The sequence below is a fragment of the Bidens hawaiensis genome, unplaced genomic scaffold (assembly GCF_021521415.1).
Source record: "Bidens hawaiensis isolate Kalapana, Puna unplaced genomic scaffold, B.hawaiensis_p1.1 tig00025353_1, whole genome shotgun sequence".
Taxonomy (NCBI): Eukaryota; Viridiplantae; Streptophyta; class Magnoliopsida; order Asterales; family Asteraceae; genus Bidens; species Bidens hawaiensis.
Genome location: NW_027494039.1, coordinates 3,727 through 147,905, shown reverse-complemented (window position 1 = coordinate 147,905; position 144,179 = coordinate 3,727). Strand labels below are relative to the sequence as shown.

The 144,179-nt window shown below is 34.2% G+C and overlaps 10 protein-coding genes, 2 non-coding genes and 3 pseudogenes across 13 annotated transcripts in view; 4 read left to right on the top strand and 11 right to left on the bottom strand.

The window, feature by feature from the left end:
* LOC143571334 (pectin acetylesterase 8-like) overlaps positions 1-420 on the bottom strand; it is a 4,121-nt gene extending 3,701 nt beyond the window's left edge. Inside the window, exons 1-2 of the mRNA XM_077056785.1 lie at positions 309-420; positions 127-209 (exon numbers count right to left, since the gene is read on the bottom strand). Coding sequence (XP_076912900.1) covers positions 127-209; positions 309-420 — 195 coding nt within the window. The remainder of the gene's footprint in view (positions 1-126; positions 210-308) is intronic.
* Positions 421-8,172: 7,752 nt separating this feature from the next.
* Positions 8,173-10,447, bottom strand: LOC143571327 (pectin acetylesterase 8-like). Its single transcript, XM_077056783.1, has 11 exons — positions 10,304-10,447; positions 9,983-10,198; positions 9,814-9,893; positions 9,605-9,691; positions 9,390-9,514; positions 9,195-9,255; positions 9,048-9,101; positions 8,868-8,945; positions 8,685-8,790; positions 8,425-8,567; positions 8,173-8,333 (listed from the first exon to the last, which is right to left on the bottom strand). Exons 1-11 carry the CDS (start codon positions 10,422-10,424, stop codon positions 8,244-8,246), a joined length of 1,161 nt encoding a protein of 386 aa, XP_076912898.1. The 5' UTR covers positions 10,425-10,447; the 3' UTR covers positions 8,173-8,243.
* A 34,196-nt stretch (positions 10,448-44,643) lies between these two features.
* On the top strand, positions 44,644-47,027 carry LOC143571323 (ubiquinol oxidase 2, mitochondrial-like). The gene is made up of 4 exons (XM_077056782.1): positions 44,644-45,192; positions 45,347-45,475; positions 46,088-46,576; positions 46,657-47,027. Exons 1-4 carry the CDS (start codon positions 44,914-44,916, stop codon positions 46,714-46,716), a joined length of 957 nt encoding a protein of 318 aa, XP_076912897.1. The 5' UTR covers positions 44,644-44,913; the 3' UTR covers positions 46,717-47,027.
* Positions 47,028-59,375: 12,348 nt separating this feature from the next.
* LOC143571322 (uncharacterized) lies at positions 59,376-60,700 on the bottom strand. Its single transcript, XM_077056781.1, has one exon. It carries the CDS (start codon positions 60,078-60,080, stop codon positions 59,376-59,378), a length of 705 nt encoding a protein of 234 aa, XP_076912896.1. The 5' UTR covers positions 60,081-60,700.
* Positions 60,701-79,763: 19,063 nt separating this feature from the next.
* On the bottom strand, positions 79,764-80,715 carry LOC143571321 (large ribosomal subunit protein eL13z-like). Its single transcript, XM_077056780.1, has 4 exons — positions 80,597-80,715; positions 80,369-80,499; positions 80,131-80,289; positions 79,764-80,062 (listed from the first exon to the last, which is right to left on the bottom strand). The coding sequence occupies exons 1-4, from the start codon at positions 80,703-80,705 to the stop codon at positions 79,841-79,843; spliced, it is 621 nt and encodes a 206-aa protein (XP_076912895.1). The 5' UTR covers positions 80,706-80,715; the 3' UTR covers positions 79,764-79,840.
* An 8,104-nt stretch (positions 80,716-88,819) lies between these two features.
* Positions 88,820-89,672, top strand: LOC143571320 (major allergen Pru ar 1-like). Its single transcript, XM_077056779.1, has 2 exons — positions 88,820-89,070; positions 89,361-89,672. Exons 1-2 carry the CDS (start codon positions 88,887-88,889, stop codon positions 89,645-89,647), a joined length of 471 nt encoding a protein of 156 aa, XP_076912894.1. The 5' UTR covers positions 88,820-88,886; the 3' UTR covers positions 89,648-89,672.
* A 684-nt stretch (positions 89,673-90,356) lies between these two features.
* On the bottom strand, positions 90,357-90,429 carry TRNAE-CUC (transfer RNA glutamic acid (anticodon CUC)). The gene has a single exon. It is a non-coding gene; the product is annotated as a tRNA-Glu (tRNA).
* Positions 90,430-94,412: 3,983 nt separating this feature from the next.
* LOC143571345 (large ribosomal subunit protein eL13y-like) lies at positions 94,413-94,904 on the bottom strand (annotated as a pseudogene). Its single transcript, XR_013142079.1, has 2 exons — positions 94,749-94,904; positions 94,413-94,666 (listed from the first exon to the last, which is right to left on the bottom strand). The product of XR_013142079.1 is annotated as a large ribosomal subunit protein eL13y-like (transcript).
* Positions 94,905-98,671: 3,767 nt separating this feature from the next.
* Positions 98,672-99,903, top strand: LOC143571344 (putative receptor-like protein kinase At1g30570 pseudogene; annotated as a pseudogene).
* A 3,679-nt stretch (positions 99,904-103,582) lies between these two features.
* Positions 103,583-105,110, bottom strand: LOC143571319 (large ribosomal subunit protein eL13z-like). Its single transcript, XM_077056778.1, has 5 exons — positions 105,033-105,110; positions 104,400-104,515; positions 104,183-104,313; positions 103,937-104,095; positions 103,583-103,853 (listed from the first exon to the last, which is right to left on the bottom strand). Exons 2-5 carry the CDS (start codon positions 104,506-104,508, stop codon positions 103,632-103,634), a joined length of 621 nt encoding a protein of 206 aa, XP_076912893.1. The 5' UTR covers positions 104,509-104,515; positions 105,033-105,110; the 3' UTR covers positions 103,583-103,631.
* Positions 105,111-106,428: 1,318 nt separating this feature from the next.
* On the bottom strand, positions 106,429-107,469 carry LOC143571336 (uncharacterized). Its single transcript, XM_077056786.1, has one exon. It carries the CDS (start codon positions 107,359-107,361, stop codon positions 106,498-106,500), a length of 864 nt encoding a protein of 287 aa, XP_076912901.1. The 5' UTR covers positions 107,362-107,469; the 3' UTR covers positions 106,429-106,497.
* Positions 107,470-109,930: 2,461 nt separating this feature from the next.
* Positions 109,931-120,602, bottom strand: LOC143571318 (uncharacterized). The gene is made up of 2 exons (XM_077056777.1): positions 120,230-120,602; positions 109,931-110,320 (listed from the first exon to the last, which is right to left on the bottom strand). The coding sequence occupies exons 1-2, from the start codon at positions 120,600-120,602 to the stop codon at positions 110,037-110,039; spliced, it is 657 nt and encodes a 218-aa protein (XP_076912892.1). The 3' UTR covers positions 109,931-110,036.
* Positions 120,603-120,701: 99 nt separating this feature from the next.
* Positions 120,702-120,774, top strand: TRNAA-UGC (transfer RNA alanine (anticodon UGC)). Its single transcript has one exon. It is a non-coding gene; the product is annotated as a tRNA-Ala (tRNA).
* Positions 120,775-122,180: 1,406 nt separating this feature from the next.
* On the bottom strand, positions 122,181-126,034 carry LOC143571317 (pollen receptor-like kinase 4). Its single transcript, XM_077056776.1, has 3 exons — positions 125,376-126,034; positions 123,728-124,324; positions 122,181-122,919 (listed from the first exon to the last, which is right to left on the bottom strand). The coding sequence occupies exons 1-3, from the start codon at positions 126,028-126,030 to the stop codon at positions 122,249-122,251; spliced, it is 1,923 nt and encodes a 640-aa protein (XP_076912891.1). The 5' UTR covers positions 126,031-126,034; the 3' UTR covers positions 122,181-122,248.
* Positions 126,035-139,898: 13,864 nt separating this feature from the next.
* Positions 139,899-140,648, bottom strand: LOC143571343 (pollen receptor-like kinase 4 pseudogene; annotated as a pseudogene).
* Positions 140,649-144,179: the final 3,531 nt, after the last annotated feature.

Here is a 144,179-nt window from a genome sequence, read left to right as displayed (position 1 = left end):
AATTTGCTTCTTTTTTTTAACAATTGTCATGAGAGGACCAGAAAATCTTATTTTGATTTAGGCCTCTAAAATCATTGAGCCAGCCTTCTTATTTACGTAAAAAAATTGGTGTGATTCATGTCATACCTGCATATGAACCAACCACTTGTTGACGCCATCTCCAAATCCTTGATCAAACTGGTACGCAGGTGGGCTTCCATCCAAACAAACTACACCATCAACAAATGTCATCATTACTTAATTCATGAATTTACAACTGTATGCTACTAGAATTATGAATTTATATATATAATAGGAAAAAAGAGCACCTGCTCCTTTGGCTACAGCGCTTTCAATAATGGTTAACTTCACCTCCTCAGAACTTTGGATGTTTAGAAACAACATCACACAGACTACAAATGTCCATCTTAATGTAACCATTCTTTTTCTTGTTTCTAACGGTGGTGTAAGCTTCGATATATATATGCATGTATCATGAGTATGATATATGTGTGTGTGAAAAGGGTGGTTCGATTAAGATCCCTTAAGTATAAATGTAACTAATATGATGCCCTTCGAGTTTTAATATTGTCATGATGACTCCTTCGGTTTGGATTTATGGAAAATGTTATATGACAACCCGCTAATGCGTTTAATTACATCTTTATTATTAGCATGTTAACACTCTTCAACTCGTTTGTGATCACTTAATTAATCTGCTTACAACTTGTGTACAGGCATTTGCAAGCCAACAACTTTTTTTTTTGGCATGTATATCAACTTATTTAGATAAAAGAATTATATGTCGTGGTTTAATTATGATCGGATTTAGTTGATGTACTCTTTGATACGAGTAACTATAAGAGTTGTGTTTGGGTTTCACTTACACCAGTGAGAACGCTTGAACGAAAACACGGACGGGGCGGACTCGATATGTATTAGAAGTTTCATGTTCAACATAGTAAACTTTAAGATTAATTAAAATTAAACCCAAAGGTGTAAATACATAAGTTTCCAATAGTATGAGGTGAAAATGAAAGTTTGAGAGGAACTGAATGCTGCGGTTTCATGCAAATAAATTCATTAACTAAAAATGAGTAAATGCTTATTAATTAAAAGTAAGTAAAGAAACAATAATTAATCGGGGTTATAAAAAAGTATAAATAATTAATATTCTGTTTTTTCTCTAAGTTATTGAATTAAACCTTTAATGATCTTATTAACTGATAATTTTTGAAAAGTAAATAGAAATATTAATTATGAATTTATACATATCATAACTTTAAAGCTTGTCAGGAATTTGATATGTTTGTTTGTAAGTGTGTGCATAAAAGTATAAAGAAAAAATCGTAACTGAAAGTAGACAAATTAAAAAAATCAAACAAAAATAACTGAAATGAAACAAAATTCAAAAAAACCGAACCAAAGATGCAAACACACATACATGTATGTGTTGCTATAACAAGAAAAATTCAAATCTTATTTGTCTATTTTTTTTAATCAATCACTCATATATTTATTTTTAAATATTGTGTTTCTCACATGCTCACACATAGCCTATTAAAAAATGTAAATGGGTCAGGTATTGCCGTATTGGTAATGTCAATCCCATACTCGGTTGTAAAACCATGTCTTATAATACTGACTCAATACTAGCTCGTTAGGTATTGACCATACCCACGGGCATCCAATATACCATTTAGTTTGTTAAAAGACATTTTTTTTACCATTATAATTATTTTATGCCTTCTTAATATATAACTATTACAAATTAAAAGAATAACATGTAGCATACATCTTAGTGCTTTCATAATAAATAATATGATTATAAATTTTATAACATTTTATGTATACAACATGTCAACATACAATACTAAATATTTGATCAGATTCTATGATATACCTGTAACCTATTTTGGTTGTCTCGGGTTTTTTCTATCATTACTATACCTTATGTACATAAAAACCATCAAATTAATTTGTTCATTTATTTTTTGAGTACCATGTGTAAGTTATGTATGTTACTATTAGTAGAAAATCGCATGATATTGTGGCGACGACCATTCACAACATGTATCACGCAACAATGCAGATCAAAAGCAAAAATATTCCACTAAATAGTTTGAATGAAGCACCTTAATAAAAAGGTTATCGCATTTTCAAACATCTCATACTCCATAAACTGAAAATCACTAAAATTGATTAATTGAATCAACAAAGAAAAACGTTGACTTTTGCTTGTAACATCTTTTTCGTATTAGCATGATCTGTCCATTTAGTTCTTGATAATTTCTTGACAACATATTTTCACAAGTTCCCATTATGCTCCTAGATTTCTCCAGCCATAAGCTATAATTAAATCAATTACAACACATGGCTTATCTCAGGTCGTACCGGGTTTAGGCTTTAGTATAAACGAGTTCAGGTCAGTTTCGTTCTGAATCAGCAAACCCGTTCATGTCAACCTGATGGGTTCATGTGTTGACCTTTTTAGCCCATTTAATTTTAATTATATATTTTTAGGTGTGTTAACTGTCATGATCAATAAAATTGGTTGGGTTATACAAAACTTTAAAAACAAAAGAGGTTTGACTTTTAACGTTCATAAGTAAAATATAAGTGTTTTACACATATTTGTACATATTGTTATAAAACTGTAACTAGTGACCGATTCAAGATTTTTTTGTCAATGGGGTCCTATTTATTCGGTTTTCAAAATTTTCGGATCAGTCATTAATGTTTGGGTCGGGTCGAGGCGAGAAACATAATAAAGCATAGAACTGCAATGTCATTCGAAACGAGAAAGTAGAAAGAATCCAGATTAGAAACTAGATGGAACATTGACTTTTTAATTCATTTTTATTCACACCCGGAAAACATAAACGTAAGCTATATATATAGTCTTACATGCGGGAAACGTCTGGTAAGGTTTGAACATGCAACCTCTCAAAAGTGAAATAAGGGAGTTTCCACCAAACCAGTTAAATATTATTATTATTATTGGTTCCAAGTATTAATTTTTATGGGGTCCTTACAAAATTTAATATACCGCATCTAAGGAATTTTTAAAAAACATTGAGATCCTGGATCATACCTATGTGAGTCTGTCCTTGACCGTAACTTCAAAGTATTAATATGCCAACAAAAACAATAATAAATAAATGTAAAGAAAATGGTTAAACAGATCGTGTTTGTGTCATCCCGTGAGTGTTCGTGTCAGGTTCGGTCTTCTAGGATTGGACATAAACAGCCCGCGAAAACAACATGTTTAAACATCCCTTACCCCTAGTTATAATATGTTTGAACATTTTTCTCTTAACCGACAAATTATTTGACTTCGGTATTCATGTATAAGTTGATTCCAGTTAATCTTCATCCACCTCACAATCTTGTTCTTCTAGCTCTTTAAGCTTATCTTGGAGTTCCTTAATATTCTTTTGCAAATCTATTTTAAAAGCTTTATCATCTTCTGAAATACCATAGCCCAAGTAGAGGTGACAAGTTCAACCCGTTTATTAGTTTGAGATAAAATATATATGTACGTCGCTCGATTTGGGATATGCGAAATCGCAAACGAAAAATGCAAAAATGATTCTTGGTTAATTACTTTATGAGGAGTGAGGGCAATTTAGGTCATTAATTTTTGGCAATTTGGTTAATTACTTTATTAAGGTAAATTGTGATTTTGTTTTGTTGATTTCTTAATTAGTTATTCGATATGTTATTTATTAATTTGTTATATTTGGGTGATACTGATGAAGTTTACAGATGAATTGCAACAGGTTTATTGTTCACTTTTGGCCAGGTTATTACAAAATGCTGCTCCTTTTAATTTGTTAATACAGTAGCCCATAGATCAAACTAGTAAAAGTTTCTTACAGCATGAATTCGTGTTTGGTCAAAACTTCAATTTAGCCTTGGAGTTGATTCGTTTTCTAGTTACTTTTGGATTTACTAGATCATTATTTGCCATTGAGGATTTTGGAATTTTGTTTCTGATGCTTAGCTAAACTGATCAAAATAGCAACTCTGATCAAACTTCAAGGACCAAAACAACAATTTACTAAATATTTTATGTAACGTTGTATTTGTTTTCTTAATAAGTTAATTAGATTTTTATAAATAACTTCTTTTGGTATAAAAGTGGCTTCAATATTATAAGTACATGCAAAATGTGGTTATAACGTGGAAATGTAAGAATTTGTAAGGATATTTGTTCACGAACACATTATTTTTTAACAAACGAACATGAACAAAGCCTTGTTCGTGTTCGTTAGATTTATTTATAGCTTTAGGTGGGAGGGTGTGTTTAAGTCGGGTTAGGGTGCGTCCATACGGGAAACATGCCTAGGGTGTTCTCAAAAATTTCCTTTTTTCTTGTGTATTTATTTATTATTTATCTCAATTCCAAACAACAAAGAGAACAAAACCTGAAATGCTACCTCGCACCAATGGTCGATCCAAACTAGTGTGTTATGGCTACCTTTAATCCCTCGCTTCAGATTTATGCTTAAGTCAACTCTTAATTCTTTAACTTCTCTCGAAATGTTTATATATGTTTCCATGGACATTGAATGTATACCTTTGCTGGGATAAATGATCACAATCTTACCAAATGACGAATACCCAAATTATCTTTCTCCAAAGCTCGTCTTTCTCATTCTTAAATTTCCACCACCATGTTGAAAGCATCACAAGATTTGTTTCTTTTCACGAGCCTACCCCAAGTCCCCCTTTATTCACCGATGAGACAACTTTACTCCATGCCAATTTTGCCTCCTCCTCTGACCCGCCCCGTCCCAAAAGAACACCCTTCGAATTCTATCAAGTTTCTTTAACGCCCCTTTCGGAGCCTTGTACAAAGAAAAATAGTAGGTTGGAAACGCGTTAAACATCGACTGTATTACCGTAAGCCTTACCCTAGTTGAAAATTTTTAGCTTTCCATATTGATAACAGTTTTTAAATAGTTCTGCCACGGATCCCACAAACCCACAAGTTCATATTCCCCGATCTTTCTGTAGCCTCCACCTGGATCCCATATAACCAGCTTATTTTTAACCCGAACACCAAATTAAAACATCTAAGTTTCCACCTTAAATTCTGCACGTTTTCCGTGTTCCAATCTCTTACAAAAATAACGCTGTCAACGTATAAAAAGTGACACCAACGGTGACCCACTTGATAATTTTAAGCGATAATTTCCAAAATAGTTCAAAACTTGAGAGAGAATATCATAATAGTCCAAAAGTGATTAAAATTCCCAAAATAGTCCATACAAACTTATCTGCAGCGTGACATTGGTACTCGTGACGTGAGATTTGATTAACCACTCACAGATTGACACGTGTAAAGGTAACATGAAAGTTACAACAAAATCTGTCTGCACCGATAGTTTTCTATCCAAAATCATCTTCTGAAAAACTATGGTTTTCGAATGAAAGTTATTGGCCCGTGAGTTTTCAAAAAAAGTCGAAATTCGCGTTTCTTTGAAATTCATCTCCTTCGACGCCTTTCAGGTGAATTTAGTCTCCAACGTGAAATTTCAAAAAGTTGCAAAAAAAAGATACTTTTGCAGTGAAGTTAGTCTTGTCCGATGATTTTCAAAAAAGTTTTTAAAAAACCGATAAATTTACAAAAAAAAATCAAAAAAATTTAAAAAAACGATAATTTACCTCTGAATTTTATCACCTCCGTTGATTTTCATTAAAGTTTTATAAATCCGAATAATGTGGTGGCGTTGATAGCCGAAAGACAAGGACACATGCACCAATCAGCTGGTGTCCCTGATGATTGAGTGCTATGTACCTTATGTCCAAGGCTTGATGCAAAATTACTATCGGGGGTCTCACCGGAAGCAGCCTCTCTATCCCTATGGGATATAGGTAAGGCTGTCTACATCTTACCCTCCTCAGACCCTACCATAACATTGCTATTGGTGGGATATACTGAGTACGATGATGATGGTGATGATGATGATATTATGTTTTCTCTTATACGTTCTTCCATTTCAACAAAAATCTCTTGTAAAACAATGAAATTTAAGAGAGGTGATAGGATGTAAGTTGTTTATATGGGTTCCGGGTTCGTCGGTTCGTTTTATGATGTCAACATAGTGTCACGGGTTGGGAAGAACTATATCATTTAGTTTTGTACCCTGCTTGAAGATGACCAGTCTGGGTTTCTTAGAGAGTTTGTGACGGCCGATAAAATAAGGCCAAAGCCTGCTGATGTTGTTGTTAGTGACTTTGTTCTTGGCCAGAAGGTGGATGTTTTTGCAAACGATGGTTTGTGGGTTGGTCGAATTGTTAGAAAAATCGGGGAACTAAGTATAGATTTAAATTAAAAAACATCGGATCCAATATTTTTCAAATAAAACTCATCGGATATGACAACGTGAGCTCAATCATGCCGGAAAAGATGTTTTTATACAAAAAAACCATCGGATTCAAAATATTTGTAAGAAAATTCATCGGATCTTACGTGGGCCCAATTCTCACGAAAAAGATAAGTTTCATATTAAAATCATCGAAAAAGATGAGTTTCATATCAAACACATCGAATCTGACAATTCTCATTTCAATGCAAAAAAACATGAGTTTCATATCAAAATTAATTTTTTTCTAATAACTATTTTTTTTATGCAAAAAAAAAAAACTTTCATCTAAAAACCATCGAATTTAAATACTTTGTAAAAAAATCTATCTTTTATGACAACTTTTCTTTTTATGCGAAAAAAAAGATGAAATTTACCTGAAATGCGTCGGAGAATATGAATTTCAAAAAAACACGAATTTCGTCTTTTATTGAAAACTCACGGGGCCAATAACTTTCATTCGAAAACCATGGTTTTTCAGAAGATTATTTTGTATAAAAACTATCGGCGTAGACAGATATCGTTGTAACTTTCACGTTACCTTTACACGTGTCAATACGTGAGTGGTTAATCAAATATCACGTCACGAGTACCAATGTCACGCTGCAGATAAGTTTGTATGAACTATTTTGAGAATTTTAACCACTTTTAGACTATTATGGTATTCTCTCTCATGCTTTGGACTATTTTGACAATTCTTCCTAATTTTAATATGGCAATTATATTTTCACAAAAAAATTTAGGAAAAAGTTTAATTGGTCCTATTCATGCCCAATTGCCAATTGGGGTTGGTTTGGAATATGATAACTCACACTGAAACACGGATCTCCATTACAATGTTCAAGGCCTTTGTCGTACCTGCTAGCCGCCCAGCCGACACAAATAATACCGTAGACACGGACCGCAAATCTCACTTTCTTTTATAACTAAAACATGTCATATTTAGATATTAAATAAACGAAAACTATGCAAATATGTATATACTGGTATGCGTAATTCAGATATGAGACAATTCAAGTTAGTTTCTTAAGTTTTACTCTTCTTTTTTTTTTTACTTACTAGAGGTGTTAATTTTGTAATTCTACTAACTTAAAAGCCGAGTTCGTTACTAGAACTTAAACTCGACATGTGTATTTGCGTTTTGGCATGTAAATAATCCTTTTAACTCACAAACGTTTAAAATCTTTTATATTTTGCATATTTACAAGTCTAAGTCATCTACAAACAGTCAAACATTTGAAATTACACAATATAATTTGAAGTTCATTTTTCTTTTTTAACCTTTAAGCTTTACATAAAATAGTCAACAAGTTTAAGATTTGACAAAAAATAAATATAAAGGCCCTTAAACGATTTATTGTAAAGGTTAATCTCATAAATAAAAGTATAAGTAGTAATACAATGAATATCTATCAGTATCAACCTCACAACTTCTAGTTCAAGCTTTACATCATAAGTTCTTAACATAAATGTTGGAAGAATATTACTTTGGGTTGACAACAAGAAGGACAAAGGATATGGTCTGTGTGCAATCGATAAGTCCGTGATCTAACTATGAAAACAAAGAAATTGGATGCAATACGATAATGGAGGGACCCACAACTCCAAAACTTGGTTATCCTTTTTAAATATAAAACATTTTATAAGTTGTATTTTTCAGGTTAAAGTTGTAACACACGCTCAATCAATCTTAACCATATATTAATAACTTCATTCATTATAATAATTATATGTAAATTACAATTATTAATTCATTAAGTGCATAACTATGACGTAGTTAACATTCATAGATGTATTTATTTAACAAGATAACAATAAACAATACGTACTAATACAGTTTAAGAAAGTTTTGTATCTTCGTATGCTAAATTTTTCATAATTGTGTGGAGCCTAACAATACTGTGGATCCACATGATCGGTATCGACCTTTTGGAACCCATTTTTGTCGAAGAACCAATCACCCGCTGCCTCTGCCATGCTCTGCAATGTTTCGCGTTTTGGATCAAAATGTGAAATACTTGCCATTTTTCGAGAAATATTAAAGCGAAAACACAAGTAACAAAGAAAATACCTTGTTTTGCAATTTCGAAGTAGGCTTTTCATACCATATTGTTTGGTCAGTTTCACAATGAGTGTAGCAATTGTTAATAAACATTCCTTTAGTTGAACTATTAGCAACAACCGAAATCGCCCCTAGAAAATCTGACCGAAAATCTGTAGCATAAATGGAGAATGAGAAAAGGATTCAAATTTTGTTTTTATCAAGATTATTTATTTTATTTGGGTAAAGGTTAAAATAAAAAAGGAAATAAAGGTAATTGCATTGATCACCTTCTAGTCGTTTGCGTTGGGGGGGTGTGCATTGTGACAAATCATTTTTGCACTTGGTGAACTCACCTTTTGGATCGGCTTCATAAGATGACAAAATATAGAACACCTTGAGTAAAACAAATAACACTAATTAGAAACAACATATTATGATCCAATGCCACGAAATAGTGATACAAAACCGACCTGCCATGTATCGTAAGCCGAGTTTACTACGAAGACAGGCGTCTTAATATAAGGCATAGCGTATTGAGGGTAGAAACACTGCAATGACAATCGAATTTTGACCAACATGTAAGGCTTTGAGTCAAACAAGTACGTACACGAAAACAAAAATAAACCGAATTAGATGGATATCGTGCTTACTAAGCCAGGTTTTATATTCGAAGTACATCCTGATGGTAAATTTTTTGCGGATCCCTACAATTATAGCAATTGAATAAGTGTTTATAAGACACAAATGAACTCATTGAACTCGAGTGAAAGAAAGTGAGTTAGCGAGATAGAGATTACATGTAATGTTACGACTCTGTCATAGTATTGTTCAAAACGATACTCTCCAGAGAGGTCTTTCCTGTTGAAACCTTTGCATTAGTATCATGTTGATACAATAAGTAAAACAACTTGTTTTGTTGCGAACGATAGATTCTCTATAAATACGGTATGTGTGTGACAAGTGTGTGAAGACAGAAAAATCAATGGGCTTACACATGGGCAAAATAACCGGCATCAGGAACACATTTTACTCTAGTATTTGCTGGAAAGTATCCACGAAACTTGTCACAATTCAATATTGCTGCCAATCCACCAGCCGAACACCCAGAGAGAAGAGCCTATCGATATTTTGTTACACGTTTAGTTAAGCATGTTTATTAGCAAAAACGGATAACATTTTCGAGCGAATCAAAAAGAGGGCAGGTTACATTTTGTGCATTCTTCATTCCAAGGCTCATGAGTTCTTCAACAATGGCATTGAACACCCTTGCACCTCTAAAGTATAAGTTGTTCACCTATAATAATCAAATGGTAAACATCAACTGAGTCATAGTCCAGGGTTCAGGGTCTATGGTACGTATAAAGTAATTTATTTATGTATATAGTGTTGAACAACGTATACAATTAAACAACTTACAAGATCAACTGCTTCTACATCTCCAGTAAACGATGACCCGTCACAATATCTCATATAAACCCTATTCCAATTATAGAAGTCTGAAAATAGAATGTATCCGACATTATAATAAAAACATTAAACCTTAAAACCGCAAAACAGTTAAAGCAAATATTAATTAGATCCATACTAGGATTTTGATCTGATCTATTGCTCAAGATCCCGGAGAAGTACAACTCCGGCATCAACTTGGATGATCCCAATCCGTTGTTCATTGTTTTCCGGTAAACGCAATCTTGTATTGTATCACACCATCCTCCTCCCTGTATATGAATCAACCAACTGTTGGCACCATTTCCATATCCTCTTTCGAGCTGGTACGCGGGTGGGCTTCCATCTAAACAAACTGCACCATCAATATAACTCATCATTTCTTTATAAGTTCACAACTTTTGTAACTAGAAAAATAAAATAAAATAAAATAAATAAAATGAAATGAAAAAACAAAAACCTGCTCCTTTGGAAACAGCACTTTCAATGATTGTTATCCCCACCTCCTCTGAACTTTGTATGTTTAGAAATATTATTACAAAAACTGTAAATATACATCTAAGACTTTTTAATGTAACCATTATTTCTTTGTAACAAAAAACCCAAAAAGATTTGTGCTAGAAAACGGTGTTGTAAGTGTTTTTTGTGTTTGTAAAAAAGGTGTGTTTTTAAGGAATCTTCAGCTAGACAGCAACGTTGTTGTTCGACTAAAAGTGGGGGATCGATGGGTCGAAGGAATGTGATAGGTGGGTCTATTTATAGGAGTGAGAAAGTTTGATTATGATTCATGTAGTATCAAGTAAATAATATGATACCCCTTGAGTTTCAGTATTTGTCATGACAACTCCTTTTTTAGTTTATGGAAAATATGATGTCAACCGAGCCGGGGGGCCCTGGGTGGGCAGGGGTGGTTCGTTTGCAAACTGGCCAAAGCGGCTTAGCTCATTATGTTAAGCAGCTGAAATGTTGAGTTCGGGCTTGATCTACTATAAGCTCAAGCTTGTTCGATTAGTTTAAAATGTATTATTTAATTAATTTGAATTTTTAATATAAATTAAGATGTAAAATAGGAGATGTAATCCTATTTTACGGGTTGTTGTTTGAAAACAAATCTAATCATGTTTACATATATGCCTTCCCTTGTATTCACCATATATAATTACAATGTAATCTTCTATTTTGGAGATAATATTACAAAATTACAGCCACAATTGAGATTAAATAAGAGGTCAAATCCTATTTTACATTTATTCTATTGTTAATATTGATATATATCAGGAATATATCGATGTATAATTCATAAACTAATTTATAAATTGTGTAATTATCAATATATATGTATTAAAATTTAGGTTTTACTTCTATGAACAGGCGAGCCAAAAAACTAGCTAATAATCGAGCTTAGCTTAGTGAAGAAACACTAACCGAACCCCGGGCAGGTTACTGGTAACCTGGGGGTTGGAGAGATGTTTCCCACGAGGGGTTAGACCCTTGGAAGATGGTTCTTCTGATAACCTGCAAAACAGACACCGTGAGCTCGTCACTGAGAAGGGGGGGGTTCCTCCTTGTGACCACCCTCCGGCGTGAGAATCAGACTAGATTGCTCTTTAAATATAAAAGTATATTAAGAGATTGCTAGAGCAGATATCAGGTATAATATGATGATAATGTAGTGAGATATGATAAGATGAGATGGTCATACCATCTGTGGTATTTATAGCCGAAGGTAGGTTTCCAAAGAGGTATGGCCGGCTGCAACAGTGTTCCTGTTCCACCAACAGTAGCCTACGCACGTGCCCTGCTGGTAGTTGGTGGGTAGGTAGCGGCTGATAGCGACCAGGCCTGCTGTACACTATTCCTGTTCCACCAACTGACGGCTACGCACGTGGTATGGCAGTAGTTGGTGAGTAGGCAGCGGCTAATAGTGACATATAGTGTAGGAGCATGCTGCTCGCCATACTGTTGTCCATAAGCTGTCGTATCTTTAGTCAGATCTTTTTCCCATACCTCGTCAGGTATAGTACAGAAGATCTTCCCGTATCGTACGGACTGGCTTATTTGGGCGAGAGTATTCCCCCTCCCGCCCTTGTGCGGGATTGTTCCCGGCTTCGCTCATTCCTTCAGGTGACACTGAGTGAGAGCTAAGTGCCTTGTGCGTGTAGCCTTGCTGCGCGGGTGGCCTTCTCTAATGGCTTGTATCCGAGGCTGCGGGGACAGGCGGAGTCCTTCACCATTGGGAGGCATTTCCTGCGGGACCAGCTTGCGTACTGCGCGTAAGGACGTCACGTCTCTGAGCATGGTTGGTCCTGCGGATCCAGTTGGTTTCTGCGCAGACGTTCCTCTTCAAGGTGAGTCTTGCGGGTCCAACTGGGCTCTGCTGGGACCTACCTCTTCAAGTCCCCCCAGTCCAATGTTCTTCTCATGAGTGTTTAATAAAGTGAGGTGAACTTTTGGACTTAAGCAAAGGGTTTTGAAAAGGGTTTTTTAAGGTTTTCCATGGGGATTCCTCCCGCGGAAGTCCTTGTCACTTGCAGAAATTCCCGAGTTTCCTGCTTGGTCTTTGGGTATGATGCGGGTAGGCTGTAACCTCCTCGCAAGTCAGGAGCGTTGAGTCCCACTTGTGTGGATTCTCCGTGAGGTTTTGGTAGTTTTGAACATAGTGATCAATTATGTTAAAACCACCAATTCCATCCTGGAGCTTCAAACAACGTAGTTCTCGACGTTCCCGCTATGCGGGGTTGTTATTTCCGTTTCCGCAAGCATTGCCCAGAAGATCCTTCTTGGTTTTAATTCCCAGCGGAGCGCTAGGTATGTGAAGGGTTTTGCCTTAACACTGTACCTACGCTCGTCTTACGGTTACTTTACTTCCAAGGTATTCCTGGCGTCAATTCCCTGCGGGTGCTAGGTATGTGAAGGGTTTTGCCTTTACACTGTACCCGCACCCGTCTTATAGTTACTTGGTTGCCGAGGTATACTTGGCTTCAATTCCCTGCGGGTGCTAGGTATGTGAAGGGTTTTGCCTTAACACTGTACCCGCATCCGTCTTACGGTTACTTGTTGGCCAAGGTTTTCTTGGCTTCAATTCCCTGCGGGTGCTAGGTATGTGAAGGGTTTTGCCTTAACACTGTACCCGCATCCGTCTTACGGTTACTTGTTGGCCAAGGCAAGGGGTATTTTCCCGCTTACTTTTTAATACTTTCGAAGTTTGAATTTTGAAATTCGAAGAGTTGGTGAAAAGATAAACCTCTGAAACGTCGTGCGACGGTTTCTTCTGACTGTGTCAGGACGTGCAGGAAGTTATGGTGACGTGACAGAACATGGTCATTCCAGTCGCTTTTTCAGGCGCGTGGGAGCGATTTTTCGGGCGCGTGGCCGCGAAATTACTGGCACACGTCCTTTCAACAGCTGTTGCCAGCTTGCTTTTTGCCACGTGTCATAGTTTCATTGCACATTTGATTTCTCTCTCCTCCGCATTAAATTCACCGCATTAATTGCGATTACTATATAAAGGGGGAGAGGGTTATTTGCAATTCACACTTTCCACTTTCATCTCTTCTTCTCAAGTAATTTCCGGCGAATTTTTCTGTTCAGTAAAGCTTTACCCTGAAATCTCTTTTCATCTTTCTTTCACCATGTCTTCTCATGATGCTGATGACCAGAAGACTGCTGGCGAATGCCAGTGCTCTCTTCCTGTCGATCTGTACCAGTATATCGTCAGGAAGTTCATGCTCGAGTCTCTCGAGCCTGAGTTTCCTGAACCCCACCATACTGTGTACGATGCCCCTAGTGGCAAGATCGGGGTTTATGCTGCATTCTTTGTCTACGGGAACCTTAGGTTTCCGTTGACAAAGTTTGTGTACCGTGTCCTAGAGAGGCACGGTGTGCACCTGACAGAGGTGCACCCCATGGCCATTGCCAAGGTCCGGCACTTTGAGTGGGTGTGCCGGATACTGGGCCTTGAGCCCCTCGTTGATCGCCTGATGACCTTCTATACATGGAGGTGCATCCAAGGGTGGTACACTCTTACAACCCGTATCAAGGGTTTAAAGATTTGTACCACCAAGCGGAGTCTTCGCTCATGGAGAAGAGAGTTCTTCTTCATATCCGCTCGCGCCATCCCCATCGCCATGAAGTTCAAGAATGGCCAGGCGCTTCCGAACCTTCCCGCCCTCAACTACGAGGAGGCGGAATGGTTCTCGAAGATTTCCCGGGTCCAGTCCCCGGTTTTCCGTTTTCCGGAGTCGGCGATGGTGATGTTGGGGATGAGCCGGGTGTGGAAGGCGGCGAATACGGATAAGGTTCCGATCGTCCTTGAATATGGTTCGAACTCTGTCCCTTATGGTACGTCTTGTTTCATTTTGCTGACTTCGATTTTTACTAACTTTCTTGTTGATTTCAGAGGGGAACGATCTTCAGTCGCTCCTGAACCCGCGGGAGGAAGATGGTCCCGCGCGGATGGGTACTCGTGCTCTGGACGAGAACGAGTTGCCCATCTTAGAGCAGACCGCGGGTCGGTTCGTGGAGGTTTACCCGCCAGGCCAAGAGATCCTGAGCCACCGACGGCCAGGTAAGCCTATCTTCTACCCTGAACCTCTCAATGCTGTGCCTGCTGCTGGAGTTCATGACATTTCTTCTTCTGAGGAATCCGCAGAAGGTCCTCCACTGGTGCGGAAGAAAAAGGCTGCCGTCGGGAAGGGCAAGGAGAAGGTGGCCTCTACGGCCGACCCGGTAATCCTATCTGACTCGGAGTCAGATAATGCAGAGGTGGCGGGGAAGCCCGGTGGTGAGGAGACCACCGCTCCGGAGGCTGCAGGTGTTACCTCCGGGGAGGCAGCGACGACGACGGTTACCGGTGTCAAGAGGCCGGCTCCATCGGGTTCGCCCCCGCTCGTCCGTGCGTTCAAGCTCAAGAAACCCCGTGAGTACCTCCATAATTCTTGTCTAGATTTGTTGTTTCAAATAAATTTTTCTAACACTTTTGCTTGTGCAGGTGTGGATGTTGACGCATTCCAGGGTGGAGTTGGAGCAAGTATTCCCCCGCCAATGACGGTAGGCTCGGTCAGCCTTCCCGAGGCGTCGACCCAGGCGTCTACGCCTGCTTCCGCTGGTTCCAGCCTTCCTAAGGCTGTTCCAGCTGAGAAGGTGTCTCCGCCGGCCGTGAGTGCAATTTTTACAGCATCTTTCACGGAGCCGGCGGTTACTGTTGCTGAGAAGGTGGCGCCAAACATGGCTACCACAGCGGCTGCCACTATACCTGCGCCACCGCCACCGACGGCCGGACCATCAGGTATGCGCCAGGCTTCCCGCCGATCTATGCCACCTTCCCGTCTGCTTGACCTGTTGGATGGATTTCCTTTAGGTTCAGGTGATGGGTTTGGCGGCTATCGGCCTGTTATTGACCCTACAGGTACGTAGGGTTATTTTTTTCCCTTATATATTTTTATCATCTTTTCATAACTGCCTTTGTTTCTTTTGCAGTGTCGGATTCCAATGAAGTGTATGTTCCAAGATGGAACATACGCCGAGGAACAACCCTTCGCACCCCTGTGGAGTGCGTGGACTGGGCTCGCCACGCTGCTCCTCCTGGTGCGTTGGGGGAAGCCATGGCTAGCTACCAAGAGGGTAGGCTAACCAATGAGCTTCGGGTTCTCCAGGCCCGGACGCAGCCCCGCGTCGAGCTGCTTTGTCGTGAAAACGACAAGTTAAAAGCAGCTCGCGCCAAAGATGTATCTGAAGCGCGGGCTCTTCGGGAGGAGAACCGGCAGTTGGCCGCTGCCGCAGCCGAGAAGGAGAAGGCATTCAAGGCCCTCGAGGTTGAAGTCCAGGCGCGACTCGAGGCCCGCTCCAAGGCTGCCCAAGCTGTGAATGAACAGCTTCGGCTGGCCAAGGAGACTGCGCGAAACTCAACTGAGAGGGCTGCCAAGGCTGAAGCTGTTGCTGAGCCACTTCGCGAAGAGAATGAGCAGCTTAAATGCAAATTAAAGGCTCTTCAGCATGCTCATGATGCCTTGGCAATGGAAGACGCCAAGAAGCTGCAAGAGATTCTTGACCAGAGGGGGGTGCTTGACCAAACCGAGCGGAAGCTTAAGGGCGTCGAAGAGGCTGCCGCAAAGGAAGTATTACTTGCCAATCTGAACCAAAGCGAAGCCGAACGCGCCCGTGACGAAGTGCAAGCTACCCTCCAATGGCTACTTCGAGAAGCGTTGCCTCAGGTATCCTCTTTTTTTTCTCTCTTTTCTACTTGTAATTAGAAAATGTTCTAACTTGTAATTTTCTTTTGTAGGTTGTGCGTCGGGTCCTTTCAGAGACCTCTTACGACGATGCAATGAGCGCAGCCCTCAACGCTTCTCATGAGGATGGGGAGAAGACTGGTTTCCTGCTTGGTCTAGGGTTTGCTGAGAGAGGCTTTCCGCCCTCCAACTTCCCTTTATTCCATGTTAATACTGAAGTTGCTTATGACCAAGCTGTGAACCAGTATGCTGCCTTCCCGCATCCAGTGGTGGAGAAGGTGAATGAAGCTGCTGCTGCTGATGATGGGCTAAACATCCTTAAGGCTTTCCTTGGGCAGCCACGCTCAGACGGTGCTGGTCCAAGCGGAGGTGGCCCTGAAGCCTGATCCTGAAGATCTCTTCCCACCGTTAGGATAGACAGCTTTGTATAGATTTCTTTTAGGCGGGTAGTTACCCGGCTACTGTTGTAATACATCATTGAAATATTAATCTTTTTGCGTATAAGACTGTTATTTCCTTCTTTGGGTTCCTTGCTTTATAAACTTTATGACTTGCATACTTAGTTTAAATTAGCAATTTTCCAAGTGTTCAGAATAAGAACCTTTGAACGTGGTTGATAGTGGGTTAAAGTTTCGCTTCCTCCTTCGTGATTGTGCGGGTAGAACCGTCACTTGCACTTAGTAGGATGGCAGAACTTTACCCTTATCTGACCTGCGTGTAGGTTTCTCATCTTTTGAGGATAAGTTAACCTTTGAACGTGGTTGATAATAGGTGTGAAGTTTTGCTTCCTCTTTCGTGATTGTGCGGGTAGAACCGTCACTTGCACTTAGTAGGATGGCAGAACTTTACCCTTATCTGACCTGCGTGTAGGTTTTTCTCATCTTTTGAGGATAAGTTAACCTTTGAACGTGGTTGATAATAGGTGAAGTTTTGCTTCCTCTTTCGTGATTGTGCGGGTAGAACCGTCACTTGCACTTAGTAGGATGGCAGAACTTTACCCTTATCTGACCTGCGTGTAGGTTTTTCTCATCTTTTGAGGATAAGTTAACCTTTGAACGTGGTTGATAATAGGTGAAGTTTTGCTTCCTCTTTCGTGATTGTGCGGGTAGAACCGTCACTTGCACTTAGTAGGATGGCAGAACTTTACCCTTATCTGACCTGCGTGTAGGTTTTTCTCATCTTTTTAAGAATTTTGTTTTGAACCGTTCGACGCGCGGTTGTCGATAGGTTAGTGTTCATTTTCCTTTCATGATTCATGCGGATAGACCGGCACTTTCATTTAATGGGATGAACTCTTTCAACTGACCTGCGTGAAGGTTTGCCACGTTATTGGGTTCGTGCGGGTAAGACCGCCTTCCCACGCGACGACTTCACGTAATGTGAATGTCGTCACCAGTGTTGGATAGTTTTAACCGTTCGACGCGCGGTTGTTGACAGGTTATTATTCAGTTTCCTTAATGATTCATGCGGATAGACCGGCACTTTCATTTTTGGGTGCTGAACTTTTTCCTCTTCAACTGAGCTGCGTGAAGGTTTGTCACGTTATTGGGTTCGTGCGGGTAGGACCGCCTTCCCATGCAATGACTTCACGTAATTATGCGGTGAAAACCGGCATATTAGTGTTCAGAAAAGTATAAATGTAAAATCATCAGCTTCGATATTCTTAAAGAGAATCATTTCCATTAGAAGTGGCTCTTGGCCTTCTCTTTACAAATTGGAATTGATTACATGCAAACTGTGTAATTGAACTCCCTTCCATGTTGGGATGGGAGTGCCATCGAGCCGATACGCACCTGGTTCGGGATCTCGTTCTTTACGCAGCATGTAGTCTCGATTTTGAAGCTGAAATTGGTTCGTGTTTTCCCCAGCTGGGGTTCTATACGCACTCGCCTGCCTAGCTTTTATTTCGCCACGAGGTGCGCGAGCGTCCCATCTCTGACGAATGTTTCGACCATGTCTTTTACGTCTATGCATTCTTCGGTGTTGTGGCCTTTTGTTCTGTGATAGTCACAGTACTTGCTCCGATCAGCATCGTGACGATGCCGGATTACTGGAGGCTTTGGCCATGGGAGCTCCTCAGTAGCAAATATGTCAGTGACGCTTTTGGTAAGTGGCGTCCACCTGGAGTTCCGGTGCGGCTTTACATTATCCCTTTCACCCAATCGGTGCTGTAAGCCGGATGAGGTGTCAAAGTTTACCCTTGACTGCCAAATGCCTTGCTTCCGTTTTTTGTTCAATCGGGCGGTGAGGACGTTGTCCTCTCTCGTCCTCTGGGTGTAAAGGTTTGTGTTCTGCGGAAGGTCTCTACCCAGTTGCTTCTCCGTTTCCGCATAGCGTTTGGCTGCTGTCATGATGCCATCCCATGTGGATGGCATTCCATCTTTACCCGTTAGGGTGCGGATAAGCTCTGGGTCTTGCGCGCCCTGGATGAAGGCTGCGCGAACAAGATCCTCGCTGATATTGCCCAAACTTAACTTCTTTGAGTTGAAGCGAGTGATGAAGTTTAGCAGAGATTCATCTTCTTCCCGTGTGCATTTGAGGATTGTCCATTGCTCCTCGGTATACTTTCGCTGCTGGCTGAAGTGTTGGCTAAACTTCTGCTGGAAGTCTGCCCAGTCGTAAATGTGGTTAACCGGTAAACGATCGAACCAAGCCCTAGCAGCCCCCACCAGCGTCATTTGGAACATGTAACACCACGTGGGTTCCGTCCAATTGCTAACGGTTGCCCCCGCTATGAACCTGTTCAAATGATCGTCTGGATCAGATATGCCGTCATATGTGCCTATGTTAGGCATTTGTTTAGCACTTTTCGGGGCGATTGCTTCAGCAATGTCCCTTGCAAATTTGGACGTTCCTGCATTTGTAACGTTTGGTCTGAACGTTTTAGAGAAGTCTCGTGGACCTCCATCTATGCTTTTTGGTTTGAAGGCTTGTCCAATATGATGATAATTATCAATATATATGTATTAAAATTTAGGTTTTACTTCTATGAACAGGCGAGCCAAAAAACTAGCTAATAATCGAGCTTAGCTTAGCTTGGGCTTGGCTCATTTACAAACAAGTTGATAAACAAACTTTTTTTAAGCTATTTCTGGAAAAGCGCACGTCACAACATTTTTTGAACAACCTTAATCTTATAAACTAGACTAGTAGCTAGTGAAAATAAGTAATGATTTACATGTCTGATAAATTAAACTAGATTTAAATCTAAAAGACTCGATATGTATTATGTTTTTTCACCTCATAATCTTATCTGTTGATTTTATTATTTCTCGGATAGTTTTTAGACACCTTTATGTTGGCTTATCATACGCATAAATATATATTTTTTGCGTTATAATACTAAAATATGCACAAAACTTCTAGAATCTAATGTTTGAAGTTTTGAACGTTGACTACACGGCTTGTATGTAGTTCGGAAGTTTATCCTAGTCGGCATACTTGTTTGAGATTGCAGTTGAACACTCAACTACTTGATTGATGATCAACACCGTACCTTATACATAAAAGACCAATCGGTAAGTACTAGAATCTGTACTAGGAACTTATATTAGTTATTCTATACTATAAATAATTACAACAACCAATCTTTTGGATTGGGTTTGCTATCCAAAAGGAGGTTGCGACGCAGCTTGTTGCTTGCTTACCTGCCACTTCATTGTAAATCGTTTGGACCCTACTAAATTAAGAAGAAAAGAGATAAAAAAAATACTGCATAATAACATAAATATATGGAATAATATAAGTTTATTTTGTGGGCAAGACCGTCTCATGGGTAAGCTAAATAAGGCAATGGCTTTAGGCCTCCAGATTTATAGGGCATCTATCTTAAATAAGAGTTATGTATTATGAGATTTTGAAAGTAGAGTTATTTTAGAATTAGTAACTCAATGATGTGCCACAAGTTAAGGATGATTGCTCCATATTCATTATCACGGTATATCATCCATATTCTATAATTCTTATATACTCTCTAGCGCTATACGCATAAAGAAAATAAAATAAAATGCCTCAACATTTTAGTTATTTTTAGGCATCCGAGGACGTTGAGCCGGTAATTGTGGGTAAGGTTAAAATACAAAGTACAACAAAAATGAAAAATGTGATAAAAAAATCTAATTAATTAATCTTATATTTGGATGATAAAAATTAATTTAAGTATAAAAATTGATGAGAATTGCCTGATGGTAATAACTCACTTATGATGACTTTCTTTCTCCACATACAAGGCATATGTCAATTCCTATTATTTTAAATCATCTATAATTTTTTTCATACGACATTTTTTAGGAATTTTTATTACCATAATAACAAACGTTATTTTTATCTTTCATATGAATATCTTATTGTTATATAAAAATAAAAATTGTGTGGTTTTTTATATTGTCTTATTTGGTTGTCCATTGTGTTTTTTAATTAGGTTTTTCTATACACTATGTTATAGATTTGATCATTGTGTTTTTCAATTGTTATTCATATTAAAGATAAAATTAAAACAAAGATCATGTCATTGTGTTTTTTTGTTTGTCATTGTGATTTTGTGCTCAACATTTGTCCTTTTATTTATCGTTGTGTTTTAGTTATTGTGCTTAACATTCATTGTATTTGAGAAAAATAGTATTATGTTCATTGTGTATTACGTTTAAGTCAGTGTGTAATATGTATTTTTCATTGTGTTTTACATTTCAGGTCATTGTGTTATATGTATTTACCATTGTGTATTACGTTTCAGACCATTGTGTCATATGTATTTTATTGTGTTTTACGTTTCTGATTATTGTGTAATATGTATTATTCATTGTGTTTTATGTATTAAATAATTTGTTAGTATTTTCATTATATCTACATATTATTATTACACAACTGTGCTATTAGTATGTAAAAAAACACAATGATGAATTGAAAGAAACAATGACGAAAAAAACACAGTATCAAACAAAAAGACACAGTGGTAAATAAAAAGACACAATGACGTAATAGTTTTTTATTTTTATAAATCATACTTATATTAAAGATAAAAAACGCTTGTTATTAATATGAACTTTAAAAAAAACATTATATGAAAAAATTATAGACATTTTAAATGATATGGAGAATTAACATGTAACTTGCTAGTGTAGAGAGAAAATATATACTATTAGTTTTATACTCATTTTCCTTTGGTTCCCAGTAGACACGTGTCAATTATTATGCTTCTCACACTTCTCATTTTTGTTGACATTTGTAGAATAATTTAACCCCTATGTTGTAACATCTGAACTCTCGTACCACCGATATTATCCATTTCGATGCATGGATGTCAATCCATTAACTCACGAATTTGTTTTTGGTTGTCTCGGTGGAGACTTCCCAGACCTCATCCTAGTATAACTTTCACCTGAGTACGCTTAGAGGTTTCATCTTCTCCCCGGTCAACTAAACCCAAAATACGTTGATGATTAGGACGTAGGAACATCATTTATAAACCAGAGATCTCTGCTACTGTCTAAGGCCGATGTAAGACTTACCTAGCCTCGAGAATGATACAATTGATCTTGTTAATCTTCTATGTATCGTTACAACTATTGTAGAGCCTATTAGCAAGTTCACGTTGGACATATATTTTTACATTTCAATTGTATAATTGTCACTTCTTACTTTTTTTTCTTTCTATTTTTATCTTTTCTTATTATTTTACACCACATCCACCCCTCTAACCGTAGTTAATTAATGATTTTTTATCTACCGTAACAAGAGGATGTAAATTATTTTTTTCTTAAGAATTTTCTTTCTTTTTTTCTTTTTTTTTTTTTTTTTTACAAAAATAGAGTCCTATTCACCCAGTTGACTTTAACTACATATAAAATATAATGGTGGAATATATATTCATCAATCCACTCTAAATTATTTCTATTTAGAAGAAACCAGGTATTTTTTGTGGTTGAATTGGTGTTTAAATGTCACGAACCACGATAAGGTGTACTGATCACATTTTATTTCTTAATGCTTCCTGCACTAACGTGACTCCATATATTTTTTTGGTTATTACAATTTAAAAAAAATCAGGTAAAGGAATGTAAAAGAACAAAAAAACAGACAATAACTAATTATAAGAGACTTTTTTTGATATACAATATTTCAGTGGTGAGGTTTAGACGAAGACACATGGAAAAAGAATTGTGAGGGGGACTCAATATGTATCAAATTTTTCATAATCGAGGGAGTCGGGATCAAAATTTTCGGACGAAAACAAGTAAGTTTACACAATGCATAAGAATTTTCGGACGAAAACAGATAAATTTATGCTACTGAGCAACAGAGCAATGGAGGTTGGGGACTCCCCGGGCCTTTGAGAAGCTTCACCCATATAATATAATTGACTATGTCTATAAACGCAACGTTTAGTAAGCAACAAATTGAATATTTATTAAACCCAAAAGCGGATCTGATTGTATGTTTCCTATCTTTGCAACAGATTTAAGTTATCTTGAGTTTCTTGTGTTTTCAATGATTTATAACTAGTTTATTTTTACTTCACTTCGAACAAACGCTCTTGGATTTTACTTTTCTAACCACCTAATAAGTATGATAATGAGTAATGACCACATGCTACTCGTAGATACAGTGCTCACTTACACCATATTTATAAGTTAGTCAGCCTTTACATATACAGTTTGATGACGACCATCACCTTTGTTTCATTGAATCGGTTTTGGGTTTCCGAATGAATTAAAGCTTACTATGGTTTATGGTGCTTTGTTTTGGATGAAGATTGTATTTATAACGTGTATGTGGTGATCGATGTGTAAAGTTAACGACTTTGTGATATCTGCAAGGTAGGTTACACCTAGATTGTCACACCATAGAGTGGGAGTAGATCTTGTATCTATCCCAAGCTCTCGTAGAAGCGCTTGGTATCCAAGCCAATTCTGCAACTGTATCGGCTAAAGCTTTGTATTAAACAAATGAGTTCCACCGACTGATAATCCGTTCAAAATCCATCGGAAATCAAGGCGTGGGTAATCCAATCATAACAGATTACCTAGTGATGTCACCTAGAATCGTTCACAAGATATTCCTACACGACAAATTGCGGATAATATCAGTTAAAAACAAAAGTTGTCATCCAAGTGTGTTCATTCTAAGGATAAACAAAAGCGATTGATGTATTCAGTGTATATATCCAAATGTTGACGCCATCTTCATTTTCTTCTTGAAGCTGAAACGTTGGCTTGCTTTCATCCTTACAAATGGCACCTCCCCAAGGCTCCAACCAATGACACCATTTCTTTGCAAGTCTAGACCATCCTGTTACCATAACTGTTTTAAATGTATAATAATCAAACTGATATATGTACTGGAAATCTGGATCGGGTCAATTGTTTATCAAAAGCTTATGTGATCATTTTGGAATTCCACATATGCCATTCAAAGTACAAACATATAATATTTCAAAGATAAAGAGTCATGTATTAGAGTGGTTTTGACCCTTATCTTGGTCCACCACTTAATTTCCACAATACATTTCTACTAGATAATTGTGTTTTGTTGTAAGTAATTACATCATACTTAGCAAAAGATATAGGTCATATATAAAAATGATGCATCAAACATAATCATAATCAAATATATATATAATCAAATAAAAACTAAGATTACTTATTAGCGAAATACAAAAGTTACTATGAAGTGGCTTGTTGGATTCATTAGTTTTTAGGTTCAGCTTATTAAAATTATATGCACTTTTTTTTTTCGAAAGGAAACGGCCACAGTGATAGCGGTGTCCCTTCCAAAGCAGTGGCAGCCCAACCTTTTTGGTGGCCTAAAGCGAATTAAATATATTGGGCCTTTTTTTTCCAGAATATATAATGTTTTTGCTTACGAACATAACACTTCGAAATATGATGAAATTAAATAATAAGATTTTATATGGAATGTTGCTTTAGCTACCCCGATTCAAAATCGACAATTATAAGACAAATAAAAGAACTTTAACATAAACCAACTAACAAACTTAGTAGATTTCATGAAGGAGAAAAGTTACGCCAACAATCAACTAAGCAGAATTCTTAAATCATGAAAGATTGATGAAAATAATTAAACTTTAGAAACCTTAACCCATGAAAGTCCGTTGATAGTGAGTTGTGAGGGTCAATGATGTATATCATAATAATATAATACAGCAATCTTAAAAAGAAACAATCAACCGACATGATAATTTTTTTTCAAATCAAATAGCGAACATGTATTCTAATCAAATTTAATATTTTAATCAAATAAGGAACGAGTATTAGAAATGTATATCACATGTATTTTAAAAAAATAACAAAATAACAAAAAAAACAAGGAAAAATTATTGCACAAACAATAAATTGTAGGAACGAAAGAAAACATGGAATGAAGGGGATTTGACTTCGAGTCTCTGTGGTATGAAGCACAAAGAATACCACCCGCACTGCACATTATCTGATATAATGCAAGTGTATATTAATATAAACGTTAAAGGAATAATTACTTTTCTAAAATGAGACTCAAAATTTTGGGGGTCTAAAGCTAGGGCTTTAGTTCCCTATGATGTTGGGCCGGCCCTGTTCCAAAGGGTCATAATACTTGTCGTTTCTATTACCCGAGTTCGAATCCTTATTAGTTATTACATTTACTGTTGCCCATCTTTCATAATACACACATGAGCTGGAAATCGGAGCTTGGACCCCTAGAAAGAAACCCAAATAAAAACCTACTAACCAAAAATGTAACATATGATTTGGACTTTAATTTACATGAATATGGGACAACTCTTTTGAGACTTTTTTATTATATGTCTAGACGTTTATCCATTTTAGCAAAAACCTAGTTTAAGGTTTACTTAAACTTAAAAAGACCGACTCTAACAGTGGTTGGAAATTTTTTTGAGTCAATACCAAGTTATATTAAAAAAAACAAAAAAATTGGTTCGGTTCAACTGTTCGTGTTGGGTCAAATCAGTATATAAGTTTTTTATCCGATACGGTCATTTCAGTTGGGTTGAATCGGGTCGGGTCACATATAAAAAAAAGATAATCAAACAAAATATCATATAAACGAAACAATACATGAAACATTATTAAAATGCATAATTAAAATACAATATATCTAATATAGACTGAAGTTTGGAGTTTGGTAAGAGAGACTACGGGACATGCAGATGGGCCGACGGACAACATGCAGTTGGCAGTCGCAACGTGAGTGATTAATCGGTAAGGTCAGGTTGAGAGTTGGATGTTTACCCGCTTCAAACAAATTAGAAGTTGGACCTCACTTTTTTTTATTAGGTTAATTGTGAATTGGATTGGATATCAGGCTTAAAAATAGAGAAGAGATTGATCGAGTTGGGTATTAGGCTTAAAAAAATTGGGTAAAGATTGGTTGGGTTGGGTATTAGACTTAAAATTGTGTATTAAACTCATATTTAATTAAATAATTATTTATATTACATTTATATAATTATATTTGCAAAAATTTTCATTATAAAAATCGATTATTCTTGAAATTCCACAGAGGTCGAGCGGGATTTTTACATTATAATGACACTAAAAAAGATTGACTGACCCTCCTAGCACATAGGTAGCTCCACCAATATGATACCGTGACACGTAACCATGGTTTAACTATAACTTTTTATATTTACGCATATCACTTCTAAACTAAAATATACAAGAGCATTTCCAATCCATTCTTCATCTTTAAATTTAAAATTACATAAAAAACATTATTTTTCTTTCTCCTTTTTAATTAAATTGTACATTTTATACGTTTATCATTACATTTTTCTCTCATTCACTAATAATCACTTTCAAAAAGTATTAAAAAAAAGTTGATGGGTCGTGTTTCTCCAAATTTACATATGAATAATAACATTTTTTCTCTCATCCACTTACAATCACACCTTAATAGAGAATACGTTCACATAATATGAAGAATGGATTGTGAATGCTCTAGCATTTAATCTCTAAATCATGTTATGAACCTAGGGTCTTAACGATTATTTTACAAAATGCACAATCACCTACTTTCTCTATACGAGAAAACAAATCGTGCCACTAGTTTGTTTGAAAATTCCTGTCTTAGCTTTTGATAGTTGTTTAGACGGTGGTTGCCTGTCATGAATGAACAAGGCACTTGGTAGTTGGTGGTTTTTGGATAATATATAGTATATAAAGTTGCTTGCATCGATTTCACGGGCACGATGACGAGTACCAAGCGATGTACTAAAGTAGGTGGGTGGTGCGATCTGCAATGGTCTCGAGTCTTATCTGCTTTGAGCCTTTTGACACATTTATTGTGATAATTATTATTTTTTGTTTTATGTTATTTATTTTTATCTTTATTAAATGAAACACTTAATTTGAATAACCGATATTTATATATATGTATTTATTGAATTATGATGCGGTGGTAAGGTGTTTTATACTTTTTTAGAATGCGGAGAGTTCGAATCCTGTAAATTGCATATATAGGCAGATGGTAGAAGTGGATAATTTGCCGTTGAAAAAAGATTGAAACGTAATTAAATAATAATTTAATAAGCGTCACGATTAGCTTGGGTGATTAGGGGGGTTTTCAAAAGGTTTCCTCCTTGAGATGTACCCGAGTTCGATTCTCACAATTGCATATATGATACTTAATGGGAGAGCACCACTGTAAGAGGATTCGAACTTGGGTAAGGAGTGGTTGATGTAAAACTTTTTTCAAAAATCTGTCAGCCCCGCTAACATCAGTAAAAAAAGGTTATGGCTTATTGGACTACTACACAAATTCTAGTAGGGATGAGATGTCACACCCCGACCAAAGGCGGAACATGCCGGGGTGCAACCGATTGCCCAAAACACAAGACACTATTAAAGTGACAATATTTAATCAACTCATTTATTTCACAAATCAATAAACAACACATCTTGGTCATACAAACAAATTGAACACAAGTAAACAAATATATTGTTCGTTTTACTAATATCCTAATAGTCTTGGTAACGTTTTCCGTCAAGGTCGATAAAAGTCAAACCTGTAACAATGCATAAAATAATATTTTGTCAACACGTATGTTGGTGAGCAATTTCATAGTTTGAGTATATATAATATGAGCGAAATCCACAAACGTATATGCGACTATAAATAAAAGCATCAGTCGTGGCATATAAAACATATGTAAATGAGGATCCTTTCTAATCGGTAACAACCGACATACTCGGATAATGAGGCCCTATTCTACTAGCACAAGGCTAAGTAGTTAGGGGAGCGTATGATCATAATTAATGAGGCTCAACAACAACAAAAAAATAAAAACTCGCGCACGTAAAGCATATGAGGCATATAACACACAAAAGAGCAAGTATTCCAAGTATCATATACCCTAAAGTTTGTGGTTTGAGAAAAGTGTATTAAATCATTCTTGTTTTGAATAAGTATGCATGTTGCCCCCAAAACATAAAAGGTAAAATGGGGGATGAAATGTACTCACCTCGATTGATGAACCGAGAATTAAATAGGTAAATAAATGAAGCTCGAACGGTAAACGAACAGATCCGACTTGAAAGCTAAATGAAAACGAATAAATAATATATTAATGAACTTGAAATTTAGTTGAAACTACATTTGAAACATTTAACGGGAAGGTTTGGTTGTTAATCGGGTTACCGGTTAGTTTTTTAATGATTAGGGACTCGTACTTAATTGGTAATTTAAAATAAAATAATATTAATAATAAGGATAGTTATGATAATAATAACTTTAGAACATGTTATATGTATATATATATATATATATATATCTAGATATATAAAATAATGGTGAATATAATATATAATATACTACTCATCGAGAATTTGTTGTTAAAACTAAAAATAGTAGTAGTAATAATAAATATAATAATTATTACTTTATTGTTGAAAACGTTATTAACAGATTTATAAGTTTTAATAATAATAATTATATGTGTCATATTAATAATAACTAATACTTATAACATTTTAAAAATAGTAGTAGTAGTGATAAAAAGATAGAATTCGAGTAACGATGACGTTAAATGGTAACTAGGCCCGACATGGTTTCGGTTCGATAAAACAAGTAGATAATATTTGTATCCAAAAGTAATAATATTCATAGAGATTATTAATAATAATAATAATATTAATTTGCTTTATTAATAGCTAATAATAACATTATTAAGTAGTATTGACAATAATGATACCATACTAAATTTCGGTTCGGTTTCTAAACGAGTTCACAAATTGAACATAATAATATTATTGCTAGTAATTAATAAAAGAAAATATGATTTTGACGAGAGTAATAATAATATGATATTTAATAATAATAATAACCACTTTGTTATTTATAGTAATAATGATAATAATAATAATAATAAAAATTATCTTGTTAATGATAATAATAATAATGTAGATAATAATTGTGATGTTAATAATAATAATAATACTATTAACTTGGATAATTTTGTAAACAAAACAAACCGAAGCCTCCTTTATTTACCTATTAGATGTTCACGAGTCGTCGGAGATGAAGGTTGCCGGAGACGTGGAAACAAGGGTCACCGGAGCCCATTCCAGCCGCCGGAGGCACGCCGGAAAAACGCATTAGAGAGAGAGAGAGAGATAGAGAGAGAGACGGAGAGAGGTAGAGAGAGCCGAGAGGTAGAGAAATAGAGAGAGCCTAGAGCGTCGGAGAGAGAGACGAGATAGAGGCACGGTTTTTCGGTCGCCTGAAAAGCGACCAGAGAGGGAAGGAGAGAGCGGCGGCTAGGTTGGCACGGCGGAGCAGATTCTGGCCGCCGGAAAAGCGAACTAGGAGGGGAAAAGGGGCGGTTTTGGGTGGCTGCGGTGATGGTTTACGGATTAGAGGGGGGAGAAGGTTAGTGGTGGTGCCGGTTACGGGGGAGTGGGTGCCGAATCAGAGTTGCCGGAATCTCGCCGGAAATGTATGGTCGCCGGAAAACAGCTGGGAGGGAGTTGGCGGCTGAATAAGTGGTGTTAGGGTTAGGTTTTGTTGTTTATATAGGATGGTTTATAAATGTTTAACTTTAGCCCCTCATGTTCTAATTATGTTTCAAACTTAGCTAGAAAACATTTTAAACAAGAACAAACTTAATGAAATGACCAATTAATCCCTAAAGTTATATATATAAGTTTGCGAGTTAACAGAAGTTAGATAAATAAACGCATAAAGGATGCTTATCGGTGAAGTAACATTCAAGGATAATGTAGATCGACTAAACCATTAATAAAAAGCCCGGGTCGGGTTTACAACTACTAATATGGATTCAAATATTGGTTTGAAAATATACCCGAAAATTCAAAATGTTACAGTATCCTCTAGTTTTAGAAATTTCGTCCCGAAATTAAAATAAACTTAAAGAAAAAATAATTATCAACGAATATTGTCTTTAGTAAGATAATTGCATGAACAATTTAAGCAAAAGAATAACGTCAAATCTTTGCATGACTCGAAAAACGCTACAAATGAGAAACATAATAAAGACACTTATATATAGGATGTACCAGCGGCGTATCCACCATGCCCTTATCATGATTTCGCATTTTTATCGTTTTTCTACCATCATCCTCGGGTCTGAGTTAGCGCACACAATCGTACTTACCTTGGCTTCCATACGGGGATTTCGATAATTAAGTGTGCACCCAAAATTATTTGGATCGTCGTATGGTCCACATGGTTCGTCCATTGTGTGGTTTAAGAGACATATTTATTCTGAAACACTTAACATAGATGTGTAAATAAATTTGTTGAATTTTACCAATATTGACAAAACAGTACTGGCGGTTGAAAATTTCGGGATTGACTTTTTATTAAGTAGGAAAAATGGGGTACATAATTGAAGCAACAAAATCCGACGGTATAAATCAAGGTGAAAATAAATACTTTGGTTAAAATAAGTAAAAACGATCGAATAAATAAAATCTAGGGTAGACAATTACGAAACGAGGATTGAAGTCAAATGCCCTCAGCGTGAAGGAATAAGTAAATCATTAAAATCCATGGTTAAAAGTCGGGTCATTAAATTAGTATAAAAATCCGATGAGTGAGATTTTAATTATGAGGACTCTGATAGAGAGAAATGAGAAATCAAATAGATGAAACGAGAATCCAAAGAGTGAAAAATGAAAAATCCAATAGGTGTAAATGAGAAACCCAAAAAGTGAGTACATGAGGTAGGGGTAAACAACGTTACTATTAACAATAATGTCGTACAATAAATTTCATACGTGAACAAACTTGAGGTTATAAGTATTTGAGGATATGATTACATGAAATGTAACAACATGAGAAATGAGGTGAGTTTCTTTCGGGTGACACATACGTGTATCAATATAAATAAAATAGTATTTGATTAACAACCAAAACAATCGATGAAATGTGATAAAACATGAACACGACCACTATTGTGAAACCATTTATATAATCGTCATCATAATAACGGTTTCCAATAGCGCCAAAACTTGCGGACAATCACATATAGGCCGCTTAATAGATTAGATGACATGATGCATAATAACACATAGAATCGTGTTTACATAAACGCTCATATAAGAATAACATAGTCATGGAAATATCGTTTAAAAGATAAACAAAATTTGTAGCGAAATTGAGGCTATGAAAGTATTACAAATTGTTATTGAATAGTTGGATTTGGTCATGAATAATCAAGACATAAAATGAAATCTCATGAGCGTAAAGTTACCATCGAAACATCTCATCAAATAAAAATAAAATCGCAATAATTGTGAGACTTGAATTTAATGTCGAAATATGTAAATCTCGTAGCGTATAATAGACTAAAACTGAAAATGAGGTCTTAAGTAAGGCCATTTTGTTGTTTCTAAGAAATGTGCAGAATAACAAAGCATCGCGGTAATGCAATGCTAGGGAAAATATTTAAATCGTTATCGAATGTAAATCTTGTAACCGAAATTGTTAAAGGAGTTTGTACACATAAAGTTATTGTGATGAAAATAAATTATATAAAGTGATGATACTTGCGATAATAAGAGGTAATAGTTGGCGTAAATCGTTATTGAGTAAAAATTTGTGTAACAACATAAAGTATTTATAAACGCATCCCAAAAGATTTGAAAAGCCATGGTCATTGAGTTTATGCAAGATGGTGAAAGTTAAAATTTGTTACTAAATAAATTCCGCATTCAACATTCCAAAGCGAAACCTCGAATTTATAAAGTCTTTATGAGATTTATCACCTTATGTGGAAATATTTATAAATCTTGAAATCACTCATATAAGCGTTTAATAATCTCTTTGAAAACAAATCCTCAATAGAATTTTTTGTTGTTGTCATGACGATATTTATATTCTACAAAGATGATTTTAAAATGTGAGCAAAAATATATACATCGTTGACATTGAAAAAGTTTATAATTTAGAAGTGATTATTTGAACATATGACGTCGTTATAAATACACTAATTGAATATATATGTATATAAAGAAAATTTAGGGGAAAATGAAGCTTGCGTGCGTATGGAGGGGGTTTTAGGCTTCGTACAGTGAATGGTTTGGAAATTTTTGGTGGAGTGTGAGTGTGTTTCAGTTGGCTTGCGTAGTTGGGTTTTCTTGAGTTGGATTGATGAGGTTTGTTGAGTTTGAGTCGTTTTAGTTGGTTAGGCTTAGATGATTTGTGTGCGTAGTGGTTTGGGCTAATAGGTGAGGTTTTTGCTTATTTGAGCTCGTGTAAATTGATGGGTTGGATAACTTGATTTTGGCTAGTTTGGGTTGGGATTCGGTATATACATGTATTTAGTAAAGAGTGTTTGGGTTACTATTTTGATATCAAACTCTATGGTTGGATGAAAACTATGTGGCGATATGGTTTGCGACTCGACAATGGTATTGGACGAAGGGTTTTGAGTCTTAGTTGGGTAAGCTTTGGTTTGTATATGTTCAAGGCATTTGGTGAATGTGTTTGTCGTGTCTTTGAAGCATTTGGATGGTAAGTTTGGGAGGTTTTTGTGGCGTAAAGGTGTCGGTATTTAAGGCTTTTTGTTGGGTTAATATTGTACATTTTGGATTTTGCATGGGGCTTGAGTTGGTGAGGGCATAGTTTGGATGTTTAGGTTTCGTTCATATTGAGGAAAGATTTGAGTGCTCGGGAAACTTTTGAAATGGAAGGGTGGTTTGATTTAAGGTGGTAGTTTGAGACGGGATGCGGGTGTTTGGGGAACTTGTGGTTGTGTATAGGGAGATTTTTGACTAGTAATAAGTATTAATTGAAAATATCATAGTTTATAACTAATGTTTGAAACATCCATGAAAATTTTGATAATTAAAGTTACAACTTAATATATATATATTATATAAATAGAATTTTTTTTTTGAGATCCGAGCGTGTGAATCACACAAATTTTTTTTTATTTTTTTTATAAAGATTACAATAAAAAAAATTGCTTATGAGGAAAATTTAAAATACGTAAATTGAATGTCAAAATTTGTTATGAGATATCAAACATCGAATGATGAGTATAGTTTTGGGAAAACAAAGTTGCGAAAAAAATCCTTTTTTTACGAAGTTCATTATTTAATATCTTGTGACGAAAATATTATAGTAAGTTAGAATGACCGGCATTATAAATCGAGAAATCAAGAGTAAACGATTTTTGTCTTTTAAGTAAAATTTCTATGAAGTTTTGCATGAGAGTTTCAAGAAGATTACAAGCTATAAGTTTGTGACTTTCTTGGAAGATCATGGCGAAACTATCATAAGAATTTTAAAACGCGGAAAATCGTATGATAATTTTTTTTCTTTTTTTTTATTTGCAAAAATTTATAATGAACCAAAGATTGCATGATGAAAGTTGTTATGAAACTAAATTTGGGTAGCGAAATTATTTATTTATTTATTTTTTTACCACGTGTATTATATAATGTGGTGTAATTTAAAATGTCGTGAGAAGTTTAAATAATTGAAATTTAGAAGTGATCGTTCAAAATAAACGGAATAGTTATAAAAATAAAATTTTATAAAAATTTTTGTACAAGGACTTTAAAGTCAATTTAAAGTTTATACAATAGGAAAATTTTCTTGGAAAGTTGAGGTGCAATTTATCACAAAAACCTTCTTAATATGATTATATATATATTTAACTTATATCGAAGAGATCATAATGAACGAAATTTGTAATAAAAATCATCGTGAAATCAAAATGAGAAATGGTATAAAACTTTACCATATAAAATCGAGATATAAAAGAATTATTAACAATAAGAAAAATATAACATTTATAAATAAAGACTTGTGATAAAGATTTATAACAAAATGAAGGTAAAATGATTTAAATTCTTGAAATGTAATAATAATGTTTAAAGATTTTAAGGCGGAAAAATCGTGCATGAACCACCATGACTTGATATTCCGACACTAAAAACCTTTATAACAAAAAAAATACCATATTGGGGTCTAAACATGTGCACGTACCACCGCGTCTTTTTCATGTCTTCGACTCAAATAACGATTGTAGCAAAAATAATAAATCAGAATACAACGTCATGTCAAAACACTAGTCCACGAAATCTCCGTAGTTCTATTGTTTTAACACCGAAAGTTAGAATGGCGGGCGGAACGCTCGCATTCGACTACTTAAAGTGGTCATCTCATATGAGAATTTTTAAGGAGATTTAAAACAACGGGATCCAAGTTAAGCTCATGATCCATAAAACACAATAAAAACTAATGTTTTTGCGTTTTAGGGTAAGGATACCTTGAAGTACTATGAAAGTGTGTGTATGTGTATATATAAATTAAACAAAAGTAAGGTAAGGATACCTTAGTATGTATCGAGTATTTGTGTATATATGCGATATGATGAAACAAATAAGTATATAAATAAACAAGTGTATTGAACAAAGTAGGGTAAACACGTATAGGCAACACGTATAAGGACCCTAAGGTAAAAACTATACTAGGTCGTTACGTCTAACCACCTATCCTGTAGTCTTGTGGCTCTGATATCAATCTGTCACACCACGACCAAAGTCGGAACATGTCGGGGTGCAACCGATTGCCCAAAACACAAGACACTATTAAAGTGACAATATTTAATCAACTCATTTATTTCACAAATCAATAAACAACACATCTTGGTCATACAAACAAATTGAACACAAGTAAACAAATATATTGTTCGTTTTACTAATATCCTAATAGTCTTGGTAACGTTTTCCGTCAAGTCTACAAGTCGATAAAAGTCAAACCTGTAACAATGCATAAAATAATATTTTGTCAACACGTATGTTGGTGAGCAATTTCATAGTTTGAGTATATATAATATGAGCGAAATCCACATACGTATATGAGACTATAAATAAAAGCATCAATCGTGACATATAAAACATATGTAAATGAGGATCCTTTCTAATCGGTAACAACCGACATACTCGGATAATAAGGCCCTATTCTACTAGCACAAGGCTAAGTAGTTAGGGGAGCGTATGATCATAATTAATGGGGCTCAACAACAACATCAAAATAAACACTCGCGCACGTAAAGCATATGAGGCATATAACACACAAAAGAGCAAGTATTCCAAGTATCATATACCCTAAAGTTTATGGTTTGAGAAAAGTGTATTAAATCATTATTGTTTTGAATAAGTATGCATGTTACCCCCAAAACATAAAAGGTAAAATGGGGGATGAAATGTACTCACCTCGATTGATGAACCGAGAATTAAATATGTAAATAAATGAAGCTCGAACGGTAAACGAACAGATCCGACTTGAAAGCTAAATGAAAACGAATAAATAATATATTAATGAACTTGAAATTTAGTTGAAACTACAGTTGAAACATTTAACGGGAAGGTTTGGTTGTTAATCGGGTTACCGTTAAGTTTTTTAATGATTAGGGACTCGTACTTAATTGGTAATTTAAAATGAAATAATATTAATAATAATAAGGATAGTTATGATAATAATAACTTTAGAACATGTTATATATATATGTATATATATATATATATCTAGATATATAAAATAATGGTGAATATAATATATAATATATTACTCATCGAGAATTTGTTGTTAAAACTAAAAATAGTAGTAGTAATAATAAATATAATAATTATTACTTTATTGTTGAAAACGTTATTAACAGATTTATAAGTTTTAATAATAATATTTATATGTGTCATATTAATAATAACTAATACTTATAACATTTTAAAAATAGTAGTATTAGTGATAAAAAGATAGAATTCGAGTAACGATGACGTTAAATGGTAACTAGGCCCGACATGGGTTTCGGTTCGATAAAACAAGTAGATAATATTTGTATCCAAAAGTAATAATATTCATAAAGATTAATAATAATAATAATAATATTAATTTGCTTTATTAATAGCTAATAATAACATTATTAAGTAGTATTGACAATAATGATACCATACTAAATTTCGGTTCGGTTTCTAAACGAGTTAACAAATTGAAGATAATAATATTATTGCTAGTAATTAATAAAAGAAAATATGATTTTGACGAGAGTAATAATAATATGATATTTAATAATAATAATAACCACTTTGTTATTTATAGTAATAATGATAATAATAATAATAATAATAATAATAAAAATTATCTTGTTAATAATAATAATAATAATAATAATAATGTAGATAATAATTGTGATGTTAATAATAATAATACTATTAACTTGGATAATTTTGTAAACAAAACAAACCGAAGCCTCCTTTATTTACCTATTAGATGTTCACGAGTCGTCGGAGATGAAGGTTGCCGGAGACGTGGAAACAAGGGTCACCGGAGCCCATTCCAGTCGCCGGAGGCGCGCCGGAAAAACTCATTAGAGAGAGAGATAGAGAGAGAGACGGAGAGAGGTAGAGAGAGCCGAGAGGTAGAGAAATAGAGATAGCCGAGAGCGTCGGAAAGAGAGACGAGATAGAGGCACGGTTTTCCGGTCGCCGGAAAAGCGACCGGAGAGGGAAGGAGAGAGCGGCGGCTAGGTTGGCACGACAGAGCAGATTCCGGCAGCCGGAAAAGCGAACTAGGAGGGGAAAAGGGGCGGTTTTGGGTGGCTGCGGTGATGGTTTACGGATTAGAGGGGGGAGAAGGTTAGTGGTGGTGCGGGTTACGGGGGAGTGGGTGCCGAATCGGAGTCGCCGGAATCTCGCCGGAAAATAGCTGGGAGGGAGGTGGCGGCTGAATAAGTGGTGTTAGGGTTAGGGTTTGTTGTTTATATAGGATGGTTTATAAATGTTTAACTTTAGACCCTCATGTTCTAATTATGTTTCAAACTTAGCTAGAAAACATTTTAAACAAGAACAAACTTAATGAAATGACCAATTAATCCCTAAAGTTATATATATAAGTTTGCGAGTTAACAGAAGTTAGATAAATAAACGCATAAAGGATGCTTATCGGTGAAGTAACATTCAAGGATAATGTAGATCGACAAAACCATTAATAAAAAGCCCGGGTCGGGTTTACAACTACTAATATGGATTCAAATATTGGTTTGAAAATATACCCGAAAATTCAAAATGTTACATGAGAGTTTCCGGTACAGGCACCGGTACCATTTTGGTGCCATCGGTACCGAATCGGTACCAAGTTTTTAGGTTTCGGTACGGTACTGGTATTTCCCGAATTTTGCACGAAATAGCAATATCGTACCGGTACCAAGTTTTAAGTTTTGAGCGTTTCAAGTCTTGTTGGTAAACTCTTTTTAGAATTCAAGAAGTTAATTTACATGTAAAGAGTTTAAGAGATATAAATGACATCACAGACTCATAGAGGTTTAAGTAGATGCTAACAAGTCCACTTTATAGCCTTTATAAAACGATAGATACGAAAACTCTTTTAACTTTTTAAACATGTGACATGCATAGTCCGTTAGGGCCTTCCTTGTTGCCAATATATATGGCAGACATACGCTGATACCTGTCTATGGGAAGGAAGGAGGAGAAATGGATGGGTGCATGAAACCTGTGGACAATGACCTGGATAGAGATAGCGAGAAGGGGCAATGAGAGAGAGGGGGGATGAAGGAAACTAGAATTCAAGTCTTGTTGGTAAATTATTTTTAGAATTCAATAAGTTAATTTACATGTAAAGAGTTCAAGAGATACAGATGACAACACAGACTTATAGAGGTTTAAATAGGAGCTTACAAGTCCACTCTATAGCTTCACTACGATACTCCAATCAGGATTTGTTCCACTAATGTTTATCTTAAAGGAAATATATTACAGTACACCAGTGTTCATAAATACAAAGGTAGTGGTGATCACCTCTTTCCCAACTGTTTCACTAATTCAAGATGGTGATCACCTCTTTCACAAATCACCAAACAAGAATGGTGACCCATCACAAACTAAACTTAATTAGTTCGATGCTAGTGATAGCCTTATAACACAAAACATGAAAGAATGAAATGATTAGTTGTAGCACAACTCTTTTTTTATGCTCTTGTTGTCTCTTCTTTAATTTGATGTTAATTTTTAACTTAGATATGTATATGAGAGTTTTATAGCAGAAAGGGCGAAACAACGGTTCATAAATGCCTCAAAAGTTTGTTGAGCGTCATGTGTTTTGGCCCGCTATTGGTTGTGTGTTTAAAGGTAATGTAAGTGTAATTGTGAATATATTGGTTAGGAGACTAATTTGTGGGTGTTTATGGTATTTTGTAGAATACTCTTGACTTTCATTTGTAATGCATTTTGGGCTCTATTTATGCTTTTTAGTTTTCATATCATTGTTTGGTTTTTATTTGTGCATTTTAGGCTTTATTTGTAACTTTTAGTTTCCATTTGTGCGTTTTGACTTCCTTTCGTGCCTTTTGGGCTCTAGTTGTACACCTTTTAGCTTTCATTTCTTCGTTTGGTATTCATTTGTTCGTTTTGGCTATCATTCGTCCTTTTAGGCTCTATTTGTGCCTCATGGCTTCCATTTGTGCCTTTTAACTTCCATTAGTGCCTTTAGACTTCCATTTGCGCCTTTTGAGCCGTATTTGTGCCTTTTAAGTTCCATTTCTTCGTTTGGTTTCTATTGGTGCGCTTTGGCTTCAATTAGTGCCTTTTAGGCTCTTTTTGTGCTTTTTATCTTCCATTTATGCATTTTGACTTTCATATGTGCATTGTGGGCTCTAATTGTGACTTTTAGCTTCTATTTGTGCCTTTTGACTTTCATTTGTGACTTTTGGCCTCTATTTGTGCCTTTTAGCTTCCATTTATTGGTTTTGACTTCCATTTGTTGCCTTTGAGCTCTATTTGTGTCTTTTAGCATTTCTTCGTTTGGTTTTCATTGTGTGTTTTGGCTTTAATTCGTGTGTTTTGACTTTCATTTATTCCTTTTAGGCTCTATTTGTGCCTTTTAGCTTCCATTTATTCTTTTGGTTTCTATTTGAACGTTTTGGCTTTCATTTATGCCTTTTAGGCTCTATTTGTGGCTTTGTGCCATTTGGCTTCCAATTATGTCTTTTGAGCTCTATTTGTGACTCTTAGCTTCAATTTCTTCGTTTGTTTCCACTTGTGCGCTTTGACTTCCATTTGTGAGTTTTGACTTCTATTAGATAAATGAATCAGGATATCAAATCACCATTTTTCGTCTAGTATCATATCTTAGAAACTTTTAGGTAATGTTCCAAATAAAAAAAGTTGCATATGAATGCCAATATATACCTAGAAAAAGCGAAGTGGCACATGAAATTACTTTTTTTTTCGAACTACGAATTTCTGTTACGAGATATATTTAAACCCAAGACCCCCCAACCCTTTGATGTTTTAAAGGTTTTGCTTTTGTCCATGAGTCACTAACCCCATTGATGCGACACGAAATTACTTAAGATATTAAAACATTTTGATTATTGGATATAGGGGAAAATGTTTTTTAAGATAAAAAATATTATTTTATTATATTGTTTAGCCCTTTTTTTCTTGCAATTGATCTTTTTGACCAGGAAGGAAATTACATGATCATGAAAATTTTGTATTTATAAAAAAGGATTAATAAGAAAACTCTTTTTAACTTTTTAAACATGTGACATGCATAGTCCGTTAGAGCCTTCCTTGTTGGCCATATATGGCAGACATACGTCGATACCTGTCTATGGGAAGGAAGGAGGAGAAAGGGAAACCTGTGAACAATGACCTGGATAGAGATAGCGAGAAGGGGCAAGGAAAGAGAGGGAGGATGAAAGAAACTAAAATTCACGTCTTGTTGATAAACTTTTTCTAGAATTCAAAAAGTTAATTTACATATAAAGAGTTTAAGAGATATAGATGACAAACAGACTTATAGAGGTTTAAGTAGATGTTAAGAAGTCCACTCTATATCCTTTCCACGATAATCCAATCAGGATTTGTTCCACTAATAATGTTTATCTTAAAGAAAATATATTACCGGACACCAAGCGTTTCATTAATTCAAAGGTAGTGATCACCTTATACAACCGTTTCACTGATCCAAGATAGTGACCACCTTTCACGCCTAACTAATCTCAAAAGTTAGTGATCACCTCTTTCACAAATCGCCAAACAAGAACGGTGACCCTCACAAACTAATCTTAGGTGCTGTTTGTTTTTTCAGAGGTAAAACATCTGCAGTCTGCGGACCATATCTGCAGGCATCTGCAACAGAAGAGGTGGACCAAATATCTGCAGTCTGTAAGAAGAAGACTGTTTGTTTTTTAATGTCTACCTAAAATAAACTAAAATTTATTATAATTAATGGATGGCAATGAGCAAATCATGGAGACTTTTTCAAAAAGTATTACTCCTTGATCTACTTGCTCCTATATCATCATCATTAACAATACAATGAGATCTACTTGCTCCTATATCATCATCATTAACAATACAATGAAAACTTTTTCACAGATTAATCACCAAAACAATGGAAATAAATCAATAATAAAGCCAGATTTCATCAGGTCTTCCAATAATACCCTTAATCAACAGTCCCATCTTCTTCAATTCAACAAACCAACAACTGGTACCGTCAATCAGCTAACCGAATTCACCTATCTTAATAGAATCTGTTACGATCACATCTAACATAATGAGAGGGAGAGAGAGAGAGAGAGCGGTGGTGGAGGAATGGAGGCGCCAGCGGTGGAGGAGTGGAGGCGGCAGCGGTGGAAGAGTGGAGGCGGAGGCGGAGGCAGAAGTTAGGGTTGGAGATGGAGAGAGAAGGAGCGGTGGTGGCGTGATGACGGTTGGGACAGCGGCGGTGGCGTGACCGGCGCGGTGGCGGTGGTTCGGGAGGTGCGGTGGCAGTGGTTATGGAGGAAGAGAGGTTGATGGTTGGAGGGGGAAGAAGAGACTAGGGTTAGAGGTTTAAGTGTCTGATGTAAAAGAAAGAAGGATAGAAGAGGTTAGAAGTTAATGGTCCATCACTTCTAGGAAAAGAGGACGCGCAGATGTTTTTTAATGAAAGGTCTTCCGAAAATCAAACGCACTGCAGAGCCCAATGTCTGCGCGCCCTCTTCTCAGTGCAGACAAAAGATGTGGAAAAGTGCTTTTGAAGAAAAACAAACAACACCTTAATTAGTTAGATGCTAGTGATATCCTTAGAACACAACACAGGAATGAATGAAATGATTAGTTGTAGCACAACTTTTATTTTTTGGCTCTTGATGTCTAATTTGATGTTAAATATTAATAAAAAGATTTAAGAGTTTTTATAACAGAATGGACGAGAATAACGGTTCATAAATGCCTCATATAATAGACACAACGTACAACAAAACACACGAACTATTTTTTGGACCGAGTGTTTTTGGTTATCAAAGTTGAGATAAATGTTGTATGTACCCAATGGTGCCTTCTGTTTCATACAATTGCTCCATATTTTTGTTTAGAAATACATAAATATTTCAATGCAATAGCAAAATAATATATAATACATAAATATAATTTTCAGTTCTAGTTGGTTTTATTTTACTTCTTTTATGTGTTTTATTGAGCTGGATCTTGGACTGAGCCCTCTTGGAGTCTTGGATATGGATATATTATTGTTGGGCCTCACGTGCTCTGGCCCGCTATTCAACCATGCTTAAAGGTCATGATGTCTGTGTCGTTGTGATTTGTGAATATCTCGGTCAGGACTAGGAGACTGATTGTGGGTGTTAATGGAGGTTTCAACCTTGAATTTTCGTCACCGGTAGGCGGTATCAATCATCATCAGCTTGCACATACATCTTTTTCTTCAATGTCTCTAGGATTTAAAACCTCAACAACAAACTTGGTCTACATCAGATGTTCGTCATTTAGTTGCGCTCAACATCATCGTGTTTTTCAAGTCCAATTGTTCAAGTTCGTTTTGTATTTCTTTTCAATTGTATAAATGTTTGGGTTAAATCATAAAGGTTTGGGTACTCATAGTGTTAAATCCTTGATTTGTGACAATTTTAGACCAAAGTTCCATTATCCTAGTATGTGGTATATATTCTCGTACTATTCATTTGTCGTGTTTGGATTTGTTGTTCTTGTCCAAAAGTTAACTAAACTTATGGAATCAGAAAGTATCTAAGAGCCATCAAATAAACAAACCCAAATTAGTAAACAACTATAATATGATTAAAGAAAATAAAAATACTAATATTATTAATAATTTTAAAGCATTATATAGTTGATCAATTATTTGAGAGTGACCGGACACTTACTTAGAACTTGACCAGTGACCATTGACTTTTCATCGTTGACTAAGTCACCAACACTTCTTAGAACTTGCTTACGAGCTTTACATCGTTGACTAAGTCACCAACACTTCTTAGAAGTTAGAACTTTCTTACGGGCTTTGCATCGTTGACTAACAAACAACATTGGTAACGAACCATTTATATAAAAACTCTTCACATTCTTTCATTAACAAGCATCACTAACAACATATTCTCTAGATATCTCTCGATTTTAAAATGAACCGAATCTATATTATTGTAGCAACCAAGGCGTCCAATTTGCTATTACCGCATTTAAAGACCAACTTGTTTTCCGTTAGAAGTTGGGAAATTGCAGAACCCTCCAAAGTTCCCGTTGATACTATGGGAACCTCTAGGGTTTTGATCAAGCATGCTCAAAAGTACAATAAGCATTCGTCTTTAGATACATGCCCATGCAAGAAAGATGTTAATGATACAGAATCAATGTCAAGTTACCAGGGCATGGCCCCATCGTCACTCATCAAGGCCTTTGGATCTCCTTGGAAATGGAATTATTTTCGGGTACGTTAACGCTCTCTCCCGGATCTATTTTATTGTATTGATCAAAATGGCGTAGCAATTTTATTAATAATGTCTAACAATGTTTAATTTTGGGGATTATTTTTCTTGCAGAAAAGCTGAATTAGATTTGGAGATATCAAGAGGATTTTAACTTTTAAGTGTCAAAACATGAAGGATTGAAGGGTGTGTAAGCCCATCTTTTATTGACATTGGGCTAGCAACCATATTATGCATTTTTTAAAATGTACCTATGAATTGATGAGAATTTGTAAAAACTTTATACACTTAATCACACTACATATATATATACGAGGACCCCAAAACTTTTTTCATGGGTGTCAAAAATCTTAGAAGATTGCAAGAGTTTTCTGTCTGGTTCAGACATATCGGATCATGGAATGGAGATTTCAAATTGCATTTTCAATGGAATTTAATTTATATTTCCTTTGTATTATGTAATATTCATATATTTTTTGTTATTATCTAGCAAGTGTTTATTAATTATTCTATATTCTTTATATAAGTAATAAGTATATCATTCTACCAACATTGAAATAATGAAACAATCAAGCAAATAGTTAAAACTTGGATAAAAATAAGTTCAAAACATTCCTAAAATCAAGGTTTTATTTGGGAGCAGCAGATATCGACTATTGGGGTAAAGTAGCGTACATACGATATTAACAGGAATGAGAGGATTGTTTAAGAATAAGAATAAAAGACACTTTCAAAAGGTGGTGTGTGTGTGGGTGTGGGTGTGGGTGTGGGTGTGGGTGTGGGTGTGGGTTCCGGTAAGTTAGTGTGTTCAAATGAATATTGAATATTATCCTCTAAATATAGAGATTTAATATTCATTGTCTCTACAAGTGTTTGTGAATGTTTAAAAAGAAGAATAGTAATAATAAAATAAATGTTTGTGAATGATATATAGATTACGATAAAGAACTATATGTGGTTTATTAAACAAAATTTAAAGATTAATTTGAAGAAATATAATGTTTAGTTAAATTATAGTAATGAAGATATGATAACCTCATTGGAATGCTCAAAATGATCTAAATTAATGTTCAATCAAATCAATTATATGTATAGACCGTTGTTGACCTAAATTTTTTTTCTACTTAAATGAAAAACAAAGGCCTAGACACCTGAGTTTACTCAACCAAACTGATCACTTTTCTGCTTATGAACATAATAAGATAATCTGGTGCCCGACCCAACCACCAAACCTATATCTGAAAAAGCCCTGAGTTTTTGTTTTAGATGAGACTCAAACTCACAACCTTATTTAAAAAAAGCCACAAGCTAGTGCTTAAACAATTGACTTTTGATCAGAAAATACTTATTGCCATACCGAATTTTATATTTATTATTTAATAACATCCTTAGACGGTGTTATGTATAAGACCTTTGAATGTCTAATAAGATGTTTAGGCCGGGTCTGAAATTATTGGTTCAAAAAAGATTTCAAAATTCTTGAGGCAAGTTGTTGTGGCAATATTTAACCCACAAAGGACAAACTTGGAGCCCAAGAAAAGCTTTCGTAGGCCATCTTTCCTCTCTTTTATTAAAGTACCATTATACCCTCCAACTAATTCCACATGATGTTCAATCCGTTCTGGCTTCCTTGTCAGCTTCAAATACTTTCCAGAATATTAATATACTATAATTTTCTTTTATTATTTATTACATTTTTTAAGAAAACCTTTTTCCTCTTCTTGACAATTTTGCTTGTAATTACATCTTATCCTTTAAATACTTTTTCTTTTACTACATGTCTTAATAATAGGATAAGATGGTACGAAATTTCCATTAGAGGAAGAAAATGATCAAATTACAATAAAGAGGGGATAAGCGGGTAACAAGTTGCGCCGTCACTCCCTTTTACTAAAAACAAAATTATAGTTCTTTAGCGTCGATAAATTATTATACACGACCCATTGAACTCTTTTAAAAAACATAATAGCTTCGAAATTAAAAAAGAAAAAACACAATGGCATTTTGATGATTATACAGAAAATTGTAAGTTTGTAACTACTTCATATCACAAAAATGAGATAGAGTAATATGATTACACTACAATATAAAGCAGTTTAACTTAATTAAATACTAGAAAAACTATAGTGTAACTTTATTACACTGCTTGTAAGTAAATTGTAATTTACCATCACACTTTTTCTTGTCATGACTTTGTAACTGAAAATCGGTTATTGCTAAAAGAATAATTAAACGGATTTTTAAATAATATAATATACAAAAATTGTTTTTACAACAATTAGATTTTATTTTTATTTTTTTAATTTTATTTTGACTTTTGACACCCTATAGTATTCTCGTTGTCTTCACGAGCGTCAACAAAAATGAAAGGCTAAAATGGTCAAAACGTATGCCATTACGTTACTAGTCCATTAATTCACCAAACGACACTAAACACTGTCGTATGACTCCACCGCCATACTTTCTGCATGCAGAACAAAAACCCACCTAAACCCCTTAAACCCTTCTTCTCCTAGAAAACAAAACAATATTCATTCATACCAAATTATCACTTACTTTAATCCCCAATTTTCCCGGAATCAATTCATATTCATATTATTATCAACGAAGATGATGAATACTGTTGTCCGTACAGTGCGTACTCCACGTGTGTTCTCAGCCGCTGCCGGAATCGGATCTGAGAAGGCTGTGGCAGCATGGTGGATCGGTTCTCACAGTGCGAGTACAATGACGTTGGGAGAGAAAGAACAGCATAAAGAAGATACGGTGGCCGGCGGTGGTGCTTCCGCCGGAGATCCTAAGCGTAAGGAGGTGGTGAGTTACTGGGGAGTGCAACCGGCTAAGGTTACCAAGGAAGACGGTACGGAGTGGAAGTGGAATTGCTTTAAGGTACGGTTTCAGGTTCTTAGAGGTGCAGTGGTGTTGTAGTCCTTTATTTCTGCTTTTCAATTTATTATAATTATTATTTTCAACATATTATTATTAGGGTTTGTGGTTTTATATTATATGAATGTTGATTGATGGATTGATTGATTGTTTGTAGCCGTGGGAGACGTATCAAGCGGATCTGTCGATTGATTTGAAGAAGCATCATGTACCGAAGACGTTGTTGGATAAATTCGCTTACTGGATGGTTAAATCGCTCCGATTGCCTACTGATATCTTCTTTCAGGTCTACTAATTTTGATCATTTTGATCTCGCCTTGTTTTGATTTACGAGAGCTTGAGCTCGGTTTGTTTTGATTTATGAGAGCTTGAGCTTGCCTTGTATTGACTTACAAGTCGTTTTGAGCTTTTTATCTAAAACTAAAGCTCGGCTGATGAGTTGTTTTTGAAGTTCGGTTCGTTTTGATTTATGAGAGCTTGAGCTTGACTCATTTTGACTTATGAGAGCTCAAGCCTGGCTAGTTTTGACTCATGAGAGTTCGTCGTTTCATGGATTTTTTCTTTCTAAAACTCAAGCTCCTCTGTTGCGCTGTGTTTTTGGTTTGGCCTAGGGTTATTTATTATTTATCACTTAATTTATACACGTTTTTAAATATTTTTATTTATGTAGAGAAACCTTAAACAATACCTTAAACTAGCCAAAGCTCAGCTCAAGATCGGTTTTGCAACATGAAGTTATAAAAGAGTTAAAAACTAAAAAATACACAAGGCTTGTTAAGGGTTTGCTCGAGCTCGGGCTTGAGCTTTATAACGATCCGATCTTGAGTATCTTGCGGGCAGCTTGACTTTCTTGCACACCTAATATTCATGATGCTGAAACTCAGTTTGATTATAACAGAGGCGATATGGTTGTCGAGCAATGATGCTTGAAACAGTGGCTGCAGTTCCCGGAATGGTGGGAGGGATGCTGCTTCACTGCAAATCACTCAGGCGTTTTGAACACAGTGGTGGATGGATCAAAGCTCTTTTAGAAGAAGCTGAGAATGAAAGAATGCACTTAATGACATTCATGGAGGTTGCTAAGCCGAAATGGTACGAGCGGGCGCTTGTTTTCACTGTTCAAGGCATATTCTTCAATGCCTACTTTCTTGCATACCTTGCTTCACCTAAACTAGCTCACCGGATCACCGGGTACCTCGAGGAAGAAGCGATCCACTCGTACACCGAGTTCTTGAAGGAGCTTGACAAAGGGAATATAGAAAATGTGAAGGCACCTGCCATTGCTATTGACTATTGGCGCCTTCCTGCTGATTCAACGCTTCGTGATGTTGTGATGGTTGTGAGAGCGGATGAGGCTCATCATCGCGATGTGAATCACTTTGCTTCGGTAATTATTACAACTGTTGGTCCTAATTTTGATATATTGATGTGTATTATTTTCTGATTGTTGAATTGATTATGTTGCAGGACATTCATTACCAAGGACTCGAGCTTAAGGATTCTCCGGCTCCAATTGGATATCATTGAAGAAGATCAGTGTTTTACCTGGATCAGTAATAAAGTTTGGATTTTGTCTATGGTAAAAGTGACTGTTCTGTAATTACCTTGTGTAGATTTTATGATGGTTAAGTGCTAGTTGCAAAAACTATGTTACAACTTTTAAAGATGTGTGGACCAGTATGTGTGTTTATTACTTTATTAACGGTGTTGATGTGTTTTGGATTGGCAGGGCGTTGTTGTACCTGCCTCTGTTTCCATGAGATTAATCTTTAAAGACTGGTTTCGGTTTTGAAGGAGATCGACTGGAAGCTTTCTAGTGATTTGAGTGTATAAACACGTGTCAAGTTTTGGTCTAAACACAACTACTTGTTACTAGGAAATGGAAGATGAAATTACAACTGCTGCACCATGTATAACTTCTTTTATATGACATGATATGTTGCAACACATGCAGCTTAAAAGTGAAGGGTATGATTGATTTTGCAAGTGTTGCAATATATATAGCTTCTTTTATATGGGCATGATTAGGTGTGGCAACCTTGACCCAAACCATTCCAAATGGGTTAATTTGGGTTGTTTTAAAATTTAAATGGGTTGATTTGGGTCATAGGTTTTAATTAAATAGGTCAAAATGGGTCACTTAAAATTTCACATTCTTATTTTTGGGTCAAAATGGGTTGACAAATTTAATTGCATGGGTCGATGTGGGTTAGTGTCTTAGACTCTTAAGGAAAAGTGACATGTTTGGGTTGAAACGGGTTTTACATCGGAACGATATCGGTTTAAGCTTCGGCTCGGATCAGCTTTCGTGCCGACACGAGTTTTAGCACTGGACGGGTTGGGTTTCGGTTTCTTTCGAGTTTTCGCACTAGACGGGTCGATTAAGGTTTTTGATTCGTTTTCGCCGACATTTCGGTTTCGGTTAATTTGTCGGTTTTTTTTAGATGAACGAGAATAACGGCGAAAATATTTTAGTTTTTTTACTTCTTTTCGTTTATATTTTTAGTTATGATTTTTTATTTGTTTTATTTGAATTTTTTTTGAGGGATTTTGATCTTAATAGAAACCATCAAAAAATATTCAAAAAAATTAATAAAAAAATCATGAACTAAAAAATAAAACAAAGACAAAAAATGTAAAAAAACTAAAACGTTTCGTCCGTTGTCCTCGTTAAAAAAAATCGACAAATTAACCGAGACTGAAAAGTCGACAAAAACGAAACAAAAACATGCTGAAACAAGCTGTTAAGTGATGAAAGGAACTGAAAAATCGCTTAAACAAGCTGTTACGCGCTGAAATGAACTGAAAAATCGCTTAAACGAGCTATTAGATGCTAAAACGAACTGAAAAATTGCTTAAACGAGCTGTTGCGCGCTGAAACAAACTGAAAAATCGCTTAAACGAGCTGTTACGAGCTGAAACGAACTGAAAAATCGCTTAAACGAGCTGTTACGTGCTGAAACGAACTGAAAAGTCTCTTAAACGAGCTGCTACGCGATGAAACGAACTGAAAAATCGCTTAAACGAGCTGTTACGCTCTGAAACGAACTGAAAAATCGCTTAAGCGAGCTGTTACGCGCTGAAACGAACTGAAAAATCGCTTAAGCGAGCTGTTACGCGCTGAAACGAACTGAAAAATCGCTTAAGCGAGCTGTTACGCGCTGAAACGAACTGAAAAATCGCTTAAGCGAGCTGTTACGCGCTGAAACGAACTGAAAAATCGCTTAAACGAGCTGTTACGCGATGAAACGAACTGAAATTAAGCGAGCTGTTACGCGCTGAAACGAACTGAAAAATCGCTTAAATGAGCTGTTACGCGCTGAAACGAACTGAAAAATCGCTTAAACGAGCTTTGACCCAAACCCGTTTTGACCCGTTCCAACCTTGACCCGTTCTAACCCGAACCTGTTGACCCTAACCCGTTCCGACCTGAACCAAAACAACAATTTCTTTAAGTGACCCGTTTCGACCCTAACCCGTTCCGACCCATGACCCGTTTCGACCCAACCCATTTGCCACCTCTAGGCATGATGCATCATGATCGGTGGGTTGAATATTGTTAAGATCAGGGGTTTATGATGACAATGGAGCTTAATCTTTGGTGTTTGAGATGGATGTTTGATACTGGTTGCCGGTTACTGGATTTGAAGGATCATATAACATTGATTTAGAATGAATATAAAATGAGGATGTTTGAATTGAAACAACGTACGTCTGGATTTTGGAATAACCCACGGACAAAATTTCTATGATACAGAACTGTAACCTATGAACCGGACCTTTTTAGCTGATCAATCTACTAAACAAGTGAACCAACACATTCATCTCTCAAGTGACTTAAGTATAGGACATGAACATGATCAGTTAGATGTTCTTCATGAGGATATGATGGATTGATCAATCTACTAAACAGTGAACCGATGAATTTATCTCTAAAAGTGACCAAGTATAGGACATGTCCGATTTGATGTTCTTCATGTGTACAATCGATAATTAGTCCCCTTTAGGCCTCGTGTAACTTTGACATTAGTCGTGACATTAAAGTAGCGTCTGTATACAATAATGACGGGTGGGAATAATATGATTCATTATGTGAGAATGAATAACTGGTGTTTGGTTGCTTAATGGAATGGAATCACTTATTACACATGAAATCTTATTATATCTAAACCATTTATTCTCACTCTTTTTTTGCATTATATTCCTCTTTCACCCTACTTTCTCAACAACACCACTTGACAACAAGCACCACCACTACCATCGCCACTGCCACACTTGACCTATAATGTCGCCGTCGTCGCCGCCACCACCACCTTATCACCAGCGTTGTCACCGCCAACGCCGCCACCACCATTGTCGTCGTAACCACCACAACCATTATCTTTGCTGCCACCTGACTACCACCGTCACCACCACTGTCGCTGCCCTACCACCTATCATCACCATCACCAGTTCACCACCTGACACCAATACTACCACCGCCACCACCGTCACCCCCACCGCAACCACCACAACAACCACCACCATCGCCAACAAAACCACCGCCTCTGCCGCCTAACCGCTGCCACCATTGTCGTTGCCGAAGCTACCTCCACCACCGTCATCATTGCAATTTTTTTTATTTCGGTAAAAATGTTATTTTGAGATATGAGTATTTTTATTATTTCTATTTTTCTACATTTTTTTTGGATACCAAACAACATAAAGGTAATAACTTATTTCATTCTCATGATTAACAAACAAGACAAATGAGTGGTAATGATCCATTTCATTACCTGCTCATTTCATTTATTCTCCCATTCCATTTTCTCTCTATTCCATTACTTCCAACCAAACATACAAATTTTTATCGTTAGGACCAATTTACAACAATTTGGTTTGACAATATTTGCATAACACTCAATATAGTAATTCTAAGGTTCAAATTCCCTTTGAACGCAGACTGCGAAAATTTTTTTGGGGGTGTAACGAATTTTTGATGTGTTGTCTTATCATACAATAAAATCATAATACAAGATTATTTTAGAAAAGAATTTAAAAAAATACATTATTAAGCGAGATTTGATATGCCTCGTTTGATTATGGAATTTTGGAGCTGAGGGTCTACCTGGAAGTAGTCTTTTTTACTCTATAAGATAATGGTATGATGTGTCTACATCTCACTCTCGTCACACCTTACCAATAACTTTGCTACGAGTGAGATTTCAGATATGATTGACTATGAAACACAAGAAATAACACAAATATTATCTATATTCAATATTTAATAGGATCCTCTTAGATGATTCCGTGGTCAGCTCGCTCAATAGTTCTTAAACCCGAACGACTTGACAAGCGGTTGCGGTGGCAACCATATGTTAGATTCGCACAAAAAAGGGTCATGGTGCCCTATTACTGAGAGCACCAAGAACTCAGCCTGTTCACATGACCGTCTCTGAGAATCCCTTTAAATTTTGGGGTCTGGGACGAGTAAAAAACGGACCCCTAAAATTGTGTTCTCATTTATGTAATAGATAACTGATATAAAACGAAAGTCTGCCCTATAAAAAATGAACATCAATTGTGGGACTTGAACCCATGACTTTTGTTTTCATAGTCTATAACACTTTTAATTCAACCAAAGAATCATTTCATAAACTCTTACGTTACAACAAAATTAATATAAAATATAAATTTAGTTTTTAAATAAGTATGGACCTCTGGGTCCGTCGCCCTCCCGTTGGAATGGGCCTGCATGTTCATAATCATATCCTCGAAGTTCAATTGAAATAAGTTATATTCTTTTGTTATCTTATTATTGCCGATTGTTTCTCTCCAACGAAATATAATTATAAATTAATATACTTAAGGATTTATATATAATTTTAATTAGTTATACCTTTTTCATCAGAATTTGAGTTCTTAGAACTTAGAAGTCATGGATTTCATAACTTACAACTAATCAATTAGTTAAACAGACGAATCAAATCGCTCCTTTTAGTCTAGGATCATATTACAAAAAGACCGTCGCATGTGAACACCACCTATTCAAATATTTTTAATTTTGGGTTGTTAAGAAAATAAATCGTTTCTTAAAATAAATTACATAATCATGAGATATCTGTATTTTTAAAAATGGTTAAAAAATTGTTTAAGTTGGTAAACATGTCCTATCTAGTTGCTAATATATAAAATAATAAATTTTCTTCGTTGACTAATAAGCCACCTTGATATTATTGGTCCGCTTATATATGTTCATACCACCACATTTGTCACAACTCACAACTAGATCACAGTTACCTTGGAATAATTGGTGTAAAACTTATTTCTCCATGTGTATTGTCTTGAGGTTTTAGCTTCAACTTGCCTCGTTTTTTCATATATAATACAAATTCGTCATTCAAATAGAAGATCACCGACAATCGAGTACCGGCCAGATCTTATATATATCACCTTTCTCTCAATTTCTTGATTTGAAATTAACCGAATTTGTGTTATTGTAGTAACAAAGTTATCCAATTTGCTATTGCCACAATTAAGGACCAACTTCTTTCAAGTGACAAGTTGGGACAATGAAGAATCCCCCAAGGTTCCTATGGATACAAACATAGCATTCACCAAGCATACTCGAAAGTATCGAAAGCATGCATCTTCAGATTCAAGCTCATGCAAGAAAGATGACAGTCATAGAAAATCTTGGAGATGGAAACTTTTTCGGGTATGAGATCACTCTCTCACTACAAAAAGAATGACTTTCACCGACGAACAGATCCATTAGAAGTCCGTGGGTGAAAGAGAATTCTGAAGATAATTAGTTTTTGTTTCTTTTAAATAAGAAATACTTTTGTTTTTTAGTAAATGAAATAAAATGTATATGTAATATATAATGTACAATAAACCAAAAACAAATCTAATATATATATATATATATGTATATATATAGGGTAATGATCCTAAGAGAACCCTTTGCAAATTAAGAACTTTAAGAATCATTGTGGACCACTTAAAACACCTTTAAAAAAATATTTTAAAAAATCATATAACAAAAAATAACAAAAATTTTAAAAAAGTAAAAAAAAACCAAAATTCTTATATTTCTGTCTGGTTTCATTAAAAAAAATAAAAAAATAAAACAAAAACAAAAAAAACGTTGTATTATACACATATGTATAATTTTATTTAATCTTTAGTTACGTAATATACACATACGTACAATATCAATTATCTTAAATTATACACATGTGTATAAAAAAATCATGTAAATGTACATATATGTATATATTATACATATGTGTATATAATTTGCTAAACCGAGTTTTTTTTAATGAAACCGGGATGTTAAAATAAAAATTTTAGTTTTTTTACTTTTTTTCATTTTTGTGTTTTTTTTATTTTTGAGTTTTTTGTGGTCCAAAATAGTTCTCAAAGTTCTCAATTTCAAAAAAGTTCTCTCATGATCCTGATTATATATATATATGTATATGTTTATAAAAGATATATATTGTAGGGTCCCATTTTGTATTTTAGACTTTTGTATTTACTTGTTCAATTCACAATGTATATTAGTTAACTTGTCAGTTTCTTTCTTGTATGTTTGGGCCCGAAACCTTGTAATATTGAGTCCATTGGGCCGTGAATAATATATAGAAGCATGACATTGCTTCACCTATAAAAGGTGAAACATGCACATGCTAAAACCAACATTTTGCAAATATCTTATCTTCTCATCTACTCTCTCCTCTCACTCTCCACCTTCCTCTTCGGGAAATAACCAAACCAAACAAGATCCGAGATCTGGGTTCTCTATTAGTGATTTTCGCTAGCTAGTGATGATATTGATTCAAAAACACTAGTTGTTTGATCCGTCCATAGGGCCTACATATTTAAAAGAAAAGGCTAGCTATATACAAAAGAAAATTCTAGCTAAGTAGGGGAGATTTATGAGGAGGTGTCAGCTCAACAGCTCTTCCATAGTCTCTTAGATCAGTTTGATCATAGCCTTCGAGCTTTCACATCTCATGTGTGTCCGAGTCATCTCCTGTTGTGTATGTCTTCATCTTAGTTCTCCAAGCAAAATCATTTAGACAAATATTGAACTTTATTTTTTCTTGATTTTTAAAGTTTAAAATAATAACACGTGTGGTCCCTAAACGCCAGATTTATGTGGCCGGAGTTATTCAAAAAGCAAAATGTTATATCGTTTTCGTGGTTTTATATTAATTATTCCTCGTACGTACAAGTAACAACACAAGCAAAATGCTATATCGTTTTCGATATAAAACTCTAAGCAATTTCCATAAGTATCAAGCAAAATACTAACACTCTAAACTATAACAACTAATCAAACTTCGAGTAAAAGAACAACCATATTCAAGTAAAGTAAGTTATGTAACACCTAGCTATAGTAGTTACTAGGCACTAACAAAACTTAAGATTCGAAAGCCTTAAAAGAACTGCTTGGGTGTGTTTGAGAGGAGACCTTTGGACTATCTGACTAGTGATCAATTTCTAAGGAGGGGGCATGTTTAAAAAATGACGGCTTTGGATAATTGGGTTTTTACTTGGTCTATATTTAGAGGGTGTTTGGCTAAGCTTATTCAACTCTAAAAGCGTTTTTGGCAAAAGTGTTAATTTATTTATGGATTTTTCAAAAATAGTTTTTAAAAAAAGTGTTTGGATTAACTTTTGTAGTTGGAAAAATCAAAAAGTAGATAAAATGATTAAAAAAAAGAGAGAGATTCGTATTTACTAGTTTCAGAGATAGTAGAATAATAAGTATATTTGTAATTCGGTTTTCCAAAAGCAAAAAGCAAAACAAAAGACTTGGATTTCTTAACGCTTCTATGTTATGTCTAGTCAAACTTGATTAAATGAAATTGAACTCTAATTGGTTCTTTAAAATAAAATTTAATTAATTTAATTAATGCTACAATGTAACGTGCAAATAAAAAATAAAGTATGTTACAATTAGAAAAACCTTTATATAAACCACAAACTCCAAACTAAAACATACCATCTGATCGAACACATTCTTGATTATTCTAGGACATTCCAAATGGTGAAGGTTGTCATGGCGATGTGCTTTATGCTGCTTGTTTGTGTATCTGCATCCGAGTTTCCAAGGTACCCATCGAAGCCAAAAGGTACCCCGACTCCTCCAAGTGGGCCTTCTGCTCGTGGCTACCCATGTGTAACTACTGACGATTGCCAGCCGTTGTGCTCATGTATGATCCAAGATCAATATTGTTCAAACAATCGTTGTTATTGTCGGGGTGAACTATGTTAATTTTGTGATCAAAGATTGCAAAACAATGTATTAATGCTTATAAATAATGTCAATGAATTAAGTAGCTATTTTATTTGAGATTGTTGCATTCACTGATCTAGTTAAAAGAAGGAAACTCATAATATGTATTATATCAAAACTCTAAACCATTTAGAATGCATGAAAACAATAATATAAATGATAAAACTCATAATATGTTTTATATCAAAACTCCAACCATTTAGTGTAGTAAACACAAGTAGTTGGTGATATAACTCCACCCGGTGTGCACTCCCTGATCCGAGGGCACACGCCACAAGGGGCTGAAGCCAACCCACCTGTCTTCAGACCCTGGTTAATATTTTCATCAAGATGCCGATAACACACAGTCCAATGGGGATCGAATAATACTCCCCAAGCCCACTGCTCTTCACCTCCATAATCAAATTTTCAAGAACCATAAGACCTAATAATTCACTTACTTTCTGACTCGTGCACTTTGTGTTTATTAGGCGGGGTTGGTTCGGTTAACCACCAGCCTCTCAATCAGGGGCGTAGGCAGTTTTAGAGGAACGGTTCGGCCGAACCCGTACAAAATTTTGTTTTAGTGGTACATATTAGTGTTATTTTTACATCGAACCCGTAGAAATTTCAACATCGAAACCATTGAAAACCTAAATCAAAGTGATAAACAATCGGTTGTCCGGCCTTCAAAATTTTCCGAACCCGTTGAAAAAAATTTCCAGCTACGCCACTGCTCTCAATCATGGTGATAACACTAGTGAGGTAGTTTGTGGTAAGGATACATATGCTGATATCATAACTCCTAAGGGAAATGCTGAAGCTCAAAATAGTAACCAAACAAACATGAGGAGGTCTTCTAGGGAGTCCAGGTTACCTAAGTCACTTAATGACTATGTTATCGACGGAAAAGTCAAGTATGGGTTAGAAAGTGTGTTAAACTATTCCAAATTGTCCAATGAAAACTTCTGTTTTACTTCTGTTCTAAATAAAAGTCTAGAACCTAGAAATTTTAGGGAAGCATCATCCGACCAAAATTGGATTGATGCTATGAATGAGGAAATGAGTGTTCTCAACAGGACTAATACTTGGAAAATTGTTGATCTTCATATTGATAGAAAACCTATAGGGTGTAAGTGGGTCTACAAGATCAAATATAGATCAAATGGTGAAATAGAAAGATATAAGGCTAGGTTGGTTGCTAAATGTTTCAACCAAAGGGAAGGAATTGATTTTGGTGAAACTTTTTCACCAGTTGTAAAATTGGTTACTGTTAGAACAGTAATTTCATTGGCTGTTAAAAATGATTGGTCTTTGTTTCAATTAGATGTTAATAATGCATTCTTATATGGTGATATTTATGAAGATGTTTATATGACGTCGCCTAAAGGGTATTTTTTCTAAAAATGACACTAAGGTGTGCAAATTGACTAAGTCTTTGTATGGCCTAAAACATGCCCCAAGAATGTGGAATGAAAAATTAATTGGTGTTTTGCTTGAAATTGGTTTTGAACAAAGTAAACTTGACCATTATTTGTTTATTAAAACTTTAGGTGATAACATTATCATACATTTAGTCTATGTTGATGATATTGTCATCACACGGAGTAGTACAAAAGAAATTAATAGTGTTAAAGAGTTGCTAAAAACAAAATTTCTTATTAAGGATCTTGGTATCCTTAAATACTTCTTAGGAATGGAAGTATTTTACTATGATTCTGGAGTATGTCTAAATCAGAGAAAGTATTGTGTTGAATTGCTTGCGGAGTTTGGTTTGACTGCAAGCAAGCCTGTCAACACTCCTATTGAACAAAATCATATTGTTAATAATTTTTGTGAAAAGGATAGTTCTCTTTTGGAGAACATCTCAAAATATCAGAAGCTAATTGGTAAACTTATTTATTTATCTCACACACGTCCTGACATTTCATATTCTGTCCAGTTCATAAGTCAATATATTGCATAGTCCAACAAGTTCACACTTGAAACTTGCAATGAGACTCTTAAGATATTTGAAAAAATCACCAGGATGTGGTGCTTTGATAAGTAAGGAAGGTAGCTTTAATATGCGGGCTTTTGCTGATTCTGATTGGGCCAAGTGTCTGTATAGCAGAAAATCTGTAAGTGGGTATTGTATCTTACTTGGAAATTCACTTGTTTCCTGGAAGAGTAAGAAACAATTGTTTGTCTCACGGTCTTCAGCTGAGGCCGAGTATAGGTCCATGTATGCTGCTGCTGGTGAAGTGGTTTGGCGTGTAAACTTGTTGAAAGAGTTAAACGTCAATGTGACTTTACCGGTTGATATGTTTTGTGATAACTCAGCTACTATTTCTATAGCAGCGAACCCGGTCTTTCATGACCGAACTAAGCATTTCGAGGTTGATTTATTCTATTTGAGGGAAAGAATCAATGCGGTATCAATTAAAGTTGTTCAAACTAAATCTGGAGATCAGTTAGCGGATATTTTACCAAGGGGTTGTTTCCTGTTCAACATGATTATTTGTGTGGAAAATTGGGTTTGATAGATATGTTCAAGTAATGAATTGTTTTTTTTGTTTTTGTTTTTTTTTTTTGGGGGGGGGGGGGGGGGGGGGTGGGGGAGGGAGGGAGGGGGTTTGAAAGGTAATGCTTTTTTACAATTCATTACTTACTTTATATGTTATTACTTATTAGTTTTAATCTTTTTTGTGTGTTTTCTACATGTGCTAAACCGGGCCATTGGAGCTTGTGGGTTGTTCTTTCTTGGAGAGTATTTCAGCCCATTTATACTTGAAGTTGATGTTCGGCCCATTTAGAGAAAAAGAGGCATATATCAGATATATTTTAGAGGTTTCTGGATTATTATTTTGTACATATTTTGTCTTCTATGAATTAGGGTTTATTTGATTTCATATTGAAATCAAGCTTATTGTATCAATTGATTGGTTGAAAGTAAATTGAAGATCTTATTCCGGTTTGATGACAGTATGTTCATATTGTAAGTTTGGTTTCTAACTAACAAAATTACACCTTTAAAATTTCACAAATTAAAGTTTAAAATAATAACACGTGTGGTCCCTTAACGGCAGATTTATGTGGCCGGAGTTATCAAACAAGCAAAATGTTATATCGTTTTCGTGGTTTTATATTAATTATTCCTCGTACGTACAAGTAACAACACAAGCAAAATGCTATATCGTTTTCGATATAAAACTCTAAGCAATTTCCATAAGTATCAAGCAAAATACTAACACTCTAAACTATAACAACTAATCAAACTTCGAGTAAATGAACAACCATATTCAAGTAAAGTAAGTTATGTAACAAACCTATAGTAGTTACTAGACACTAACAAAACTTAAGATTCGAAAGCCGGAAAAGAACTGCTTGGGTGTGTTTGAGAGGAGATCTTTGGACTATCTGACTGGTGATCATTTCTAAGGAGGGGGCATGTTTAAAAGATGACGGCTTTGGATAATTGGGTTTTCACATGGTCTATATTTAGAGGGTGTTTGGCTAAGCTTATTCAACTCCAAAAGCGTTTTTGGTAAAAGTGTTAATTTATTTATGGATTTTACAAAAGTAGTTTTTACGAAAAGTGTTTGAATTAACTTTTGTAGTTGGAAAAATCAAAAAGTAAAAAAAAAAAGACATTCGTATTTACTAGTTTCAGAGATAATGAAATAATAAGTATATTTGTAATTCGGTTTTCCAAAAGCAAAAAAACAAAACAAAAGACTTGGATTTTTTTGCTTCTACGTTAGATCTAGTCAAACTTGATTAAATGAAATTGAACTCTAATTGGTTCTTTAAAATCAAATTTAATTAATTTAATTAATGCTACAATGTAACGTGCAAATAAAAAATAAAGTATGTTGCAATTAGAAAAACCTTTATATAAACCACAACTCCAAACTAAAACATACTATCTGATCGTACACATTCTTGATTATTCTAGGACATTTCAAATGGTGAAGGTTGTCATGACGATGTGCTTTATACTGCTTGTTTGTGTATCTGCATCCGGATTTCCAAGGTACCCATCGAAGCCGAAAGGTACCCCGACTCCTCCAAGTGGGCCTTCTGCACGTGGCTTCCCGTGTGTAACTACTGACAATTGCCAGCCGTTGTGCTCATGTATGATCCAAGATGTATATTGTTCAAACAATCGCTGTTATTGTCGGGGTGAATTATGCTAATTTTGTGATCAAAGATTGCAAAACAGTGTATTAAAGCTTATAAATAATGTCAATGAATTATACAGCTATTTTATTTGAGACAGTTGCGTTCACTGATTTAGTTAAAAGAATGCTGGTAAGGAAACTCATAATATGTTTTATCAGGGGTGGATTTAGTACGGGTTCACAGGAACTCATTGATTTTCAAATTTTACATTAAAACGATATATAAAAAGTAGTAGTGAACCCATAAGATTTTTAGTAGTGAACTCATATTAAAAACTTTAAGATGGTGTAGTGGTAAACTCCTTAAAAATCATCCAATCTTTTGTAAGGTCGTTCAAGTCTTTCAAAGACCCGTGTTATTACATTTTTTTTCCTTTTTGGTAACCCAACATTGTGTATTTAGTTGGGGTTTTTAATAGCTAAAAAAGAACGTTTTTTCTTATGATAATTTCCAGACATATTCACACATCACGCATTCACAACTCATTTATTGTAGTTATTTTTTTCATTTTTAATGACCTTACATATTTTTTATATTAACATATTGTTTTATTATGGTATTGTATTATATGATATTCTACACCAATGCCCGACCGGCCCGAAAAATTTAACATTTGATTGTGTGAAATTTAAACACCGAAAAAAGATGAACCAATAGGAACAAAATTCTGAATCCGCCACTATGCTTTATATCAAAACTCCATTTAGAATGCATGAAAACAATAATATAAATGATCAAACTCGTAATATGTTTTATATCAAAACTCCAACCATTTAGTGTAGTAAACACAAGTAGCTGGTGATATAAGTCCACCCGGTGTGCAGTCCCTGATCCGAGGGCACACACCACAAGGGACCGAAGCCAACCCGCCTGTCTTCAGACCCTGGTTAATATTTTCATCAGGAAGCCGATAACACACGGTTCCAACGGGGATCGAATAATACTCCCCGAGCCCACTACTCTTCACCTCAATAATCGAATTTTCAAGAACCATCAGACCTAATAATTCACTTACTTGCTGACTCGTGCATTTTATGTTTATTAGGAGATCATGTTTCATAATCAATTCGTAAAGTCCCTCGGCTGTTGTCACTTTCAGCTTATTTTGAAAGATCCTTAAAAACGCTTCTTTAAGTTGATCGATGTAGTTGGTATCGAGATTACCTTCATCATCAAACCATACACCACCGGTGACAGCGTCCGAAGGCTTGAATTCTGTTGCAATGAAGTGGTCTCCTTTGACTTGGGCATGTTTTATTTTAGTGATCTTTGACAAATCTGTAAGTTTCTTGATGCACTTGTTGATAATGACTTTTGGCAGATTTGTTTCTTGACCAATGCTATATTTTGTGATCGCGTTTTCGCCTTTGCTTTTGATGGCATCGAGTACCACCTGATCAGGCTCGGATAGACCATTGGCTGGTTTAGATTCTGGTCTTTTTCTTTTCTGTAATAGGCTCATCTTTGAAAATGTTTTCTGCAGTTTTAAACATATGTTAACAAATAAACTAGTAAAATTATTTAACTTCCAATCAACACTAGTTCTCAACTTTCAGAGATCATTGTTACATGATTAACTAATGCTTCGAGTTATAATGTTTTGCGATTTTAAAGTAAAGATGGGAATTAAACTTACAAGCTAATAACAATTTTTGGCCATTGTAAACCGAACACTAATGGTCTTGTTGGGCTTAAGAATAATAAAAATATTAAAAAACACTAACAAACTAAAGAAGCTATAATGTTCATAACTCTTAAACTTATGTACCAACTTATAAAAGACACAAGTAAAATATAAAAGGTTATACAGGTCAAAATCCTATGGTCCATTGATTTCGAGTATAAACCATAAACTAAATCATTCTTTAAAAGTTTGAATATTTCTCAACTTAAAGACTGAAAATTTCCCCAAACCCCAATGTTCAAACGAAACAAGTAAAAATAAACGGGGTTGTGACCAAAAATGTCCATTTGACTAGTTAACATCAAGAAAATCTCCATTTGACTAGCCGTTTCTCAAAATGTCCATGTTAAAACTCATTGATCTGCTAACTTTTTAATCATTAACTCGAAAAGATTTTAAGCCAACCAGATTCTGCCATTAGTTCAAAACATTCAAGTCACAACTCAGAAGCCAAAATAATCTTGTCGGAAGCCAAAGTAATCTCGTTAGATAATCTCCTCGATAGGTTTTAAAACAAGAGGGAGAATCTGTTTGGCTAAAAATCATGCCGAGTTAATGATTAAAACTCAACAAGTCAACATGATTTAGCATGGACATTGAGGGAAGAGATTGTCAAATTGGTATTTTGGAAATTATCCCAAATATATCAAAAGGTGAGATGTGTCAAACTCCTATAGGACGTAAAATTTCCTAAAAAAACCGACCGTGAAACAAAACCTATGATCACTTTGAATGGTTTAACGTATTTAAACCAAACCAATGAAAACTCATGTTTTCTAGAACTAATATCAAGCAAGTAGCTAAAAGGTGAACTTAAGAGATGCAGAAAAATAAGGTTTTAAAAAATAGAATAAACTTTACTTGTTTGGCGTCACAATGAAAGTTGGCGTCGATAGAGCACACAGAAGCAAAGCCGGTGAAAGAATGAGAGGTGTAAATGTAATGAATAATGATGATCGGTTTAGTTTTTATAACTTGTGCACCAAAAGTTTTTAAATTAGGTCATTAACAAAATTACCAAAAACAATGCCTACAATATAGGCTCGGCCTAACAATCCATATTATACAATTTTTGGTTTATATTTATAAATAATAATGATTACTTAAATACAATTAAATGGAAAATCTAACTAATTTCTTTGTTTGTGTTGGAATATTCAGCTTGCTTGTATTAATAGTGGTGGATGTAGAGTATAATTTCAGGGGTAGCGCAATTTTGTTAACAGTACTACATTAAGAATTTTTTTACCTATTTCGCTAGTACGAGCTTCTGGTTATGCGTTTCACGTGTACTGGGGCCAATTTACAAATTCCGCGCATACCGGCACCCAGTTACATGTTTTGCCCGTTCTAGACCCTGTTTCGTGCTACACGTTTTCCGGGTCTGGTTTACCCGTTTCAGGCACCCGGTAACACCATCTTTCTGATATCAAAAACAAATTTAAACTTTAGAAAATAATAAAAACACAAACCATATAATTCCAAATAACATCCAAAGCAGTTTGTAACATAAGGTAAACAAACCAATTAAGCAAACAAGACACTTTCATGACCCATTTCTTTTCTTCCTTCTCCGCCTCTACAGCCCTCTTAAGCCTTGCACCCAAATGGCGTTTGTTTGTCCTCTCCAAACGCAACTTAGCATAGGCATTAAATTAAATTAAATGAATTCATCTCTTCGGTAACCTTCACAAGTTTAACAGCAGGCTTCTCCCTAACAATAGGCTATACCGGGCCTAGAACCTGTGGGTTCATCTTTGAATATGTTTTCCGCAGTTCTATTATTATTATTATTATTGTTATTATTATGCTAGAACATCATCAATACAAGTGCAGAGGTGAGCAAAACCCGACCACAACTGAAAACAAAACCATTAACCAATTTGGTTAATTATAACCGAACAAAACTAACGGTTATGGCTAGGTGAATCTAATTAACAGACCATTCGGTTATGGTTACGATTAATGTGTCTTTGTTAACCGACTTTAACTGAAACCAAACCAAACATTGTATGCTTGTGTTTTCCCAAATTTTATACCTCTATTTTTATCTTTTATACTTCCAATTCTAGCATCAAACATTTTAATTATGTTATAAATGTTTATAACATAAGTTAGAACACCGTAACCAAGCTTGAAACTGGCATATTTACATCTAGAAACTTCAATATTTGTGATTGTGACACCATAACCGAACCATTTTCAACCAGAACAAAGAAAAAAAATACACCGATGATAATTAACGAAACTTAACCGAAATCGACCAATAACCAAAAGTTAACTGACCAATGATTAACCAACCATACGGTGAAGTTAAACAATCTCCTATAATCTAAGCTCGGATATGATTATGGTTATGACTAAACTCCCTAACCGATTCAACTTTGCACACCACAAATTAGTGTAGTATCACATACATAACTAGGACAATTTAGATTATTAAAAAGATAAAATTCGAAAAGCTACAACTTTTTTTATGTTTTATCTAGTTATATACAGGTTTTTTTACACAAAATAAATTTTACAGACTTCACTATTATTTTTTAAAAGTGTAAATATACCATAAATCAAACATATTCTTTTTAATTTTAGTATATACTAGATTAGTACCCGTGTTACATACGGTGGAACATATTTAAAATCATAATATATATGTAACATCATATAAATTTAATTAAATATAAATGTTGTATTTGTAAACAAATGATAATTTTACATGAATTATAAGATATTATAACTTATTGAATCATATATAAAAACATACAAAGAATAACAAAGATAATAAAAGTTAAATTATTTTATAACTTATACCATTAGTACAATAATAAGCAAAAAAAGGAAATTAGTCTTCAAATCAATAAAACAATTTTACAATGTCGATTCAACAAAACTATTATCTCAATGTTGATTCAAAAGATGAACTCTCTGTAAGACATTTATTACACACCAATAACCGTAATGTTTATTACTCTAAAATAGTACCCGTGTTTATTTACACATCAATTTAAAACATTTATTACACATCAATGTTAAAATGTGTTAAAAGATGAATAACATTTAAGACATTTCTTTTTATAAGTATATTATAAAATTATGTTACAAAACAAATTGTTATGACAATCAAAAATCTAAATTTAGTTTTTCATAATACAATAATTAATTGATCTTTAAAATGAAGTCTTAATCAATATTCAATAACATATTAAGTTTTATTCAAGTGCAGTTGACATATAGTTGATTCCTAATATATATCATTCATGAAATATAAAAAAGCTTTCTCATTCAATTTTTTATAACTATTTTATAGATAAATTGTGTTAAATAATCATTGAATACATATAATAATAATCTTATATTGTTTTAATATATTGTGCTCTTTAGCTTTATGCTTCTTTCAATATGTACCCATTTAATTTGTTTCCTTTGTAGCTATATTTTTTACCCATTTAGAGATAATGTAATTTGAAATGGTTGATGACTATCTATGAAATTTGAAATAAATGATCAACTGTGTATTGTAAGTCTCTTAGACTTGCTTGGTTGCTGCAAATTTGAATTATTTCTAACAAATGTCAGACTGGAAAATATATATATATAGTTAGTAAATTTTCATCTTAAAAAAATCCACTTTTGAATTAAAGAGAGACCCGTGTAATACATGAGCGGGAATTATAGAAAACGTAAAATATACATATTTGTTCTGAATTTAAATGAATTGTAAATGTTATCTTTATAAGAACGGATTATTTTAGATGAATTATAAGGTATTACATCATGAATTTAATTAGACGGTAAGTGCATTATTTGAAATTAAATTATTATTAATTATTATTATTAAAATTATAATAACGTACACATTTACCAAAATTAGAGTCAAGTCATATTAATAAAAATATTCAAGTTATTAACCTATTAAAATTTGGTTTCTAAAAGTTTAGTCAAAGTCCAACTGTATAACCTTTTTTGTAAATTTAATATAGGTGGTAAAAAAATTCGTATTTTAAAATGGTTTAAATAAATGGTTTTTATTATTCTCATTTAGGAATAAATATATATTAAGGGATTTGTTGTTTTAATCATTAAGTAAAATATAGTTAACAAAATGATCATATATTTAACAAAATGTATTACACGGTTAATTGTTAACATATTTAAGGCCCGTGTATTACAATAATGATTAAAGTACAAAATTTTGATCAATTACCCGTGTAATACACAGGCCTCAAACAGTGTATAACTCATTTATGTAAACTATAATATAAATAGAAATGCTAAATAAATCCGTAAATTATAATATATTGTAATTGTAAAATTGTAATATAAATACAAATCATATAGTTTCCTATTATGTAAAATATGGATACTTATTTTCAAATTAACTTGTACCAAAAATATACAAAATTAACTTATTTACTTGATGGTCAAAAAACATTCAAATTAAGTTTAATTTGAAATTAGGAAAATGTTCAAATACCAAATTAACACTATTCAATCTCGTTTAATTTTAAATTTTCGAATACCAAATTAAGATATTCACGTTGACTATCAAGTAATTAATTTCAAATAATTCAAATTAACTTTAAAATCGGTTTGTTTATAAATTATGGAAAGTCAAAGTATATAAAATGTGTTAATGGGACTCGACAAGTGAAACCTTTCGTTAATATTAATATTAATATTTTTTAAGTAATTTTTGATATATTTATTATTATTATTATTATTATTATTAGCTAAATTTATGACAAAAATTTTCAAATTAACTTATACCAAAAATAAATATAAGAATAATTGTTTTTAAATTATTTTAGTCAAGATATACCAAAAATATATGGATACTTATTTTTCGAATTAAATTTAATATTTTCAAACAACTTACCATAATTCGACTAATTATTTACATATTTACTTATTTTCAAACGACTTATCTAAATTTACTTATTTACTTTAATAATAACGTTTTAAAATTAATATTTGAAGTAACGGTATAACATTTGTAACAAAAAATTTGTAATTTATAATTTGTACCACGAAGTATGATTATATACCAAAAAATTATTGTTATAATAAAAATAATTAATTAATATTAACGTTAAGTATAAAGTAATCAACTCGTAATTGGTAATTTGTACCACGAAGTATGGTTATATACCAAAAAATTTATTGTTATTATAAAAATAATTAATTAATATTCACTTTGACTATAAAGTAATTAATTTGTAATTTGTAATTTGTATCAAGGAGTATGGTTATATACCAAAAATATATGGATTACCTTAATTCACGAATTTAAATTTATTATTCAAAATATATGGATTACCTTAATTACCAAGAAGTAATTAATTTAATGTATATAAATTTAATATTCAAACGAATTACCTTAATTCGTATAATGATTTACATATTTTCTTATTTAATTATTCTTTAATATTAACGTTTAAACTTTAATATTTGAACTAACAATATAACATTTTAATTAATTTATTGTTATTATAAAAATAATTAATTAATATTCACGTTGACTATAAAATAATTAATTTGAAATAAATTCAAATATACTTTAAAATCGGTTTGTTTATAAATTAGGCAAGTCAAAGAATCTATACATACTATTAAAGTAGGACACAATTTCCACATGACACCATTCTAGGGTGTCCACATAGGATGCCACCTCACCTCCATGTCATCCATTTCCTTATTTAATCATTCCAACTCAGCAATTAAACCACATTTAACCCATTAACCCATATTAGCTTAATTTCTCGCGGGTCTTCATTATCCATTAACCCATTAACCCGTAAATTCAAATACTGTATTTAAGTCTAAATTCTTCTGCTTGCACTTTTCACAAACCCTAATGGCCGCTCTTAACCTCTTATTTCTGCTTAATATTTCCGATCTAATGTAAACTACAATAAATTAATTTCTGGCAACCTTATTATTTTTTCCGGTTATTCTTTCTTATAAGTTTTATATGTTTATTTTCATATATAACTGATTTCAAAAAAATCAGTTTAGGTTGGTGACATAATACACGGTCATGAAGGTGATATGTGGACGTTTTAAGTTATTCCGGTAAGTGTTGCCGTTTTTTTTCCTATCATGTTTATAACGATGATTTTTTTATATTTGTTTCAATACTTCATTTAACTCTGTTAATTAATCAAAATATGAACTTTCATGATTAATAGAAGTTTCTTTCTTTTTTCCGGTATACCATGGTCATTCTTACAATATCGTTTTTCCGGTAAAACCTTTTAAATTTTCCTTCTTTTAATTATTGTTTAAAACTCCATAATATATATATTAATTGTCTAATTTATTATTTCAGGATATTGTTCGACTCATCTATACTTTATATTTTGTGTGTACTTTTTCCAGTAAGACATTCCGCATGAATATTGTACTTTATAATTTCAGGTTAATGTCACAACTAATAGATCCTCATTTCGCTTTTCCGGTATACCATGGTAATTCCGACAATATAGTTATTCCGGTAACACCTTTTAAATTTTGGCTTTGTTAATTATGTTCAAAAGTCCATATTATCAATAATAATCCTCGAATTTATTATTTCAGGTTATTGTCGGACTCATCTGTACTAATATCACAATTGATCAAGACTGTAGTATATGTATTCTTAAGATATATTCATGTATAGATTTAAATTTTTAAATATTCATGTATTTCAATATTTTATTTCATATGTTTTAGTTAAAAGTTAATAATATTTGTTTTCCTTTTTTTTTTAAATAAATTACAGCATTGACTATTCCATTAATTATAATTAATTTGTTTGACTTACCTAATGTGTCCTCATAACCGAATTAGTTATTATACATTGACTTTACTCAATTAACTATTTCCAAATTTTTGTAGTGTTAATACAATTAATTACAAATTTAAATCAAAGTTTTAACAATATACCAAAAATGTAAAAATATACCATTAATAAATTATTTGACCAAACTCAAAGTTAATCTTAGTTTACGGTAATGGTATATAGTTTTAATACATAATATAAACTCAGAAAAATTTGATTAATATCCATAATATACATAATAATAATGTCTATTAAATGAAATGTCCATAATCTATAAATAATAATACATAATACGGAGTAACAACTTTAATAATTTACATAAATAGGTAAATCAAATTATATAATTTACCTATGGTATCTCTATACATTTATCAAATTATATAAATAGGTAAATTATATAATTTATCTATGGTATCTCTATACCAGAATTTAAAGTTTGATTAAAATTTGTAATAAATGTCCATATTAATTGTTTGACTAAATAATTATGAAATAATTATTATAGGTTTCCTAGTTAACAGGTTTCCTTTATTTGTACAACTAAAATTTGAATTGATAATTAAATAATTATTAAATAATTTTTATAGATTCTTTGAGTAAATGATTATTATATTTACTATATTTAATATAATAATAATAATATGTACTCCGTATAATTCAGAATAATAATTTATATATATCTATTTAGTTTAGACATTATTAAAATTAAACTTTATAACTATGTTATTAATTGTATTTTTGTTACAAATTTAAACTTATAGTTCATAGTATTACAATGTATGTGATTACATATCTTTTATTTGATTAAAACAATGTATTTGACAAATATTTTGTGTATCCCTAACAATTTTTTATTGCATAACATTATAATTCGCAGTTACTACTAATCAAGTTCAAACTTTTATATTATGTACAAATCAATTATTCTAAAAATAATTCGTTTGACTATCAACAATTTTTATATCATAACCAATATTTAGATGATTTCCAGAATTATAAATCTCAATTAATATCAATCATTACTATTTATATTAAATTTTACATAAATAACTAACTATTTTATACTATATATTCTTTCATTTCTTAATCTTTCTCCTCACTTTCAGACATCACAATATCCATTGTTTGTGTTCATCCAAGTTAATGTCATTTTAACTTTTAATATTATTTCTTTTATCTATCAACTTTTACATTCAATATACGTTACTAATTATTATTTTTATTAATTTTTAAGGTCAATAGAGGCCCAGAATGTTACTAAGTTACACGAGATTGATGTGCTTAGATCTACTCCATCAACCATTAAGGTAAAAGTGTTGAAGGTTTGGAGTGTCAAGGATAATAATAAACCTAATGAAGATTTCTTGATGGAAATGGTTTTTATGGATGAATCGGTATTTTTTTTTACCATTTATGTTTATGAATATTTTTCCCGTTTTTTAATGTTAATAATTATATTTTGTATTTTTAACAATTTAGGGTACCCGAATGCAGTCTACAGTTTTTATACAAGATATATTCCGTTTCAAACGTTATTTAAACGAGAATGCTACATTAACTATAGTCAACCCTAGCCTTGGATCTAATGCATCTAATTACAAGGTTATCGACTGCCCTAATAAGTTAGTTTTAAACTCCAGTACCCATGTTAATCCTTGTAATCAGTTTGATGGTCCTACATTCGGTTTTAAGTTTTACTCATTCAAGTCAGTTATTGATAAAGAGATCCCGTTGAAAGCTACTATAGGTATTATTTACATACTTTTATGTTTTTATTATCTATGAACAGTTTTTGTATTTCTAATTCTTTAATCGGATCTTTTCCAGATATAATTGGACATGTTGTTCATGTTTTTAAAGATAACAATTCTAATATGAGAGATGTTAAAAAAAGTGCAAGATTAACTATGGAGGTTTCTGATATCAGGTAAATATTTTTTATTAATTTATATTTCTGTTTGTATTAATATTATTTTGTCATATAACAATTATTTTATTTTTGTTTACAGCGGTGACAGTGTTTACGTCACTCTTTGGGGGATTACGTATCACAGTTCTCTAAGTATGTTGTTGAGCATTTTGATGAATCACATATGATTATTCTCATGCAATTTGGTAGAGTTAAATACCATAAAGGTTTGTTTTATTTTTTTTATCTGTAATTTTTTTTCTCATTGTCACTTTCTTATTTTAATATTATATCATAATGACTGTAAATTTTTTCTTTTTTTAGAGAAACCGTATGTGTCTAATTCCTACGGTTCTGATGTTACTCGTGTTTTCATGAATGATAGTATTTCTGAAATTGAAGATTATAGGACACAGTAATATTATTATTAGATTTCCTGATTGTCTGTTCAATTTATTATTTGTTGAAATTTCTAACATTTTTTAAATGATATTTCTGCAGTTTGTTTGAATTTTTGGAACTCAATGTTGATGGTCCTGTTCGTAGGCCGATTCCTGTTAAGTTGATGTCTACTCTTGATGAAGAGTTTCTGATGGTTACATCATTTTTCAACATTTGTGAAATTTGCACAATATTGCAGGTAATTTATAATAATGACATATAATTATAATTTCTATCATTTACCAAACGCTTATGTTATTATTTTTAATTGATTTATTTCAGCCAAAGAGTATTATAGTACTCGGGACCATAAAGGCTATTTGCCCCGACTCGTAATGGTACTATGTCGGTTGCAATAGTTGTAGTCGTAAGGTGAGCGTGACTGTTGTCGAAGGCAAAGATGTTTATGAATGCAAGAATCAGAGATGTAACACTTTGGGTGTTACACCTACTCCTAGGTATAGTGTATATTGTATAAGTAAATATGTTTTAATAATAAATGTTGTTATGTTGTTGATTACAAATTTCTTTCAGGTTTAAGATTAGGCTAAGAGTTCAAGATGGCAGTGGTGTTGTTTCGTTGACACTTTTTGATCGTGATGCCAAACTTATTATCAAAAAAACAGCATCTGAATTGCTTGCTGCTAAAGATGAGGTTATGTTATTATTTATTCATATTCTACTTCTTAATTTTTAATTTATATGAAACACTTTTTATGTAACATATGTTTTTTTTATAAATATTTTAGGATGATGTTGAGCTTGGTGGATTTCCCGGTGAGTTGAACTATTTGTTGGAAAAGAAGTTTGCTTTTAAAGTTGAAATTGCCGATTTCAATTTTAGGAATAATGTTGAGGTATACGATATATCAAAGCTAACAGATGATCAACAAATAATTTCTGCTATTGAGAAAAGAATAATGCCTGAGTTTATAGTGGTAAATTCATCTGCCTTTAAAATGAATTATCAACTATATTATAGCCTTATATCTTATTTTTTTGTATTATATTTGTAGCCTTCTGATTCTGGATCTCTTACATTTGGAAATTCTTTAACTGATCTTCAATCTACAAGCTCTGCTTCTTTAAAGGTTTTTTCCCCTTCTATGTATTTTACATTATTTTGTTTTTTTGGTTTGTTTTTATATTTGTTTTTACACCTTATTCTTTTTGACAGATTTCTGAGAATGGTGATAACAAGACTCCAATTTCTTATCCTTTGGTTGATGAGGAATTGAATGAGATCAAGTTGTCAAGTAGTGATTCCGATGACAAACTGAAGCGTAAACTTGTGGATGTTTTTGATGGTGATCAACCATCGGCTTTTTCTTCTACTAAGTCCAAGACAGGCGATGTTCAAGGTGATTCTGAGTTTGTTAATGCTGTTGGAACAAGCAAGAATGGTGTTAAACTTCTTACTCCTAAGGTCGAGAAGTGACTTCAACATATATTTCACATTTTATTAATAAATACACCTGAGTCTGTTCGGTGTTATTTCTATTTTAAGACTTAATTTTGGTGGTGTTTTTGAAGACTTGATTGTTGGTTTTATTTTTGTTCACATACATTTATCATGGTGGTTTTTTATTTCTTTATATTATCATTAACCTTATTTTGTTTCTATTGTGTATTGCAAGTCACTAATTTTATTTTAATTATTTTATGGTATGTTATTTAAAATTTTAATTCGATAAATTTGGTGGAATTGTATTAGTCTCTAAAAAATGTAACTACCTTCTCCCAAAGTTTAAATTTAAGAGAAATATAAATATTAAAGATATTGTACTTAACTTATACTCCACTTTAAATATATTCCAATTATTAAATGTGATGTGTATATTTCCAAGAAACCCGTTTACCATATAATGACCCGGGTTTAAAACCGACCTTTTGTATCATTTTTAACAAAATTATAATTTTTTTAATCTATTTTTACAATCTGATCAATATCAACATCAATCTTAGATTCTTCTTCCAGGTTTTGAAGGTAAGTTCTTTCCTTCAATCCTAATTAGTTTTTGATTTTGTCCCAGATAATCCCTCTTTTTAGATTTTTCTTCTTAATTATTCATATTCTTCATCATTAATGTTAATTTTTTAGTTTTTGTCTAGACTAATTACCATTGTTATTTGTTAATCAGATGGATTATCCTGCACTAGCTGTGTTTAATCAATCATCCCTTGAACATATGGTCAGTATCTACCATTTAAAAGTAGTTGTTATTATTATGTACTTATAATTGTGAGGTTAGTATATTAAAATATGGTTTCTGTTATATTCTATAGAAAATTCCCAAAGATTATTTTAAGCTTCTTTTTCCACATGAACCTCTTAATGAGACTGTTTCCATCACCCATCTAAACCAAGAGTGGACCGTTGATATTGAATTGAGCATTGATAAGTATGTATTTGCCAATGGATGGTTCCCATTTGTAAAAGACAACGGTTTCTTATTTGGAGATGTTTTGGTTTTCTTTCCCACTCGGCCACACGAGTGGAGATTGTTATATGTTCCAGAACATCCGGACTGGAGGCATAAGGTTTTTGATTTCTATGTCTCTTATCCAACAATGAATAAGTTGGTATGTTAAAGCGTATTATTATTCGTTTGTATATATAAATTTTAAACTTTTTTATATTTATTTTTTTAATACGTAAAATTTATCTTTTACTTATTTGTTATTATTGTTTACAGCAATTAAGAGACGATCAGCTTGTATGTTACCTTTCAAATATGAAGCGTGGTAGATCATCTGCCAACTGGGATGTTTCTTTAGTTGATGGAAGTAAATGGACTCTTGTGTTTAAAAGTTTGAAAAGCAGTATTCATGGATACACATTCGTTGGTGAATGGCCCAGTTTAGCAATGCATGTTAACTTACAAGTTAATGATTATCTTGTGTTTTTACCGGTGGATGACAATACTCTCAGGTTATACGTATTTGATAGTCGTGGTGTTGAACGTACATAGTTTGCTCAACAAAGTTTTGTTGTTGGTCTAGATATAGTTACTATTTCAGGTTAATTTCCCAATATTCACCTAATATATTTCAGAAAATATATTTATTTTTTAACTTTTGTTGTATGTTTTTATAATTAGATGATGAAAGCTTTGGTGTTGTTGATCATTAAGGTGAGCGTGTTTGGATTTAAGATGAACATGTCAGTAAAAATTTTGTTGAAGTTGTTATTAGGGATCGTTTGGTAAGTTATGTTCCATTGTCATAAATTGGTCATGGTATACATACGTATTATCTTCTTAAGTATGTATTATTATAAATACTAAATACTTTTGTTTATATTTTTTACAATGTTTACCTGTTGATTTTGCACGTGCCAATGGGTTGAATAAGGAGACTGAGTTGGTGTTGATAAACCCAAATGGTGAAGATGTCATGACTAAAATACACATGGAACACAATCAGGGTAATTACAAGTTTAGAGTTCATGACTGGCCACAATTTGTTAGTCTTAATTCACTCGAGTTTGGGAAGAAATGTCTACTCGAGTACAACCGTCCCACTCATTCTCTAATCATGTCCCAAGTATTTGAATAGGTTTCAAATTAGCTTTTCCATTATCAATGTTGGATTTCAAGAATATTATGTTTATCTTTTTTAAGTTATGCTACCATGACACTTTTTTATGTACTGTGTTTAATATCTTTATTAAGTATTAATGTTTTGTATAAACTTAAAATATCTTATAGAACATATGTTTATCATATCTTGGTCTTTGTCATACATGTTGATGTGGTGTTATTGTTATTATAAATGTTATAGAATTTTATGTTTAGTATATGTTAATTTTATATTAAATTTACTTATTTAGCAGATGTTTTATTTTTTTCATAGTATATGTTTTCCATATTTGATTATAACTAACAAATAAATGTGTTTAAATTTGTTAAGTTCATATGATTCTTCTAGAATATATAATTCAAATTCAATACCCGCCCCTCCTATTTTCCTTTTATGTTAATTTGTATTCTAACAAATATGCCGCCTATTAACTTAGTTAGAATCTAATTTTAAAAAATGTTTTAAATACCTAATCATCTTTTAGGTTTAACATCTTCTTTTTCATTCTCCCCGCCGTCTTTCATGTATTTCTCCATTCCTTACTTTCTAATTTTCTTCGTATAATGTTTAGATTAACGTTTCACGATTCTTATATAACTTATATTTCTTAGATTAATACGTCAATAACTAAGATTTTACATAAACATTATTGTGTTGTAGAAAGATTATTTGGTTATGACAACTTCTTTTCTCATGCTTATCGAAGATCCCAAATTTCCTATTCAGGTATTGTTAAAATTATATGATAATATATTTCTCTAAACATTCAATACCTAATTGTTGTAAATGTTAATTTTTTTCTTAGGAAATTCCCAAAGAATTTATCTTGCAAAATTCTTCAATGTTTAACGTGTTGCCTAAAACAGTAGAAATTCATCATTACAAAGGATCGTCGATAGTGGAGTTAAAAAAATAGAAAAATCAGTTTGTTTGGGTGATGGAGTTCTTGATCTAATGTCTTCTTTGAAGATTCATCCTTATCAGAGAATTATTTTTATTTTACTTGAAGATGATAGTTAATGGTTACTTAGAACTCCTTCGAAGAAGGCAATTTCTACTGGGCATCTTCGGGCATTTGTTTTATACGATCATAACAGAATGAATGATAAATTGGTATAATTCTTATTAACTGTTATTACTTAATAGTCAGTTTTATAAATATATATTTATATATTAAAATGGTTTTTTACATATAGTATGTTTTCCTATTTTCTTTACAGGTTGTTTCAAAGAGGAATATTGAAACTCAGTTTCAAGACTCGCTTCATATCGGAGTAATTAAGTTTATTTTTTATCATAACCATTTATGGGAGATCAGTTTTAAATTTTACAAAAAAACACTATTTGTTTGGTGACGGTTGGAAACAGTTGGTTCAAGATTTGTGTTTCAGAGATGGTGACGCTCTATGGTTGAAGTATGTTAACAATTCTACCATTGATTTAAGAGTGTATGACAAGAACGGTATTCCTTTATTGTTTCCACATTTACCACCAATTGTATGTCATCAATTAACAAACTTCAATCCGAATGGTGAACATACAGTCGATTCTCCATATTGCCAATCGGTAGTTGATTATTCTCACAATAAAGATTTGAATCATAATAAAAAAAATAAGGCTGAAAACTCTAATTGTTATTCAGAGTTCCGTAAGAAGATTGAATATCGTATGGTAATAAATATAATTACCCGTTTATTTTTTGTTATGTTTTTTTAACTGTAAAAATAATCATATAAAATTTGTATGTTTTTTTCTTAGCGATTACCAGCTGAGGTCGGGAGACTTGCAAATCTGAAAAAGAAACGCTTAATTAAGTTCAAAAGTTTAGCCGGCTCGGAAACAATCTTCAAAGTTAAAAACGGAGGCCAAAAAGAGAAGGGGCGTTTTTCGTTAATTGGATGGAAGGATTACGTAATCAACAATCGGTTATGTTTTGGCAACACTTTGGTTATTCGTTATTATAAGGACGATGATGTTTTAGTTGTGGTTGAAGTTGATGGTTGATGAGTTTTATTTATCGTTTTTGTTATTTTTTAATTTTGTCGTTATTCAAACTTTGTTATAAGCACTATGGTATTTAAAATTTTATTTTGTCTGCTTTTGAAAGAATGTTTGATTGTATTGTTATGTCTTTCCTTTTTTTTGATATCTAATTATTTGTTAACATAATCATAAAAAACAAAACTTGTATGTAACCCTAATTTATCATGTTTTAAATATTATACGGTAACACATTTTATACTTATTAACTTTGAACATATTACATAATAGAATATTTAAATTGGACTTATATTGGATATTATCCTTATTTCCTAAATATTATCTTAAAATTAACAATATATAATCGTTATCAATGCTTAAAGATACTTTCCAAATTATTATTATAATCACATATCAAAATATATGTAATATTATGAAATCAGTTAATATTCTATTATAACTATCTTCCATATTTATCCTTTTGTATAATTTATTAACATCTATTCCACCATTTTTCACTCTTATTTCTCTAATAATGTCTTCATCTTCAAAGAAACGAAAATCTACTCCCTCCACCTCAAAGATCAACAACGACGATCCAAATGGTATCCAGATTTTGATCCCACGTTGTACTCTCCTGATTTCCTTAATGGTATAAAGATGTCTGGAATGCCAAACCATCGTTTGTTACTTAAGGTGGGAGTTCCTATTATGTTACTAAGAAATATTAATCAGAAAAAGGGTTTGTGCAATGGAACTAGACTACAAGTTGTTAGTTTGGGAAAACGCGTCATTAAAGCTAAGGTTGTTTCTGGTACAAATATAGGATTTCGTACTTTAATTAGCATAATAAGTCTTACACCTTCTGATAAGAAGCTTCCATTCAAGTTAAAGAGAAGACAGTTTCCTATATCCGTTTGTTTTGCAATGACTATAAATAAAAGTCAAGGACAATCGTTATCGCGTGTTGGATTATATTTAAAAGACCCGGTTTTTACTCATGACCAGCTTTATATTGCTTTGTCTAGAGTTAAGACTCGAGAAGGTATTAAGATTGTTTTACTAGATAAATAATCTCAGTTGATTAACAAAACAAAAAACGTTGTGTATAAGAAAATATTTGGAAACCTTTTATGAGTTTTTACATTTCATTTTTGTTTATGTTTCAACATTGTAATTGCATTTAACTTTTTATTATAAAAGGACTGTGTTAATTATTTTATGTCTAACTATAGGTATATGTATGTTTGTTAATCATCCATTCATTTTTCTAATTTTTTATGTTTCTCTTTTATCTTGTAGTCAGTATATTTTAGGAAATTAAATTTCATAAAATTTATTTATACGATATTTGATTAAACTTTATATTTTTAGACTAAGTTATTTGATATATATTGGATTATATCTATTTACCAGATTTTTTATGGAAAAAAAAATAGGTATAATGTTTAACAACAGTCTGAAGCTATAGGGTTAATAATTAGTTTTCTTGATTCAATAAACCGCCATTAATTTTTATTAATTTATACAGTTTTTGAAGATGAACAATCACACCCTAACTTCTTCAATCAAACGCAAAAAAATTTTCTTCTTCTTACACAATGTCGACAATTGTTAACTGGAAATTTTCCTCCGATTACAACAGATATGAGTTCTTTATCAATGATCTTTCCGTAATTTACAAGTATAACATCCACTCTGTTATGTGTTTTGGAATTCTCAACAAGTACCAAATCTTCGCCGCCGGCAATCGCAAACTAGTTCTAACTGATGAAGAGAACTCCCTGATGAATGCTATACGAGAAGATATTGTACAACATGATCAAGAGGTTCTTCCGGTTGTCAATGTGAGTGAGTGGTATTTTTATCCTTTCCAGAATTTAGTTGTTATAAAGTATGTCAACAGCCAACAGAAGACTGTTAAGCCAAAAACAATTTTGCAATCGAATGATCTTTTCCTATTAAGAGATTTGGATGAGTTGAAGCTTTCGAATGAGAGAAATCACAGGGCACATTTTGATTTGGAAGAGGAGGTCGGTCAGAAAGTGAAATGGTTGTTAGATTGTCAAAATTATGAGTCCGATTTTGATGATTTTCATAGTTTTTTGGATTTTGATGTTGAAGTTTAAGGTAACAATTATTCAATAAGTTGCTTATTTACTTAATTAGTCAAAATATTTAGTTTATTGTTTGCTATGTTTTGGTTGTTTATGTTATTACATTAATTTATAAATACAAATTCCTAAAACTTACAATAAACTGCTAAAAATCGTTTATTTTTTTGTTTTGTAGGTTGTTATGGCAGTTTTGTTTTGTTGGTGGATTGTGGATGAAAATGATGCTTGGTAAGTTGAATTCACATGTTTAGGTCTTCTATTGTTGTAGTGATTATGTTTAATATGTTTGTTTCAATAATATTATAGTTTCAAAATTCTATGATTTTTTTTAACCAGTTTGATTCATTTGTTGTGACTATAAAGTTGTGTTACATTTTCACATTTTGTGTGTATTATAACAAAAGTATTTACATATTTATGTTTACATTTAGTCTTTATGATATATGTTAGTAAGCTTTTTGTTAATAGTTAATTGAGTTCCATGGTTTGTTTGTCTTTTTCAGGTTTTAGTGCATGATGATTCTGTTTGATGACGGAAATTTTGAATATCATGTAGGTATAAGAATATTAACATCTAAATATTTGTCATGTCTTTTGTTATAAACTTAAGTTTGTGTAATTAGTAAGTTTTTATGTAGACAATATTGTTATCTATATCTCAAATATATAGATATATGATATCTTTTGGGTTGTAAATTTGATGATATCTTATGGTTTATTACATATATGATGATATTGTATGGTAGTTTATATACATTTTGTTACATATCTAATGTCAACCCGTGTGTAACACGGGTACGAACCTAGTATAAAATGTTTTAATGGAATAATTAAATTACAATATTTATGTTAATGAAGTTATTTAAAACAATAAGGAAAGTCAAACAAAATAAATGTTATTAATGAGATAATTCATATAATATTTGAACTAACAATAATACATTTTAATTAATTTATTGTTATTATAAAAATAATTAATTAATATTCACGTTGACTATAAAATAATTAATTTGAAATAATTCAAATTAACTTTAAAATCGGTTTGTTTATAAATTAAGGAAAGTCAAAGAATATAAAATGTTTTAATGGGATAATTAAATTACAATATTTATGTTAATGAAGTTATTTAAAATAATAAGGAAAGTCAAACAAAATAAATGGTATTAATGAGATAATTCATATCGAATAGATTACAACACGCTGGAAAAAAATATAGATCAGACTTATCTCGAATAGATTACAACACGCCGGAAAAAATATACATCGACATTAAAATTAAAATCTATACATACTATAAACTCATAATCATTCCGTGAAATTAAATTATATGAGTCGGCAATTACCTAAAATAATAAAAAGAATATTAATATTGATATTATGGATTATTTTAATTATAACTAATAATAGAAAAATTTTAAAGGTGTTAACGAAAAAACGAAATTTAAAGATGTTACCGGAAAAAAGATTGTATAAGCTGTGACGCTCACCGGAAAATGTTACCTGAAATAATATAAAAGAATATTAATATTGATATACGGAAAATGTTACCGAAAAAATTACCGGAAATACTTACCGGAAAAACGTAACAATAGAATATAAGATTTTGATTAACAAACTAAAATGAAATCCTCAGCAAATTAAACGGGTAAATAACCTGAAATAATGTAAAACAACCATTGTTATAGGTATAAAACATAGTCGGAAAAAATTTAACGGAAAATCTTGCCGGAAATACTTACCGGAAAAACGTAAAACATCCACATATCACTTTCATGGCTGTTTATGATTTACAATCTAAACTGATTTTAATAAAATCAGTTAACAATGAGAATAAACATAAAAAGGTTAGCAAAAACAATAACCAGAAAAAAAGGTTGCCGGAAAAACAGATAAACAGTAGGAAGTTTATTATAAAATACAAACTTACCGGAAAATTGATACAAATGTTGAATGATATTCGCCGGAATATATTAATAGGTGAAAGAGAGAAAATGTTGAATATGGTAAAAAAATTAAGAAATGTTATGGTTTAAATAAAGGTTAGTGGATGAGTTGGAATGCTTAAGAAAGGTAATGGATGACATGACAATGATGTGGCATCCTATGTGGACACCATAGAATGGTGATATGTGGAAATTACTCATTGCTTTAATAGTATGTATAGATATTACATACTTAAAAAAAATTAAAATCAATATATTGTAAGTAATTAAAAATGGACTGCATAACTATTATATACATTGTGCTAGTATGTATCTACTTTGGGAAATTATAGCGCACAGTTGATGTAAATACTTAGTTAAATTTTAACAGCAAGCCGACAGAAATACATCCCTGCCAATGCTTTGTTAAAATACTTTGTTAAAAACTCAAAAGTCGTAAAGAATTAAAAACCTATTCTATTCAAAAGAGGGTGGCGGCGCAGTTTGTTGCCGGCTTATCCACCTCTATATTGTAATTAGATTCTTTTATTTAATATATGAAGATGGTTAATTCTAAAAAAAAAAATCACCACCCAAATATTGAACTTGGTGCTAATCACATCATTTTTAATTTTTTTCATATCAGAAACAAAGTTTAAACTTCAAAAACAAAAGGACAAACCATCTAAATCCAAAATAAAATTCAAAGCAGTTTCATGTCATAATAAATTATCAAACCAAGCAGCCAAGAGTCAAGACCCTTTCTTCTATTTCCTTTCTTCCTTCTCTGCCTCTGCAGCCCTCTTAAGCCTTGCACCCAAAAGACGTCGGCTTGTACCTTCAAGACGCAACTTGGCATACGCGTTAAATGACTGCATCTCTTCAGTAACCTTTACTATTTCAACAGCAGCCTTCTCACTAGCAACAGGCAATACCTGACTTTGAACCTTTGTGGCGGCTGCAAGCTCTTCTGGTGAAGAGTCACCCGCCTGATTCATGAAAAAAGTTAACTATACAAGTAGTTTATAATATTAACCAAACATTTTAAAACCTTCACCTTTGTCTTTCTTGCGCGTCTTGGGAAGACAATTAACTTATCCTTGAAGGTTTTAAGCCTCTGAACATTAGCTTGTAAACCTTCCAAAGAGGAGTTCCTGCGCCTATGGTCCACAGCAATACCGATGGTTGGAGCAAGTATCTTGGGAATACCCGCAGCCTGTTTTTAATAACAGATATACACTAATAAGTAAAAAAGGTATATTTTGATTACTTAATACAAAACCGAGACGTCTCACCTTCAATTCTTCAAGTGAAAATCCCCTGCCCTCCCTAAGAATCATGTTGTATTTCAAGGTTTGACCATGAATCTGGGGACGCAGTTTTCCCGCAGGCCTCGGGAAAACTTTAACAGCCTTCGCTTGCCTAGCTGTAAATATATATAGAAATATTAACAGTGAAGCAAGAAGATTAACTAAAATGAGATAGAGACAACAAACTAGCTATAATGAAACATCATAGCCTACCGCTGCGTCTCCTGGTTTTGCGGGCGGGTTGGTTGAACCATGTCTTGACATAGTTTTGCCAATCTTTTTTGAAGTGCTCATTTGGGATGACATTGTTATGCTTCACCATGGCTTACCTGCAAAAGCACCAGTTTGCTTTATTAAGTATAGTTATAGTTATTTCACATATTTAATCTCACATAGAAAAGAATCAATACCAGAATCCTTCTTCCATTATTAAACACTAATTTTTTTCGTTCTTTTTATATGTTGTTAATTTTTGTTAATACCAAAAAGAAACTAAAAAAATTATGTAGAGTGCGGAAGCACATATATGTAGCTCGTAATCTACGTATATTTATCTCGTATGAGATACATATATATGTAACTTCCCAAGATACACGTATATGCTTCCACAATCTGAATATTCTTTTAATTTCTTTTCGGTTTTGGTAAAGGTTAATAATATATTAAAAGAATGAAAAAATAAAAATTAAAAATCAAAGCCTTTAGGTCACCTACCTGAAGAAGAGACTGAAACCTTAGCCGGCAGAGTTGAAGATGGGACTTGGGAGGAGCTTTAAACCTTATTAAAATATATAATTGGATTTGGTATATCGGGCCTAAAACCTTTTTTAATCCATAATCCACTAAATCTAATATAAGTTATTAGCTCCAAACTAAAATAAAGGAAAAAGAAATATATAATATAATATTTTTATTACTAATTTAAGGCCCGTAAATTACACAGGTACAGGTAATTGATGAAAATTCTAAACACTAGCTATTAAGTAAAATTCAGTCAACAAAATTATCATATATTGTTAATACAATTACAATTTATATTAAAATTGTAAAAATTACATAATAACTAAGGTTACACAAATATGATACAAATAAGTAAAAAACTTCCTTATACACTACATTTGTTGTATTTTTTGGTATACATTATTTATCAAAAATTAAAATCTTTAGTCTGTGTCTGCATGTAACATTTGATAAGGTAACATGTATGTTTGCTTGTAACTCTTGATGTAGGCACATATAGTTGTGTGTGTGACAAATAAGGTTCTTTCAAGCATATTCCAAATTACCAACCCTAAATAATGATAATATATCCATGAAACTAACAAAAAAAATATTTATACACATAAAATATCATACCTTTTAAACAATTAATATTATGTCATTTGAGATCATTAGTTCATGTTTATCCAAAAAAAAACATGATTATCCCAAAAACAAATTATCTAAACATTGATGATATAATCATCCTTAGAATCTTTATAATCTAAAATTGATTGATCATGATAACTTTGTTGTTACTAATATTTTATGTATGACAAAATTTTAATTAATTATATATTATATATATATAAGATAAATAATGACTTGTTGGTGCCACAAATTTTTGCTATGAATTTGACATAGCCTTTAAGTGAATTTATGTCTAGCCATTAACAAAGGTTGTTTATTGGTGTGATGGTTAGGTGTATATTAAGTCGTAATTTCTATCTATACTATACATGCAACGCGTTCAACTAATGCTAGCTGGGGGTAATAGATTTTTTTTCTGTTTATTCTCAATACATTGATGGACCCCAAGCTTATTGGTGATTTGGTTCTAATAATTGATACGTTTTTTATTCTTTTTCTTTATATTATTGTTTAGCAATCGAATTCGTTTTGGTGCATCGCCGTAACGCATGAGTTAAGTGAATTCTCTTGGTTCGCCACCACAGCGCGTAAGTTTTTTTTAACGTCAATACCGACTGAACTCATACTATTTCGCTGTAATGCGGATTTATTTTGTGCTACTTTTTGAGGGTTTATTATTTGTTGATTATGTGGTTTTTTGTTCACATTGTTTTTTTTTCCCTTTTTGTTTTAAACATGTTACTTTGTTGTATTTGTGGTGTAGACAAAATTATTTTGTTGCTTTACTTTCGGTACCGTAACTGATACCGATCAATTTCGTGTCGTGTTCGCCACCACAATCCACAATTTTTGTTATATTAATTTGTTGTATTTAACGATCAACAAAATTTCCTTTTGATTTATATTCGGTGTCATAAACAATCAACGATCAAATTCACCTCAACTAGCAACTGCTCCACTCAGATTAATATGTTATACGATTGCCAATAACATCAGCCCGATGCATCATGCAGGCTATGACACCTAGTGACAATGAAAGTTTATTTGTAAATAATGTAGGGTTTAAACTATTATCTATTATATATATAAATATATATATATATATATATATATATATATATAGGGGTGGGATCTAAAGAGAACTCCTTTTAAAGAGGGAACTAGAGAACTAGTAGAGAATTATTTTTAACTATTTTAAAAAAAATTATTTTGTGATTTTTTTTCTTTCCCCATTCTAATAAGATGATATTGATACTAAAAAAAAACTTGTCGGTGTAGTACTGTAGTGCATATGTGCACTAATGCCTATTGCATATATACAATAGTGTTTTATTGCATATAATACAACACAATTGCATTATTCAATACACACTATTGAATATATGCAAATACGACACTAATAATTGTATGCAAAACACATTATCGCATATATGTAATACAACACTAATGCACATATGCACTATATCGATTTTTTTTAATTTTTGTATATAATATAACACTATTGCAAATAAACAATACAAACAATTATATATATATGCTATTCAACACTATTTCAAATATCAAAATGCACACTATTACACATATGCATTATAAAAAAAAGTCGGTGTATTGCATATATGCATTACTCGTTAATTTTTTTTATTTTTTTTTATTTTATTTTTTTTGTGATGAAGAATAACAACATATAAAAAGGATAAAAGAAAAAAAATTAAAAAAATATTGTTTTTAATTAAATAAAAAATATTTCATTATTAGTTCTCTAGTTTTCTCCATAAAATGGAGTTCTTTCGTGATCCTCTCCCTATATATATACATATATATATATATATATATACATATATATATATATACATATATATATATATACATATATATATTAAATTGAAAGTTTTTGTTACTCACATAATGTTACTGTGCTAGCCCGACAGTTTTTCAAGCGTGTGGTATTAAGTCCTTTTAAGCGTTAGTGTTGGCAGCTTCTGATTGTTTGTTTTGGGCAATGCTGACTACTCTATCTTTCCACCAACTTTTCTTCATTTTGGTTCTTCTCGCCATCAATTGCCACAATAACCTTTGATTCCTGTCTATTGGTTTCCACCGCCTGCCGCCATCATCGCCGATTGTTACCGTGTTTGATTTATGAAACGTAAGCGGCGATCGTGTGGTGGTGGCAGTGCTCCGGTGTTGGGAAGTCATGGCTGTTAAATCTTGGGTTTATGACGCCGGTTGTCGCCTCCCTAGCCACCGATTGTAACCGGTTTCGATCTGCGAACCTGAAGAGGTAGGTCCCAGCAGAGCCCAGTTGGACCCACAAGACTCACCTCAAAGAGGGACGTCTGCGCAGTTGAAACCGCAAGACTCACCTTCAACAGGGACGTCTGCGCAAAGGCTAAACTCGCAAGACTCACCTTGAAGAGAGACGTCTGCGCAGAAACCAACTGGATCCGCAGGACCCACCATGCTCAGAGACGTGACGTCCTTACGCGCTGTACGCAAGCTGTTCCCGCAGGAAAAGCCTCCCAATGGTCGACGTACTCCGCCTGTTCCCACAGTAACGGATACTAGCCATCAGGGAAGGCTACCCGCGCAGCAAGGCTACACGCACAAGGCACTTAACTCTTAAATAATTCAGTAATGTCACCTGAAGAAGGAGTGAGCAAGCCGGGAACACTCCCGCCCAAAGCCGGGAATACTCCCGCCCAAATGAGCCAGTCCGTACGCTACTGGAGGACCTTTTGTACTGTACCTGACGAGGTATGGACAAAAGGTCTGACCAAAGCAGCGACAGCTCACTGTGACAAAGGAATAGTACACAGCCGGCCTGGTCACTATCATCCGCTGCCTACTCAACAACCCCTGTCACTATTAGCCGCTGCCTACTCACCAACCTGTCGTAGCACGTGCATAGCCTGCAGTTGGTGGAAAAGAATAGTACACAGCCGGCCTGGTCACTATCAGCCGCTGCCTACCCACCAACTACCAGCATGGCATGTGCGTAGCCCACAGTTGGCAGAACAGGAATACTATTCAGCCGGCTGTACCTTCTTGGAAACCTACCTTCGGCTATAAATACTCCAACACCTTGGAATGGTATGGACACATTACATTATCTTACATTATCTGATATCTCATTATCTTATCTTCTCTAGCAAACTCTCAATATACACTTATATTCAAGAGCAATCTAGTCTGATTCTCACGCCGGAGGGTGGTCACAAGGAGGTACCCCCCCTTCTCAGTGACGAGCTCACGGTGTCTGTTTTGCAGGTCATCAGAAGAACCATCTTTGCCGGACCTAACCCCTCGTGGGAAACATCTATTTAACCCCCAGATTATCCGTAATCTGCCCGGGGTCAATTAGTGTTTCTTCAGAACCCTAGGAGACGATCGTGTGGTGGTGGAGATGCTCCGATGTTGGGAAGTATGATTGATTGTTTTTGTGCATTTCGATTGAAAGAGTTGAGTTTGTAGTTTATGCTTTTGTTGGTGTTCATGTTTATTGAATCACCTTATGTTATGTTATGTTCTGTTCATTATGATTACACATAAAACTAATTAAACTGAATGCGTATACATATCTCTGGTCTGCCTAATTATTGTTTAATTGGAGATTTTTGTTTGTTTGTTTTCTTCAAGGACATGATTGATTTTGTTTAGGTTTACATTTAGTATATCATACCGATTGACTGGTTATATTTTGTAATTAGTTTAAAAAATAAGAAAATAAGAATATTTTGTTGAATTAATGGACACGAACATAACCGGTTGATTCTATGTAATAAGAAAATGTGAGTAAACTGAAGTTATGATAATTTGTCAAACATGATTCAAGTCAAGGTTTAATATGAGATATTGTGGATGAACTTATATCATGTTACCAAAAGGTTTTTCTGGTTAGTTCTCTTTTTGTTTCTTACTTATATGATATAAGTAAATGAACAAAAGTTAATTTAGTGTTGTAGTGCCATACATTCACATAAGAAAATTTCCATATGTTAATTTTAACCCTAAATATTCATAATCTCATTTACAATTTTTTTTAATAATCAGAACGAATTAGATTTTGTTTTATTTGATAAGATTATAAGATTGTTTCTAACTTAAGTGTGGACATTTGATGTTTAATAAATACAACAACTTCTATAGCTTTATACACTTCATTTCAAATAATATTAAATGAAGCTGCATTTTATTATGAACTGATATATTTTGTGGGTTATTTTCAGCTTACGCATCAAACTTCCCGAGAAATGTGTATGAGAAAGCATTATATGTACCAAATAGAGGCTATGCGATTAAGAGGCATTCCAACTCTAAAGGTATAATTTGATTTCATCAATTATTTAATCTTTTTTTAGTTTCATAATCTGATGAGTTATTATGTAATTAATGCATTGACATATTTAAATATTCAGATTTGTATAGTAGAAGTAAAATTTGAACAGAGAAAGCCCTAAGGAAATGCAAAATGTGAAATGGAGATACAGAGGGAAGGCCCAACTAAAAACTTAGGAGATAGAATGAATTCTTAATGATTTTGGTTGTGCGTAGCGAAATTCGAATCAGCCTACTGCCTTAGGTAAGTCCAACAACTCTTAGTTATGTTTTTCCGATTGTATGCCCGATTTACAACAACTAATAAACTTCGCCGATGGGGTTTGCTACCTTACATGGTAGCGTGACAGATTGCCAGAAAGCGAACAAAGAGAAGTCGCTGCCATTGCTTCGGCATAAGAGGTTAGAAGGTATTTTTCCTTATGCCTTCACGCAAAGATTTTCTTTACGATATTTAAAAGAACGTCTAATAAACTTTGGTTGACTTTTAAACAAATCTGAGTAAGTTTATAAAACAACCATAATTGACTCATTTGTTGGTAAATTCTTTAAAATATTCTCTCTATCCATTCTTTTTTGCAGCATGCTAGATATGATGTTTTTGAGTCAGGACATATCTAACAAGAAAAGAAGCATAAACACTAGGATTTGTTAGAGCGAAAACTTAGCTACATATTTGTTGTTAAAGCCTTCAGTCAGAACCGAAAGCCAGGATGACAAGACATATCTGCTGAAATAGAACATTAGTTCAAAACTGTAAAGAGATGTCGCAGCTTAATACACACAACAATGACATGACATACATATTCCCAGGTTGTGGTTACTACCACCATAATTAACAACTCAAACCAGCTACTATTTGACATTGTTGGTGTTGTTTTAATGAAGTTCGATATTTGTAACATCATTATTTTTTAAACTGCTGAGCGATTTCACGAACCCGCCGCGAAGCGCGGGTACACCAACTAGTTATATATAATTTACAAGTTTGGTGCCGCTAAGTCACCATTGGGCCACTTGACGGCACCTTACTTGTCCACACAATATTGTTTTTTGTTTTTGTTTCGTTTTGTTAGCGTGACGAAAACCGCCTCAATTCGCATAGACTTAACGTTCGGGATCGACAACACTTAGTTTTACCAACGCCCGAGTTTACCGACCGACATCACTGGTCCACTCCATTTATATATATTTTTTTCTCTTGTTCAGCTCTGGTACCGTAACGTATATAGCAGAACCCGCCCGAATTCGTGTCCTGTTACCACCTCAATGACCAGACTGACAACGTTTGGGTTTTACCACCGTCCGGGTTTACTGACCAAACAAACTTCATTTTAAATATATTATCTTTTTTATATGTTAGTTTGACAAAAATATATTTTTTGGACGCTAAGGTTTTACCGTTTTACCAATGACGTCTATATCGTAAATGATACTAACTAAATTCGCATCAACTCACCGACGTAACAATCGGGTTTTACCAACACCCATGTTTCAACGTTGAGGTTTTTTCTAATTGCCCCGACGCAACGCGCCTGGTGAAAATCTAGTTTATATGAAAATAAAACTTAAATGGATAAAATATCTTATTATGCTATAAGATGTGAAGAAAGTTTATCTCATAAAAAATGTGTTAAAGGTGACAACTTGTAAGGAGTTTGATGATTTTGGTGACTTTAAAGTAAAGATCACTAGAATTGAGAATGCTTTAATTGAAATCACAAGTGGCAAGTTGTATCCAATTACAATGGGAAGATTTAACTTATCTTTATCTATAATAAGGATGATCAAAATCGGTACTGGGACCGGTACCGAAATCGGTACCGATTTGGTACCGTCGGTACCGAATCGGTACAAAGTTTTGAGTTTCGGTACCGTTACGGGACCGGGACCGGGACCGGTACGGTACAGAACCGGTATTTCCCGAACTTTTACCTTTGATTCCGGTCCCGTACCGGTACCGAGAATTCGCGATTTTCGGGACCGAGATTTTTGGGACCTGGACTGGTCGGTACCGGTACGATCCCGATCTCATCCCTAATCTATAATGTGTCAAACGATGAAACTCAAAAAGGAAACAGGTCAACAGGCTCTAAGTGACACACCGTTAAGCAACTATTAAATTTGATGCACCAAATACTTTAAAATAATTATACAAATTCGGCATTGCTCATCTATCTTTTATACTAGTGTAACGATATTAACAACTAGAAATTTTCACGAGTATCACCTTCGAGAATCTTGAATATCGACATAAGAAGCTTTCACCCCAAATCACCAATTACGAACTAGAATGAATTTGCACTTGGTCTTATTGTCACATATTTAGCTATCATTTCCATTGATGTATTCAAATCCTTAAATAACCCTATTTGCAGGTGTTTGGTCATAAGTTACTACTACTACTACACATACTTAATCACAAATGTTTGTTTTAATATTTGTATGCAGCACCTAAGAGCTGATGGCATTCACATACAAGCACACATTACAAGCCAAAAATATTAAAATTAAAACCAAATGTGTTAAGAGACTTATGCTTAGTTTTGTTTGTTTTGAATGTTTCATTATGCTTATGCCCATTTCAAATGTGGACAAGAGATAGAATGTGTATACTCACCTGGGCCCAACATGAGCTTGCTAATGTAAGGTACATATACACTTGCACAAAGTACAGCATTACATAGCTCCACCCATTTCAAAATCTAAACAAACATATGCTCAATTTGAACCTATAAATACAACCATCCATCTCCATTGCCAAAAACACTCTCAACTTAACAAACTAAACATCTTTTAGCCTTGAATATTCTAAATCATGGGTGTCTTGACATATACCGATGAGCACACTTCACCGGTCGCTCCGGCCAGAATCTTCAAAGCCTCAATTCTCGACTCACACAATTTAATTCCAAAAGTCTTGCCAGATGCTATAAAAAGCATCGAATTTATTAAAGGTGACGGTGGGGCCGGAAGCATTAAGCAGATTAATTTTGCTGGAGGTAAGGTTATATTTATTCCAAGATAGACACTCTAATTTGTTAGAAAAACAAACGTATCCACTTAAATCTCGATATAAGGTCTGGGACTCTCTGCAATATTTTATTAATTCAATTTGGGTCATGTTGGGCTGATGCACAAACATTTTTCTATGGGTCAACTTTATCAAGCAATTTAGGAGGAGGTTGAATGTAATAGATATATATGTGAAACTTTTAGCGCATTTAACATGTACTTTGTTGATTTGGCTCTTTGAGAACACAATTAAACACAACCCAATTTTCGTTTGCAGGTTTCGCCAAGCACCAAATCGATGAAGTTGATGAGAAGGCATTTGCCTACAAGTACACTTTGATCGAAGGAAACGGTATATCAGACAAGATTGAAAAGTTGTCTTACGATATTAAGTTTGAGGGTTCACCCGATGGTGGGAGTATCTCCAAGATGACGACAACACTTTACACACGTGGTGATTTTGAGATCAAAGAAGAAGAGCTAAAGACCGGAAAAGAAAAGGTTTTAGGGCTTTACAAGGTTGTGGAAGGCTATCTACTCAAAAACCCTGATGCATATGTTTAATGATTCTTATTTCAAGATTGTGTTGTACCCAAAATTGGCCCCGCTTTTAAGTTTTTACATTGTCTTCTTTGAATAAAGATCGCATCATCAGTAATGTATTAATGTTTGATTCAAGAAATTGTTTTTTTGATAAACATCACGTATCATCTCAAGTATTAATTGCTTGATGATATCTAATATTACAATAATAAAACACATATGAGATATCAAGACTTGGGTGTACCACAAATAGTCAATATATAATCCACATTGTCCTGTATGTTACTTAGAATTATTAGTACAAGCTAATATGATATAATATTAATTGTCATGGCTCATAAAAAAGCATATGGCAACAAACCTATATGGCAATATGCCAATATATATTTTTACCACAACTTTTTATTTGCATGCTAATTTCTTATAGAATATAGAATCCCAATCTCCTCCATCCCTATGTCTCCTCTTCTGCTTCCAAAGCTTTCTCCCCACCTGCAAACATTTTTTCCTGATCATCCCACATTGTCAATATAGATACCATGTACCTTATATATGTTTCTTACAAAACCGTGGCATCAATTGGGGTGGTGGCGCAGAGGGCTAGCGCGTAGGTCTCATAGCTTCTGAGTAATCCTGAGGTCGAGAGTTCGAGCCTCTCTCACCCCATGTTTTTGGGAATATTTTTGTGCAGTTTATTTATTTAATAAAAAAACGTAATAAAATCAAAAAATTCCGTTGCCGGGACTTGAACCCGGGTCTCTCGGGTGAGAGCCGAGTATCCTAACCAACTAGACTACAACGGAAGATGCGTTTGTGTGTAAACTTTTAACTTTAACTTGTTAAAATATTATTTATACCCAATATATATGTAAATGAAATAAATCTTAAAATAGATATAATATCTTATACAATAGCTTGCGAAGAGCGTCAACTTACAAAAGAAAAACATGTTAAAAGTGATAATTTGTCTTAAACGCCTACATGTCTTGGATTAAAGGCACGTGAAGTAAGAAATTTTCCGCTAACAAAGATATAATTTGTGAAAAAAATAATGATCTTGTGACTTTAAAATAAATGAGAATATTTCTGTAGATGTTATTTATGTTGGATTGTTGTACCCACCTTCCTATAAAATGAGGAGTTTAGACCTTTTTTTAAGACTATCTATTGTGCATATCATTCTTCATTTTCCACCATTTTGCATCTTGGCGCCATCTCAACAAGTTCTCAATCATTTACCCTCACCACTCATTCACTCAATATGTGTTGTGCACATCTTTTTTCATTTCCCATTTTTTAATATATTTGTATTAATAAAACATAAAAAATAAAAAAGGTTAAACCAATAAAAATTTGCCACCTAACTCGCAAAGAAAGAGAATAGTTGGGACCATTCTCACCACGCCATGTGTGAAATGGTACGAAGGGGCGCAATGTTCCATTCTCACAATTCTCACCATTCAAATGCCATATATGACTATTCTCTCCCAGCATTTGAGTATACCACCATAGCCCAACCAACCATTGAAAATGATACACTCATACAAAATAATTATACAAATATAACGTGTCCATTTATCTTTTTTTACTAGTGTAACAAACTAACAAAATTAACTAGAAGGTTTCTCCAAGTCCATCTTCAATAACGATCTTAAATCCCGCCAATTAGAAGCTTCCACCAAGGCTTATTCTGGTATAGAATGAGCATGTACTCATCCTTATTGCCACCTATTTGGCTGTCAATAAGGCTGATGCATCAGCCGAGCAAGGCACCCAACGCGTGAGATAGGTGGTTTAATTTGGCCGGCCCAAGTGGCTTTATTAAGTTGGTTGTGGGCTTAATGGGTTTTTAAGGGGGTTTTCTTAATGATCAAGTTAGAGTTTATGAGATTACTTTTAAGCTAAGTTGTTTTAATATCATAAATGCTTAATCGAGTACAGGGTCATGTAGGAGAGTTGTAAACTTGTATCAAGATTTCTGAGTTATATTATCTTGATAATAATGTTGGGAGTTCAGTCATTTCTTGTTATACAATTAAAAGTTGTATAATCAAGCAACATACAAAATCGAAAATTAAAATATAATAAAACAATTTGTTTCATTTCATATGAGTGTACTTCACAGGAAAATGACGAAGACATACTAACCTTAAAGTTATTGCTCAAATAACAGTGATTATTTTGAGTTAGCAAATTAGAAGATTTAAAGTTGCATAAAGTGAAGCTAATGACTCTTATTTATAATTGTTCAATATATTGGATAAGGAATGCTTAAATTTTGAATACTAATTTCGTGTTGTTACTTATTAGTTAATATTATGGAAAATTGTTGGAATACTTAATTAATCGATATATATATATAAACAACTTTTAGAAGAAGAAGAAGCAGCAAAGATTTTCGATTTTATGTAAGCAGGTAAATGACTTTTAACATGATTAACTATTGTGTTTACATTTAATACGAAAATGGAATATCCTTTAAATATAAAGAGGAACACGATCAAGTTACAAATAATAAGAAAAATAATAAATATTTCTATTAAGTTATGTTATGATTAACGTGTGAATCTTAATGACCTTTTTATAACATATTCGAATAATAAATGTTATGACTGTAATTTTTTTAAAATTTTGTGCATAACTTTATTATTTTGAATATAAACCATAATAAACAATTTAATTATGTACTAACCAACAGAAAACACTAATGTAACCCCCAATTCGTTGTATTTGTATAAAAATAAAATTAATAAGTTAATATAATACTGAAATTATGTAAAAACTTAATGAAAACAATATTCTATAAATCTAGGTTTCAATATCCTAAATGATTTTTGCAAAGAGAAAATAGTGAATGGGTCTGAAACAGATGTTTTTGGTTTAAATTTAAATTTTGAATTTGAATGTTTTTAATAAGTAATTTGTATTATAAGGCATATTAAATTAAATGTATAAAAAGTATAAATCAAGTCATGAAATATATGTTTTGAAACATTTTGGTATGAGTTATGGAAGAAAATATTGAAAACTAAATATTGATTTTTTATTGCTAAAACCCTTTATATTACATAAAAATTCAAATAAATAAATGACATATAGTTCATATATTAATCATTATACATATGGATTGTAATTATAATATTTAACCTCAATGAATTAATTAAAACTAAACACCAAGATTTATGTAATAGGTGCTCTCCATGTTTGCAATATTTATATAAAATGTTTGGAGAAAATTAAGAAAATATATACTGTCCTGAGTTCAAATGCATATGAGAAAATTTTAAATCAAAATCTGAAACAAATCTTATATAAAATATTATGCATTTTTGCTCAAATCCCAGTTTAAAAACAAATTTTAGTTTATTATCATACAAATCCAAATTCTTAGACAATGATGTGCCTTTATTTCTTTAATTTGTAATTACATGTGATTTGAACATTTTATTATAACGTGGTTGCAATTTCAATGTTGAAATTTCCTTATTTGCTTATTTCACCATTTAATGTTAATGAATGAACCGATTAAGAGTTACATTTAAAAAAAAAAACTTGAATTCATATATTGAAATTACTTAAAGATAAGGGACCGTATATTGAAATATGCTGGAAAAAAAAAAGATGAGTAGGGCTATATGATTGACAAATGGCAAAATCAAGTAGTCTTTTATTAAAATAGATAAATGTTTATTGTTAACGTTAATTGTCATTAGAAAAATTAGCTTATATTTTTGTGTTACTCGTTAAGCAATGGCGTAGCTTAGTTGGGGCCAGTAGTGGCCCTGCCCCCTCCGAAATTTTGAGCTCACCCTCATCTGGTTTATGAAAGTTTTATACTTTTATACATATTGAGTGCGGCCTCTCGACGTGTATGCCCAAGCTTCGCCACTGTCGTTAAGGTTATGGGTCTTTTTATTTCGGCTCGACCGAGGTATATAAATCCCCAGGACCAGCCATGGCTGGCTGTGTTACAATATTCACGATACTTGCGTGTTAAGTTTTGATGATTTAATTTATCCTATAAAGTACAGGAAGAGATATAGACCCGTTATCAACTAAATCACTGATTGGATAATTGTGTGTAACATAGAAATAACTATGACGATTTAGATGGTTAAAAAGACGAAATGTGAAAGGCTACAATTTTTGTTTTATCTACTTAACAATGGTTTTTAACACTTAAATAGTATACTTTTCCATTTTATTATATTGTTATACTTAAGTACTTAACAAAAAAAAAAAAGATTTGAGAACATTGAAAAATTTTCCATAATCATAAACATAGGTTGCATAATTATTATATATGTTCCGATATCAAATGATACTGAATTTGCGGCTTTAGTCAAATGGCTCAAGAACAATTGATCATAATCAAATTACCTGACCGAAATATCCAATTGACAAGTTTTACGTTTACAATTATCTTTAATCAAATATCATAAACCAAGTTCTTCCAATCACCAAAACAACTTTATATAAACAGACTTAAACTTCTAGTTCTAATCCTACGTAGATGGAATTCAAATAATTCAAAAAACTAAAAAACAAGATAAATAGATAATTATCAAATAAAACCTTTTTCACCACCCCAGAAATACTTTTAACTGTTAATACTTTGTTAAAAATTCAGAAGTAGTAGAGAATGAAAAACCTTTTTCACCACCCCAAATAACTGAATTTGGTGCTAATCACACCATTTTTTTCTCATATCAAAACAAAGTTTAAACTTTAGAAAATAAAAAAACAAACCATCTAAGTCCAAAATAACATTCAAAACAGTTTTAAGACATAAGTTAATCAACCCAAGAACCTTTCACCTATTTCATTGCTTCCTTCTCCGCCTCTGCAGCCCTCTTTAAGCCTTGCACCCAAATGACGACTGTTCATCCTCTCAAGACGCAACTTAGCATAAGCATTAAACGATTGCATCTCTTGAGTAACCTTCACAAGCTCAAAAGCAGCCTTCTTCCTAACAATAGGCAATACCGGACCTTGAACCTGAGTAGCAGCTGCAAGCTCTTCTCGTGTAGAGTCACCCGCCTGATTAGCAAAAAAAAAAAAAGATTAACCACACAATTATAACAAGTAGTTTAAAAATAACCAAACACTTAATCGCGTTTACCTTTGTCTTTCTTGCACGTCTTGAGAAGACAACTAACTTAGCCTTGAAGGTTTTTAGCCTCTGAACATTGGTTTGTAAACCTTCCAAAGAGCGGTACCTGTGAGGTTTGGATAGACTGCTGGCTGGTTTAGGTTCTTGTCTTCGTGATTGATTCATTTTTTAAAATGTTTCCTGCAGCTTTATACATATTTTAATAAGCAAACTAGTAAATTTATTAAACATGACAAGACTAGTTCTCAACTTATATGGATTATTGCTATATAATGATTAATTGATGCTTCAAATGATAATGGTATTGTGATTTAACAGTAAAGATGGGAATTAAACAGTTTTTGACCATTGTAAACCAAACACTTATGGTCTTGTTAGGCTTTATAATAAAGAAAATATAAAATACTAACAAAATAAAGAAGCGATAATGTTCACAACTCTTAAAACTTTGAAGTACCAACTTAAAAAAGATACAAGCAAAATATAAAAGGTTACACAGGTCAAAATCCTATGGTCCGGTTTTTCGCGACTGATTTCTAATCTAAAGTATAAACCATAAACTAAACCATAGGTTTGAAAATTTCTCAACCTAGAGACCGAAAATTTTGGACGCCAAAATAACTTGTCGGACACCAAAATAATTTCTTCGCTTTTAGGACAAGTGGGAGAATTTGTTTGGCTCAAATTTTCAGCGAATTAATGATTAAAAGTCAGCAGGTCGACATAATTTAGCATGGACATTTTGGGTAGGTTGTCAAATGGACATCTCGGTCATTATCACAGATATATAAAGTTACACAAGTCAAAACTCTATCGTCTGGTTTAGTTTTTCGTGATCGATTTCAAGTATAATCATAAACTATGTATACCGTCAAAAGTTTAAAATTTTCTCAACCTAAAGAACAAAAATTTCCAATGAAAACGAGTAAACGACCTTGAAACAAAACATGTGATCACATTGAACGGTTTCACGTTTCTAAACCAAACTAGACCCTTGTTTCCTTCTGTTTTCTAGTATCAGGCAAGTAGCTAACTAGAGAAGTTAATACTTACAGAAAAATAAGGTTTTAACAAACAGAAGACAGAGGACAAATTTTACTTGTATGTCGACACAAAGAGAGGTGCCAAGTCTGAGCCAAAGGAATCAACGCCGTCCAAAGAAGGAGATATGTGATGATTGGTTAGTTTTAATAACTTGTGAAACAAGTTTTTTAAAGTAATCAACTAAGTTACCTAAAACAATGCCTATACAACCGTGTGGCCTGCTAGGGCTAGATATATAGAAGGACCCTTGAGAAGCACTTTGGACTCTGGTAAGCCCACATATGTATATAATCTGTTAATTAAGGCTCGTAACGGGTTTCTAAGTGGAAAACCATTAACCGTTGTAACCGGTTAGGTTCGTTTAATAACTGCTTAATCTTATAAACCTATTGAATATAACCTTATGAGCACTGCCTTATTAACCCATTTATGACCGGCCAAGCACCGAGAAACGTAATTTGGGGGCCAAATTTCTTTATATATATATATATATATAGATTTTTTTTTATAAATAGGTATGGATCTTACTAACTTATTATAAAATGGGCCAGATACCTTAATAATTCATTAAGCTATTGAACCCGAAATAAATTTAGCTTATATGTTTCGTTGCCTGTTAAGGCTCAACCGAGGTATTTAAACTCTAGGAAGCGACCTTGAACCCATTACCGAAAAAGGGTCACAACTGGTTCCTATCTAAAATCTTATAGCCGGTCTTTAACATACAACTAATATCGTTTACAAACATATTTCTTCTCCATCAGTTTAATAAGGCTATGTGTAGTGGAGAGGCTACAAATTGGAGCGTTTTGCGCCATGTGGCGCCCAGTCAGCAAGGGTGGGTTTTTGTTTTTGGGGTGTAATGGTGTATGGGCTATAAATAGTAATATATATATATATCTTACACACACATATATATATACTATAATATAAACAAACAAACAAAACACACAGATATGCAGGGCGAGAACAACTCATCGCCCCCACCCCATTTGGCCTGAATATCGCCCGGGGGGCGGTGTTCCCCCCGAAAATCGCCCTAATCGCCTGGATTTGCCGCCCCATTACGCATAGCCTAACTGGTATTTGTTGTCAGTTAGGAAATATATACGTGGCCCAACCCATTGTGAGACTATTTTTTATTGCTTATTAAACATTTGAACTTTCACTTGAGTGAATTGCGATTTTCGTCCATGTGGTTTGTTCAAATTTGCAATTTTAGTCCAAAAGTTTAAAATTTGTTATTTTCGTTCCTAAGGTTTCATTTCATTGCAATTTTCGTTCTTTACGTTAACATATTTTGGATTGAAATAGCAGATTTTAACAAACCACGGGGACGAAAATCGCATTGAAAACGTAAACTTATGGACGAATTGCACCGTAAATGAAACCTTAGGGACAAAAATAGCAAATTTAAACTTTCAGACTTAAATATTAAATTTGAACAAACCACTAGGACGATCTCCGCGGTTCTCTCCTTTCACTTGTTAACAAATATCTTTTTATTATTTAACTAGCTTTTAGCCTTTGTATTAAGGTTTTTTTTCGTTCTAATATTGTGAATATGACCAAACCTATTTGATCTATTTGTTTGGGGTTATGTTCGTTTATATTCTTTTATTGATGAAACATTGAATCAATCATCTACTTATTGTTTTATATTTGTTTATGTTCATTTAAGAGTGTTTATTTATATTTGTATTATGTTTTTTGTGTTCGTTTGTGTTTGTTCATCATATATAATCACTTACATCCATTTACCTTTGTTCAATTATGTTCATTTACCTTCGTCTATATATTCATGAACTATTCTTTTAAATTTTAATTGTACGAAGATATAACCTGATTGGCATGGAATCAAGGTTGGCGTTGTGGTGGTAGTATGAGTACTTAAGATGAAAACGGGTTGACCCGGTTAACGTTTCACAAATAAAGAAGGAAGTAAGGCCAAGGCAACTTGATCTAAATCGGTGGCCAATTAATCGGTGTTCATTCGGAAATTCAGGAGAAATCTAATAAAGAAGGGTTGGTGGTTGTAGGTGGCGATGGTAGTTGATGCGTGAGAGGGAGGTTGACGATGATGAGAGGTAATTGAAAGTTAACCGGTGATGGAGATGATAGACCGACGACAGAGAATATGTAGAGGAGAGAAATTAAATTAAGGTTTGATGATGAAAGTGTTAAACTAGATAGATCATTCATGTAATGATACTCAATGAGAAGTTAGCGTTTCAATTTACATGAAGATATGTTAAACTAGATGGATCATCTGTGTAAGATATGTTTGCTAGCAAGCGACAACCATGTGACGTAGTGGAGGGGCTAAAAACGCTCATTATCATGCCAAGTCAGCAACACGTAGACACTAAGGTTTTCTCCAGTTTTATGCATAATAGTTGAAGCCCCTCATAATAATTAAATATTATTTAAGTTAACTAAAAAATATATAATAATTAAATAAATAAAAAAAAGGAAGGGCTATCATCAAATTGTCTTGCTCAGTCAACCTACCAGCTACTCTACATGCTCCTTCAGATTTATTTAAATTCATTTAGTAAAAATGTTTTGTTTGTAAATTACATGGTACATGTTACGACAACCACCTCTAATTAATTAAAACGTTGACCCACACGATTAAAAAATCCACGTTGTGGGATTTAAAATGTATAGGACAGGCAAGGAATTATATATTTTCAATATTCTAGATCCAAGACGGGTTGTAGTGCCAACTAGATATACAATACTTGTTACAATTATGAGTTGGCCACCGGTTGATCATATGATGAGTTGGATGACAATATACACTATTCCTTCAATTAGTCACCTCGCTTTCAATTCTTTAGAGCTGATTTGATTTCTCTTTTAGTTGATCAACCATCACAACAAAAATGATGCATGTCATAGAAAAGTTTGAACATCTCAAAGTACCACTAGAAGCAATAAAATTAGCAACCGACGACTTTGCTGACAAGAATTGCATCGGGGGTGGAGGATTCGGGAAAGTATATAAGGGAGAACTAGTTCTTTCTAATATACGTACGATTGTTGCTTTGAAGCGCTTAGATACTAAATTTGGGCAAGGAAACCCCGAATTTTGGAAGGAGATCATTACTCTCTCTACTTACAAACATGACAATATTGTTTCTTTATTAGGTTTTTGTGACGAGAGTGGTGAGAAGATCCTTATATATGAGTATGCGTCTAAGGGAAGTCTTGACTCGTATCTCAACAATGACGATCTAAAATGGACTCAACGGCTGAAGATATGCATTGGGGCAGCTCACGGACTAGCATACCTTCATAGTCCTGGTGTATCCCACCAAAGAGTATTGCATCGAGATATTAAGAGTTCCAACATCCTTCTGGATGAGAACTGGAATGCTAGGATTTCAGATTTGGGTTTGTCTAAACTTGGCCCCGCTAACCAACAATATACATTTCTTGTTTCTAACGCAGTAGGCACTATTGGGTATTGTGATCCACTCTATGTGGAGACAGGGTTGTTAACAAAAGAGTCTGACGTTTATTCATTCGGCGTTGTGTTGTTTGAAGTATTGTGTGGCAGATTGTGTATTGGTAATAACATGGATAAGTGTCAGCCTTTGACAGGATTGGTGCGGACGTATTACGAAGAAGACAATATACATGAAATTCTTCATGCCAGTCTAAAAGGTGAAATAGCTTCTCGTTCTTTACAAGAGTTTACTGCAATAGCTTATCGATGTTTAAGCAGAGACATAAAAGAACGGCCAATAATGGCCGAGGTGGTGTATAAACTTGAAAGAGCGCTCCAATATCAAGCAAGTTATTTTCCCTACTCGTTAATTTTTTAGTTATTTATGCCTCTATATGCACAAATGTTTCATAATTGAATGTGAAATTAAATTTCAAAATCAGTAATAGTAAATATGCGAAATTTGTAATTAATCTATTATGATGGTTTGGTTAAGTATTTTTTTACTTAATATTTTGGATGTTAATGCAGAATCAGGTGACTGTTTCAAGTAGCACATTTGAGGAAGCAGTTGAGGAAGTTGAAGAACCAGATGAGATATTTGAAAAACCAGTTATGAAGTATGGAAGAGGATTTGATGACGATAGTCTTTGCTGCGTCATGTAGCTCGGCCATGTTCGATTTGAGAAAGTGTATTTGTTCCAGTGGTGTTTGCATGTTCATCACAGTATCATACATGGGATTAATATGTTGTATTTATGTTTAGATTCATGTGCGTGCGTATAAGACTTTTCTTTCGATTCTCTACGTATTTTGGGTTTATCATGTTCTTTAATCCATTTATATATGTGAGTTGATTAACGAATGACATTTATTTGAACTTCTTGATGTCATTGTAATATACAACCAAGTTACATATACGCAGTACCATATAAACAATCAATCAAACCTAAACATTGTGACATACACACAATGCGATAACACGATCAATTAAAGAAAAAATACTGTGATATACACATAATCAAACCAAGTTACATACACAAGGCATCAATATATGATCAGGTGACATTCAACTTTTTTACACAAAAACAATATATAAATAGTTGATCTAAATACGAGGGTTATAGAGTAACAAAGTTTAAACTTTAGAAAATAATAAAAACACAAAGTCACAAACCATCTAACTCCAAAATAAAAATCAAAGTAGTTTCATGACATAATAATCAAACCAAGCAAACAAGACTCTTTCACCTATTTTTTTTTCTTCCTTCTCCGCTGCTGCAGCCCTCTTAAGCCTTGCACCCAAATGCCGTTTGTTCATCCTCTCAAGACGCAACTCAGCATACGCATTAAACGATTGCATCTCTTCGGTAACCTTCACAAATTCAACAGCAGCCTTCTCCCTAACAATAGGCATCTTTGAATATGCTATCTGCAGTTTTATGTTAATGTGTTAATAAACAAACTAGTTAAATTATTAAACATCCAATCTAGACGAGTTCTCAACTTGCAATTCAATGCTTCAACTTATAATGGTTTGTGATTTAACATAAAGATGCATGAGAATTAAACTTACAAGTAACATGTAAACTGGAATTTATAGTAGAGTTAGACTATTTTCATACAAGCCAATCTTACTAAAAACAAAGCTTTTTATAACGGTTAATATAGTCTTGTGAGCCAATCTTACTAAAAACAAAGCTTTTTATAACGGTTAATATAGTCTTGTTGGGTTTTATTATAAGGGTCAAGTTATTCTATAAAGGGTAACAAAAATGAGAAGTGTGAGAAGCCATAAATAATTGACATGTGTCAAGTGGGGACCAAAAGAAAAAGGGTATAGCGGTAATTGTACACATTTTCTCTCTCCACATGCAAGGCACATGTTAGTACCCCCATCATTTTAGAATGTTTATAACTTTTTCGTAAGATATTTTTTTTTTTAAAAAATCATCATAATAACAAGCGTTTTTTTATCTTTAATATGAGTATGATTTTTGTTATATAAAATTTAAAACAAAAATCACGTCATTGTGTCATTGTGTCTTTTCGCACATTATTTTACCTTTTCGCTTATCATTGTGTCTTTTTTCATTGTGTCTTTTCGCACATCATTGTGTCTTTTTTTCGTCATTGTGTCTTTTCGTACACCATTGTATCTTTTCACTTATCATTGTGTCTTTTTTCGTCATTGTGTTTTTTCGCACATCATTGTGTCTTTTCGCTTATCATTGTGTCTTTTTTCGCCATTGTGTCTTTTCGCACACCGCTGTGTCTTTTCGCACACCATTGTGTCTTTTTTCGTCATTGTGTCTTTTCGCACACCATTGTGTCTTTTCGCTTATCATTGTGTCTTTTTTCGTCATTGTGTCTTTTCACACACCATTGTGTCTTTTTATCTAATACATAAACACAATGCTTAATACATGTTACACAATAACTTGAAACGTAAAACACAATGGTGAATACATATAACACAATGGTGAATACGTATAACACAATGACCTAAAACGTAAGACACAATGGTGAATACGTATAACACAATGACCTAAAACGTAAGACACAATGGTGAATACGTATAACACAATGACTTGAAACGTAAAACACAATGGAAACAACATATTACACAATGAACAACAAAAAACACAATTAAAAAAACCCATTAATTTTTTTTATTTTTATATAACAATATGATACTCATATTAAAGATAAAAAAACGCTTATTATTATGGTGATTTTTTTTAAAAAAATAATGTCGTATGAAAAAGTTATGAACATTTTAAAATGATGGGGGAATTGACATGTGCCTTGCATGTGGAGAGAGAAAGTCAACAAAGATGGGTTATTACCTTCATGCCATTTTCATCCATTTTTATTTATTAAATTAATCTCAGTCAATAAAATCTAAGATTAATGGACTAGATTCCTTCTCATCCTTCTCATTTTTGTTATTATCCTTTGTATTTTAACTTTACACTTGTTATAAAGCTTACGAAACTCAATACTAAACAAAACATAAAAAATAAAATAAAGCTTACGAAACGAACATAGAAGCCGTAAGATGATGTGGATGTCGATATAGTCACAGTACCCCTCCTTTTATATCCATTTAACACCTAGTGGGCTGTTGAACTCTTTGGCCCACTATGATCTCCATCTCAAAATAATTTCGTTTATTTCCTTTTTTGTAGCACATTAGCACAATATTAAACCCAGAATTAAACTAATCATTCATGTAAGCCCACGTAATTTAGCCAGACAAGGTGGCTAAAATAACTGAAACCACACCTACAAAACATTAAAACAATACAAACTAGACTCCATTCCACCAAAACTTATATTTACAAAATGTTATGATACGAACGGTTTAAATGAATGGAATGCGATGAAAATAAGTGCTAAAATCAAGCTTTACAAAGTGACCGAATCTGGTTGGTTAAATATCATGTCAAGTGAAGATTAAAAAGTGATTTGGTCGATGACTAGATTTAGAGATAATATTATGGGAAATGGTTGGTCAAATGGACAAGTTGGTCATTTTTTTCATCGACAAAAGGTTACTCAGAAAATCCTATGGTACTAATAACTATAAACCATAAATCAAACCGCTCTTTAAAAGTTTAAAATTTTCTCACCCTATAAATAGAATTTTAAAAAAAGTGGCATCCAAACAAAACGTGTGATAAGTTAGAATTGTTTCATGTGTTTAAACCGAACCATAAAAACCTTTGTTTTCTAAATACAAATAGCTAAAACGTGAAATTAAGAGAGAAAATAAATATGGTTTTAATAAATTTAAGACTAGGAGACAAAGTGGCAAGTCTCTGTATTATATTTTCGTTTCTTTTTTAGAAGCGCATTGATTATTTTATTACGCTATAAAATATATGAAATGATTTAAACTAATGATCAAGTGAATCAATGGTTGAGATAACTAGGGTGTCAAATAGACATAACTAGAACGATTTATATTGTTAAAAAGTCAAAAATGTAAAAAGCTACAACTGTTTAGGTTTTAAATTTAAACATAATTAACTTTCATATACTATATTATTATTACTATTTATATTATAAAAGTTATTATCATCAGTCAACCAGTTATTCACTCAATCACTCAAACCCAAAACCCATAAGGACAACCACCCAAGTAAGACCAGACCCCTAGGTAAATTATACGGCACTCTTGGTGTGAATACCAATTGGTTAAATTGTAACTCAAAAGCAGTATAGAATGAAAAACCTTGGTGCTAATCACACCATTTTCTCATAACAAAAACAAAGTTTAAACTTTGGAGATAATAAATAAAAACACAAACCATCTAATAACTCCAAAAAACATTGAAAACAGTTTTATAACATAAGTTAACCAAAGAAACCAACCAAGATCCTTTCACCTATTTCTTTTCTTCCTTCTCCGCCTCCGCAGCCCTCTTAAGCCTTGCACCCAAATGATGCTGGTTTGTCCTCTCCAAACGCAATTTAGCATAAGCATTAAAGGACTTCATCTCTTCAGTAACCTTGACAAGCTCAACAGCAGCCTTCTCCCTAGCAATGGGCAATACCGGGCCTTGAACTTGAGTAGCCGTTGCAAGCTCTTCTGGTGTAGAGTCACCCGCCTGATTACCAGAAAAAGATTAATCACACAATTATAAAAAGCAAGTAATTTAAAATACTGACCAAACATTTAAAAAAAATTTACCTTTGTCTTTCTTGTGCGTCTCGGGAAGACAACCAACTTAGCCTTGAAGGTCTTTAGCCTCTGAACATTGGCTTGTAGACCTTCCAAAGAGCGGTTCCTGCGCCTATGATCCACAGCGATACCAATGGTTGGAGCAAGTTTCTTGGGAATACCCGCAGCCTGTTTATAACAAGTTTAAAACTTTCAAACTAAGAAACATCTAAAACACCATTTTGATGACTTAAATAAAAACCGAGCACGACTTACCTTCAACTCTTCAAGAGAAAATCCCCTGCCCTCCCTAAGTTTCATGTTGTATTTCAAGGTTTGACCGTGAACCTGGGGACGGAGCTTTCCAGCAGGCCTCGGGAAAACCTTAACAGCCTTTGCTTGCCTAGCTGTAAATATATATGTAAAAACATCCACAGTGAGACAACAAATTAACTAAAATGAAACAGAGCAAACATGAAACGCCACAGCTTACCGTTGCGTCTCCTGGTTTTGCGGGCAGGTTGGTTGAACCACGTCTTGACATAATTTTGCCAATGCTTCTTGAAGTGGCCGTTGGGGATAACGTTGTTATGCTTCACCATGACTGATCTATAAAAGGCATCATATTGCTTTATTAAGTATTGAGAGTGAGTGAGCAATAACCAAATAATTAACCGACAAAACCACACCGAAATTAACTGAATTAACCTAAAATCAGTAATGGGCTCTTTTTGTACCCTTAGTAAACCAAAATTAATAAAATCGACTTGTACAATTAATGTGTTCATATATTTCTAGCTTTTATACCTCCGTTTCATTTACTTCTAAGCAAAAATCTCAACACAAGTTTATTTTTGGTTATCAACCGAAATGAACCAAACCAAAAACCAACAAACCAACCAAATAAACCTCACACATTAACCAAAAACCGATTAGTTAATAAAACAGATTCAGTTTGCAAATACTAATATTAACAATCTAAAACACATTCAGAAATACTTTATCTTAGGATCTTCATTCACAGCTGGCTAATATTATTGTGCATTGGACAGCATTGTAACTAATAATCAAATTCAACTAATTATATAGCAAGAGTTAATTAATAAGAACATGAAAGTGAGCATACCTGAGGATACCTTCGCCTGCAGAGAAATTGAAGAGGCAGAGGAATCGGTGGTGGCTTTGGTATTGGAGTGTTTTAAGTTAGGTGAAGATGATTGTGACCTAGATCTAACGGCTCAGATTTCATGTCATCATGAATGGGCTGGACTAACTAGGATATAAACAATCAGCCCAATGGGTCGTACGTGTGTTAGTTAGTGTATGAAAAACTCAAGACTAGGGCGACTGGTTAACAAAAATTAGTAACAATGATAATAATATAACCGATTAGTTTCGTTTGAAAATGGTTAGTTAATTCGCTTACTGACAATAATTATTTGGTCAAGTTTGTTAACCTCTGGATTTTAAACTTGAGTTTATACAAGCTAAAAAGCTTGAAAAGAGCTAAGCTAATCGAGCCTGACCCCAACCTCAAACAAAGCTCTTTTGTTATATGGCTCGAGCTTGAGCCTTGTATGGGACAACTGCTAGACTCATCGAGCCAAAGGAGCCATGTGTGATTTTATGTTCTTAACTATTTTGGATTTATGTATTAGTTTCACACTATACAAACGAGCACGGTTTGAGCTTAGACTTGTTTAAGGTACCACACATGAACTCAAGCGAATCCTAGGCTCATTGAAGGTTTTTCTCGAATTAGCTCGAGCCCTCTCGAGCTTCATTTTTAGTATACAACTTGAGCTCGAGCTTCAAAAAAGACTAATGAGTCTAGTTCGAGTTATACTTAGGCTCGTTGAAGGGTTTTTTTTTTCAAATTAGTTCGATTCGAGTCTATCTCGAGCTTAATGTTTAGTATACGAGCCAAGCTCGAGCCCAAAAACATAAGCTTGAATCAATCCAAACTCGAGCTTCAAAAAGGCCTAACAAGCCTGACTCAAGTAGCGTAAGGCTTGGGCTTAGCTCGGCTCATTTACACCCTTATCCATAATATTCTTACATTTCCAAATAATCACCTCTTCCTTCGTGAATTATTTTTTAATAATAATCTACCTTTTTTTTTCAAAAATGCTTAAAATAATTAAAAAGAAGTTTCAAAAGTATATTATAAATTTTGAAAGTCAAATAAATACTTCCAATAACTTTGCACAAATGCAAGAACGGTGGACAAACTTACAAACAAAACACTCAAGATGTTCTTGACTTACAAATTGTAAGCGTGTTTTAACATTTTTCTATATTATACAGCCCATTGTCGATAACTAATGTTGGCAACTGAAACAGGTCGCCTCGTTTCAATTCTTCGTATAGCTAACGGCTCTATGACTTCAACGTTTAAACTTAACTAAAATAAAATGAGATCAAGTCACAAAGGTAATGTAAATAAACAAATGTAAAACTATCAAGCAAAACATTCTGCAACAGTCATTCAAATTTAACCACAAGAAACTGCAATTTAATACTTTTGCCAAAATCCAATACTAAAATCTTATTTATGCCATTGTTAAAAAAACATCAAAGTAACAAACATTCTACACCCGACGCTGCTTCTTGCGCCGACACCCGTTATGTGGCTTACGTGTCGTGTCTTCAAGGTACACAATCGGGTTTTTATCAGACCTCGAGTTAGTGTACCCGTCTCTAAAACTCAAAATAGCCAACTTCTTTTTCTTAAAAAAAGTGAACCCGTTAACCTTCATCACAACCGACTTTAACCCCATACGTTTAGCCTCTCGTCCCACATGTTCACAAGTTGCTTCAGCAGAATATTTAGAAACCTTCGGTCCACCTTTCATTTCAGCCAAACTACCAGCAGATGACCCCATTTTTTTGTTCCCTTTAGAATCAGTCACTGTCACGAACGTATTATTGCGCATAATTTTAACATGAACTATATCTGCATTTTGCTCTACCCCAGATCGGTAATTTTCATTGTCTTTCATATATCCCCCAGAAAAATTCATATTCCTACCAGATAAACCAGATTGAGATGGGTCAAAACCTCGCACAAATGGTCTACTGTCCTGACCCGTTTCACTTAGGTCTCGAGATTTACCCATGTCAGCAAACTTTCTGGTCAAATTCTGAAAGAACTCTGGCTGCATGGGTAGTTGTCCTCTGTTTATCTCGGCCAATCTTTGATGTGGACCTTCAAAAGATCTAGCATAGTTTTCTCTAAAAACAGGCCCGTTATTCGCGCCTCCAAAATATCCAGAATTGTTTTCTCTCTCAACAGACCCATTAGTCACGCCTCCAAAATATCCAGAATTACTTTCTCTATCAACAGGCCCATTATTATCGCCTCTCTCAAACTCCTTTGGGCCCTCAATATGTATAGAGTTTGCAAAGTTTATAGAGGCCGGAAGATAACTTTTTTGTGCAAAACCTAGTTTCATGCCCAAGTTTCCTAAATATCTAGGAACAGCATTATGAAGAACACGAGTTGGACTTTGGTAATTCTTTGGAATTCCTGAAAAGAGGTACACGTTTTGTAATTTTAATAAAAAATCCAATTTTGATGTGACATCTAAAACCGAAAAGGATTGAGAAGTTTTCACGGGACACAAGAAATGTTATAGCATATTGATTGTGACTAATGTTCTTGAAATGATATAACACCAATATTATCTTAAGATTAGAAAGTTATCTACTTAACTATAATTCTTTCATACTTAATCACTTCTCTAATCTTTATCATACTTAACTATAATCCTTTCATACTTAAAATGTCTTTATCATCCTAAAACGTGAAAGTAAAATTACTTCCATTTCATTTTTAACAAATCCACCTATTACTTTTATATTAACTATGCCATCTCAAATAATATATCCCTCTCTCTTTTACCACTCGAAAAGTGAAAACAATGCATTACTTTCATCATTTTCCACTTTACCAATTTAACATCCAATGATCAAATACAAACTTTACATGTGTTTGATGGTCATACTCTTCAAACGTGCTATCCAATGGTTTCTAAGTTACATGCGTTTTAAATTGAGTGTAAACTTGATATATAATCACTGAATGTTACAATGATATAAGCGGAAAAAAACTGAAAAATAACACATTGGTTTCAAATTTTAGGTGGAAACAAGTGAAACAGTTATATTGTTTGAGAAGCATAGTTAATATAGCAGTAATGCTTGATATGTTAAAAATAAAAATAATCAACTTGCAAGCTTAATCATGATATTAATCATACTTATAAATCTACTACAGATCTGAAATACCAGAATAATGCACGTATGACAACATGAACCCAAAACAAAAGCCCCAAATTCTAAACACACATACATCATCATTATATATGAAGTGAAAACATTAAAATAACAGCTTGCCTGAAAACAAGTCACGCTTTTGCCCGATTTGACCGGAGATCCGGCTCCTGCCGGGAACCCGAGAAATGATTTGCTTGAAGACCATTGGATTGAATTTGGCTCTGAATGAATTAGGGTTTCTACGATGAAGTAAAGTAATAAAAAAGAACCGGTTTTTTTATAGATTCAGTCCTTACTTTATTCTTGTAGTGAAGTTTTAACACTTAAAAAGTTTTATAATACCAATAACGGAAGACTAGGGAGCAGTTGACTTTTACTAGTTGGATTCTTGAACTGAATGGGTTTGAGCTCACTACCTAGTCATGCTTTCAGGCGAGTGTTTACGGGCGTTAGTCTTAGGTGAGGGTTTTTCCGTATCGAAAGGTGAGTGTATCCGATGTGGTGAATTTGGCACTAGCACATTTAAAAGATTCGTTAGCAAGTTAAGAAAAGTGATAATATATGATTTTTAAAAGTTAACCAAAGAAACTAATAAAAGATAAATTACGGAGCGGATGGGAGCAACCAGCTTGTGTGGAATGCGACCATCAGTGTTCCCAATTCAAAAGATCAAAACCAACGACGTTGATGTTGTTGCTGACTGCTATAAATTCTGATTTCATCACTCCAAAACCAACGCAGGTCAGTCGGTACCCTGTTGGTTATGATTCAAAGATAAAAAGGTTTGAACAATATGACGTTTAATTATTTGATGTTCGATGATTTAATTTTTTTTTCGTTCCCCCCCACCCCCCTTAAAAAACGTTTTTCACTTTGTAAATGAATTGAATTTTTAGTGGAGTGCTATGCAAAACATTTCTTTGTATATGTTTATTTAATAACGAATGAACATGAAAACATGTCTTGTTTGTTCATTTGTGTCCGTAAACGTTTGCACATTTACGTTCATTAGTTATGGTTTGTTAGTTTTTTATATCCAAATAAAATTTTAGGTCTAGTACAATTAATCCATTTAGCTAGTTAGAAATATAAATTGGATGTGGCTCAATGGTAGAGCACTCATTTTACTAGTGAGAGGTGGGAGTTTCAAACCTCACTATCACCAATTTATATGGGAGATATGAGGGATAACCCTGGCTTGCCAGGGTTCGAGTCTTGATCTCACCCGGTTTTACCGGCTCATCGCTATCGTGCCATTTGGTGGGCGTGGGGGTCGGGTTTTATCCGGTGAACCCTCAATAGGTGGACCGCTAGGGGGCTCCGTCCGTCCGGACTAGTGGCCGGCTCGGGCTACCTTTAGCCAATGGGGGACGCGTACGAATTACCCGGCATTACTTAGTTGGTCGTTAAAAAAAAAGCTAGTTAGAAATAAAAACAAACACAAAATATTTCATCTATATATAAATGATTTATTACCCCTAACTTTTCAAAACTCAGCTTACAAAGTCAACAATGGTTCATCTTGAAATCTTTATAGAATAAGTACACTTGGATCTCTTTGAAAGCAACTAATAAACACACCTATGCAGTAAATTATAAATCCAAACTCTTGGCCTAAAGTTGGAAGCTTTAAAGAGTTAAATCCATTGCTCAATCCCTGTACAACCTAAATTTCTAAACATGAGTAATCATGAAGCACGAGATATCATAACTTACTTCCAAGTCCCAACACAAAAAAAAAAAAAAAAAAAAAAAAAAAAAATCTTTCTAAAAGTTATTGAACAAATTTGGAAAGCTGATCAAGCGCGACTACAAGATTGCTGAGACAGGCGATAAGCTTATCGCCATTAAGTCAAGTTAAATCCGCATTAGACTCACCATTAACCGAATCCTGTTTCACAATAGCTTCAATTAGCTCTGCATTTTCTCTAAGTTTCTCAGCCATTATCTGTTCTTGATTTTCTTCACTGATTTCAGGTCTCGAGATTGCACTTAGAATGTCGTTTTTTGGTTCTGAACTGCACTCCCCCACTTTGATTTCTTCAGTTTTAGCTTGTCTTTTTTTATTTTGAGTCTCTTCTATGCTGCGTTTTTGAGGTATCACCTTTGATCTTTGCTTCTTGGAACCTGATGTTACTTTAAGAAAAAAAAAAGTGTAAACGTTTACAAAACTAACTACATAAATCAAGTAACAAACAAAACAATTCATAAATCACAATATAGACTACCTTCAGAAATCTATATGTTAAACATTTAAAAGATTTAAAAAACCTTCATAACTCATAAAAAATGAGTCTAGTATCATAAATAAACGCAAAATTCTTCTGCTACCGTGTATTTCCAGAGACAAATGGATCCAAAAACTAACAAGATGATAGTCAAAACTCAAAAATCGCATATTTATCGTGTTTACTTCAGTACAGCTTAACCAAAATTATTTCTCTAACTTATTTCTAAAAAGAAAGAATAACTATTAACGTTAAAACTTTTAAAGAGACCCTTTTCTTTCCTTTTCTGATAGCCATCCGGAAAAACCCAAGGGCCCCACAAATACGTTGCTAACCTGTGGGGGGGCAGGTACGGGCAAGTGGCTAACCAGTGCGATTACTACTCTAAAATTAAATTAATTAAAACTATAAGATTCAGGATCACGAATTATGTCATTAAAGCCATATAATTACCAGATTTAGAAAGTAGTAACTACTCCTATCTAGTTCACCTCTTCATCTTTTATAACCAAAACATGTTCTTCTGTACATTCAAACTTTCGGTTTCCGTATTATATTAGAAAATCACGCTAAACACTGTAACTTCGTTAAAGAAACTGAAAACTACAGAACACTAAAAAAAAGGTAAACACACTTGTAACAAAACATTCATACATAACCCCACTAATATTAACGCTTGATCGAAAACTTAAAAGTGTGAACACAATAAGCAACAAGCGCCATTCTTACTAGTAAAATCCCTGAAACTGCAGCAAAATCATTTCAAATTTTCAAAAACAACGAGCTCAAATTCCATTCATAGAAAACCCTAACAACTTACTTAACTAAAAAACTACTAGTAAAGCTTGATCGTATAGTCAAAAGTGCAATGCTAATCTGGCATTGAATCATTTCTAAAAATTTTGAACCAATGAAGAAAGCCCTAAAAACATACACACAAAATTATCATCTCAAACCTAAGCTTTTATCGGGAAATGAACGGTTCACGAATAGCTAACCGAACGAAACTTCTTGTCAGTATTCGTCCATTAAGGAAATGAACTTGTTCGTGAACCGTTCACGAACACAAACAAATGATCATACAAACAAACATATACGTAAACGAAGTAACGAACACAATTGAACGTGTTGGAATACCATATGCCCGAGACACATAATTATGTTAATGTGGCTAGCCGTGTTTGATCCAAGACGGGTCATACCCAATAACGAGTTAGACACACACCAATTATGTATTTGTTAAGATAAGATCTATAGGACAAATACAGAACACGACTCATTCAGAAAATCGGGTTTCTGAATATTTACTTGAAAGTGTTAAATAAATTCATTGGTTAATTTATTTATTCAAATAATTATTATTGGAATGATTATTTAATTATATGTTCTTTTATAAAATGGTTTATAAAAGATGGGGTGTTTATATATTTTATAATGTATAAAATAAATAAAAAATAAAAAATAAAAAAAAAAAAAAAATATATATATATATATATATTGGGGCCGGTTTTAGGGTGGGCCCCACACCCCATGTCTTGGTCAAATCTTGAGTATGGGTTACTTAAACCAAAATACCTAACATCATGGGATTTTGAATGATGATAAGAAATGATGCTCAAGATACATTTTTGATATATATATATTTCAAGTAATCATAATCAAGACTTTCAAGTAACATCAACTATAACAACAACTCTTTCTTTCTTTCTTTTGGGGTTCGGCCGAAATCAAGAAGAAAGGTTGAGTCTCGGTTTTTCGTGTTCCAGCTCCCTAACATAGCTCGGTGTGTGTTGGAGGCTCGGGGTATATTCTGTTTGAGGATTTTCCCTTTGAAAGTCTAGCATCGACATCATCATCTTCTTCAACATTAACTACACTCTTAAAAGGTTAAGAATGTAAGTGTTTATGGCTTTGATAGTTTAGTTTTTCCGTATTACTTGATCCTTGCCTCGGGTTTCTAACATATAGATTATTGGTAATCTTATATCATGAATAAACTAGGTTATTCATGAACATATATTATATAGTTTTGTAATATATACATATATAAACACATGTGTACATAAGTTTAGTTTGTTAATATCTCGCTTCCGCCTTAATTGTGACTAGTTAAATGGTTAACTAAATTTATAAATTCCATAGAAACCCAACAAATGGCATCAAGAGCCGGGATACGGGAAACTAAGCTTCGGGTTCTCGGTTTTATATTTTTTTCCCCTTGAAAGATTTTATACAAAAATTAACATGCATGATTTTTTTTGTATTTAATCTTGTTATTGTTTTTGGCTTTGTTCAAAAAAAAAAAAAAAAAAAAAATTAAAACCGAGTAAATGGGCCGAAGCCCAATTCGGGTGAATTTGGGCCGAAGCCCACTTTAATATGGTTATTGGGCTAACCGGAAATTAAAGGGAAAAGCTATATGGGCCGAAGCCCATTTTTGGTTAAATGGGCCGAGCCCATGAGTTTTTTAATTGGGCCGAAGCCCATGTGTTTTGCACATGTGGGCCGAAGCCCATAATCTAGTTATTGGGTCAAGCCCAAATGGGTTGGGCTAGGCCCGATAAAGTCAAGGGGTTTTGGAACGGGTTCCTAAAACATAACGGGTTATGTTTGTTAAAACTAGACCGAGCCGTAGACCAAAGTGGATGTTTGTTTGTGGTTGATGTTGTGATTGTTGTTAATTATTCAAAGTTTCGGTTTGTAATAATTAATTAGGGGCTATTTTGTAATTATTTATTCATATGGGTATGTAATAAATAGGTTATTTGTAATATCTTTATTTTATAGAAAAAATGTATTAGGACATTTGATTTTGTAAAATTAAAGAAGATTGCAAAATTGGAAATTTGGGCCTAATTGGGCCGGGTATGGTGATAATGGGTCTCACAAGCCCATTAAAGGGATTCAAGCCCAAAAGGACCTAAGCCCACCAATTAAGCCCAAATGGAAGCTTATGGAAGCTAAGGCCCAAGTTCAAGCCCAATGGATCACAACGGGGTTGAAGAAGATGCTCGAAGCATTTGGATGCGGGATCGAGTGGGAGCTACAACATCCATGTGTCATGTGTCCCTTAGGATCGGACCTAAGACACACACTTGTTTCGGCTAACAAGTGTGGTCTAACTTAGTGGCTCGTGTCTAGTATAATTGTGTATGCTTGTTAATTAATTGATTGTTTGATTGTGTGGTTGTTAGATATTAGGATATCAACTTCGTCACATAGAATTAATTAACAAAGCATAAAACGGGTTCTAATAATTATCGGTAATTACGTGACACATAGTTTAATAAAATGGATTTATTAACTAGCCGTCTCACGCCCATAATAAAATGGCTTTATTATAAATTAGAATTTTGAAAATGGTTTCAAAATATCATGTTACTAAATGCATGTTAGAACATGATTTAAAGTTTTACAACTAGAATTATTAAAACTAAAAATCCCTTTTAAAATTAAGGATAATAAGTTAAACACCATCCTTTTGTATAACGCTTAACATATTAGTAAGCTCTTAGTGGGAAAAAGGTCACCTAACCGCGTAAGAGTAAATTAATATGTTAAGGTAATATTGGCATATAAATGGGAAAAAGGTCACCTAACCGTTTGTATGTTAATATTACAAGTTGATACAAGTAGGACGACTTAAATTAGAACCATGTGAAGAGGGTCACCCAAACATGGGGTCTAATAGGTGTTGATGGGATAAACATGCCGACACGAAATATGATTTCGAACCGGTCCCATAAACTCTAGAAGTTGCAAAAGGGTTTGCAATTGTTATGAATAACTACCTTGATAAATCGACAATGGGAAAAAGGTCACCTAACCGGAGTCGGGTTTATCGTTGGATTCTAGATTTTAATTATTAATTATATTTGGTATATATATAAAAGGGTATTAATAATTAAAAAGGTAAAACACTAAAATGAACTTAATTAAAATTCTGCAGATGGCCGCACACGTCGACGACAACATAATCCCTAACGTCCAAAATGTCTCTCTCCGATCTATTCTCGCTAAAGACCGCCTTAACCACAATAACTTTTCGGATTGGTTCCGAAATTTAAGGATTGTTCTAAAACAAGAAAAATTATATCATGTTTTGGAAACACCTATCCCCGAAGAACCGGAAGAGGGTAGTGAGGTCGAATATATGAATTGGGTCAAACTTACGGAAGATTCCATTCAAGTGTCATGCCTCATGTTGGCGACTATGGTTCCCGAAATCCAAAAGGATTTCGAAAACCATAATGCATACGACATGATTACTCAACTTAAGGAAATGTTCCTTAAGCAATCAAGAGTTGAAAGGTTCGAAACAGTTCGAGCCTTGCATGCATGTAGAATGGATGATAATCAACCAGTTTCAACTTATGTACTTAAGATGAAAAGTTACATTGATCGCCTCGCCAAACTCAATTGTCCCATCTCAAAAGAGTTAGCAACGGATTTGATCCTTAACTCTTTGTCGAAAAGGTTCGACACTTTCGTGTTAAATTATAACATGAACGGCTGGGACAAAACCATTGGAGAACTTCACTCAATGCTTAAGACAGCCGAGGCGAGCATGGGTAAAAGGGTTTTACCCATGTTTGCGATCAATGAAGGCAGATCCAAGAATCGATCTCAACCCAATCCTAAGGCTAAGGTAGCAAAAAGAAAGGGTCCACCTCTGCATCTTAAGGGTAAGGGCAAATCACCGGTTATGGCAAAGAAACAAAAGGTTATGGAACCGAAGGGTCATAAGGATGATCCTTGTTTTGGTTGTGGGGAGACCGGACACTGGAAACGCAATTGTCCGGTCTACCTAAAAGAGCTAAAAGACAAGAGGAATGTGGCGCATACCTCGGGTAATGTCTTTATGATTAATGTTGAGCTAAATCTTATTTCTTCTAACACATGGGTATTGGATACCGGATGTGGAACTCATATTTGCAATTGGTTGCAGGGGTTCAAAAGGAATGAAGACTTAAAGAAGGGCGAAGTGAATCTTTTCATGGGCAACGGTGCAAGGGTGCACGTGGTCGCTAGAGGAGACTTCACTTTATCGCTTCCAAGTGGTTTGGAAGTTGTTTTGAAAAATGTTTTGTATGCTCCTAGTTTGACTAGGAACATTATTTCTGTGCACCTTCTTAGACAATGTAACTTTGACTTTAAATTTGTAAGATCAGAAATGCATGTCTCATCTAATGGTATCTTTTATTTTAAAGCTGTACCAAACAACGGTATTTATGAATTGGTTCATGATAATACCTCAAATAGCTCATTATATCAAACTTCTACTAAAAGACTCAAAAAGGATTTGAGTGATTCCTACATTTGGCATTGTCGCCTTGGACACATAAACAAGAATCGTATAAATACTCTCCAAAAGAAAGGTCTTTTGAAAACAAACGAGTTAGGTTCGTTTGATGAGTGTGAATCTTGTATTCAAGGCAAGATGACCAAAGAGCCTTTCAAAGGTACAAATGAAAGGGCTAAGGATTTGTTAGGTATCATACATACGGATGTATGCGGACCTTTCAAGCCAGCTAGTAGGAATAGTGAAAGGTACTTCATTACCTTTACCGACGATTTTAGTCGATATGGGTATGTGTATCTAATGAAACACAAACATGAAGCCTTTGAAATATTCAAGGAATTTCAAAATGAAGTACAAAATCAGCTCGACCGAACAATCAAGGTACTCCGCTCCGATAGAGGAGGCGAGTACCTAAGTGATGCTTTTCAAAGTCATCTTAGAGATTGTGGAATTATTTCACAGCTCACTCCTCCTGGAACTCCTCAACATAACGGAGTATCCGAGAGGAGGAATCGAACACTGTTGGACATGGTTCGATCAATGATGGCACGAAGCTCACTACCGCCGTCATTTTGGGGATATGCGCTACTTACAGCGGCTCGTATTTTGAATATGGCCCCGACCAAAAAGGTGGATCGAATACCCTATGAAGTGTGGCATGGAAAGGTTCCATCTTTTTCATATTTAAGGGTATGGGGATGCATAGTTTATGTTAAACGTGACACCCCAAATAAGCTTGAGGCTCGATCCATCAGGTGTATCTTCATAGGATACCCAAAGGATGATATAGGATATATATTCTATGATCCTAGTGAACAAAAAGTGTTTGTTTCACGCAAAGGATACTTCTTAGAAACTAGGTTCCTTATGGAAGGACCTAGTGAAAAGAAAATGGAACTTGAAGAGGTTCAAGAATCACTTGATGATACACAGTTGGTCGATACTAGCTTTCAACACGAGGATGTTGAAGATGATCAAATGGTTGATCATACACACGTTGTTCGCAGATCTAATAGGATTAGTCGACCTCCCAAGAAATATGGATTTCTTGTGGATGATTGTTACTTGGTCGATTCGGATGAACCGATCTCCTACAAAGATGCTATGTCACAACCTGATTGTGACAAGTGGCTTGAAGCCATGAGCGCCGAGATGCAATCCATGCACGATAACCAAGTTTGGGAATTGGTTGATCGTCCACTTAACTCCAAACTGGTTGGATGTAAGTGGGTCTTCAAAAGGAAAACCGATATGCATGGAAATTTAGATACTTACAAAGCACGACTTGTAGCAAAAGGTTTCACGCAAACTCAAGGGATTGATTATGATGAAACCTTCTCGCCGGTCGCGATGCTTAAGTCGATCAGGATATTATTTGCCATTGCAGCTCATTTTGATTATGAGATATGGCAAATGGATGTCAAGACCGCTTTTCTAAATGGATATCTTGAGGAAGATGTCCATATGGTTCAGCCTGAAGGTTTTGTCGATCCATCTAATCCTGATAAAGTTTGTAAGTTAAAGAAATCAATCTACGGGTTGAAACAAGCATCACGGATGTGGAATCATCGTTTTAATGAAGAAATCAAAGCGTTTGGTTTCGTCCAAAACGGTGATGAGGCGTGTGTGTATAAATGGGCTAGTGGGAGTATAATCATTTTCCTTATTTTGTATGTCGATGATATACTTTTATTTGGAAATGATATACCAAGTATGGAAAACGTTAAAGCGTGGTTAAGTAGTCGTTTCTCAATTAAGGATCTTGGAGAAGCGACATATATCTTGGGAATAAAGGTCTATAGGGATAGACAAAGAAAATTGATCGGACTCAATCAAAGTGCGTACATTGATAAAATCCTGAAAAGGTTCAGGATGGAAAACTCTAAGAAAGGTTTGGTACCTATTCCAAGAGGAACCGTGTTAAGCTCATCCCAAAGTCCTAGCTCTAAGGAAGAGCAAGATAGGATGAAGCATGTTCCTTATGCTTCGGCAATAGGATCTATTATGTATGCAATGATGTGCACCAGACCGGACGTCTCATATGCTTTAAGCATTACGAGTAGATACCAACACAACCCAGGTGACAGTCATTGGATGGCTGTCAAGAATATATTAAAATACCTTAGAAGGACTAAGGATATGTTTTTAATATATGGGTCTGGTGAGGAGGAACTCGTCATAAAGGGTTACGTGGATGCGAGTTTCCAAACTGACCGAGATGATTCTCGGTCACAGTCGGGATATGTCTTCATCTTAAATGGAGGCGCTGTCTCTTGGAAGAGTTCGAAGCAGGATGTTGTCGCGTTATCCACTACAGAATCTGAGTACATCGCCGCTTCAATGGCAGCCCAAGAGGCTGCATGGATGAAAAAGTTCATCATGGATCTAGGGATTATCTCTACCATTCAGGAGCCCCTAGAGATATTCTGTGACAATGAGGGTGCTATTGCACAGATCAAGGAGCCTCGTGCTCATCAGAAAACGAGGCACATTGAGCGCAGATTCAACTACATAAGGGATGAAGTTGAAAAGAGAAAGATATGTATTCATAAAGTTCATACCGATCAAAATATTGCGGACCCACTCACGAAGCTCCTCGATAGGCCAAAGCATGAGGGTCATGTTTGTGCATTAGGACTTCGGTATTCTAGTGAGTGGATTTAATCTGTGTTTAGTGTTTGTATAAGAACGAATGTAATGGGTATCTCATGTGATTAATTATGTTTTAATTATTAAATGAGTTATGTTCTATATTTGCATGTTTAATCCATGAATGACTTATGTTGTTCTAAACGTCCGTAGTCGATCATGCTTGTGGGAACAAGTATGAAGGTAAGACTATTATGAACCCGGATTGGTTGATATTCATGTGATGAATATAAGGCATAGGTTTGCCACCAAGGTTCATAGATATTTGTGGGATACAAATGTTGGACATGATCCGCTCTCAAGGATCACTGCATGGAGTTAGTGCAACTGATCATAAGTAATCCTTGAGTAAAGGCGAGTATCATTGTGTCCTTTGACCTGAGATGCATATTAGATCTGGTTTTTCATCAAGTCTGATAACTTGACTCTCTTCTTTGTTTTTCGGTAACACGATGACGTTTAAGAAAGAGCTCAGATATCATATGAGATGTCAACAAGGATGTATGCAGTCAAGATGGGATTTGTTTCTCTTATGTGTTGAGAGTTTAGATGTCTAAGGCCTGTTAAGTTAAATCATTGAGAGAATGATTACTCTGTGTCTCTTCGATTTGACAGGACATCTAGTAACAAAAGGATGTAGTGATAAGACTTACCTATATCATATCAAGTATGGACTTGAAGGGGATGATGTTATTGAATGGCACTTAGTCAAACACACTAGAGATGGTGACCTGTTGTTAGGCGGTATTCACCATTAACATTAACTTCTTATGAGTCACGTGCAAGTGGGAGATTGTTGGAATACCATATGCCCGAGACACATAATTATGTTAATGTGGCTAGCCGTGTTTGATCCAAGACGGGTCATACCCAATAACGAGTTAGACACACACCAATTATGTATTTGTTAAGATAAGATCTATAGGACAAATACAGAACACGACTCATTCAGAAAATCGGGTTTCTGAATATTTACTTGAAAGTGTTAAATAAATTCATTGGTTAATTTATTTATTCAAATAATTATTATTGGAATGATTATTTAATTATATGTTCTTTTATAAAATGGTTTATAAAAGATGGGGTGTTTATATATTTTATAATGTATAAAATAAATAAAAAAAAAAAAAAAAAAAAATATATATATATATATATATATTGGGGCCGGTTTTAGGGTGGGCCCCACACCCCATGTCTTGGTCAAATCTTGAGTATGGGTTACTTAAACCAAAATACCTAACATCATGGGATTTTGAATGATGATAAGAAATGATGCTCAAGATACATTTTTGATATATATATATTTCAAGTAATCATAATCAAGACTTTCAAGTAACATCAACTATAACAACAACTCTTTCTTTCTTTCTTTTGGGGTTCGGCCGAAATCAAGAAGAAAGGTTGAGTCTCGGTTTTTCGTGTTCCAGCTCCCTAACATAGCTCGGTGTGTGTTGGAGGCTCGGGGTATATTCTGTTTGAGGATTTTCCCTTTGAAAGTCTAGCATCGACATCATCATCTTCTTCAACATTAACTACACTCTTAAAAGGTTAAGAATGTAAGTGTTTATGGCTTTGATAGTTTAGTTTTTCCGTATTACTTGATCCTTGCCTCGGGTTTCTAACATATAGATTATTGGTAATCTTATATCATGAATAAACTAGGTTATTCATGAACATATATTATATAGTTTTGTAATATATACATATATAAACACATGTGTACATAAGTTTAGTTTGTTAATATCTCGCTTCCGCCTTAATTGTGACTAGTTAAATGGTTAACTAAATTTATAAATTCATAGAAACCCAACAGAACGAACATAAACAAACTCCCCGCCCTAAATTAAACAACACAAATTACCATACCAGATTGAAACATGGAAGCAAGAACCGGTTCCGGGTCCGCCCCAACAGCAGGATCCGCTTCATAATCCCAAACATACCGTTCAATGACAGAAAAGACCTCGGAATTAAAAGTGGCCTTCTTGGAAGTGGACTGTTTGATCTTCTTGTAATCGGAGAGCAAGGAGTCCCACTTGCAACGGCACTGGTTGAGGTTGCGGTTGACGCCCAAGGCGTTGCAATTCTCCACGATGATTTTCCATTTCTGGAAGGAGGCCAGTGAGCCGCCGCAGTCGGATTCCACGGCGGATACCTCGTTGACGAGGATTAAGGATTCTTCGACGGTCCAGTCGGGTGCGACCTTGGACCGAGTGCGGAGGGTGCTGTTGTCATCCATGGTGGGTGTGATGGGGTTGGTTCAGTGATGATACTGTGTATATAGTGAGTTGAGATATTTAAGTTACCTTATAGGGATGAAAGTTGTGAAGATGCAAATGGGGATGTAGCTCAAATGGTAGAGCGCTCGCTTTGCATGCGAGAGGCACGGGGTTCGATCCCCCGCATCTCCAAATGTCTTTTTTATTTTTATCATAAAATATGGATCACACATTAATTGTTATCGGCAAATGATATTTCTATCGTTAAGTTTGATTCAAAACATGTTTGTCATGTGTTGTACTTGTGGTTTGTTTGTAAAATAAAATCAATTATGCTAATGGTGTTCCGTAACTTTTCACCTTATGTAGAGTTAGGACACTTTTCGTTTTATTAATTTAGCGATTATATAATATTCAGTAAAGTTTCATACCTCTAAAGATTGTATTATCGTTATATATTATAGTTCTCATACTTTCAATAACGATGTATTATTATTATTATTATTATTATTATTATTATTATTATTATTATTATAACAATTTAGAAGTTTGGTGCCACAAAGTTGGGATGAGCAAAATCGGTACCGATTGGTACCGGTACCGATTTGGTACCGTCGGTACCGAATCGGTACCAAAGTTTTAAGTTTCGGGATCTGTACGGTACCGGTATTTCCCGATTTTTTACCTCCGCTACCGGTATAATCCCGGTACCGGTACCAAGAATTAGGGATTTTCGGGATCGGGACCGGTCGGTACCGATCCGGTACCATGCCCATCCCTACCACAAAGCCCCCATTGGGCCACTTTACGGCACCGTATTTGTGGTATTTTGATTTTTGTTTTTTTTGGTTTGTTTTAGTTTCGGCCTGCAATTAACGTGATGAAAACTGACCAAATGTCAACTTTGTTTGTGTTCCCTTTTTATTATTTTGTGTTGGTTACGGTACCATAACGAACATGACGGAAACCGACGAATTCGTGTAGATTCACTGTGTTTTGTTTTAGTTCCAGTATCATAATGAACATGACGAAAACATACCGAATTCGCGTAGTCTCACTGCTTCAACGTTCGGGATCATAACGGTCGGGTTTTACCAATGATCGAGTTTTACCGACCAACATCACGCCATTAGTCCACCCCAATTTATATAATTTTTTTGTTTTATTTTTTATCTTAGTTCCGCTACAATAACACATGTACGTAACCGAAACCTATCAAATTCGCGTCGACTTACCGCATTTGTGCTTGGGTTATCGTCGCTGGGTTTTACCGATCCGTCGGACACAACGTGCCTGGAAAAACACTTGTTATACATAATCAACAAAAGAAACATTCTTAAGAGAGATTATGATAATTTAACTTTAGTTGTTGAAATCATTGTAGTATATTACGTATTATAATAGAATCTGTATTATTTAAATTCGGCTATTATGATTTATACTTACTTTTACATAAAAATCTAGACACACGAATAAAAGTTGATACAGGATATTAAATTCCTCAAGGAACTCAAGTTCCTCCTAAAATTAAGTTCAATTATTTTGAGTAAACTTTTAAAACAAAACATTATCATCTCCACATTATTATCAACAAAACAAAATATACAACTGAATAAAGTAATAAATCGGTTATCTAGACATTAGACAAAAACAATACCACATCAACTTAACTAGTAACCGAGAAAGAGAAATTATCATCCTCCATAGCTCTTGAAGAGTATGCATCACCTTCACTAGCATAAGATGAAAACTCCTCATCATCATCCCGTTCCTTCAACCCTTCAATCTTTTCAACCGCGTCTCGTACATCACATCGCCTCGCGACATCCCATTCGCAACAACTCATCCCGATCTTCAACAGTTTCAACATCTCCCCCTCGCGGTTCTTTGTCCCTTTCATTTCCTTATCAAACACCTCACCGGTCCACTCTTCTCTCACAACCGAGTTCACCCATGTCCCCAAGTCCAGTTTCCCACCCTTACCTTGTTCTAGATAGTTAGCCGGGAACTTCCCGGTTAACATCTCTAGTATTAATATCCCAAGGCACCAAACATCGGTCTTTTTAGTTGTGTGCCCATGTTGTGTGAACTCGGGTGACTTGTAGGCCACCATTAGGTGTTGTGCATGGTCCTTGTTGATAACCGGGACTAGAGCGTAGTCAGATACAAGGGGGTTTAAATCTTCATCAAGAAGCACGTTTGATGACTTTAAGTGACCGTGAGGTAAGGATAGACGAGGAAGCTCTTGGTAAAGATAATCAAGCCCGCGTGCTACGCCCTTGATTATCCTTAACCGTGTTGGCCAATCCAATCCTGGCTCGTCGGGTCTTTGTTTTACTATATGCAAAGCAAGATAATTTAAAGAGGGTTTGAATTTATTACATGACACACGTATCTAACACGAAAATGAAAAAGACTTGTGGGTTTCAGTTTAGGCTAAACAAGTTTGCTGGGTCTGTTTCCAGCCTCGAACTTGTTTAGCTAAATAGGTCGGGTTGATCCATTTAACTTGTTTGTGTTTCTTTATTATTTTTTAATATGTGTTTTTATGTCACAACTAAGTGGATTGGTATTTTAAATCAAACATAGAAAGAAGCTGGTATATATCAACTTTAATAATTTAAAGGCAACCATTTTATACACATTTGTTATTTTCTTATGTTAGTGAGTTTATATTTAGAGTCTCAAGATGAAAAAAAAAATAGGGTAAAAGGGTTATGTTCAAGCCAACACCCATCAATATTCATGTCGTGTTTGGATTCATATGTTTGACACCATTTTCAAATATATGTCAATTCAACCCACCAATCCATGAACACGCCCCATTAAAACCCTACAATTAATTGGTGGAGCTACATTAACATATGGTGTTTAGTTGAATCCATTAATATATTTAAAAAAAATAGTTTATTTCATTTTTCTGAACCAGTTGATATTTTGTGTCATTTAAAGTCTCAATGGTTGAGTGTTATGTGCCTTGATGTAAAACTACTATCGAGCCAGGGGTCTCACTGGAAGCAGCCTCTCTATTCCTACGAGGTAGAGGTAAGGCTGTCTACATTTTACCTTTCTCAGACCCTACCATAGTTTTGTTATTTGTGAGATTTACTGAGTAAAAACAGCTTCTTAATATGAAACAACTTACCATGAAGATGGCTAGCCAAGCTACCATTTGCAGCAAAATCAGTGACCAACAGTTTCTCCTCTTTCTTGTAGTAAAAAGCCACAAGAGGTAGTAAATTAGGGTGTGACAAGCTTCCAAGCATTCTCATATGTGCATAAAAGTCTTCTTTTCCCACATTTCCCATCTCCTTGAACCTCTTGACCACCATCGGCGCACGACCTGCAAGCATCGCCTTATATGATGACCCAAAACTCCCGCTTCCCAACACATCAGCCGAGGCTCGTAGAAGCTCTTCCAGCTCGAATTGTTCCCTATCGGTTCTTACAAAGTGTAGTTTCCCACAATTGTCAGATCTTTTGTAAGTTTGATCTTGTACTTTGGTGTGCATCTGAACCACCTTATTGTTTGCATTATTCTTGTAAGTGTTGTTTATGTTGGTCTTTGTTACTTGACGGTTTTTGTAATCGATTTTTCGCCTCCTTCGGGATCGAATGATGAATAATGTCATGATAATGGCAACTAAGACTGCCAAAATTGACGCACCAGCAATGATGAAAATCATTTTTTTGTTTAGTTTCTTCTTGCAGGACTTTAGAGGTTTACCACATAAGTTGTTTCCTGCATGGCCCAAATGACAATTTCCCTTGTTAAATTATACATTATTACCACTTATTAAATATATATATAAAAAAAACACTTTGAACAAGATTGAGCTCATTTAAAAATATTTAGTTATTTATTAAATACTTAAAAAATAGGCTCGTTCGTATCTTAGTATCTTAGACTCCGGAAAATAGGCTTCTTTGGAGCCGAACTGGTTAGGCACCAAATCTGCCTAGACACCGAGAAATATGCACCTTCAATTCCTAGCAAAACCAGGTCAAGACACCTTTTCGGCCTAAAGAAGTTTAACAAGGCACCGTTTCAGCATAAAGAATCTGGCGCATTTTTAGTCAAACTAACCTGATTAGGCACCGACCGAGCTTAGTAGGTGTGGGTTGTGGCTTGATTGGAGCTTGAATCGGCTAAGGAGGTGCCGAGTTAGAGGATTATGGCTCAATCCTAGCCTAAGCATAAATGGCAATGTCTTAGCCTAAGCCTTCTATTTGGTCTCCTATGTAGCCTACTTGTGACATGTGTCAGTTTACGAGTGATGCGAACTAATTAGTTTTTGAAAATAAGGTTAGCAGAAATGGTGCCAACCGGAACCTAAAAGAGTATGGTCACCTTCTATTGGTTTTGCCCTACCTTTAATATTGTTCTAGTTTTCTTGTATATAGAGCAATATATAACAACAAAAACTAGTTCATGTTTTAACAAAAGGTAGTTTCAAATAAATCAGAATAATAATCTTTATATCTATACATATATATACCTAATAAAAAAATTGGTTGAATCATGTGTTTTTTTTCCTTCTCCATTCACCCTTCGTATTTATAGTTATAAAGTAAATTATGTGGATTATTTTACTTCAAATTTATTAATTTATTACTTAAATTTTTACGTAATTTCAATCGTATGATTTGTATCTTATTTAAAAAAAATGATTTATAATTTATAAATGTTTATCAATAAATATTTTATAATTCAACCCGTATAATACGCAGGTTACTAACCTGACGAGATAATATAAATAATATGCAACATGCATGCATGTTTAGAAATGTACCTTCAAATGAGCTTGGGTCCTGGTTTCTAAGCCCCTTAGGTATTGACCCATCAAGTTTATTATTTGCAAAGTTCACTTTCAAATCCTTCTGCTCAAAATCCGGTATCTCTCCATCAAACTGATTGTCTTGAAGCTGCAAATCCACAAGAATCGGTAACCGAGCAAGTGATATCGGAATCTTACCAACGAAATTATTATTAGCCACTTCAACTTTCCTTAGTGAACTCATCCCATTAAACGCGTCACCACCTATCTCCCCAGAAAACTTGTTATTCGATAGGAAAATCGCACGCAACGACCCGATTTTCTGAAAGTTAGGCATCGAACCCTCGAAACTATTATTCATAAAACTCAACGATCGGATACTAGTCACCTCAGCCAATGTGTCCATGTCTATATTCCCACTTAAACCCATGTTCTCGAGGCGTAACCCGAACACACTCCCGTCTGAGTTACATATCATTCCGTTCCATTTCGGTGATCCACCCGCACATGGTGCAACGTTAGGGTCCCAATCGCTTAGAGCCGCGATGTTTGTGAGCGAGTCTTTGAACTTTATTAGCCTTTGGGGGTCTTGTTGGTCAGATGAGACACGTGAACATGTTAGTAATATTATTAGGAGTGGAAACCAATATGGTGGTCGGAAACAAGACATGTTGGTAGGGGTTGTGAAGATGGTAGGATCAAAAGAGGATGTTTTTAAGATAGTTTTGGTGGGCGATATAATCAACTTAGATTCTGATGTCGAGAAAACAAATGGGGACGAATGGTAAAAGTTGAATTAATTAGTGAACGTTTTAAGGAGAGACAAAGACCATTATATAATGTGGTGAAATTACCAATGGTTGGATGATTGTGACAAATTAATTGAACCTATCTTCTTAAGGCCGGCTAAGATATATATTTGCCATATGTTTCAATTCTTTGATCTATGCCTTATACTCTTATATACTAGCAACGTTTTACGGACTGTTAAAATCGTTTTAAATAGACTTGAACCGGTTACACAGGCGGTTTTTCTATTTAAGGTGTTTTGAGAACGGTATAATCATTATATATAATCTATTTTTCTTTAATAACTTTTACTTGCTATGTTCTAAAAAAATCAAAATGCACGGTTTTGTTTAATTTTCCACCGACATTATTATGTAATTAACCTTTTTTAATACAACTTGTGTTTAGTATAATTTTATCGGGATGTCGCATTTTTTAAAACAAAACTGTGTTTTCAGATTTGTTAGAAAATTAATGAAACACAAGTTATTATTGAAGATAAATCAAAATAAAAATTAAATGAAATGCGGAGCAAGCAAAATAAAAACAAAATTTAACTTAGATCGAGTTTGCTTCCCTAGTTTACTTGGTAAGTTCGCTGCTCACTCAAACTTGTTTTTAATACAAGTTATCATGGAATGTCGACAAACCTTTTTTAAGCAAAACTTTGTATTCGGGGTATTTTAGAAAAATAACGAAAAAAGAGTGATTGTAACCCAACTTATAAGTTAAATGATGAAAAATAGAAACCAAAGTTAACTGGTTTGAGTTCGCTTTCTTGTTCCCGTACCCACTCCATCAAACTCCCTAGTTTTACATCTAGCTAGTTTCGTAAATCACCTAGAGGTGCTTGCTTGTTTTCGAAACCACCTAGCAATACAAAAGAACTCATTAGTTGATTGGTTCGTGTTCACAGTCCATCATTTCACGATATACATATTTTTGGTGTTCAAAATATATTGGTATTCTTGTTTGAATAATTGAATTTGTCAATTGATGTTTGTGTTGGTTGGCCTCATCGCCCAATTTTAGTTTCTAGTGTATTTGTAACTTAAAAAACAAGAAAGTTGATTTTGGCAGGTAATCAATGTCTTGTTGTCCTACTCCTGGTGCATGTTGTGTCACTTGTGTGTGTTTTTGTTTGATACAATGTTTAAATTGTTGCTAGTTAATTATTAATCAGCGATATTCTATGGAATATTTGTCTCCAACAAATAACCGACTTGGACCCAAACACTTTCCAGAAACATATCGGCCTCGCGTTCTTCAACAAGATTGTTATGAAAAACTTGTAAAGTTTGGCGTTGGGCAAAAGCACACTTTAACATATGACAAGTTGAGTTCCAACGGGCTGGAACGTCCCAATTCGGCCCCAAATACTTTCTTTCAACCGACTTGCAATAGTTCTTATATTCAAGATGTCTTCTTTTACCACTTTTGAAGACATCTTGTAACATAAGTCTAAAGTATTTTAAATCATCACAAATGTTTTCATTGTCAATACCTATTTGAACAACCAAGTTGATGATATGTGCAACACATCGGACATGAAAAAAATCCCCGAAACAAGGTGGTGAATATTTAATGATAAATTTTTCAGCCACCTTAGTATTGTTTGAAGCGTTGTCAAACAAAATCGAAAATATTTTATTTCTCAAGTTGTAAGTTGTTATAACTTCATCAAGTAATTCAAACAATTTTTCGGCGGTATGTGGGAACGGGAAGTTTTCAAAAGCGATTGTGCGTTTCATCAATTGCCATGTCACCGGATCAACCCAATGAGCGGTGACACATATGTATGATTCGGGCAACCCGTGTGGTGCCGACCAAACATCGGTAGTTAAACTAACCATGGCTTCTAAAGAATGAAAAGACTCGATTAACTCTTTTTTAGCACACTCCCACAACCTGATACAATGACGTCTTAAGGTAGTACGACTTACATGTGTGTATCTCGGTTGTAGAGTTTCACGAATCAACGACGTCAACTCCGGGTCATCAAAGTGGTTAAACGGCAAACCTCGTTGAATAACGAACTTTGCCATTCTATCTTGAACTTGAGTCGTGTTGTAACGAAATAGTGTACCATCTTTACCCAAGTCAATTTGATCGGTCGCGCTAATCCCTTTCAACGCCTTGCAATATGGCTTCCACAACCTGATACAATGACGTCTTAAGGTAGTACGACTTACATGTGTGTATCTCGGTTGTAGAGTTTCACGAATCAACGACGTCAACTCCGGGTCATCAAAGTGGTTAAACGGCAAACCTCGTTGAATAACGAACTTTGCCATTCTATCTTGAACTTGAGTCGTGTTGTAACGAAATAGTGTACCATCTTTACCCAAGTCAATTTGATCGGTCGCGCTAATCCCTTTCAACGCCTTGCAATATGGCTTCTCGATGTGCTTTCTCAAAATAGAGTTGGAATCGTGCTTTAATATTGAACCACATAGTTTGCAACGAGCCTTTTGATAACCTTCGTCATCCACAATCAAATCTCAATTCTTCCATATGTCTTGGTTGCGGTTATGGTTGACTACCGTAACAACCCTTGGGTCCTCCGTAACAGGAACGGGGGCAACAAAAACACTCTTCTTAGCCTTCTTGTTAGTTTTTTTGATGGGTGCCATAATAATATTTAGTTGGATGGTCGGGTAACGGAACGGGTTTGCTAAAGGAGTAGTATTTTAGTTTGTTTTTGAGTTTGGTGATGAAATTAGTGGTGGAAAACAAGTTATATATAGGTTTGGGCATCAAAAACCGGTTCCAACGGCTATATTACCGTTGGAACCGGTTCCAACGGATCTATTGTCTCTCAAAAACCGGTTCCAACGGCCCGGTTCCAACGGATCTATTGTCTCTCAAAAACCGGTTCCAACGGCTATATTACCGTTGGAACCGGTTCCAACGGCTAATTGGTGTATAAAAAACCGGTTCCAACGGCTATATTACCGTTGGAACCGGTTCCAACGGCTAGTTTGACTTTTGTTTGACTCTTCAAAAAAAACCCGCCGGAACCGGTTTTTCCGGGTACGAACCGAACCGGTTACAATTAAGAACCGGGTTGGAACTGATACTAACATACAAATATGAGAACTGGGTACGATTTTCGGGTACAAAAATACCCAAACCGGGTATTGTACCAACCGGGTTGGAACTGGAACCGGTTCCGGTTCAATTCCACCAGTTAGGTTCCGGAACCGGTTTTTTTGTGCACGTCTATCTCCAACTATATATTTACTATATGCCGGAGTTTACATTTGTCACACATGTAGAATATCAACTTTATTATATCAAATCAAGAATGCTAACCTAAATACAAACTGAAACAAGATCAGCGAATACACACAAGATTGAAATAACTTGAACAAAACATAAAAAATTCACATCATCATCATCATCATCATCATCATCATCTCGTACCCGGATTAATATTTAAACGTACCGACCCCACCCAAGGTGAGCTCCCCTTGGGTGGGTGAAAACACCATACAAAACACACACTAAAATGAATTACAATCGTCCTATTTATAGCTAATAACATTTATTCTAGAAACTTTCTCCCATTTGAAGCCAATCACGTGCACCGAAGCCCTCGCCTTGTACCCGGGTTTCATGCCCATTATAATTATCAACTTGACCATAATATATTTAACGGATTTCGCATTTTGATATCGTAAGTCACAAATTATTGGTCTTACAATTTGTTACTTAATCGGCTAACAAAGAAATGGAAAAGGTTTTCACTTCAAAATAAAACTTCTCAACAAATGATGTAACCTTGACATTCTAAATATTTACGTTTTCGATATCTCCAAAGCACCTAACACACTCTTAGAAACTTTCAGTGATAAATGTTATCCCTAAATGTATTAACGTTTAACAATGTAATACAACTTTTAATCTTTGGCAGTAATTATTCACGATGATATTCATCGGTGTTGGGTTCGTAGGCCTTGTTGGCCCGGTTTATTATATGAAGTCAAAAGAGGAGACGGGTGTGGGCGGTCGGGCCCAAGCCCGGCCCGGTTTAGATTTCTTGCATAATAATTTACTAACCCACGTCCTAGTCTCAACCATAAACGATGCCGACCAGGGATCAGCGGATGTTGCTTTTAGGACTCCGCTGGCACCTTATGAGAAATCAAAGTTTTTGGGTTCCGGGGGGAGTATGGTCGCAAGGCTGAAACTTAAAGGAATTGACGGAAGGGCACCAACATTATGTACTTGTAATATTGGTCACTCAATAAAGATATACCTAGTTGCCACCCGTGGACGTAGGTCAGTTTAGACCGAACCACGTTAAATCCTCGTGTTCGTTTACTGCTTTCGTGTGTGTGTTCAGTTTCGTGTGTGCGTTTAATCCTAACAAGTGGTATCAGAGCTTAGGTTCAGATCACACGAAGAACACGTTGAACCAGCCGAGTCGCCGCCAAACCATCCAGCCGCCGCCACCCTACTGCGCTAGGGTTCCGCCGCCGCTACGGTTCTCCGATTGTCGTTAGGGTTTACGCCGCCGCTGTTTCGCCGCCACTAAACCCAGCCCGACGATCGCGACTAGGGTTCAGTCCACCGCCATACACCACCAGTAACCACCGTAGTTATTCACGCCGTCGATCAGTGTCCGAATGGTAAGAAAGAGGTGAACGTTACAGAAGACGACACAGATGACGGGGTCAGTAGTGATGAGGCTTTGGTTTGTAGTGTTGAGAGTAGCGTTGATGCTTGGGTGATGGATTCTGGTGCATCGTTTCATGCCACTCACTATAGTGAAACGATGAAGAATCTTAAATTTGGAGATTTTGGAAAGGTGCGAATGATGATATTTTAGAGGTTACGGGTATGGGAGACGTTGATTTGATAACTTCAGCCGGTACTTCTTGGACTTTGAAAGACGTGAGGGTTATTCCAAGTTTGAAGAAACGTTTGATTTCAGTTGGGCAGTTGGATGACCAAGGGCACGATGTTAAGTTCGGGAATGGGCAGTGGAAAGTAGTCAAAGGGAATCTTGTGGTTGCTCGTGGCAAGAAAATGGGTTCGTTGTATATGGTCGATATGTCACCGAAAGGAGTGGATCCAGTTTTGGTGAAAGACAAAATCCGGTTCACAGAATCTCGTGGGCAGAAGAAGGTTCGTTTTGCAAGTAACAAACCCAGAGCCAAAGTGAAGATTCATGATGAACGAGCTAGGAAGGTTAAATCAGTTGGGGGACATCGTGACAGTGGGAGCACAGGTCGTGTTTCAGTTACAGTCCCAGGTCGACAGTGGATTAAGAAAACCAGTATTCCAGCTGTAAAAGTCTCTCCAATGAATTACTTGCTGAATATGGAGAGTGTTTGTTCTCAGGTTATCTCAGGATCCGGTAGTTCGTTACAGTGGGAGCCGGTAGGGACAGAGAACGGGTCAGGGGCAGTTTCAGCCATGACTGACGTGTTGGAGCTCCGGGGAGCTTCAACGGGCCTTCAGGTTAATTGATGAGAAGGCGGTGGCAACTAGAAGAAGTTTAATGTTCAGATTACAGAAATACAATCAGGAGTGCAGACGAGAGTACTCAAGGCCTCCGAGTGGGAGATTGTTGGGTTCGTAGGCCTTGTTGGCCCGGTTTATTATATGAAGTCAAAAGAGGAGACGGGTGTGGGCGGTCGGGCCCAAGCCCGGCCCGGTTTAGATTTCTTGCATAATAATTTACTAACCCTAGTTCAGTCTCTATATAAACAACATTATGTACTTGTAATATTGGTCACTCAATAAAGATATACCTAGTTGCCACCCGTGGACGTAGGTCAGTTTAGACCGAACCACGTTAAATCCTCGTGTTCGTTTACTGCTTTTATTGTACTCATTCGGCGATGCGCTCCTAGCCTTAGTTGGCCGGGTCGTGCCTCCGGCGTTGTTACTTTGAAGAAATTAGAATGCTCAAAGCAAGCCTACGCTCTGATACCAGACTTGCCCTCCAATGGATTACTTGCTGAATATGGAGAGTGTTTGTTCTCAGGTTATCTCAGGATCCGGTAGTTCGTTACAGTGGGAGCCGGTAGGGACAGAGAACGGGTCAGGGGCAGTTTCAGCCATGACTGACGTGTTGGAGCTCCGGGGAGCTTCAACGGGCCTTCAGGTTAATTGATGAGAAGGCGGTGGCAACTAGAAGAAGTTTAATGTTCAGATTACAGAAGTACAATCAGGAGTGCAGACGAGAGTACTCAAGGCCTCCGAGTGGGAGATTGTTGGGTTCGTAGGCCTTGTTGGCCCGGTTTATTATATGAAGTCAAAAGAGGAGACGGGTGTGGGCGGTCGGGCCCAAGCCCGGCCCGGTTTAGATTTCTTGCATAATAATTTACTAACCCTAGTTCAGTCTCTATATAAACAACATTATGTACTTGTAATATTGGTCACTCAATAAAGATATACCTAGTTTCCACCCGTGGACGTAGGTCAGTTTAGACCGAACCACGTTAAATCCTCGTGTTCGTTTACTGCTTTCGTGTGTGTGTTCAGTTTCGTGTGTGCGTTTAATCCTAACAATCGGTAATTCATAGGCGATCAACGGCACATCAATTAGGGACGAGCGGTGGTTTTAGTTAATGTTATTTGCATAGGAATATAATCAGTTTGTTAGAATTCTAATTCATAAAAAAAGGAATAAAAATTTTAATTGGGTTTTTTTTTATGACACTACCAAAGAATTTAAATTTGCAATGGAGTGTCCCTCGGTGATCAGTCACATATAGTGAAGACAAGACTCCTAGTGTGTCTCAATCGTTGTCAATTGAAAATAGACATAATTACATAAATTGTTCTTTATGTTTACCCCAAATTTCACTCGTGGTCCTTTATCTTTTAAAATGATGTTTATTGTCCTTTACGTTTCAAAATCTTACAGCTTTTGTCCTTTAGGCCTAACCCCGTTAAATTTCATCGTTAAATTAGGTCATGTACCTTACGCGTGAGGGTAAATTAGTAATTTTACCAATAATAAAAAAAATAAAACTCACCAACCCCCACCCCACCCTTCTCTTTCTCTCTCATTCTCTCTCTCAAACGCACGCACAAACAGAGCAACCACCACCGTCTAACGCCGCCGTCACCACCGCTGCAACCTTCATCCAGCTAAATCGGAGCCCTAATCAAAGCCTAACTCCCTCTTCACTTTGGTTTGAACAGAGAAAGGCAGCTACCACCACCGCCTAGCGCCGCTGCAACCTTCATCCAGCAAAATCAAAGCCCTAATCAAAGCCTAACTCCCTCTTCACATTGATTAAATCGAAACTCATTCATCGTCTTCCCATCAAATCTGAACCCTAATCGAAACTATTCCACCGTCTACCGATCAAATCGAACACATAGTGGTAAAGGTATGATTTTACACTCTTGTTTTTGTAGGTTACTTCGAGCACGGAATCAAACAACAAGTTTCTGACCGGAAAGACGTTGCCGGAAAGTTTCGGGCGAATTAGGGTGTCTTCTAATATTTTCAGAATTTGGGTTTCGATTTCGTGGGTATGGAAGTGAATGGAGGTGAGGGTGTAGTGGAAAACAGATTGGACTGGTGGATGGTTATGGCCGTAGGTCAGGGGAGTTTCGGCAGATTGTGTTAAGTGGGAGTGATGGAGATACATGAGAGAGAGAAAGAGAGAGATTGTTTTTAAATTTGTTTTTTATTCATTAAATTATTTTTTATTATATAGGTAAAATTACTAATTTACCCTTCGGGCGAATTAGGGTGTCTTCTAATATTTTCAGAATTTGGGTTTCGATTTCGTGGGTATGTAAGTGAATGGAGGTGAGGGTGTAGTGGAAAACAGATTGGACTGGTGGATGGTTATGGCCGTAGGTCAGGGGAGTTTCGGCAGATTGTGTTAAGTGGGAGTGATGGAGATACATGAGAGAGAGAAAGAGAGAGATTGTTTTTAAATTTGTTTTTTATTCATTAAATTATTTTTTATTATATAGGTAATATTACTAATTTACCCTCACGCGCAAGGCACATGCCTTAATTTAATGATGAAATTTAGCGGGGTTAGGTCTAAAGAACAAAAGCTGTAAGATTTTGAAACGTAAAGGACAATAAACATCAATTTAAAAGATAAAGGACAACGAGTGAAATTTGAGGTAAACATAAAGGACAATTCCTATAATTATGTCTTGAAAATAAATGTGAAAGGCACTAGTGTTGCCAATCCATCAAAATTGTTCCATGTCGCCTCGTGTTCCACTCTATATTTCACTTTGTTCTTATTAATCTCTTATGGATGATAGTGTTTCTGGATATCACCTTATGTTTGTTCGGAATCAAGGTTTCTAAAGTAAATGCGTCAAGTTTTACTTCATTAGTTCAAATGTGTTTGAAATTAATCTGTTGATATTTATCGTCTCAAAATTATAATCGACCATATGTATTTCCAAGAAGGTCGTAAATGAAGGTTGATTCCGACATGCGGTTTAAGGTAGTACATGAAGGTCGATTCCAACACGTTGTCATGGATCCTTTGTTTGTGGCACTTCAGACTTTTACATATTAGTGATGCATGTTGTTTGTGGGCGAACTTGATTGTTTGTAATGAAGATGTTACTGAAAAAAATATGTCTCATTAAAAGTGTTTGTATTTCCTTTTTTATTTTTGTCATTACAAATGTCTACTTTCAAAATTTATTATCCAATTTTCAAGTTTACCCTAAACACACATAACTAACATTAACAAACAATATTCACCATGTCTCATTAAAAGTGTTCATTTTTCCTTTTTTATTTTTGCCATTACAAATGTCCATTTTCAAAATTTATTATCTAATTTCCAAGTTTACTTTAAACACACACAATTAGCATTAATAAACAATATTGATGGACCCTATGATATTCGTCAAATTGGGTCCCGTTTGTATTCGTTTATGATTCGTTTAACATGTAAACCGACCAGTTTTGTAAACCGAAACTTATGATATAATAAAAATGATGGTTTTTATGTTACAATATTGTTTTACACTTGTTGGGTCTTGGAAACATCCTTTTCGGGCCTTAAAACGCGTTAAAATCACTTAAAACGAACTTCGGGAGGCCAAAAATGTCATTTTTGAAACTTTTAAAAAAACCATCAGCTCCGCTCCGTTGCGCCGCGCGACGGGGGAGACCATGGTGGTCGTGTGGCGCGACTTGGCTCAGACCAGACTGCTTTTCATGTTCCCTTGTTGGTTCTTTGGTCCATTAAATCCGAGTTTTAACCATTGAATCACTTGTTTAACCCCTCTAAGCTCATCCTATAAATACAAGGCCCTCCCTAACATTAATCCCTGCTCATAAGCTCTTTCTTCTCTCAAATTCAAAGATCATACAAGGTTATTTTCATGTTTATGTCGGTTTGACTTTGAAAGTCAAACTGTTGTAGTTTTTCATTTTTGTTTGCTTAACTTAGTCTAGATTAATACTTGAATCATATGGCACAACATATATATAATACACACCCCTTGTTACCTTTGGTAGTTACTTTTTCGGCCCCGTTCGGTTAAGTTTCAGGCCTCGTAAGGCAAGACTACATAGAGGATTTTCGTGGTCTTTGTATATATTTTCCGCATCTAACCATCTAACCTTATTATAGCTTATTAACTTCTGCTCATTTATAGTTGTTTAGCATATTTACAAGTTCCATGGTTAAGGGTTCTAAGAGTCAATGCCTCGGTTTAACCGTAAATAGCTCTAGACCGTAAACCGAACTTTTGTTTAAAAGCTTTATTGTTAACTTTTTTGTTGTAAAACTTAAGTATTTTCATGTGTACATTATTATACAAGTTCTTTGATATTTGGGCATGTGGAAACCATCTATGAACTTATTGTGAGATGGAAACCGAACCAAACCGAACTAAATCGATTTTCACCCATTTAAGACACACAAGTGTGCTTTTAGCTATCAAGACTTGTATATTTATTTAAAAATACTTTACAAACTGATTTTAAATATTTTATTAAAGTACTTGGAATGTTGAATTCAACTTGATTCTATAACAAAGTTTGGACCGACAAACCAAACACTCGCTTAACGTGCGCTGTTAGTTCTAATACAATAGAACTACATACTTGGTTAAGTGTTAAGATATTTTATGAGTTATCACATAACATTTAATACTTTGGAAAGTTGGCTTTGGGTTTGACCAATTATCAAGACCCGAACACTCATTAAAAACCCGTTTTAGTATCTATAATCCAAAGGGACTTGCATTCTTGCTTTTTTACCCACCTTACTACTTAACATAGGTTGAGTAAATATTAAGGTTAGATACTTTAACCCGGTTTCGAACAAACTTACATTTTTAAAGAGTTATTATTACAATTTCTTAAATAGTTACTTTTAAACCTTAAACTTTAATTGTTTACATTTCTTAACTTTTATTTTAAAGCTTTCATAAGACAATTTTTCCTAATACAAGACTTCTTTTATTTTAGGCTTCGTTCGTTAAACCAGTCATACCGGAAAAACTCCAAATCATCCATCTTTCAAGTTTATTACTTGAACGTGAGTACTTTCATACCCCGTTTTCCATCTTTTGTTTTGGGTGTGACACTTCATACTTATTCAATTAAATGCTTTATACTCGAATCTTAAACCACAAACGTTATTGTATACTTTACTTAAATAATTGCTCAGTTTGGTGTTCTATGATTATATGCCTATGTGTTTATCTCTTTGGTTGGTGGAACTATAACATCCTAGTCTATTTGGCAACCTCTCATAGTAAGGTGTCGTTAACGTAATGCAATTAACGATAACTATAAAATCCTAGACTATTTGGCATCCCCTTATAGCTAGGTGTCGCTAATGTGCTTAGCGATAACTATTTATCGAAGTTGTTTTTATTTATTGTTTCGTATACAAGATTGTGGTTTTTCTTACTATATACTTATACGCTCAAACTTATGAATTGCTCACCAAACTTTGTGTTGATAAAATTTATTTTATGAAATGTTACAGGTTTGCATCTAGGTTGATATTGAGAGCTCGAAGAAAATGTCACAAATACCTTTAGAATATTAGCAAAATGAACAATATATTATTTGCTATCTTTTGCATAATTATTGTGTGAACAAGAATGTTTATGTGACATTTGATGTTGTGAAATGAAATGAGTTTGTTAAATATTGTCGCTTTAAATAGTGTCATGCGCTTATGGGCAATCCGTCGCATCCCGGCATGTTCCGTCGCCTTTGGTCGGGGTGTGACAAACCCAATTTCCACTGACATTATTGTCATTTGGTAAACAAAAAAAAATAATCATTCAGTCTACCTTGAACTTTGTATTTTTCAAACCATGACACTTAAAGAGGGACGGAGGGAGTACAAATTTTCACATGTTGGTGAAATATCGATGAAACACAACTATGTTATGATGTAGTGGTGTTTGCCGGTGACACGCCTGTGATCCGAAGTAATCATTGTCTGTGGTATGTTGAAGAATCCGTTACCCACATCATGTTTCTGAGGGACTATCACTAACAGCATTCACCATTACCTACAGATCATCGACGAACACACTTGTTACCAAAAGCCCAACACTTATTAGTGACCCTCATCTCCGAGATTTATTTACGTTCTAACAGATATAACCTTTCAGTTTAGTTGCACTTAAAGAAAATAAAAGTTTATTGTTAATAATTCTTCATAAATAAGTATTCGAGACAAAGTTATCTTCATGGCCATCTTTAAGCATTTCTTCTCAAGCTCCAACCATCTAATAGGTTTAATTCATTGGTCTAAACTTTATTCATCATCACAATAAAAACTTTTTGAGTTTCTAAAGCATATAAACAAAGAGAAATATCCAAGGCCACGTACAAAGGATATATAATTTTTCTATTTAGTTTCTTCTTGCATGGCTTTAGAGGTTCACCACATAAGTTGTTTCCTGCATGGCCCAAATGACAATTTTCATTGTTAATTTATAAATGGATTCTATAGTTTATTAATAAACAACCATGTAATACTTGAGTTCTTAATTAAATTAATGATAAAGCTGATAATTATGAAAAAATTTTATAAATAGGAAATACAAAAAGGGTGTAATGGTTTATAGGAGAGATAAATTTTTTTTGGGTTTCTAGGTGTTGCGCCATTTAAAATGGCGGAACCGACCATGATTGGAGAACCTGTCATAAACTGCCTGGTGACCTGGCTCTTATTTTTGTGTTCCGCCATTTCAAATGGCGGAAGTGAAATATAAACCACATGTTCCGCCATTTGAAATGACGGAACACAATTTTTACCCTTTATAGGCTACCCCTATTCATTTTTCTCACTTCCGCCATTTGAAATGGCGTAAGTGAACAGTATAATCCTAGCACATCTGACGAGGCTGTTGACCAAAAACTATTCACTTCCGCCATTTGAAATGGCGGATGGGAACAATACCGACAACTTATGACGTGACATGACCTTTCTGGCACCTTTTTGACCACACTATTCACTTCCGTCATTTCAAATGACGGAAGTGAACAGTGACTTTATGACACCTTTTTATGCATGCTTGCTTGACCATATATTTAAACTAACACACTATTTAATATATACTATTCACTCATGTCATTTCAAATGGCGTAAGTGAAGTGTAAAATTTATAAATAAAAATATATTATTACTTTATAAATAAAAATATCATACGTAATTAAGACTCAAAAAAGTATATTTTAAATAGGCGTTTTAATTTGTTTAGTAACCATACCTATAATATTTTTTTGAAAATGACAAATATGACAAATCGGTGTTTTAGTGTGTCGGCGAATGTTTACAACCATACCTATAATTTGTTTAGTAGTCATACCTATAATTTAAATACTTTATAAAAAAAATATCATAGGTAATTTAAATACCATATAACCATACCTATAATTTGTTTACGACCATACGTAATTTAAATTTGTTTAAATACCATATAACCATATAACTATACCTATGATATTTTTATTATAAAGTATTTAAATTATAGGTATGGCTACTAAATAAATTATAGGTATGGTCGTAAATACTCGCCTGAAGACACACTAAAACGCCGATTTGTCCTATTTGTCATTTTCAAAAAATATTATAGGTATGGTTACTAAACAAATTAAAACGCCTTTTTAAAATATACGTTTTTGAGTCTTAATTACGTATGATATTTTTATTTATAAAGTAATAATATATTTTTATTTATAAATTTTACACTTCACTTACGCCATTTGAAATGACATGAGTGAATAGTATATATTAAATAGTGTGTTAGTTTAAATATGTGGTCAAGAAAGCATGCATAAAAATGTGTCGTTTAAATATGTGGTCAAGAAGGCATGCATAAAAATGTGTCATAAAGTCTCTGCTCACTTTCGCAATTGAAATGGTGGAAGTGAATAGTGTGGTCAAAAAGGTGCAAGAAAGGTCATGTCATAAGTTGTCGGTACTGTACGTTCACATCCGCCATTGAATAGTTTTTGTCAACAACCCTCGTCAGATGTGTCAGGATTATATTGTTCACTTACGCCATTTCAAATGGCGGAATCGAGAAAAATGAATAGGGGCAGCTTATAAGGGGTAAAAATTGTGTTCCGCCATTTCAAATGGCGGAACATGTGGTTTATATTTTACTTCGGCCATTTGAAATGACGGAACACAAAAATAAGAGCCAGGTCACAAGACAGTTTCTGGTCGGTTCCGCAATCATGGTCGGTTCCGCCATTTCAAAGGACGAAACACCTAAAAACCCAAAAATATTTTCTCCCCCTATAAACCATTACACCTCTTTAGTATTTCCTATTTATAGAATGTTTTCGATAATTATATATATGCAACATGCATGCATGTTTAGGATTATACCTGCAAATGAGTTTGGATCCTGGCTTCTAAGCCCTATAGGTATCGACCCATTAAGTCTATTGTTTGCAAAGTTCACTGTCAAATCTTTCTGTTCAAAATCCGGTATTTCTCCTTCAAACTGATTGTCATGAAGCTGCAAATCTACAAGAATCGGTAACCGCGTAAGAGATATAGGAATTTTACCATCGAAATTATTATTCGCTAGTTCAACTTTCCTTAGTGAACTCATCCCATTAAACGAGTCACCACCTATCTCCCCAGAAAACTTGTTATTCGATAGGAAAATCGCACGCAACGACCCGATTTTCTGAAAGTTAGGCATCGAACCCTCGAAACTATTATTCATAAAACTCAACGATCCGATACTAGTCACCTCAGCCAATGTGTCCATGTCTATATTCCCACTTAAACCCATGTTCTCTAGGCGTAACCCGAACACACTCCCGTCTGAGTTACATATCATTCCGTTCCATTTCGGTGATCCACCCGCACATAGTGCAACGTTAGGGTCCCAATCGCTTAGAGCCGCAATGTTTGTGAGTGAGTCTTTGAACTTTAATAGCCTTTGGGGGTCTTGTTGGTCGGATGAAACCGGTGAAGTTGTTAGTAATATTATGTGTAATATTATTAGGAGTGGGAACCATTGTTGTGGTCGGAAACAAGACATGTTGGGTTGTGAATATGGTAGGATCAAAAGAGGATGTTTTTAAGGTGGTTTTGGTGGGCGATATATACAACTTAGATTCTGCTGTCGAGTACACAAATGGGGACGAATGGTAGAGTTGAATTAATTAGTGAACGTTTTAAGGGGAGTAAACGTTGTATAACTTGGTGAAAATACCAATGGTTAGATGATTGTGACAAATTAATTAAAGCTGTTTTCTTAAGGCCGGTTAAGATACATGCCAATATGCCATATGTTTCAATTATTTTATATTTATTCTGTACACCTTATAGACTAATAATATTTGTCGATCGAACTGTTCTAACAGGTTATAATAGATTTAACGACACCAGTTATGTAGCCGATTTCTGCTATGAGTGGTGTTCCGAGATCAACATAATCAGATTCACCATAGGGAGCCTAAGTTTATCTATGTTCATGTAACATGTAATTTGTTTTTCTTTAATAACTTGTACTTGCTATTTTTAAGAAAATCAAAATGCACGGTTTTGTTTTAACTTTTCCGTCAACATTATGATATCTTTTTTTTTATTATACAACTCGTTAATATAAGTTAGATCTGGACATCGACATATTTTTAAACGGAACGGTGTTTTTAGAATTTTAAGAAAATTGACGAACATCGGTACCGAGTAAGAAATATAAAAACAAAATTCTATCTGGATCGAGTTCGCTTCCCTTGTTATCAAACCCAGTAAGTTCGCTAACCGGCAAATCGGTCGTTAGTTTTTTAATACAACTAAGACTAGAATATCAATAAATGTTTTAAACAAAACTTTGTATTCATAATACTTAGAAAGTTTACCAGCACAATTTATTTTAAATCAACTCATACGTTAGATGAAATGTTTGGGTAAGAAAATGCAAAACAAAATTCAGTTGTTACGTGAGTTCCGCCTTCCTTTTAGTTGCTGTTTAGTGTGTACTCCATTAAATGGTTCATGTTCAAAGTCTATCGTCTTAATTACAATAAACAAAAAATCATTGTTATACGACATGACACCTAATTGTCATTTTTTTGTCAAGTGGCATCATTATGATAGTCATAACTATATAATTAAAACAATTAATAAGTATTTTAAAATTTTCATATTAATGATTTATCTATAATTTTATAGTAGTAAATAAAATAAAAAATTAGAAATAAAAGAACGTGTGTAGAACTTTTGAAACTCATTTTAGTGTGTGTAAATTTGTGTTGCATGTTTTTAGTTTATTAATGATCGATTCAGAATATTTCATGATTCGTCTTTACTCTGAGCAATACGAAAATGGTTCATCGCGATCATATGATTATTTTTTACTATCAATTCTATATAATAAACTTTTTTATATGAATTGATAACTTTTGTTAAAATGATATTATTTAGTTGTTAATGAGAATAGTAGATTGATGATGGTGCATACCAGTACTCTTTCTTTCATATCTAATAATTATGTACATTTTTTTGTCACATGTTAACTGATAGTGAAATTCATTATGCTTATTATTTATCACAAACTTGCATCAACTAGGGTTTCGGGCCAAGCTAATACAGAAAATTAGTTTTTTTTATCCCTAAAATACAATGGTGTCATAGTGAGTTTTTGTTTCCTTGATGATATCAATATATATTCATGAAGCAAAATTCATAACTTTTTTCGGAAGAGTATCATAATGGTGATGACATTGTTTTTTTTATAGGCACACCACTCATTTCTTTTCTTTTTTTAAATCTTACAAGTTAATATTGTAAAGTATATTTGACTATTATAAATAATAGGAAAATGGTTGTTTATGGATGTTGCAAACTGATTTTATACAAAATCATTGTAAGGAGTAAGATCATGAGTAGGGTGTACGAAATACTAATATGTTTTTTTTAAGTTGGTTTATTACGATTTGTTTGTGTTCTATCTTCTATACAAAAATCTAAAAATTGTTTGATATATGTGAGGAATGATGGTTTGGATTTCATTGATATACTTATTTGTTATGAATAAAATATTGGCAACAATTTTTTTACTCTAATTTACGTAACGGGCCATAACAAGTTTCACTTGAAACAGACCCACTTTTAGTGTGACCTGGAACATTTCGGGGAAGTTTAACTCGTATTCGACCATTTAAATAAATGAGTCAAATTCGCTACTTGTGTTCTCTTATAGCTGGCAAAAATAACGGGTCGTGTCGTGTCAGTCGGCGCAATGCAAAAGAACCGGTTTGGTCAGTACAAGTTAGGGTCAATTAAAACTGGTTATTTTAAGAAAAATATTACTTTTGGTTTCGAACATGTTTTCGTTACACTTTTTTTTACATTTACACATCAATATAAAACTCAATATAACTGTTTAGTTTCTTGTATGTTGTTGTAGTTGAGTAAAATGTGTTAAGATCATCTAAATAAAAGTTTAATAAGATGACATGTTTGAAACCGATAAAAATTGTAATAAAATGGCTATAACTTTATTAGTATTACACTTTCTTTGTTGATATTACCTAATATGTAGTTTCTCTTGCTTCTAATTTATAACCTAAGGCATGAATTAAAAAAAAAGACATGAATTAAGTCACACAAGTTTATTTTTTGTTGGTTATGGATGGTTAATAATTTAATATCATTAAACCCTCAATTTGAATAACTTGGTAATTTTTTTTACCGATAGAAACTCTTGCAATTGTTACTTCAATAGCAAGATATGTTGAAACTAACAAAACAATATACTTAGAAGCAGTTTTTTTTACACTTATCAGCTCTTGTAACTTTTCTAGAGTTTTGATGTGTTTTTTGTATATGATTATTGCAACTTGAAGAACAATAATCATATAATAAGATAATAAATGAGATTTAATTTGTCAAACTCGTGTGTTACACGGGTTTATAACCTAGTGTCACTATATACATATTTTTGGTGTTCAAAATGAGAATGTAATATATTGGTGTTTCCTTGTTTGAATTTGTCAATTGATGTTAGTGTTGGTTGACCTCATCGCCCATATAGGATTCTAGTTTCTAGGGTATTTGTACCTTAATAACAAGAAAGTTGGTTTTGGCAGGTAATCAGTGTGTTGTTGACCTAGTGTTGTATGTGTTTTTGTTTGATACAATGTTTAAACTTTGCTAGTTCTTAGCGATAATCTATGGAATACTGGTCTTTCCAATTATCTACACTATACGCCAGAGTTTGTATACTTCGATCAGTAACATGGTTATTAACAATTAATACAATTTATAATTTTTGGCGGTAATCATTCAACGACGCATCAATGAGGGACAACTGATGGTTTTGGTTAGCAAGCCATTAGTTTGTTGTAATTTTAATTATGAGATATCGATAAAATTTCTACAGGTTTAATTTTTTTCACACATTGTTAAAGAATTTAAATTTGCAACGGATTGTCCCTTGGTGATCAGTCACAAGCAGTGAAGACAAGACTCTTGATAGTGTTTATTGATCACAATCAATTAAAATAATGTGACAAACACTAGCCATTGCCAACCCGTCATAATTGTTCACTATAAGCACCTTGCA

Bases quoted from the DNA above. Each gene is read 5' to 3' on its own strand.
- LOC143571323 (XM_077056782.1), top strand. From the start codon at position 44,914: ATGATGAATACTGTTGTCCGTACAGTGCGTACTCCACGTGTGTTCTCA. The intron at 45,193-45,346 runs GTACGGTTTCAG...GATTGTTTGTAG, and splicing joins GGAAGTGGAATTGCTTTAAG to CCGTGGGAGACGTATCAAGC. The intron at 46,577-46,656 runs GTAATTATTACA...ATTATGTTGCAG, and splicing joins ATGTGAATCACTTTGCTTCG to GACATTCATTACCAAGGACT.
- LOC143571321 (XM_077056780.1), bottom strand. From the start codon at position 80,705: ATGGTGAAGCATAACAATGTCATCCCAAATGAGCACTTCAAAAAAGAT. The intron at 80,500-80,596 runs GTAGGCTATGAT...ATATATTTACAG, and splicing joins CAAAACCAGGAGACGCAGCG to CTAGGCAAGCGAAGGCTGTT. The intron at 80,290-80,368 runs GTGAGACGTCTC...TATTAAAAACAG, and splicing joins TTTCACTTGAAGAATTGAAG to GCTGCGGGTATTCCCAAGAT.
- LOC143571318 (XM_077056777.1), bottom strand. From the start codon at position 120,602: ATGGATGACAACAGCACCCTCCGCACTCGGTCCAAGGTCGCACCCGAC. The intron at 110,321-120,229 runs GTATGGTAATTT...TTTTTCTTAAAG, and splicing joins TGCTTCCATGTTTCAATCTG to TAACATCAGGTTCCAAGAAG.
- LOC143571327 (XM_077056783.1), bottom strand. From the start codon at position 10,424: ATGGTTACATTAAAAAGTCTTAGATGTATATTTACAGTTTTTGTAATA. The intron at 9,256-9,389 runs GTAAGCCCATTG...AGGTTTCAACAG, and splicing joins GCCGGTTATTTTGCCCATGT to GAAAGACCTCTCTGGAGAGT. The intron at 8,334-8,424 runs GTATTTTCTTTG...GAAACATTGCAG, and splicing joins CTTCGAAATTGCAAAACAAG to AGCATGGCAGAGGCAGCGGG.
- LOC143571322 (XM_077056781.1), bottom strand. From the start codon at position 60,080: ATGAGCCTATTACAGAAAAGAAAAAGACCAGAATCTAAACCAGCCAAT.
- LOC143571336 (XM_077056786.1), bottom strand. From the start codon at position 107,361: ATGAAACTAGGTTTTGCACAAAAAAGTTATCTTCCGGCCTCTATAAAC.
- LOC143571319 (XM_077056778.1), bottom strand. From the start codon at position 104,508: ATGGTGAAGCATAACAACGTTATCCCCAACGGCCACTTCAAGAAGCAT. The intron at 104,314-104,399 runs GTAAGCTGTGGC...ATATATTTACAG, and splicing joins CAAAACCAGGAGACGCAACG to CTAGGCAAGCAAAGGCTGTT. The intron at 104,096-104,182 runs GTAAGTCGTGCT...TGTTATAAACAG, and splicing joins TTTCTCTTGAAGAGTTGAAG to GCTGCGGGTATTCCCAAGAA.
- LOC143571320 (XM_077056779.1), top strand. From the start codon at position 88,887: ATGGGTGTCTTGACATATACCGATGAGCACACTTCACCGGTCGCTCCG. The intron at 89,071-89,360 runs GTAAGGTTATAT...TTTCGTTTGCAG, and splicing joins GCAGATTAATTTTGCTGGAG to GTTTCGCCAAGCACCAAATC.
- LOC143571317 (XM_077056776.1), bottom strand. From the start codon at position 126,030: ATGTCTTGTTTCCGACCACCATATTGGTTTCCACTCCTAATAATATTA. The intron at 124,325-125,375 runs GTACATTTCTAA...TGGGCCATGCAG, and splicing joins GGACCCAAGCTCATTTGAAG to GAAACAACTTATGTGGTAAA. The intron at 122,920-123,727 runs GTAAGTTGTTTC...CTTTGCATATAG, and splicing joins CTTGGCTAGCCATCTTCATG to TAAAACAAAGACCCGACGAG.